We start from the raw sequence: 144,179 nt of genomic DNA, 5'->3' as shown, positions 1-144,179 counted from the left end.
ATTGACATTGCAGCATATAATGCATAAATATTGTTTCGTGAAACTAATGATCAATGGGAAGAATTTAGATGACAACTTTGCATCATAAATATAAAGAAGCGTGCTGAAAATTCGGTTGGCCTATACACAAAGTATATAGATGCTTTATGTATATTTGGTTATAATTTCAATCAAGACCAAGGTGCAGTGAGCAGAGGAACTGTACGCTCAGAGCCACAAAGAAAAGTAACTCGTAATGCAGTGACAAATATTCCAAACAAAGGCGGTTCTTATTTATGCCCAAGAAGTAAGGACCGCAAATACATGAAGACCTGTACTTCATGTAATAAGTACATATGTTCTGCTCATATGACGAAAGAAGAGTCCATTCCTATTAGAACCTGTCCACGCCAGTGGAATAACGGTTAGCACGTCTGGCCGCAAAACCAGGTAGCCCGGGTTCGATTCCCGGTCGGGGCAAGTTACCGAGTTGAGGTTTGTTTGGGGGTTTTCCCTCAACTAAAAATGAGCAAATGCTGGATAACTTTCGGTTATGGACACCGGACAAATTTCACCGGTTTTATCACCTTCATCTCATCCAGATGCTAAATAACCTAACATGTTGATAAAGCGTCGTAAAATAACCCAATAAAATAAAAATTTTTAGAACCTGTTCGCAGTGTGATTCTGAATGATTGTTTTTGTTTGCATAAATCTTGAATACAGCAATTAATATTGTATCCGAATACCTGTTTCTCTCAGAATGTTTATTTTATTTTTTTGTATCTGTTCAAAAAATTTTTTTTTGTAAAGTAAAATACATTCAATAAAGTTGATATAAAGTTCCTTAAGCCATAAAGATTACAAAAATATAGGGATTATATAATTTCATTGCAGAAACAATATAAAATACGTGGGGTCAGTCACTGACCCCACCATTGGTATTAGTTGGTGTAATAATGGGCATTGGTATGCGACTGTTAATAGTACAATTGAGTATTGAATTATTGTATTTATATACTACCTAAGCGACGAAGTAACAATCGTACGTACACTAATTTCATAGGAGTGGCATGATAAATTTTCTGTCTTTATTAAGGAAGGTAGATGTGCTATATTAAATCACAATATAAATTCTTTTTTATTAAACCTCAAAATATCTTCCATTCTAAACTTAAAATGTTGATGCGAAAAGATTATGTTAACATGTAAAATTCTCTTCACATTAAAATAACACAGTTGTGTAATTATTTCTGCAACATAATCTATTATGCAACAAGAAGTAAAGGGAACTTATGGTCACATTACACTAAATAAAACTTAGTTATGGTACGCAATAAAGTTATAATATAATAATTCACTGAGCTCCATACATTGAAATAGAAAACCCGAACATATATTACGGCCTGGTCTAGATCGAAAAGGCATTGACTGTGCCGTATTTCGCATTGTTGTGAAAAATTGTGTAAGCTGTGAAATGTTCGTTATCGGTTGTAATAACTGTAAATGGCTAAAATACAATAATTTGAATAATAATATGGGACAAAGAGACGTTTGTAGCACTATAAATTCTAAGAAAATCAGGTCAGAGTTTTCCTTCTTCCGAAAGATCCAGGAAGGTGAGTTTATAAAATATAATATATACTTTATGAAAATAATATATAAACCTTATGTATTTCGTATTTCAATAGTGGAAGGAAGGTGTTAATTTTTCAAAAGAACACGATATTAAAAGTACAATACACTTTATCGTCTGCTAGGGAAAGAGTCTGTGATGAGGCGATAGTAGCGATCCTGGTGGTGAGCAACTATCTATGGATGCATATTTCAACTGTCTATGTTTGCATATTTAGTAAATATTGAGCTTCGCAACTGTATATACTAAACTGTGGTACTACACTGACAAATGATTCAACATTACTCTTTGTTCTATTACAGAAGAGTCCGTGGATACCCAGAGTAGCGAAATCGGCCGCCATTGTTATTCCATTTCAACCTCTTGGGTTAGGAACATTTAAAATAAAACTCAATTTAGACCAGTGTCCGTGGCCCTTAAAATTAAAAATATCTTATTGTCATTTACTGTAGGTTAAATAAGCCACATGCATTCCCTTACAACTGGATAAGTTACGTCAAATAGCGCGCGCTGGAGTAACAATGGCTAATTTGCCGGCATTTCCAGCGCAAAGGTTGCGGTACTCTGGATATCCAAGGCTCTGTATTACAGACAAGCACAGAGCCATCTTGTGTTGTGGACATACACTATGACTGCACGGCTTCCCTGCGACATGTGACATTTTGTGATACCAATCCTTACCTTTGAAAAAAAAATAGTTGCCATGACCTTATCCCCTTATCTCCCGACTTAGTTGTCTCATAAGTGATGCCTTTTTGGTGTCATTTATGAGCTTCAAACCTGTCTTCTGACAATTGACTAAACAACAACGGTAGTGCATTAACTCGTAAGGGATTCGAAATTTAAATTGCGGTCTCCACGTACCGATTAAATAAAGAAGCTATAAATGAAAAAAAAAAAGATTCACTTCACGTCCCTTGTCAAATAGTGAGATTACTGGTATTATCAATGAGATAATGATGGAAAGAATATGGCAGAATAAATCGAACTACTGGGATAAAGAAAGCTGAACATAACACACTACTGCCATCTATCGGAATATTTGTAATGATGAGACGCTACAATCAGTGGCGTAGCATGAAATTTTGAGTAGGGGAAGCTAACTCACGTTGTCTTTCATGTATGAGGAAACGTATTGCAAAAATACAGTCTTAAAATAAATAGTAGTCGATGTCAAGTCAGCAGTCCGAAGATTGGTTGGAACCTCACAAGTAACACCAATAGTGGTGGTAAGATATGATTTCATGATTTACACATATCTCTAAGAAATAGACACATACAGTACGTATAATTTAACATTAGCTCACTCCCTGTCATATTTAGAAAAACCACAATATTAACGGTCAATAGATACAGTGTTAGTAAAATTACATCAATCAACGTTAAAAGCCACCGGCGTAGCTCTGTCGGCTAAGGCGCTTGCATGACGATCCGGAGTTGTGTTCGGGCGCGGGTTCCATTCCCGGTTGGGCTGATTACCTGGTTGGGTTTCTTCCGAGGTTTTCCCCAAACGTAAGGCAAATGTCAGGTAATCTATGGCGAATCTTCGGCCTTATCTCGCCAAATACCATCTTGCTATCACCAATCTCATCGATGATAAATAACCTCGTAGTTGATACAGCGTCGTTAAATAACCAAGTAAAAAAATCAACGTTAAAATCTTTATCAGAAGATTATTTTTTACTACATAAATTAGTGTCAGGAACTGTTATTTCACTTATTACTTATTATATCAGCTACAGTGCACACTAACACTTCAACTGAACACAACTGACGAAAGGGATAACTCGGGAGATAATTCTTTCCAATGCTAAAGCGAGCCTTGCGACCAGGGTAGTTTTGAAAATCTGCGGGGTGCGTTACACAGAAGAATGTGTGAAAGAAACGAGTCTGTGGAGGGGATTGGAAGCTATTGTGTGCAGGCCTCATGTTTACTGCTGCATCACAAATCATCTTGAGCTGCCGCATCACAGCATTTAAGGCATATATATAAATTGTATTAAAATTAATAAATAATTTTGTTCATAAACTGCAGTTTATTATGGAGTTATTAACTGGGGAAGCTGAGCTTTTTAGCTTACATTGACGTTACGCCACTGACAATAATACATTTTCAAGACAGTTTAGTGTTCAAGTAAGTCAATAAATATTTTATTGCATTAAAGTACTTTATTTTTTCTAATCTTTCTATACCTACTTTTTTCTAATCGTGTAATAGTCAATTGAATCCCACTCGAGTTTTGTTTTTCTCTAGCCTAAATCAAAACCTCTAGTGAGATGACTGTAGATAAAGAAAGTGACTTTTTTTCCGCTTTTTTGATCACGAGTCTCAAAGAATTAGTCTTTGTCCACTTTATAAGGTACCAATCATTATTCCGTCGAAACATGTAAGAAGAATTCTCAGACAATATGGCTTTTATTAACGAGTAACCGACGAACAACGTCATCAACGAGATACAGGTACAACTGAATTATTATACTGAGAAATCCTTACTAATGAGATTGGAGTGCAATCCCTGATATGTCCTGAGCGATTTATGTTCGACAAAGCGACTGATAGACGGGCTTTCCTCCAATCCAGTTGTCTCCTCTTTCACTGTAGTGAACGGTTGCTTCAGAACACACATCGCTCAATGTAAGAATTAATGCTAAATAATTTTCTCATATAGGGAGGAAAAATAAGTGAAATTTTCCTATTTATCATCGCATTACTGTGGAAAATTATATGTAAATTTGGAAGAGTGACTATAGATTTTTATTGCAACCGAAAGGATGTGTTTTAAAAAATTGCACTCAAATGTTTAAGTCGATGTTATATTCGTTGAATTTTATACACATTAAAAAATTAAATTAATTGAAGGATAGAGCAGAAAGTGTAACCAACATTTTAATGAATCATAAATGGTGCCACATAGTTTTAAACCCTTTAAAAGTGGTACTACGGGTTTTTTTTATTAATCGTTGACAATGTCCTGTTCATAAAATAAACCTTATATTACTTACTTACTTACAAATGGCTTTTAGGGAACCCGCAGGTTCATTGCCGCAATGCATCGGTCCCTATTCTGTGCAAGATTAATCCAGTCTCTATCATCATATCCCACCTCCCTCAAATCCATTTTAATATTATCCTCCCATCTACGTCTCGGCCTCCCCAAAGGTCTTTTTTCCTCTGGTCTCCCAACTAACACTCTATATGCATTTCTGGATTCGCCCATACGTGCTACATGCCCTGTCCATCTCAAAACGTCTGGATTTAATATTCCTAATTAAGTCAGATGCAGTTCTGTGTTGTGTAACTTTCTCCATTCTCCTGTAACTTCATTCCTCTTAGCCCCAAATATTTTCCTAAGCAACTTATTCTCAAACACCCTTAACCTATGTTCCTGTCTCAAAGTGAGAGTCCAAGTTTCATAACCATACAGAGCAACCGGTAATATAACTGTTTTATAAATTCCAACTTTAAAATTTTTTGACAACAGACTAAATGACAAAAGCTTCTCAACCTAATAATAACAGGCATTTCCCATATTTATTCTCCGTTTAATTTCCTCCCGAGTGTCATTTATATTTGTTAATGTTGCACCAAGAACACCTTACATTAGTTTATTTTAATTTGATTTTATCACCTTTATTAAAAACGGCCTCTTCATCTCGGAAACCAAGATGACATTTTCAGAGTTCGAAAGACTATGGAATTATATTATGAAATTTATTAAAATATATATTTTTTAATATTTCTGACTAATCTCTATTGACTGTTTATTCACATATTCTATTTAATTATTTTACAATAAGAGACAATTGACAAGATTTGTGGCCATGCGGTTTTGCATGGATAAATAATGCTGTATACTAACATGGGTTACAATAAACTTATCGAAATAAATAATATAGCATACGGACTCCCCTTCTCTGTAGGAATGGACATTGTTCAGTTTATCGCGTGGGTAACAAAAAATACAGGCTATGGTGCGACGTCACATTCTTAGTCATAATATGGCCAACATTGGAAAAGTTTATATATAAATGCACGTTTAACGTAAGTTTAATATAGCAATTCCTTTGTTTTTTAGAACTTTGAACATGTACTTATATTAGGCGATTCTCAAGGTGGCCGTGACTAGATCAAAATAATCACGTGACTCTGATTCGCGCCTTAGCCTGTCTTTCTCGTTAGCTACGAGTTTATCATGTGTGACGTAGGAATTTCCATGACAACTGAAATCGAATTTCCGTTTCATAAATTCTTTACATTATTTATTTTATTACTAGCCGTAGCCGTGCGCTCCGCTGCACCTGTTAGAAATAAATATAAAGTAATTACATAATTAAAATAGGACGTTTGATCCAGGGAACATTCGTGTTTGATAGAAGGATAAATCGTTTAATATGTTACTTATTTTAAATTGTATTTAAATAATTAAAATGAAAGCACTCATTTGGTGCAATGACAATTCCTTTAACATGTTTCTTAATTGTTGTTACATGCAACCATAGTTTAAAGAACATTGACATCATTTAATTTAATGTGTGCATTTTATTTCACTTGTTATATGTTTCCATTGAATTATGGTAATAACTTAATTTCAACCCTTGTTGTTTTCTACGTATTCAGTAAATGGCGCTTGGCCCACTATGGTTCTGAACACTTCAAATAGCTTAAATTATATTATATTATATTATATTATATTATATTATATTATATTATATTATATTATATTATATTGCATTGCATTACATATATCAGAAGTTACTGTAATAACATTATAGTATTATGTCCATCTAGAGAAACTACACTGTCCAATGGTGAAATAATAATTAATTATACAAATCGGTTAATGTAGCTTCCGATATTACTTCATACAAACACAGAAACATTCTCTGTAGGCTATCTTTCATAGCTTTCGATTGTTGTTGTCCAAGGCCCCTTATAGACCAAGTCATTTGTTTTTTATTTCATTACACGACCTTAGATGGCAGTTATTTCAATTTTAAAACTCATTTATCTCATTAAATATCAGTCCTATCAAAATTTTTCAAAGAATAAAACGTATCGCAAATGATTTTTAAAGAAACTTTTGCTATGTAACATTTTTCACAAAAATCAATAATACGCGAGATATTTCGATTTATTTAATTCAGGTCCCCTTATAACCCCCCTTTTAAATAATGTATTTTGAATGCCATATAGCCTAAAATCTAAGTTACAGCGAACTTAATTTGTATTCCAATTTTCATCGAAATCCGTTGAGCCATTATCGCGTGAAAAGTTAACAAACATACATACAGACAGACAGACATACAAACAAAAATTTCAAAAAAGCGATTTTCGGTTTCAGGGTGGTTAATTATATATGTTAGGACCAATTACTTTTGGAAAATCGAAAATTACCAGAAAAATTTCGGCTACGGAGTTATTATTATTATAGATTATAGCTAATTTATGTCGAATATAGGCTTACATAGATTTTGAGTTCATAGCTATTTTACATTTGAGACAGGGAAATCAAAAACTCCCTAATTGCAATAAACCAAATTTTTCAGGAGAGAGAAAAACTTATCATTTGTCTTACTAACTTTAAATATTACACATTTATCTATTAATATTGTGTAAAACTACATTCTTTATCAATTAAATACTTCAAAACCTAAATTTTTACATTTTCTTACGTTACAATTTGAATTTGGATTTAGTGGTTTTCTGACTTCCACATTGTATGAATTAAGAAAAGTGAATGAATATGAGCCATGTGAAGAAAAAAGATAAGTATCTCATAATTCCCTTATGAAACATTGGAATATACGACGAAATCGAAGTTTATTATTAAGATTAACATTTTTTTTTTAAATTCAAATATATATGAGACAGAAAATCACAATTACCATAAGGCACATCAAAATACACAAATAAAACCACAAACAATATCAAAATGTTAACACAGTCTCATTCATGTTACAGATTGTTTTTTCTCTCACTCTCATGTTCTTCCCGTGCATCTAGATTCTAGATTATTACTGTCCGCAAACAGAGTTTGGTAATTCATCCTACTTTCCTCAGAAATAAATTGCATTAAATTTTGCAAGTCCTTTTGCTTTCTTCTTTCAATGGCAATGCTGAATCGTACTTTAGTTGACTGGGGAATGACGCATCTGTATTGTGTTTCTGGAAGTTAATCGACTCCATATTGTACCTTTCATAGTCTTACATGGATTTCATAGATTTTTGTGACGTTCTGAATACCGTATCGTATCACTTTACTCAGCTGGTTGAGCGATAGTATTGCCACCTACCGGGAAATTAAGCTTGGAATGCAAAAACTCTCTTATTCCCTGGAGTAAGTGAAGTTCTGACTTCCACGAGTTTTAAAACAGCCCCCAGAATGCAGATGAATGTCGATATTAGTGTATTCTTGCCTTCCACGCATGCGGGACAAACTAAAAAGCATCATCCTCCAGACCATAAATCAATTTTGTCAAAAATTGGAGTTAGTGGGTTTTTGATCTCCATGTCTCATTTATGATTTCAAATAGCTAAACAATTTTACTAAATTTATTATACATGTAATTCATATGCATTATTCTGAAATAAATTGCTTTGTTTGTACTGAATACGAATAAAGTCTGTTGAGTCCTTTGGAGAAAATTGCTGTTTCAAGACATATAGACAAAGATCGTTCCCGAAACCACTTTTTGGGTACCAACAGTGTTTGAGGTATTTAGAAATCGGTTTCTTGTAGCTTCAGAATACTTATTATTTTATTTCTTTTATTTTATTTAACGACGCTATGTCAACTGCTAGGTTATTTAGCTTCGATAGGAGTGGCGATAGCGAGATGATATTTGGCTAGATGAGGCTGAGAATTCGCCATAGATTACCTGACATTCAACTTACTGTTGGGGAAAACCTCGGAAAAACCAAACTAGGTAATCATCTCAAGCGTGGATCAAACCAGCGCCCGAGCGCATCTCCGGAACAACAGACCTGTACCTTAGCCGACTGAGCTACGCCGGTGTCTCAGAACACTTTGTTCTACTTCTTTTAATGAGAAAGTAGAAGTTGAACTAGTTACACAACTTTTGAACTGTATGTAAACAACATGGGAGTGGCGATAACGAGATGATATTTGACTAGATGAGGCTGAGAATTCGCCATAGATTACCTGACATTCAACTTACTGTTGGGGAAAAGCTCGGAAAAAACCAAACTAGGTAATCCAATTTTAATCCACTTTATTTATTACAGAAGAAAATAATTCAAATATGTCTTCATAAACCTATTGATTTTCCATATCAAAATTTGTTTTTAGACTTTAATGTACTTAACGTAAGACAAATTTATTATATTGCATTAATAAAATTATACATAAAAATCAAAATAATTTTGAATTGTATTCTCATAGTTATGAAACAAACGGTATGAATTCTTTAATATCGTTACACTGTTATAGTATTTAATCATAGTATAATATAACAAATTTATTTTTAAATATCCTAATCTTGTCAATTCTAATAGTTCTAGTATTAAATTTAAAAAGTTATGTATAGATTTTATAAAAATTGAAAAATTGTAAATTTAAATTATATACTATAATTGCATAGTAGACATAAGACAAATTGTATTGTATAATTATTAATTTCAATTCAGGAATCCGCCCCTGAGCACGAGTTCTACTCTTTCAGGAGCGAGCTAAAGTTTTTCTGTATATATTATGTTTCGTGCTCGACCATGCCGAAATGTAGTAATTATACACCTGGTAGCAGTCCTTTAATTCATGTCATTAAAGTACACCTACTCATTAAAGTACATGTCTTCAGCCAATCACAAGTCAGCTTTGTACCGTTATATCGATTATTCTCGGATATGCTATCGACAGACAATTAGCAAAAAGTCACGGAGGCTGGAAATCCAATATTGTCGCAGAAGGTTATATTCTGTTACTATAATAATTAGCTTTAATTGTAAATAATATTCAAATAAATTCAATTTTTCATCTCGTTTTTCAATTCTAAATCAATTTCCAGGTTTTATCAGACTAATGTTCATTCTTATTCTGTGCCAAAATCAATGACATTCAGCCTCGGAAAAAATCAATACTTTCGCGTCTGCGCACATCTCACAATTCAGGTCAGTTCGCACATAACCATAATTTTGAATACTTTCAAGTTATAAATATGGTCGAGCATAAAAAGTCGTATGAAACTTGCCTATAATGGTAATTAAGACGCTCGTATGAAAATTATCAAATGAGCGCAAGCGTCTTAGTTACTACCATTATAGGCTCGTTGCATAATGTACTATTAATGTACCGAAGTACATATGATATTTCCATGCAGATATTGTGCATCATCATACAATGAAAGAGTAATGGAACGAGTGTACCTCAGCACATGTGTGGACTTCAGTCCTGCATTCATAGACATCTATGACGTAGTGCAGAGGGCGACCACTAGAGGGAACCCAAGAGTTGGAACTTAAACTGAGACGATTCCGTCCGACACCGGGATGGGTATCCGGTGTGGCTTAGTGGATAAAGCATCAGCACGTAGACCTGAAAACCCGGGTTCAAATCCCGGTGCCAGAGAGAATTTTTCTCCGTTCCATTACTCTTTCATCGTATGATGACGCAGACTATCTGCATGGAAATATCATATGTACTTCAGTACACTAAAATAATATATTTGTACTTTCATGTCACAAAATCTGATTTAATTGATTTACAGAGCGTGTCTTCTCCTTATGATCTATGCCGGTGTCTCAGAACGCTTTGTTCCACTTCTTTTAATGAGAAAGTAAAAGTTGAACTAGTTACACAACTTTTGAACTGCATGTAAACAACTTTGGAAACAATGTTAATTAACATATAGCTACTGGGTATAATGGTGATGTAACTTCTCCTGTTTCAGGTGCTAAACTCTCCAGACAACGCGGATGAAACCCCATTATTCCGAGCCTTAATTAGCAGAAACGTGGAATGCGTCAAACTTCTTCTGGACGCAAGCGCTCGTCTGAGACTAACTTTGAAAGACAACACAACTGTCATGCACAAGGCGGCCAAATTGAACTGTCCAGAAGCACTGGAAGAACTCATACGACGCGATCAAAATTCTAAGTTCCCGTTAATGAACCAGCCTGATTTAAAAGGAAACACTCCGCTGCATGTAGCTTCCCTCTCTGGGAACACTCCTTGCGTGAAAATCCTCCTGGACGCTGGATGCAACATCAGCATCGGAACGACTTTCGAGACACACGACGATTGCACAGCTCTACATCTCGCCTCATCAGAAGGACATCCTGAGGTCGTGAGAGCTCTTCTTGACCGTAAAAGTGACAAAGAAGTAATCGAAGCTAGAGACAGTTATGGATGGACTCCGCTTCATTTCGCTTGCAACAACGGCCGAAGAGAATGTATAAGACAATTATTACTATCAGGAGCAGATTTATCAGCCAAAATTAAAAAGAAGAAAACAACTGCAATAAGCTTACTCTTCAGCAAAGTATCTCAACCTATCGTGCTCCTGGAAGAAGTCCTTGATGCACATATTCAAATGAATGATTATCCCGTTAATGATCCGAAATGTGTCATTCTGATTGATTACAAGTTGCTGGTACCTAGAGCCAAGTGCAACAAACAGATGAAAGTATTGGATGCTCTATTCGACACTGGCACCAACTGTAACCAGGAATCACTCGTGCTACATCCTGTTGTTGAGAGTTTCTTGTTCCTCAAATGGCAGAACTGGAAGGCTTGGTTTTATTCTTCTTTTGCAGCATATGCCGCATTCTTGATACTCTTCAGTTTTCACGTCATTTCAGTTTATCATTTGAAAGAAAACAGCCAATATATTCCAGAATGGCTTTCAATATACAGAACCAGACAAATAATTTTTGTTTGTTTGTTCTGGTTAGTAAATCTGGTGAGTACAGATGCTAATGATTAAGTTATTATGAGGCTATCAAGTGCAAAAGTCGCCTTATACAAAATTAAAAAAAAATGAGTTACATATGGGATGTTGTACTACTTGCAGCTCTCTGTCTACTGATACAGTCGGTTTGTACAAATCTTGTCTAATTTCTCTTCCATAGAGCTCAGAAAAGTACTATTAAATGCAAAACTGTCCATATCCATAACGGTTTTTTCTGTTTTCTGACAAGTCCCTTTACCTGGATAAGGCGAGTTTTGCATTTCATAGCCTCAATTGTTATAGCTAACACAATCCTCAATCTAGTGGCTACATGCTGAGTCCTGGACCCAAGACTCGTGAGTTCAAACCCGACCAATGTCGATGGATTTAAAAGACTACAAAATCCTTACTATAGCTTATTAAGAAAGGGATGTAAAGGTATGAGTCTTGTGTCTGGTATGTAAACATCCTTGTCTCCGAAGATAGCACCAGGCAAAATTTGTCGGTAATTTTTCTCCTATTTTGAATTTCAACGCTGAATAATTTCAACAGTTGAAAACAAAAAAAATCGTGCTGCTACCACTACCACTATACTAGACATCTGATATGAGACTCGCTCCTTCAAATCCGGCCGAAAGCAATGAATTTTAAAATACGATAAAAAGCCCTTTTACCTAAGCACCATCGATAAGATGCGAAAACAAAATAACGAGATATATAAACAATTGAATGCTCTTTCATATTTTAGTGTAAAAATACAGGGGCTCCATTTGAAATTTCAAAGTGGGGAGGCTGAGTGGTGGGGGGTGGAATCTAAAATGCAATTAAGCCTGGTTTCAGACTTCCCCCTCAATATTTAAATTGACGTGTTTTTTGTTAAAATTGAATTAGATTTAAATAACTAGTTATTTAGACTGGGAAGTTTTGAAATGATAGACCTGTATAAGGAAAATACAATAATAAATAAATGAATGAATAAATAAACAAATACAGTATATATCTAAATAAATAAACCAATAAGTAAAGAAAGAAAGGATGAAAGGCAGGAAGGAATGCGTGAGTGAAGGAAGGAAAGAAGGAATGAAAGATAGAGTGATGAATAAAGGAGTGAATGAACGAATGAATGAACGAACGAACGAGTTAATGAAAGAAGGAATGAAGTAAGAAATGAATCAATAAATAAAGGATTAAATAAAGAAAATAAATAAATAAACAATAAAAAAATGAATATATCTATACTAGTCTAATAATAAATCTGTAGCCGAAATTTTTCCGGTAATTTTCGATTTTACAAAAATAATTGGTCCTAACATATATAATTAACCACCCTGAAACCGAAAATCGCTTTTTTGAAATTTTTGTTTGTATGTCTGTCTGTCTGTATGTTTGTTAACTTTTCACGCGATAATGGATGAACGGATTTTGATGAAAATTGGAATACAAATTATGTTCGTTGCAACTTACATTTTAGGCTATATGGCATTCAAAATACATTATTTAAAAGGAGGGTTATAAGGGGGCCTGAATTAAATAAATCGAAATATCTCGCGTATTATTGATTTTTGTGAAAAATGTTACATAATAAACGTTCCTTTACAATTAATTTGCGATAAGTTTTATTCCTTGAAAAATTTTGATAGGACTGATATTTAATGAGATAAATGAGTTTTAAAATTAAAATAACTGCCATCTAAGGCCGTAAAATGAAATAAAAAACAAATGACTTCGTCTATAAGAGGCCTTGGACAACAACAATCGAAAGCTATGAAAGATAGCCTACAGAGAATGTTTCTGTGTTTGTATGAAGTAATATCGGAAGCTAAATTAACCGATTTGTATAATTAATTATTATTTCACCATTGGAAAGTGTAGTTTCTCTAGATGGACATAATGCTATAATGTTATTACAGTAACTTCTGATATAATATAATGTAACATAATATAATATAATATAATATAATATAATATAATATAATATAATATAATATAATATAATATAATACAATACATGTAATGTAATATTATATAATATAATTTAAGCTATTTGAATGGTTCAGAACCATAGTGGGCCAAACGCCATTTACTGAATACGTAGAAAACAAGGGTTAAAATTAAGTTATTACCATAATTCAATGGAAACCTATAACAAGTAAAATAAAATATACACAGTAAATCTAAATGATGTCAATCTTCATTAAACTATGGTTGCATGTAATAAAAATTAGAAACATGTTAAAGGAATTGTCATTGCACCAATGAGTGGGCTCTGGACCAAAATGATCGCATTTTAATTATTTGGATGCAATTTAAATTAAGTAACATATTAAACGATTTATCCTTCTATCAAACACGAATGTTCCCTGGATCAAATGTCCTATTTTAATTATGTAATTACTTTATATTTATTTCTAACGGGTGCAGCGGAGCGCAGGGGTACGGCTAGTAAATAAATAAATAAATAAATAAATAAATAAATAAATAAATAAATAAATAAATAAATAAATAAATAAATAAATAATTAATTAAATAAATAAATAAATAAGTAAATAAATAAATAAATGTTACTTTATTTTCCCCACTAATATCCTTAATATTTGGGTGCCATTTTCAAGACGTTGAATAATATTTATTCTGTCAGAAATACTCAGACTTGAAAGTGTTTGTGACACGATACCTTACTGGTATGCGGGGACTTGGATTCTCGTCACAACACACCAAGTTGTACTGTTTTATGCTTCATTTAATACTCAAACCCATTCTACTATATCGACGGAGCAGTGTACTTGAAGTTTATAGGTAGACATTTCTCTCACCCCGTTTAATAATGAGGCAATATTTACAGGGTTATTTCCGATCTCTGGAAACGAATTTGAATGACGTCATGTGCGTCAGGAATCACGCCGACAGCTGAATTGCGGCGAGAGTTGACAGACCAGTAGTGAGTGATTTCATAATCAGAGTGCACGGTGTATCACAGTGGCAATGCCCAAGAAAATCGAGCCTTTTTGGGGGGGACACATAACAACCCATTCCGATGCCAAGTACAGTTACGTGAAAACCATAGGAGCCTGTAAAAAAACGTTGTTTCGTTATTTCCAAGAAAAGCATCTTGTGTGTACCAAATAACACTGGAAAAGCTCGGATGGGATTAATTCCAGAGTGGAAAAGGGAAGCAAATCCACCTCCCGCCACGAGTCGCCGCACCCCACGAGATGATAATTACAAAGTAATTCCATTCGAGCTTTACCAATCTTATTAAGTAGAAAGAAGATGACTTTCTAGGAAATAATGAAACCTCGTTTATTGCAGGCTTTTATTTTCACTTAACTGTACTTGGCATCGGAAAGGGTTGTTATGTACCCCTCCCAAATAAGCTCGATTTTCTTGGGAATTTCTGCTGTGAGTCTCCGTGTACTCTGACTATGAGATCACTCACTACTTGTCTGTCACCTCGCGCCACAGTTCAGCTGTCGTGTGACTCCTGACGCGCATGATGTTATTGAAATTCGTTATCAGAGATCGAAACATCTCTGTAAATAGGAAATCGAAACGATTGCGGCAAATTCTAGCTCAGAGTTGATTCATCAATCACAAATCACCAACAATTCCGTCCGCAATAGAACACAGATTCATTTTGGCTAGAACTCGCCAGCTGGCAGAATAATTTGGAACTGATGCAGTACGTGGCCAAGACGAATTAGGTTAATTTTATTGCTTTTGTTACTATACCCTTTTTCGTTATTATTTTTAATTCTCTTGATGATGTTTTACTCTCCAACATAAAACAAAAATTCGCATTAGTCTGATTTGACGCTGAAACACGAGCTGGAAGTTGCTTTTACACTTATTTTCAATGCCGGGCAATTAATTAAAGTGTGGGAATGTAATTGAAACTACGGCAGTAGAAATTAAATGTGAAAACGCTGTTACACATTCCAGATGAGAGATCGTGTTTCAGCATGACTTAACAGCAAACAAACATTCATCTCCCTTGATACACAATATTAATGTGGAGTTGTTTAAAAACTTCATAAAATTTTAATGGGATTCTATGACTTTCGCAGGAGCTCCAGTCATTGATTCGGCTTCCCAAATACTACTTCCTGGACCTCGACTCGTGGCTGAAATGGAGCAGCTACATACTTGCGTTCATAGTCGTCATATGCAAAGAGACAAATGACTGGAATCGATTCGTTGCGACCCTAGCTATTCTTCTCGTGTGGACTGAACTGATGTTTCAGTTGTCTAGAAATCCAAATTGGGGTTACTATATCAACATGTTCTCCAAAGTGGCAGTTAATGTTATAAAGGTGAGTAAACGTGCTTCACTCACTCACTCACTCACTCACTCACTCACTCACTGTTCTCCCCCAGGGCAGGTCTTTCCCTGCAAGCCCAGCTTTCTCCAGTCTTTCCCATATTCTGCATTCCTCTTTGTCTTAGAGTTGAACAATGATTGTCCTTGTCTTCTCCTGGTTCTCCTTTCATTCCCCTTGTTATTATTGTATTCCCATTCCTTTCCTAGACTTCCCCTTGTTCCATATGCACACCCTTGCTCTCCTTATATTCCCCTTCGCCTTGTATTCCCGTTATTTTCCTAGTCTTCCCCTTTTCTCTTTCCATTCCCCTTGTTCTTGATGCATTCCCCATATTCTCCTTGTCTTCCACTTGTTCTTCTCACATACTTCATCTTCTCTTTGGATTCTCCTTGCTCTCATTCTATTGCTTTTATTTTGGTTTCATATCCTTTATTTACCTTGTATTTTACTTTTTCTTTGTCCTCCCCTGTACTCCTTGTTCCCTTTCTACTAGAGCATTCGATAAGCAATGGCAATAATGCTGTAAATCAGTGCTCCTAGAGGTGACTATTGAAATCTTGTGATAAAGCAGCGATTGTTTCATAAGTTTGTAATATTGAAAGTCTCGAAGCAGCCATACTTTGTAAATACAGTGGTTGTTTCTGGTTTGTAGTAAACAATACAGCCCTAAATGTACGAACAAAGGTGCTTCATAAAATCCAAGTTGCAAGAGAAAAACTTGTAACTCAGTGCTTCAGGGGATTACAAGAAGCCTGTGGAAGTGAAGTCCTACCATACTGAACTATTGCAAGTTGGGTGGAAGCGAAGCATTCGCTTTCAATCAAGAGTTGACATCCGAAGAGCTTTAGATTCATCAGTGAGAGAGATATCCAGAAATGCTGCTCCTTGATGAAATCCATTATCTTTCAAGAATTTGGCAACGTATTGTTGACATGGCTGGAGACTGTATTTAAAGTATGCAATGTCAAAAGTAACCTAAATAAATTTAGTGTGAAACAGTAACTATGTTGCTATTACTTTTAGAATACCCTAGTATCTCTCTTCTATAATGTAAATATATATAACTTGACTCTCAATGCAAGAAAATCACAAGCAATCCTAGTGGGACATCAACGTCTATTATGCAATATTACTCCTGCTCTTTTAGTCAAGTTAAACGACACAATAATCCCTTTTGCTTCCTGTGTTAAAAACCTTGGAGCTTACTTTGATACGCATTTAAACTGGAATAACCAAGTAACCCATATTACCAAAAAAGTGCTTTCCATACTACATTCCTTAAACAGCATTCGAAAATTCCTTCCGTTATCACTCAAGAAAATACTAGTGGAAACACTAGTAATGCCCCACTTCGATTATTGTGATTTTCTACTGACTGACCTCAATGTCAACCAGTCGCAAAAATTACAACGTGTTCATAATTCTTGTGTTCGCTTCGTCTGCGATGTCCGTCGCGCTGACCACATTACCCCATCCTTCCAAACTCTAAACTGGCTACGGCTTAACGAACGTAGAAATTTTCATTCTCTTGTTCTCCTTTTCCAAGTCCTTCACACTTCTACACCTACCTACCTTGCCTCCCGTTTCAGTTACCTGTCATCATATCATAATCTCTTCACACGCACGCAAAATAGCCGCATACTAGCCATACCAACACATAAGACATCATCGTATTCATCATCATACACAATCTCGCTCTCGCGCTTGTGGAATATCCTACCCAGTGACATCAGAGACTGTCGGAATTTAGTAGCGTTCAAAAGCAAGCTTATTAAGAATTTTCTTACTGCGTAGAGTAAGTTTAATTTTTACTTAATAAATAAAAGAAATTATTCTCTCTTAACTTTTACAGTAAACTGTCTAGCTTTTATTAATCAGTTAATCTTTTAGTAGGTACTTTCACTTTTATTGTATTTGTAAATTTAATATTAATTGTAATTATAATTGTAATTGTATTCTTAATATTGTAGTTGTAATCCCTTGGTAGAGGGGAAGGTTAAATAATTAAATAAATAAAAATAATAAGGCTATGCACCTGTCGATCTGTGATTGCACCCACACATAGTGTTACGTAAAGATATGCAGCATAGTAAAGCCATGCACTTGTTAATTTTTCCCAGTAACTGGATTACGCTGTACAATAATATTGAATCAATGCCTTCAAAATATGTAAAACCGCTTTAATAAAGTGTATTCTCGTAGGTTCTTTCCACCTTCATCTTCCTCGTCATCGGTTTTGCCTTGGCATTCATGGTACAGTTCCAATCAGAGGCGCCGTTCGAATCTCCGTGGGAAGCATTCGTCAAGACCACAGTCATGCTGACCAGCGAGTTCGAGTACTCCAGCCTCTTCAGAAACAACGACAGCGTAACGTTCCCCATATTCGGACGCATTCTGTTCCTGGCTTTCCTGCTGTTGGTGGGAATAGTTCTCATGAACCTCTTGGTAGGCTTGGCAGTCAGTGATATCAACACGTTGGAGACGCAGGGCAAGATGAACAGGCTTAGAAAGCAGGCAGACTTCCTCAGGATCATCCAGCCTAGCGATATAAACCTATGGGTGATACCTAAATTTATCGCAAAGAAGGTAAGTGGAATCAGGAAGGTGCAGCAACCTGTCAAGATTTTCCCAGGAAACCCACAACATAGTGAACACCCACGTCTACCGAAACACATCGTAGATGCTGTCATTTCAAGAGCAATGGAGCAGAAGAAAACCGAAATGAAGTGCTCGATGCGTGACGTTTTCAGTCAAATCCGCGACTTGGCCGTTTCTTTGAGAGAACGCAAAAGCGAGTCTAATGATTCGAGTGTGAAAACCCACGAAGAGCTTAAAAAATATGCAAAACCGGCGAATAATATTGACAACGCTTCTAATACTACGCCCAATTGCGTATGTGAATCACCTGCACTGCTAGAAGATACCAACAGGAAACTAAATGACGTACTGGTACAGGTAGCTGAAATCAAGAATGCTGTCAACGAGATAAGTCTCTTGATGTTTCAGGACTTCAATGTGCAAGTTCAATAGCACTTAAGGGAGTACAGAGGTGAAAATAGTGATTTTCCAAACTACACATGATAGAAACCTACTTTTTTCACAGAGTCTATTTGATACTAAAAGTAACGGTGGCATGTTTAAACTGAATATTTCAAATAGTTTTTGAGATATAATTTCTTTCTTCAACTTTTCAAAAAAAAAAAAAAAACAAACAAAACAAACAAATATAACAAAAATGAAATATTCTCACACAAAAATTAATATTATGCTCTAAATTTTTCCTTTTCGATTTTTTAATATATTATGAATAAAATGTTCGACGTAATTGCTAATATCATTTTTAGTATTCGAGAAAAGAAATAAAGAAACAAAATGGAAAACTTACAAAAAATTAGTTAACATTTCATTTTCTATTTTTTTAATGAAGTTCAGCCCTGACAAAAAATTTCACCGGTTATTTTGAGAAATACATTTTAGAGAATATTGTGTAACAATTTTAGAGTCCTAGCTCTCACATTTTGGGAAAAGATACACTTTGGATGACAAAATTATCAAAATATTACAACTGAGAAAAAACATGTTTAAAATTTTGCATGTTATATTTGTAAGAAAAAATACATATTCACTGTATCTGTACTTTTAGAAGTCCCTAATTGTATAGATACTTCATCCCTCTTTTTGGCACCTTTTTCAGTCCTTATCTACGTCACATATGCTACAACTATACTTACGTCCCTATATTTAGGCCTACGTAAAGTACTTAAGGGGTGACCGAGGTGGAAATAGTGATTTTCCAAACTATACATGCTAGAAACCTACTTTTTTGCAGAGACAGTCTATTTGACACTAACAGTTACTGTGGCAAGTTTGAACGCAATATTTCAAACAGTTTTTTAGATATAATATTTTTCTTTAAATTTTCCGAAATAAAATGTAACAAAAATGAAATATTCTCACACAAAAAATAATATTATGCTCTACCTTTTTCATTTTCGATTCTTTGGTATATCATGAATAAACTGTTCGCCAGAATTTTGAATATCTTTTTTAGTACTCGAGAAGAAAATTAAAGAAACAAAATGGAAAACTTAAAAAAAACTAGTCAAAATTTAATTTTATATTTTTTTAATGAAGCTCAGCCGTGACAAAAAATTTCACCGGTCATTTTGAGAAACATATTTTAGAGAATATTGTGTAACAATTTCAGAGTCCTAGCTGTCACATTTTGGGAAAAGATAGGCCTACAGTTTGGATGACAAAATTATCGAAATATTACAACCGAGAAAAAACATGTTTAAAATGTTGCATGTTATTATCTGTAAGAAAATAGTACATTATGCAACGAGCCTATAATGGTAGTAATTAAGACGCGAGTACGTTTATGAAACGAGCGCAAGCGAGTTTCATAATTTTCATACGATCGTCTTAATTACCATTATAGCCAAGTTTCATACGACTTTTTATGCTCGACCATATTTCTAACTTGAAATTATTCATAAGTATTCCTGTTATTCTTATCTGACTGGGGAGCGGAACTGACCTTGTGCAATATCTCGTAAATTGTGAGATGTGCGCAGACGTGAAAGTATTGATTTTTTCCGAGGAACAAATGTCATTGACCTTGATATAATCTAGAGAGTAAAATGAACATTAATCTTGATATAACCTTGAAATTGATTTATACATTGAAAAACGAGATGACAAATTGAATTTATTTGAATATTATTTACAATTAACGCTAATTATTATAGTAACAGAACATAACCTTCTGCGACAGTATTGGATTTCCAGCCACCGTGACGTTTCGCTAGTTGTCTTTCGATTGCATATCCGAGAATAATCGATACTTGCGCTTTCATATTGCTACAATGGTGTTTTCTGATTGGTGGAACACCTGAACGTTAATGAATAGGTGTACTTTAATTAGGTCCATTACAGGGCTGCTACCAGGTGTATAATTACTACATTTCGGCATGGTCGAGCATAAAAATACATATTCACTGAATCTGTACTTTTAGAAGTCCCCAATTTTATAGATACTTCATCCCTGCTTAACTGTTTGTATACTTTGTGACCTGGTAGAGTGTAAGAGAAGGCCCTATGGCCTTAACTCTGCCAGTATAAATAAAGAATTATTATTATCCCTCTTTTTGGCACCTTTTTCAGCTCTTATCTTCGTCACATATGTTACAACTATACTTACTTCACTATATTTAGGCCTACGTAAATGTTTCGGTGTAAATAAAACACTCAGAAAACGATTATAAACACACACCACAAGCCGAATTCAATTTGTGAACAACAACATACCACACCGGTTCTCATGTGTAATGAATGCTTTCAATAACAAGGTGATATCCAATGTGTTTATATAAAAACTCTGGAAACAGCTACAAGCAAAATAAATTTCTAAACACAATCAACTACTGACTATCGAAAATAAATGATATCTATTTGAAAAATATGACGAATTATTACAAGTTGGCTACTGTAATTTGACAGCAGAGGTAACTCCAACATTGTGCATTCCAAACATAGGCGACAGGCAAGTTTCAGAAGTTGATGGCAGATTTAAATGCCTGGGCGTAGATGGTTTGTTATGTTTAAGTGATGCAGGCTTTCAAAAATGACGACGAAAACAATTGTTCCAAGTGTCATAGACAAATGAAATATTGTAAAGGTGTTCTTCAAAGAGTAAAGTATTTTTATGTAAAAATCACAAAATCGGAATTTTTTTTACCAACCAGTGGATACCACCCAAAGTACAATTAAAAACAACAGTTTTCTTTCAGTGTTTTCCGGAAGAAACTCAAAACGACGATGATACTCGCAAATAGGTACCAGATAAGTTTTTAGACAACTGCGTTCGATTGGCTGAAGTTCCAAAAAAAAAAAAAAATAGGAAAAAACTCATTGAAATATGTAGCTACTGATAGACTGTTGAAACTAGACTTTTCTTCGCATAGCATAAACAAGTTTTTTTTATCAAAAGAATACCTCGAGCTTGGAAAAAAAAATAGGCAAATTTATCAACAGTAATCTCACTAGAGGTTTCTGATTTATCTAGAGCAGCCGTAGCGAAAATGTAACCGTGCGCCGAGCCACTGTGTAACCTGCAACGTGCATAGCACCTATGGAGGGAGGCGGATACCCGAAGGGGAAGTGAAGCAACTGTCTGACTTATTAACGGATTTTCATTTTCCTTACGTCAAGCACTTAAATATAATTTTATACAGTACAAGTTTACAAACTAATGTTTAGTACGTGTAGCGACGAAAGAAATGAACAAGAAAACATAGGACACATTATCACAACCTAAAGTTAACTGTCTTCAGAATGTCTCTGCGACAGAGTTTCAAAATCAGGAATTATGTCACTTACTGTCAGTCATAGTTAATCACGAAGGTATTTGTCTGTCAGTCGTAATCTAAATTAGGTTTTTACTATTTTCATTGTTGAAAATAATTTTTCACAAACGTAAGTTGTAGCGAACATGGCTTCAACAGAGCAAGCGAAAGAATGAAGCTTCGGATATTTATTTTTTAGCAAAGATTTTAAAAGTTCAACATTTGTCAAGTCCTTACATCTAGCTTTCATTGTAACATTACATTGTAAATCTGTGAATTTAAATTGAAGACCTAACCGCATTATTCGTACATCTGCTGAAAAACGATCGAAATAATAATAATAATAATAATAATAATAATAATAATAATAATAATAATAATAATAGTAACAATTATTATTATTATTATTATTATTATTATTATTATTATTATTATTATTATTATTATTAACCTTTTAATGTTTTTAACGACGCTCGCAACTGCAGAGGTTATATCAGCGTCGCCGGTGTGCTGGAATTTTGTCCCGCAGGAGTTCTTTTACATGCCAGTAAACCTACTGATATTAGCCTGTCGCAATTAAGCACACTTAAATGCCATCGACCTGACCCAGGATCGAACCCGCAATCTTGGGCATAGAAGGCCAGCGCTATACCAAGTCGCCAACCAGGTCGACCCTTTTAATGTTTCATCAGTAACATGTAGTACAGGGACATCATTTTATTTTTACTCAAACTTTTACTGTACCTGAATTTTTTAATGTACTTCACTCCCACCCCTTCTACTAACGAACTGTTCTCCACACAGAACCAAGGCCGCACTACTGAGTTAGTGATTATAGTACGTTTCAGAAATATGTTCGCGTTTTCCAGTGACGAAAACTTCCAATATTGAATCATATTTTCGCACAGGTACTGTCGTCCGTTTGCCTACGTCGCATCCCGATTTCCCCCACCTGCTTCTGCTGGCTCCACTGTAAAGACTAGTGGCTGGGCTTTCTTAGCTCTTTTCTGAAAACATTAATTTCTGTTAGGAATTAATTGGACGTCTACGTAATATTATGCAACTGTTTAAAATAACTTAAATAAAAGGGCCTCGTTAAGTAATTAACTGTCACGTGATTTCCCCCCTTTCTACGATCTTGCGGCATAAGCACTTGGACGGACAGTAGATAGCATGTCTGAGTAATTTTATCTGTGCGGGTCGGGCAGAAGTGAAGATTGAATTTACAGTACATAAGGTACTCTTTTATAGAGTAGGTACAGAATTATTTCAACATGAGTTACTAAGTATGAAGGACGAAACTGGTAATTGGAATTAGAAGCAATAGTCTATAGCACGATAATAGGCACAAAAGAACTGAAGCCTGTATCGAAATGAACGCCCAACATTTTCAAAAATGTATTTAAATATCTATATTATGATTATTTTTCATTTTAACTTCATTCTTTATATTGTACGCTAATGTGCTGTAGACAGTATAATATACACTGCATAATGAATACGTCCGCATGGATAGCTCAGTTCGTGAGTAAAAACACTTATTGTTAATACTGTACTGTATTTTGATTAAACAAAACCTAATGAAAATTGTCACACTCAAAATCGCGATATTTTCTACTTTACGTAAATGAACTACTTTTTTTCCCTCCTGTACCTAGTAAAGTGATTTGTTTGTATTTTACGCCAGTATCATCGAACTCCAGTCGTGGAAGAAAATAGCAAACGGTGTTTCCGGGTCTCAATCATTAATCCAAAGGTATAGCCAGGTTAATATTAAAAGTGTTAGTAAAAATAAAATGATGTCCCTGTATAATGCCGTTTTATGTTATACAACCGTTTTCCTCGTAATACTTGTGAACAAATCATACATTTAATATTCTCACCATATTGGCAGCAAAAAAATGCGTCGTCCCGTCCTACTTGAAACTTTCGTTGTACTAGAGGTACATGGTTTCGAGAGAAACATTGCGACGATACGCCACTCGCAGGTCAGAGACAAATAGAAATGGAACGGAGTTTGACTCCAGTGAGTGAGAGGGTGGGGGTTGGGGGAGCAAGAGTCATGCACAGCTATCATTGCGAGCCACAATGTGCTCGTGAGTTACATTTTCGCCACGGCTGATCTAGAGAAATTCAAAACTCGAGTGACATTTAATTGACTATTACACGATTGGAAGAAAGCAGAGCTGCGGTCTTAAGGCATGCACATCATTCCTTTCCGAGTAGTACAATAGGCCCATCCAAGCGGCCTAAGTGTGAGGGCAGTTCCCAGCTCGTGCCCCTCCCCTCAAGGGGAGCTGATAAACAGATGGACGGACGGACAGACAGACAGACAGACAGACAGACAGACAGACAGACAGACAGACAGACAGACAGATAGATAGATAGATAGATAGATAGATAGATAGATAGATAGATAGATAGATAGATAGATAGATAGATAGATAGATAGATAGATAGATAGATAGATAGATAGATAGATAGATAGATAGATAGATAGATAGATAGACCCCTTCACTAGTACTCCATAAAATAACTAAGTAACATTATGTTAAACGTAGGACTGACGACGATACTGTACCTGCACGCCTATCAATAATGTAGACAGAGATGCCATTCAGAGAAAAGTCTGGACGTAATCTTGTCAGACTACTTAATTTACAGCTGTTAGAAAGTTAAGAACATTGATTCCACTTGATATTAAAATTGACTGAGCTTAATACCTTCATAATGCTATCTTATCTAAACGCCGCAGCACATATAGATTTTATCATCAGTTTGTAATCTTGCAACTCAATGTGGACCACACAATAACATTACCTGCGTCGTATAGCTGACCAGATCATCAAACAGAACGTCACCACAAGGCGTAAGTACTAATTCATATTAATAATGCTATGTGACGCAGAAATCTTTCAATATATTTTATATTACTTTTAACCAGTCATTTGTAAAGACAGATCCTTAAGTGGAGGAAGTAAGGGGAGGTACACCTTTCGCTAGTATAATTTTACTATATTTCACTTTTTTTTTTTCCTCAGAATCTGTAAGTCCTTTGGAAATAAAATACACTCTCTGTATGCCACTAAGCAATTTTAATGTTTTAAAAATATTTTAATTATGAAAATGTTTGTAGTATTTTATAGAAATGAGCAGCGTTTACAGGATAAATTACTCACATATTTTAATTTTGTTGTAGGCCTAATTCTCGTTTTGACATGTTTTTAACCCTTAAATTGGCAAATCTTGATTCTCACACTAGTTTGTTAAACCGTGTCGGACTGTAAAGAAAACAACTATCGCAATGTCCATATTTTGTATACTGTAAAATATTACAGTATTGTGAAATTTCAATTTTCCTACCTATTTTTTTTCTACTGTTCTATTAAAATTATAGCATAATAGCCTATTAACCTGTTGTATTCTATAGGATACTTTGCGAATTTAAGGGTTAATAAACGTATCTACGACATACAGTAAAACCTCTAACATATAAATTATTTACTTTTTTTTCACTGTTTTCAATTTCATACTATTTTTGTCGTAAGGATTTTGTAATACTATATAAAGTTTATTTATTCAGTTTTATAACTTATGTTTTCGTTTTATTACATTAACACGTAACACATTTTGTGCGAGATCGTGCGTATTTGCTTGCTTTCCGCACAGAACCAATACGCGGTAAGTGTAAAATACCACATTCAGTATTCCCAACGTAACACACATAACAATTTCCCTCTTCTTGCCGCTTAAGCGCCATATTCATTTTACTGCTTTAGGCTTTTAACATATTATTTTTAGAGACGTTTAACATAGTAATAATTATAAATTGGAAACTTACCACTGCAATTTCACCTAAATTGCACTGTTAATTATTGTTTTTAAATATTTGCAAAAATTAAGTAAACTCTACAACACCACTAAAGTCACTGCATTTGTAATGCAAGTAACATTAAGGAAGCCGTGAAAAAATCAACAAGATTCCAGATGCCGATGTTATTACTGCAATATGTTATATAAATAATATTGTTAAAATATTAATATGAAAAATAAATCATTACATAACCTTACCGTTTGTTTTAAGTTCGCATTTATAGACTGGGGGAAAAAAAGACAGACGTATATCACGGCCTGCTGGAATATAGTAAACACAGAAAACATTTTATAGCAACAATGTTGAAGATAGATATATTTGTTTTCCAAAGTTGCCGTCATTGGACAGAAACCAAGATGGAGATTTCATTCCAACTAATTAGAAATTCCTCTTTCAGGTATGTAATAAACGATCTTCTCACAAAATAATGTACGATACACGAGCGGTATGTTTGTTTTCATGTTCTCGGAAATTAAAAAAGCTCAACTACGTTTCGCTTTTTCAATCTTTTCCTCTAACATGAAAACATCAACATACCGCTCTTGTAACGCATATTACTATTACATATCACTTTGATAAACATGTAAGATGTGTTACGTGTTAATGTAATCAAAATAAAAAGATGAGTTATAAGACTGAACAATAAACTTCATATAATATTTTATACTTATCTGAAACAATAAAGATGAATAAGTAAATTAATTGTAGATAATAAATTACATTACTATTACTGCCATTGGGCAGAAGACTATGTATGTATGTATGTATGTATGTATGTATGTATGTATGTATGTATGTATGTATGTATGTATGTATGTATGTATGTATGTATGTATGTATGTATGTATGTATGTATGTATGTATGTATGTATGTATGTATGTATGTATGTATGTATGTATGTATGTATGTATGTATGTATGTATGTATGTATGTATGTATGTATGTATGTGTGTATGTGTGTATGTATGTATGTATGTATGTATGTGTATGTGTGTATGTATGTAAGTGTGTGTATGTATGTATGTATGTACTTGTGTGTATGTATGTATGTGTGTATGTGTGTATGTGTGTATGTATGTATGTATGTGTATGTATATGTATGTATGTGTATGTATGTATGTGTGTATATGTATGTATGTATGTATGTATGTATGTATGTATGTATGTATGTATGTATGTGTGTACGTACGTACGTGAACAATAATTATGAAATATTGCTACTAACGTCTTAAATTTTAATTTTACAAAAAAAAAGTTTTATACAAAAGCTCCTGGAAATAATAATAATAATAATAATAATAATAATAATAATAATTATAATAATAATAATATTTTATTTTCGCTGGCAGAGTTAAGGTCATAAGGCCTTCTCTTCCACTCAACCACCTTTAAACAATACAATACATCAATTTAAATTACAAATATTTACACTACACTTAAAAGGTTCTCCAGCAATATTCTTCACTACATATTTATTTAAATTTAGATAAATCTATAAGGTAAAGTAGTAACTTAATTTATGAGCTAATTTAATTTAATGAATTATAATTAATTTAATATTTGAAATAGCTAGTAAAATGATGATATTAGTGTTCGAAAAGTTAGTTGTTCAGCGTGTGACAGTAAACTTCATAATTTTTAAATAGCATTCTATATTAAAATTTACATATTCCGAATATCCATTAAATTTTATGTACGACTGTATAGAAATTTTACCCATTCACCTGTTTTATATATTTAAATCCTTATTCAATTTGTTTCGTGGAATTCAAACTTGAGATAAATAAGTATGTAAAATCGTGTTGAGTGGGCCATAAAAGTAAACAAAACACTATCACTAGCCAAATTTTACCACAGAACCATTCACAGCCAAACAATGTCCGAGACTATTACGGCTCTCACTTGATGTTAATTATTTTTTTTTCTGCATGGCCTAGTTTTAGTTCATGTCTAAACCTGAATTTGAATTGCTCACTTCATTATTGAAGGTTGCAAACATTGCACACACAAGATAGGCCTACTTACGAAAATACATACACTGTAAAGATTCGTATTTCTGTTTATATATTCCCATCACATAAGTCACTTTTCATCTGGGCTCAGTTCTTTTTTTTACGTGTGAATCGAGAAAGAAGCGGATTTCTCTTCCTTAGATCCTACATCCCATTTCGTCTCAATATCATTTTTCTTCGCCTTTCTAGTTTTCTTCTCCCTCTGGGACGACATCGGAAGGCGATATGGGATCTATCATCTTCTATTCTGTTCGGAAGCTGTCTTCGGTTGTGCTCAATTTTCTCCTTTAATCCATAAATATTTAATTCCTTACTTACATCAGCAATCCTTCATCTAATCCCTGTATCCTTTTGCAGATATGAAAGATATCCCTCATTCAACTTGTAGCAATTCTATCTCTCTTCGCTTCGAACATGTTCTATTCGAACAAAACATGGCTGTCAACTTAGTAGAAGGATTTTTACCAACTAAAAATTTAAAATTATATGATTTTTTAGTAATGTATTATTGGATACCTTCTTTCTTTTCCGTAATCCTCGATATGAAAGAAGAGGCCTTAAATGAACGAATTTTAAGGGTATATAACGACCACAAATATTATCAGAAAATGCAGGCTTTAAATTTCTAAAGTTTTATAAGAAAATGAACTCACAATTGGACAAAAATTACAAAGTAGCACAACAAGACTTATTGAAATATCTGATAGAAGGATAAAAATAGTTACTAATAATATTTTTTATAATTCACTTTTTACTTTAAATGAAATTTTCACACATATTATTTCATAACTCCACAACCATTAGAGGTAGAAATCTAAAATTTTGTATACTGTTTTAACATGCTTTATGCGAAAGGTAAACTGCAATAATGCTCATTCCTTTGAAAATAGAAAAATTAGGTCACAAAACATTATGTAAATTTTAATATATTTTATGTAGGACAAATAAAAAATTAATTGTATTAAAATAAACAACTCTACATGTCTGATAGTAGTCTACTTTTCAGAAATAAGTGTTTATTACATGCAGGAAAAATATTATAGATGTCAATGTTATGGTTACCAAATGATGTAACTCCAGAATATTTTTGTTGTTTTTTTTTCATACTTTGATCAAACTGGTTTGAAAAATATAATTAGTAACCATTTTTATACTTTTATCAGATATTTAAGTTCTAATAAGTCTTGTTGTGGTAACTTGTAATTTTTGTCCAATTGTGAGTTCATTTTCTTATAAAATTTTAGAAATTTAGAGCTTGCATTTTCTGATATGTGGTCGTTCACGTACGTATACCCTTAAGGTCAAATCTATTACTAAACTTTCTCACAAAGCATTGTTAACCTCTGTGAATTTTAAATTTTACTTTGAAATTGATTATTCTTTCGTACAGTAAGTCTTTGTCTGTAGAGGTAGCAGTCCATAAAGGTCATAAATGTATGAACATCCGTGTGTCTGTGGCTTTCTTGTTACAACTCCTACGAAAACAGCTTCAGATCAAAGCTATAACACAAACTATAGGCCTATAATTTTTATATACAGGCGAAAAAGTCCAGGTTCAATTACTAACCTTATAACTGTGTCGCAAACAGTAATAACACATTTATAAAGTCAGGTGGAACTGGACATCGTCGTATTCTTATTTTCATCAATTAAACTTTGTTACCCTACATTTCATTCAAAGTTCATGACAAGATGTAAGTTCAAAGTTAGTTTCGTCGAAACAACGGTCGGAATAAATGAATAGTACATTGTAATTAGCTCATATTTCATCATTATCCATTTTATGGAACAAACATCAAAACCGCTTGATTCACTGGCTAAAGCGTTGGTTTCCACACTGTCAGGTAACCTGGGATAGAATCGTGGAATTATTAGTGCTGGACAAAGACGTTCTTCATCGTAGCAGTCGCGGGATACTCCCATTTCTCCTACCGGCATTGTATCATTCTTCCATTAATTATACGGTGCTACCGCTATATATTACTGTATACAGAATGTTTAAAAAATACGGGGCATAATTTCAGATATGTATTTCCCACATGTAGACAATCAAAATAGTTCATTACAACATGTGTCCGGAAATGCTTTATTTCCGAGTTATGGCCTTCACAACATTGAAATTCACCGGAACGTTTTTCTTTCCGCAGGTCGTTGCCGTCAAAGGAAACATTAAGAGGGCACTCTGACAGTTCATTCCGAGGCGTAGGTTACATTCAGTGTTGTGTAGGCGTTAGACTGTGCGACATGTATTCAAATCAAGAGCTGGCAGGGATACACTTCATGTACGGTAAGGCGGACGGCAATGCTGCGCTGGCTCGTCGTTTGTACCAGGAGAGGTACCCACAGCGACAATGTCCAGATCGGAAGACATTTGTACGTCTCCATTACCGCCTGTGCGAGTATGAAAAATTTAACTCTCCTGGTTTGGGAAGGGGACGACCAAGATCTACAACTCCTGAAGTACAGGAGGAGATTCTGGAGTCTGTGAACATGACTCCTTCTATCAGCACACGAAGGGTAGCGTTGCAAGTCAATGTTCCTCATACGACTGTCTGGAGACTGTTGAAAGAGTATCAATTGTATTCTTATCATTTGCAACGTGTACAGGCCCTGTCACCAGCAGATTACCCTGCACGAGTTAGGTTCTGTCAGTGGTTCTTGCAGCAGTGTGGTGTAAATCCGAACTTTCCTGCCTTAGTATTATTTACAGATGAAGCACAGTTCACACGAGATGGCATAACAAATTTCCACAATCAGCATGTATGGGCGTATGAAAACCCACGTGAAACTGTTCCATCTCATCACCAGGTTCGGTTCTCCCTCAACATGTGGGCCGGTATCATTGGTGATCGATTAGTTGGACCCCATGTACTTGTAAACAGAATTACGGGGCAGGCGTACACAAACTTCCTGGAAAACACCATACCTCATGTTTTAGAAGACACTCCACTGATCAATCGCCAACATATTCATTTCTTGCATGATGGTGCTGCTGCACACTTCAGTCGTACGGCTCGCCGGTACTTGGATCGAAGGTTTCCTGATCAATGGATAGGTAGAGGTGGCCCAATTGCTTGGCCTCCACGCTCACCTGATCTGAACCCTCTCGATTTATACTTGTGGGGCCATTTAAAATCATTGGTTTATTCGTCTCCGGTGCCTGATTTGGAATCCCTTCGGAATCGAATTGTGGTATGTTCTGAGGACATACGCAATACTCCTGGAGTTTGGGATCGTGTTCGCAGGTCAATGGGACATCGATGTGAGGTCTGTATTCAAGCAGGAGGTGGACATTTTGAACATCTTCTGTAATGACAACGACCTGCGGAAAGAAAAACGTTCCGGTGAATTTCAATGTTGTGAAGGCCATAACTCGGAAATGAAGCATTTCCGGAAAAATGTTGTAATGAACTATTTTGATTGTCTACATGTGGGAAATACATACCTAAAATTATGCCCCGTATTTTTAAACACCCTGTATATTATTTATATACAGATATCCAATGTTCACTCTTCTTTCTGTGCCTAATGTTTTAAAGTCTTTTTCTTGTTCTCCACTCTTCTCTGTCCATCCAATCCATGTCGTTCAGTCTGCACTCTCTCATCCCTGGTTTGATCTCTTGTAACCATGAATTTCAAAGTATCCCTTTCCTTCTTTTCCCAGGTGGACACCATTCCAGCACCATTTTACGTAACCGTTTTTCTGGGATTCTTCTCACATGCCCATACCAGGTCGATTGCTTATATCTCACACAATTCAAAACAGAATTTTGAATGTTCATTTCATTTCGTATAACTGTATTTCTAATTTCTTCTAATTTCGAATGTTTCGCTGATTTTAAAAAATCCATTACCATTGTCATGAGTTTTGATGCTAGCTATTTACTACATTTGAATGTTTCAGCACCATAGAATACCATTCAACATTGCTATATATATATATATATATATATATATATATATACAGGGACATCATTTTATTTTTACTAACATTTTTAATATTAACCTGGCTATACCTTTCTATTAACGATTGAAACAGGAAACACCGTTTGCTCCCCCTTCCACGACGGAGTTCGATGATACTGGCGTAAAATACAAATCACTTTATTAGGTATAGGAGGGAAGAAAAGTGGTTCATCCATTTATGTAAACTAGGAAACATCGCAAGTTTGAGTTTGATAATTTTCATTAGGTTTTTGTTTAATCAAAATACAGTACTGTATTAACACTTAGTGTTTTACACACGAATTGAGCTATCCATTCGGAAGTATTAATTATGCAGTGTATATTGTACTGTTACAGCACATTAGCGTACTATATAGAGAATGAAGTTAAATTGAAAAATAATTATAATATGGATATTTAAACACATTTTAGAAAATGGTGGCCGTTCATTTCGATACAGGCTTCAGTTCTTTTGTGCATATTATCGCACTATAGACTATTGTACCTAATTCCAATTACCAGTTTCGTCCTTCGTACGAGTAACTCATGTTGAAATAATTCTGTACCTACTCTATAAAAGAGTACCTTACGTACTGTAAATTCAATCTTCACTTCTGCCAGATCGGAAAAGATAAAATTACTGAGAAATGCTATCTACTGTCCGTTCAAGTGGTTTTGTCGCAGGGTTGTAGAAAAGGGGGGGATCACGTGACAGTTAATTACTTAAGGAGGCCCTTTTATTTAAGTTATTTTAAACACTTGAATAATATTACGCAGACGTCCAATTCCTAACAGAAATTAATGTTTTCAGAAAGGAGCTAAGACAGCCCAGCTACTAGACTTTACAAAGGGGTGAACAGAAGCAGATGGGGGAAACCGGGATGCGACATAGGGAAACGGACGACAGTACCCGTACGAAAATATGATTCAATATTGAAAGCTCTTTCGTGACTGGAAAACGCGAACATATTTCTGAAATGTACTATACTCAGTAACTCAGTACTGCTTACGCGCCCTCGGCTCTGTGTCGTGAACGGTTGGAAGTTTACTAGTAGAAGGGGTGGGAGTGAAGTACATTCAAAAACTCAGGTACAATAAAAATTGAAGTGAAAATAAAATGATGTCCCTGTATACATATATATATATATATGTGTGTGTGTGTGTGTGTTATACTTTTTATGACATATAGGCGAAAGATCAAGAGAGTATAATGTCTGTACTATGTCCTACTCTCCGTTACTCAGGAGAAGACGAGCGGAAAGAATGTGACCTTCTTGACTATCGCTGCTGATTATTATAAACATCGCTCAGATAAGCATCCCAGTAGCCAGATTATTAATCGTACAGGAAACATGTGTAACAATGCATATGGAAGATAAAGCTAAGTTGAACAGAAGGAGACCTAATGTTTCCGCTTACTGCAGTACAAATATTGCACGTGTTGTCTTACGTTATCTGTTCACATCCCTTCCTCCTCAGTCCGCTCTCGTCTTCTCCTGAGTCACCGACAGTACAATGAATAGAAAAAGAAAGAAAAGAAGAAAGATAAGGGCCCTGCTATTACACATAAAAATATCAGATACACAGTATGGGCACAGTCTACTATATACAGTCGCGAAGCTTGGGGTATTTTTTTTGCAAATCTCGTGATAAAGCGCTCCAAGTGGTTAGCAACTAGAAACAATAGACTGTCCATGGTCGACTTTGGACTCTGTCGTATTTCTATCGAGTGCTAGCTCGTTGCGTATTTCACATTGATGCTTGTGAAATGTTCGTTATTGGTTGTAATGAAAATGTTAATGGCTAAACTATAATAATTATTGGAATAATAATATGGGACAAGGAGGAGACGTTTGTAGTGCTATAAATTGTAGCAACAGTGAGAGAAAGAGGCCAGAGTTATTCTTTTTCCGATTTCCGAAAGATTCAGAAAGATTCCTGGGTTTCCACAAGAATGCTGTGCAGAACAAAACTCTTAATTTTGAAGTTCTTTCTGACTGTTAGAATACATTATATCCTTAAATTTCACAATGAAATGTTTCAGTCCAACCGAAAGGACATTAGATACCGGTTAAAGTACTGTCACTTAGGCTGCTAAATTTCCAGAGAAATAAATGTTAGGTCTACTTTTTTTTCAGAGGATATATTTTTAATTGTAGCTATTAATTTTGTTATTATTTTTATGTGTTATTTTACTAAACACGTAGAAAAATTAAGTTTGCTTTAATGAAATTTATTGATCACGCTTTATTTTCAATTCTGGTGGGATTATTACTGCTTAGGCCTACTTTTTTTTTCAAAGAACATGTTTTTAATTATAGCTGTTAATTTTGTTGTTATTTTTATTTGTTGCTTTACTAGAGACGTAGAAAAAGTCCGTTACAATAAAATTCATTGATCACATTTTATTTCCAATTCTGGTGTGATTATTACTGCTTAACCTCATCCCACTTTGTTAACTACGTAAGCTTACAGTACAAGTACCGGTACACGTAAGTTACTCCATTAATTCATATTTCCATTATTTTTGTTGTAAAGGGAAATGCAAATTAATATTCATTGGTTTCATAGTTAATTATCGCTATAATCTTGAATGAGTGAAGCTATTATAGTAAATTTCAGTTCGTTTTGCACAAACAAAAATTATATTAACTTATTTCTTGCAGGTATCTTCGAGTTTATGGTGGAATTTAATATACTTCATTAAAATAATAAATTAACTTTATGCATTTAATATTTCAATAATGGAAGGAAGGTGTTAATTTTTCCAAAAGAACACGACAACGAAAGTGTTTGTCATTTGCTAGGCGAGAGATCAGCGATGATGAGGCGATAGTAGCGATCCTAGTGGTGGGCAACTACCCATGTTTGCATTTTTACTACATATTGAGCTTCGCGACTGTATATAGTAGACTGTGGTATGGGTTCATTATAAAAACAAGATCACATCTCCCTAAATCTTTCACATGTTCTTTACATGAACAACAAATACATAATTTCTTTCTTTTTAATCGAACAGAAAATTCTCTGGTCAATGGAGTCTTAGAGACTTCAATACCCGTTCGATGCTGAACTTTATAAGTAGGCCTACCGGTAATGTGCAAAGAAGAATAGTAATAATTCTGTATGCCGTAATTAATATCTTTGAAAAACAATGATAGGTGACATGCAGGATAGATCATTTAGTTTCTTTATTTTATGAAAAAAAAAAAATCGTTGGGAAAGAATTCGTTTTCACCTCCATTTTATCTGTTTCATTTCAAATAAAAACATGTTGAATTTTAAAATATTATTTTTAGCGTTTATAATTTCCAGACAGCTGAATTCGTAGATCCTCAATGCAAACATCCTTTAGGATAAATTTCTATAGACAAACAGATAGACAGACGGTGTTTCTCAAAACTACTTTTCCGATATCAGGTTTGCTGCAATCAGGTTTTTATGCGAAAATTTGTAAGTACAGACCTTGAAACAAAATTCAGATGGCTCAAATTTTGTTTCTGGATCTGTACATTTTTACATTATTAGACCTACAATACTTTTTCATAATGGAAAAGTAAAAACTGACGTATCGCGCATTTTTGTGTATGCATTTTGCGGAGGCACTAATATGTAAGCATGACTTATTTAGGGAAAAACTCCATGTAGGTATGTAGGTAAGTAGGCGAATGTAAAATTGTTTTTCCCTCGAAACTCATGATTTCTTAAAAAATTCCAAATAAATTTTGTCATAATTTAACATTTTCTCTATACTTCAGACAGTCATGAACAGACTTCGTTGAATTGCCACACTCAGCATGCAATCAGGTTGCCGATGTACGATAGTATAGAGGAGGTGAGCGACCGCACGGTCGCGTAGTATAAGCAGTTCATGTTAAGAGATATGACCGGTCCAAATAGATAGAGCAGCTACAGCTAATGTATACCTATGTAAGCACTTGTTTCTGCATTACTGTGGTTGGAATAGTCAAAGCTTAACATTTGTTCAGTGCAGACAAGAATTCAGTCAAACATACTACACTGAGAGTGTTGCTGTTCCAAATAATTGCCTCTGAAATACCCTTACCCCCGCAGCCAGTCTTGACCCGTTGTGGAACGTGGTTGGATGCTGTTAATTATTATGCAGAACATTACGGAAAAATAATGGAGGTAATTGATGCATTGGTAGCGCAGACAGTTCCGCTGTTGCAGCTGTAAAATCATTGCCTTCCGAACAACTATTGGAAGATATTCTGTTTATTGATTCTAATTTTAAAATCGTGTCCAAAAGCATCATACTGTTAGAATCGTCTAAACTAAAACTCTCAGAAGCCATTAATATAGTGGATAAAGTATCAGAAACCGTTATCAAAAATAACAATTCACTAATTTCAGAAAAAGTGAAATGTAAGTTGAGAAACATTATTGCTAAAAATCCTGCCTATTCACAACTACATATTATAAATGATGTACCATCAGATCACGACAAGACATCTGAAGTTGGTGTACTAAAAAGTAGTGACTTTCTGTTCTTCAAATATAGACGAATTATATCGTGTGATGTTGAACGTACATTTTCCCAAAATAAAAACTGTTTAAGTGACCATCGGAGGAGGTTCACTTTGCAGTCGCTCAAAATGTACGTAACTCTTCACTGCAATGCACATATTCAAGGATGATGTATCTTACATTAAATTTTAAGATTTAATATATCTCACTGTAAAATAATTGTGTATTTACATGTTTAGACATTTCCTACTTCAATGATCATTCATTATATTTCTTGAATGCAGAATACAGGTTTTATTCTAACCGCAGTATAGTAGTAGTAGTAGTAGTAGTAGTAGTAGTAGTAGTAGTAGTAGTAGTAGTAGTAGTAGTAGTAGTAGCTTTATTCTGCCTGGCAGAGTTAAGGCTATGAGGCCTTCTCTTCCACTCAACTAAGTTTCAATAATATACATGAGATACAAAATTTGATTACAAAACAACACAAAAGAAAATACCTTATAAATTACATAAAATATAGTAGGAAATTACAATAGACAAGATCAGTTACATAATATAAAATTACAAATTTTCAAGATCAGTTACATAATATATAAAATAAAGTAGAAAATTACACATAATCAAAATCAGTTACATAACATAAGGGGAATACACACACACACACACACACACACACACACACACACAAACACACAATTTATAAGATCTAAAATGCCCGAGACAAATTGGACGATTAATTTACTTGAGATATATTATTCAGTTAATATACTAATTGGAGAATACATATGGGTGACAAGACATAAAATGTTGATTAGCAAAGTCCTACTAAATAGCATACAAACACAAATGATTAAGTAATATATGAAGATAATAAAAAAAAATAAAAGAGAAAAAAAAAAGAAGAGAGAGGAGAGAAAAAAAATAACAACTTGGTCATTTAAGACTATTTCTAGTATACTACTCAGTGTTTACATTAGAGGCATACTCCATCCTTTGCACGCCCCCTTCTCATACAGTCTATACCGCGTACGCAGTAAACCTTGCGATTCTCGTGGCAATTCCACGAAGTCTAGTCATGAAGCAGAACATGTTACTCTCCCAAATGTGGAAGTACGTTTTATTCAATTGAGATCTTCCGTCGTTAAATTAATTTTTTTTTAACATTTACAATTTGTTGCAGGCAAACATTTCTTGAATGTTAATTTCCTTCTTATTAATTAAAGTAGGTATATAATTTCGTTACGTTATGCGGTTAGATATATCGTTGCCCTCATCATCCAGCGCAGGGAGAATTAAATGCACTAAGGCATGGGGGATGAAACATGAGTCTTGATTACATGCGTAACCGCAGACTCGAGTGGCATTTCTGAGCCCAAACTTAGCCGCACTCGCTAAAGAGAACGTTAATTAACACGGCGAACATTAATTTTATGGCCAGTCCGTTGCTTGACCTAGGTACAGCACAATGTGCACTCCACAATCGCATAGAAGAAACATATTTAGTCCAATTGTTTTGTAACTACTGTCTAAGATACAAGCACAGTCTACTATATACAGTCATGAAGCTTGAGTTTTGAGGGTGCTAGAAACAATAGACTGTGACGGTACTATTTTGCATTGCCTGTAATGAGGCGATATTAGCGATCCTAGTGGTGAGTAACTACCTAATGTTTGCATATTTACTACGTATTGAGCTTCGCGACTGTATGTACTAGACTGTGATACAAATGCAGGATAAGGTTCCATTTCAGCCCTTCTACCGTGTGGTTATGCCTAGGGACCGTATTCTGTCCCAGGGAGTACGGAGATAATGTTAGTTGTTCATTGATTATATTGACGTGTCGTCATATTTGACGAGTGGTACAGGTAGTCTACTATCCGGGAACATTTGCATCTTTTGTGTTTGATGCAGTTGACGATGTAATTATGATTCAAAACTAGACGTCAAAGACTGTTAGAAATGCATTATAGTGATAAAGACTGATACTACGATGACCTTTCCTACAATTTAAATTATTTGTTTATTTATGCTCGACCATTCCGAAATGTAGTAATTATACACCTGGTAGCAGTCCTTTAATGCATGTCATTAAAATGCACCTACTTATTAAAGTACAGGTCTTCAGCCAATCACAAGTCAGCATTGTACCGTTATATCGATTATTCTCGGATATGCAATCTACAGACAATTAGCGAAAAGTCACGGAGGCTGGAAATCCAATACTGTCGCAGAAGGTTATGTTCTGTTACTATAATAATTAGCGTTAATTGTAAATAATATTCAAATAAATTCAATTTGTCATCTCGTTTTTCAATTCTAAATCAATTTCCAGGTTATATCAGACTAATGTTCATTCTTATTCTGTGCAAAGTTCAATGACATTCTGCCTCGGAAAAAATCAATACTTTCGCGTCTACGCACATTTCACAATTCAGGTCAGTTCGCACATAACCATAAAAAGACGTAATTTTCAATACTTTCAAGTTAGAAATATGGTCGAGCATAAAAAGTCGTATGAAACTTGCCTATAATGGTAATTAAGACGCTCGTATGAAAATTATGAAACTCGCTTGCGCTCGTTTCATAAACAATCATACTTGCATCTTCATTACTACCATTATAGCCTCGTTGCATAATGTACTATTATTTATTTGATTTATTTTTCTGGTACTGGCAGAGTTAAGATCATAACGCCTTCTCTTCCACTCAGCCAGTATGAAATGCATAGAAAATCTAAATAACATCAATACAAATAATAATAATAATAATAATAATAATAATAATAATAATAATAATAATAAATTTCACGTTTCTTTTATCTGTGATATTTTATTGCTGTAGTTTATTGTAATTTTATTGCTGTAATTATTATTTATTGTTGTAGTATTGTAATGTTATTGTACGAGTATATTATATGTCACTGACACCGAGTTTGTACTGAATTGCAGTGCTACTAATAAATAAATACATATGATAATAATAATAATAATAATAATAATAATAATAATAATAATAATAATAATAATAATAATAATAATAATAATAATAATAATGAATTTCATGTTTCTTTTATCTATGACATTTTATTGCTGTAGTTTATTGTAATTTTATTGCTGTAGTTATTATTTATTGTTGTATTATTGTGATGATATTGTACAAGTATATTATATATATAACTGCCACCGGGTTTATACTCAATTGCAGTGTTAATAATTAAATACATGCAATAATAATAATAATAATAATAATAATAATAATAATAATAATAATAATAGAAGCAAAATATACGCGTTTAGTTACATGTGAGTCTAGGAATTATACAATCACAATTTAGTGTTAAATAAAACATTCGGGGTCGAAGGAATGATTAATATAATGCAAGCAAATTGATGATATTAAAAATATAAACGCAATACTACAAACGCAATACTTGAACAAATATCATGTTCTAGAGACGAAAAGCAATCTTTCTGACATTCGACTTTTGAAAGTAGCCGATGTATGATAGCTCCTTACACTATGTACACTAAAATACGCTATTTTTATTATCATGAAGAATGAAGGCTGACGTTAATCGACCATTATTTATTTTTGTGTACATAATTTACAAAATAATTAGGCTATAGTATTATGCAGTAAAATACCTTGCGTTACAATAGAGAACTCTGTGCATAAGCTTAATTGTGTAAATAATAATGGTTCATCAATATAGATCTACAGGCTTTATTATAGGTAAATAATAAAAATAGTATATTCTAGTGAACATAGTGTAAATAATCTAAATAAATATCAGTGTAGGCTAATTGTTAAAGTGCTCCACGTTATGTTCCGCTCTACTTTACGAAACAACAGTCGCATGGGTCGTCAGCAGGGGCGGCTTTCGAAGGGGGGCTGCGGAACTGCAGCACCCCCAGACATTTAAGGCTCTTATCTCCTTTTTTGTTGTGAAACACATTTATTATACGGTCTCTATTTAGCGGCTCGAATTTTTTAAAACATTTCGCTCTCAATGACATGCAAGCAATCTTTAGTGAAGTCACTTCCTCCCCTGGTGCTGCCAGAGCGAAACAAGAGACAAGGAGGGATTGGTGAAGCCACTTCCTCCCCTGGAGCTGCCAGTCTCGCCTCGGATGCTTTGCGCGTTAGTTTTACCCCTCTTCCTGCTGTTCCTGGCCGTGAATCCAGAGTTTCCTCCTCTGCAAAATTTGCAGCAGTTTGTCAGTAGCGCGCAGTTTTAAATACATTTTCTTTAATGTTGTGAGTATAACAAGTGCAACAATGTTTAATTCTGTACAATATTCAGTTCAGTACCTTAACAATTCAGGAGAAATGTGAAATTAAGTGCCCATCAGTTGAATCTCATAATGGAAAGAGCGCTAAACAAAATAGCCTACAAAGCTCGCATATTTTTTGCTAATTTATCCAGTATCCCTGCTTTCTTCTCTCGATCTCAACACAGTCTGTATTAGATTAATGTGTTTCAAAGATAATTCCATCAGCTGGGGCAAGAAGATGGATTTTTAAAACAAGAACAGTAAATGTTGTTCATAAGAAGAAGGAGCCATTGCTAGAATGTTTTCAAACCATGATGGAATCTGAAACATCTAACATCACAATAAATGAGGAAAACGCCCTGGTGCGTACTCTTGAAGATCCTGAATTCAATTTCTGGCTCAGTGTTTTTCATTTATTGATGTATCATGTAGATATATTACACAGCCAACTACAACATCGCCAGTTAGATATTTCTAAGGTTCAAATCTGCATATAAAAAATTAAATTATGGTTTATTTCACGACACTCGCAACTGCAAGGGTTATATCAGCGTCGCCGGTGTGCTGGAATTTTGTCCCACAGGATTCTTTTAAATGCCAGTAAATCTATTGACATGAGCCTGTCTCATTTAAACACATTCAAATGCAATCGAACTGGGCCGGGATCGAACCCGCAACCGACTATGCTACCGAGGCCGACTCTGCATATCAAGCTTTGTTAATGCCATACAGACAATACGGAACAGCGCACAGGTGGGTAGTGAGATCTGTGAAAATGAAAACCCTAAAAAGCGTCGTAAGGTCGAAGGGATTCAGACAAGGGTTGCGGCAGCCAAGGAAGTGTGTGACCTCATTATCACACAAGCTAACACCCGATTCCAGTTCATAGATCCTCTGATATCTTCTCTTCTGTGTCAAGAAAAATTTGAATGCTACAAACGCTCATTTTCTGAAAATGACCTAAATGTATGTGTGAAGTTTTTTCCAATGTTCGATAAAGACAAACTAAAAACGGGACTCACTGTGTTGTATCAGAGACAAGAAATCAGAAATATCAGTGACGCAGTCAAACTCTTGCAGTTTCTTCTATCTGAGAACTTGCAGGCCTCATTTTCAGAAGTTGTGGAACTACTACGCATAGCTATCACCATACCAATGACAACTTCCGAACCAGAAAGTTGCCTTTCGTGTTTGAAGAGAGTAAAATCCTATCTCAGAAACACGATGAGAGAAGAGAGACTGACCGCATTAGCTATGTTTTCCATTGTAAAGACTATGTTAAACGACATATCGGAGTTTAATGAGAATATGATTCAAAAGTTTGCAACCTACAAGACGAGGCGCATGGAACTAATCTTTAAATAAGGTTACATGGTTTATTTTTGTATGCAGCCCCCCTGAATTCAATACCCACGAGCCGCCACTGGTCGTCAGTCAAGTATTTCGCTCGCTAGATGCGCGTGCATCGTCCGCTTAAAAATTCAAGTAGCATTTAATGTTATAGGCTCCTGGGACGAACTAGGGTCCTTCATTATGCCTCATTTTTATTATCATTTGATATATCTCTGCCGACGACAGTTTCTGACACTCTGAATGGCAAAATCATCTAATCATCATCATTATTATCATTGCCCGGGCCAGGCCTGGGAAAGTCAGCTTCAGTAGGGGGCAAGGTCAAGCCTTTGACACTGCTTTGTCATGCCGCCACATCCACCCTCAGCCCACAATAGCGATCGTGCCTATAGGGCAGCGGTGACCAAAGCAGGTATCGTGACTGTATCGTGTAATCACAGACATTGAAACGGGTAAGAAAAGTTTCCTGTACACTGATGTCTGTCTCCTTCACGTACTGAAGGCAACAGTGCCGGTATCATGTCACTCTGTAAACCCTCTGCCTATACAAGCAGGAAGAATAGCTTTCTTACAGAATGGACAGTCGAATTTGTTTGCTTTTTCCATACATTCACAGTTCTTTGCCCAATTGAAAGTCTTACACTGCACACCCACAATAAAATTCTCCAATCTTTCCTATTTTCTGCCTTCCTCTTTTTATTTTTTTTTATTTTATTAGGTTGTTTTACGACGCTGTATCAACAGCTAGGATATTTAGCGTCTGAATGAAATGAAGGTGTTAATGCCGGTGAAATGAGTCCGGGGTCCAGCACCGAAAGTTACCCAGCATTTGCTCGTATTGGGTTGAGGGAAAACCCCGGAAAAAACCTCAACCAGGTAACTTGCCCCGACCGGGATTCGAACCCGGGCCACCTGGTTTCGCTGCCAGACGCGCTCACCGTTACTCCACAGGTGTGGACTCTTCCTCTTAGTCTCTATATATGCTCGACGTAACTTAATGCTATCATCTGATATCTTCTTCTGCCCGAACTCTTCTCCCGTTCACTATTCCTTCCAGTGCATCCTTTCGCAGGCAGTTTCTTCTCAGCCAGTAATCCAACCAATTCCTTTTCCTCTTCCTGATCAGTTTCATCATCATTCTTTCTTCACCCACTCTTCTTAGCACAACTTCATTTCTTATTCTGTCTATCCATTTCACACGCTCTATTCTTCTCCAGTCGACCTGGTTGGCGAGTTGGTATAGCGCTGGCCTTCAATGCCCAGGGTTGCGGGTTCGATCCCGGGCCAGGTCGGTGGCATTTAAGTGTGCTTAAATGCGATAGGCTCATGTCAGTAGATTTACTGGCATGTAAAAGAACTCCTGCGGGACAAAATTCCGGCACATCCGGCGACGCTGATATAACCTCTGCAGTTGCGAGCGTCGTTAAATAAAACATAACATGTAACAACATTCTTCTCCATATCCATATTATAAATGCTTCTACTGGGTGTTCATTTCAAAGTGTGTCATGACGTCACTGTTTTGAGTCAGCCATTTGAAGCGAGTTTCTGCTTTTATGTCAGAGAAGTTGCCTATTAATCAAGGCGTTCAATCTGAACTTGAGAACATGTACGGTATAACTTGAACGTCGTAGCAACAGATGGCAGTCTGTAAAGTCTGTGTGCTACCATAACCTCTTTCGAACTGTGTTTTGCATGGACAAGTCGTACGCAGGGTATTTGTTATCATCGGTTGTGTACGGCAACATTCCACAATACAAATCAAATACTCCATGTCCATGTTGACCGTCGTGTCAACAAATATGTAAGTAATCGTCTTAACCCTCTCCCCATATCCCGACAGTAAGAAAAAACTCACCTCAGTACGTGTTTCCAAACAGTTCACATTCCTGCCACTACCGGCGTTACCGTACGTATCGGTAAATTATCTTCAGAATGAACGCCGTACTTGCTAGGCAACTTCTCTGGCACAAAGGTAATACGCCTCTGCGGAAGTGTAGGAAAATTGAATTTTCTAGGCTCATCGGCTAGCCACATGACGGCATACAGCGAGCCATGACACATTTTGAACTGAACACCAAATAGTCGCTTGTCTTCACTTCGTCGTAATGTCCATGTTTCTGCTCCATATAATGCCACACAAAGCACTTCACTAGTATCTTCCTTAGTTATTTTTCCAGAGGTTTGCAGAAGATGCTCCTTTTTCTATTAAAAACTTCCTTTGCCACTGCTATCCTCCTTTGTATTTCCTGGCAGCAGCTCATGTTACTGCTTATAGTATACCCAAAGTATATGGAGCTCTTAAATAATTCTACTGCCTCATTTACTATTCCTAAGTTTACCTTTTTTATTTTTCTTTCTATAATCATGGTCTTCGTCTTGTTTGCATTTATCTTCATTCCATACTGCTCACAGCTGTCATTTAGCTTCAGTAGCATGTCCCTTAGAATCGTTTCCTCTTTTGCTAAAATGTCATATCATCAGCAAATCTTAGGCGCTCTGTTCTTTTTTCTACTATCACACCTCCCATGTACCTACGTGCATATTGATATTTTTTTTTAAGATCTCTTCCTTTGAAAGATAAAATTACTAGACTGTATCTCTTTCCATGTGGGTAACTATTATTAATTATCTACTAGTTATTCATTAATAATAAGTAAATAATAAAAATAATAATATTACAGGTTTGACAATTTTAATTAATTAAATGTACAGCGCTTTTCTCTTGTTATTTTAACAGAAATACGTTTTCATTATCTGCTGAAATCATAATTTAATGTAATTTAAACATCTATATATAATTTGAACTGGAAATGGAAATTACGGGAAAACGGCTGAAAGGACTTCAATAAATGAACCTCATTTTGAAGCTTGGAACACAAAATTTTTCAGAAAAGTAGTAGTTTTCAGTGAAATGTCAATTTTCCTACATCGTTTTCCTATTTTCCGAAATCCATCTTTCGTCAGTTTTGAGAACTAATTAATTGCATTTCAGAATAAAACAAAACACACACTACAATAAACAATAGACTATTACACGAAGGCCATGACCTACAGGATTGCTGACAGAGAGTTCAGATGGCTCAGATTTTTCACATCACAATGCCAATATGTCGATCTTCATTTGTGTAATTTTTTGATAACTTATAAAAAATAATTTACAGGTGTGATTCTGCGGTGTGTAATTTTCTGAGTACAGCTGTGTATTGGATATTAAAATATACAAACTTGAGGTGGTTTGATGACATTACTATTAGAAATTATTATAGTTAATGCCATGATGATTATTTTTCATTAATTATACTTATTAATGCTATATTGATGTTATGAAAGTGAAATGTTTTGGAGAGAAATATCTTAAATTAGATGTTCATTTCTATAATTTACTAAGTGGCGGGTATATACTTAATGGCGGTGTAGTGTAGACATTTATATGCGTCATTCTCTTCAGTATCGAGAGAGCGCAAAAATTTCAGTTCCTAAGGAAAGACCACAAGATATTATTTACTGATGAAATAAGAGGCCTAGAAAATTTTGTAGTCTCCTGATCATTTCAGCAAGATCGCTTAGCAGGATAGGATAAAATTATTTCACCCTCTACATTTCAAGCTCTCCATGCAGCAGCTTTACTAAGAAAGCATAGGAAACCTGGTATTTTTTTTAACTTTCGCCTACAATCCACAATGACCTGAAATAACTATTTCTTTACTCCCATATGAAAAACCCACTGGTCGTGATGCCATTGTTACTTGCATTTTCGCGTTGAAATTGAAAAATTGAAGGTGGATAGGTTCAAGAAAAAGTATTTGGCATAAAAATACCATTCAGAGGGAGTATGTTTCATTATTATAGAAGCAAATAACTTTCAAAATGTCTGCTATTCTTCATTGAAAATGAATCTGAAAAATGTTTATTTGAACGTCTAATGAACTTAGTTTGTAGCATTTGCTGCACAAGCCACTAGTTTATACAGGGACATCATTTTATTTTTACTTCAATTTTTATTGTACCTGAGTTTTTAAATGTACTTCACTCCCACCCCTTCTCTTAATGAAGTTCCAACTATCCTCCACACATATCCAAGTCCCCATATAGTAAACAGCACTGAGTTAGTGAGTATAGTACGTTCCAGAAATATGTTCGCGTTTTCCAGTGACGAAAGAGCTTTCAATATTGAATTATATTTTCGCACAGGTACTGTCCGTTTGCCTATGTCGCATCCCGATTTCCCCCACCTGCTTCTGCTCGCCCCTCTGTAAAAGCTGGGCTGTCTTACCTCTTTTCTGAAAACATTAATTTCTGTTAGGAATTGGACGTTTACGTAATATTATACAACTGTATAAAATAATTTAAATGAAAGGGCCTCGTTAAGTAATTAACTGTCACTTGATCCCCCCCTTTCTACGATCGTGAGGCATAACCATTTGGACGGACAGTAGATAGCATGTCTGAGTAATTTTATCTGTGCGGGTCAGGCAGAAGTGAAGATTGAATTTACAGTACGTAAGGTACTCTTTTATAGAGTAGGTACAGAATTATTTCAACATGAGTTACTAGTACTAAGGACGAAACTGGCAATTAGAATTAGATGCAATAGTCTATATGCGATAATATGCACAAAAGAATTGAAGTCTGTAAAGAAATGAACGGCCACCATTTTCAAAAATGTGTTTAAGTATATCCATATTATGATTATTTTTCAATTTAACTTCATTCTCTATATTGTACGCTAATGTGCTGTAGACAGTATAATATACACTGCATAATGAATGCGTCCGATTCGATAGCTCAATTCGTGAATAAAAACACTTATATTGTTAATACAGTACCGTCGACCGGGAACTGATTCTATGTGACAACAGCATATATGTGTAATAGACTGAAGTGTGTGCCATTATTAAAGCTGTTATACACCATTTCATTCTCTATATTGTACGCTAATGTGCTGTAGACGGTATAATATACACTGCATAATGAATACGTCCGAATGAATAGCTCAGTTCGTGAGTAAAAACACTCATTGTTAATACAGTACTGTATTTTATTAAACAAAAACCTATAATGAAAATTATTAAATTGAAAATCGCGATATTTCCTATTTTATGTAAATGGATGAACTACTTTTCTTCCCTCCTATACTTAGTAAAGTGATTTGTTTGTGTTTTACGGCAGTATCATCGAACTCCAGTCGTGGAAGGGGGTAGCAAACGGTGTTTCCGGTTCTCTGAAGGTATAGCCAGGTTAATATTAAAAATGTTAGTAAAAATAAAATTATGTCCCTGTATTATAATTACAAATAACCTGATTAAGACAATAATTAAATAAACAATTGTTATGAAGGATTGTCATTTTCTTTAGATACAATGGACATGGAATTAGAAGATGAACATGTAGATGTGGAAGTAAGATCCTATGAATCTCCTGTGGTTAGAACATATTGAAAAGTAGGATATACTACAAATAGAATAAAAGCAGTGGGACATGTTTCTTCCATCCGGCAGATAGTGGGTGAGTCACAACAATTTCCATTTTCCATTAGACGCGTTGTAATACACAGAGGCATTTTGATTTGCATGCTATTCGGAGCTCCTCAGTTCCGACTCCCACCACTTCCTGCATTCGTTCGATGCTCTCCGAGATTTTAAGGAAGATTTAGGGTCACCCCTAACTACCCTCACGGAACCGTCTGAGAGTATTTTTAGAACACGTGGAAATGAAATATCAATGCTTCGGCGGGGCACGCCACTCTTCATATCGTTAAAGTACTTCAGAGACTGAATACATTCTATTTTGGTGGATTTATTTCCGTTTCCTCTTTCCAAATTTCCGGAACTACAACCATGTCGATAACAGGGGCAGAGCCCTCTTTGTGCAGAGATGATTGCGACCACCATTAAAATAGAAATACTAGACAAAATAGAGAGCTGTTCGTGGAAATTCAAGTGTCCATTAAATTTGCGTTGATGTTAAAGACATTCTAGTAAAAAGCTAGTACTTGCAATCTTCTGTTTCATTTTCAGTAATCAAACAAAAACGTCTTTATTGAGAAGCTTTAAAGTCTTTACCTTGCCAGTGCTAGAGAGGGTCATAATGAAAGTCATGAGCAACCATTTGTTACAATTCCAACAATGTAACAAAAACGACTGCATGACCACAGTATAGAGAACATACAGTAAAGACACCTAAGCCATTTCGTGGGAACAAATTCTGAGTGCGCATGTCACGAAACCAGGTGTATTATCTGGAACCTCCACCAGATGGATCTCCATCTACGACAGGGCTGGCATAATTTACTATTAACTGAAAACATTCATTACTCATCTTTTAACAATTTTAAAGACATGAGGCAAAGGAATGGCAATATAACCATAATAATAATTACTTCCGTATGCAATCATCATGAAAATATTCACTAATTGACGTTCAAGTCACTGTTCGAGGCTTATGTTGGTAAAATTGATCCAAGTACAACATAATACCACAGTCTACTATATACAGTCGCGAAGCTTGAGGTGATTTTTTGCAAATCTCGCGATAAAGCGCTCCAAGCTGTTAGCAACTAGAAACAATAGACTGTGCACGGTCTACTTTGGATTTAGAGTGGACTGAGTCGTATTTCCATCGAGTGCTAGCTAGGTCGTTGCATTGATGCTCATGAAGAAAAATCCTAACGTCTATTTCTTATTTTACTTCTAGATGCAAAAAGTGGTTAATAAACAGCAGGAGGGAAGATCTAATGACAAAGAATGAAGCATATCTTTATAATAATATAAAGTTTTGCTCTCTTCATTTCGAAAACACACAATTTATGAATGAAAACAAAAATTAATTAATCTGGAATGCAGTTCCAACTTTATTTGATGTTTCAAATAAACATGTTCTGTTATTACCTGCAGCTGAGAAACAAAAGTTTTGCACTAACTCTACGTCTGTATCAGCTGATTCCTTGAATAATTGTACATTTTCAGACAACTTAGGCCTACTTTTTTTTCAAAGGATATGTTTTTAATTATACCTGTTAATTTTGTTGTTATTTTTATTTGTTACTTTACTAGAGACGTAGAAAAAGTAAGTCTGTTACAATAAAATTTATTGATGACGTTTTATTTCCAATTCTGGTGTGATTATTATTGCTTAACCTCATTCCACTTTGTTAACTACGTAAGCCTACACTACAAGTACCGGTACACGTAAGTTACTCCCATTAATTCCTATTTCCATTATTATTGTTATTATATTATTGTTGTAAAGGGAAATGCAAATTAATATTTATTGGTTTCATAATTCATTATCGCTATAATCTTGAATGAATGAAGCGATTATAGTAAATTTCCGTTCGTTTTGCACAAACAAAAATAATATTAACCTATTTCTTGCAGGTATCGAGTTTATGGTGCAATTTAATATAATTCATTAAAATAATAAATTAACTTTATCCATTTAATATTTCAATAATGGAAGGAGACCTTACTGAGCTTGAATTTAGTACCAACAACATCAAAGGTGCCGACAAGAGTTGTCCCTACTGATTCTTCTTATACTGTGGCATGACCGTAATCTACAGACTTTACATTGTGTGTTGACATATTGTAACGTCATTAGCTAGTAACACGTGATCACAGGCAATGTTTGCAAAATGGTCGACAACGATGATTCGTTTCGACAGCGTGCTGTCATTGAATTCTTTATTAAAGAGAAAAAATATTCTGCTGAAATTCACCTCAGACTTCAGCGTTCATACGGAGATGTGTGCATGGGCGCCAGCAGTGTTAGGAGATGGGTGAAACATTTCGAAGATGGGAACACGAGCATCCAAGATGAGCCTCGTAGCTGTCGCTCTCGAACTGCTTCCACGGAACGCAACAAGGAAAAAGTTGACGAGTTCTGGGATGCATTTGGTTGAATTTTTAAACCTGGACAGACCATAAATGCTATCCGCTATATTCAGACAGTTCTGAAACTCCATCATGCATTGCGCGAGAAGCGCCCTGGAAAAAGAAAGCCATCCTGCAACACGATAACGCGTGGCCTCACACTGATCGTGTCACCGTAGAGAAAATCAGAACATTTTGGTGGGAAACTCTTCCGCAATCTCCCTACAGTCCCGACTTGGCACCCTCCGACTACCGTTTTTTCGGTCCTGTAAATGTGCAGCTACGAGGCCAACGCTGGAGGACATCAGGAAAGCAGTGCGTCAGTATCTTCGGGAAGATGAAACGGATTTCTACAGCAAGGGAAATTTCAAACTTACAGAACGGCCAGAAAAATGTGCGCAAAGAAACGGAGACTATGACAGAAAAGTCTGTAGATTAAGATGTAGTACCTGGTTTGTCTAAAAAATAAAAATTAAGATTTATAAGAATAGGTTACTCATGACTTTCAGTATGACCCTCGTATTTCTGGAATAAGTGCATAAGAAAATGTGGAAAGAATCTGACAGTCCTGTGTTCAAAGCCCTAAAAATTCGTTGAATGCAGCAGTCAAACAATTTTATCGAGTCTTCCTAAACTGACTGTTTACGACGTCATGCAGAAGAGATTGAAATTCGTGCCTAATAAAATTCGACTGTTGCATGCAATCAAGCCTACACTACAAGGATTAAATTTGCTGTTAACATGCTACAAGGAATTGACGATGAACCAGGATTTCTAGACAAGGTCCTCTTCTCGGCTACATCCATATCAGCGATTATAGTACAGGGACATCATTTTATTTTTACTTCAATTTTTATTGTACCTGAGTTTTTGAATGTACTTCAATCCCACCCCTTCTACTAAGGAAGTTTCAACTCCACACAGAACCAAGACCGCAGATAGTAAGCAGTACTGAGTTAGGAATTGGAAGTTTACGTAATATTATACAGCTGTTTAATTTAACTTAAATAAAAGGGCCTCGTTAAGTAATTAACTGTCACGTGATTTTCTCCCTTTCTACAATCCTGCGGCATAACCACTTGGACGGACAGTAGATAGCATGTCTGAGTAATTTTATATTTTCGGGTCGGGCAGAAGTGAAGATTGAATTTACAGTACGTAGAGTAGGTACAGAATTATTTCAACATGAGTTACTAGTACGAAGGACGAAACTGGCAATTGGAATTAGATGCAATAGTCTATAGTGCGATAATATGCACAAAAGAACTGAAGCCTGTATCGAAATGAACGGCCACCATTTTCAAAATTGTGTTAAATATTCATATTATGATTATTTTTCAATTTAACTTCTTTCTCTATATTGTACGCTAATGTGCTGTAGACAGTATAATATACACTGCATAATGAATACGTTCGCATGGATAACTCACTTCGTGAGTAAAAACACTTATTCTTAATACAGTACTGCACTTTGATTAAAGAAAAACCTAATGAAAATTATCACACTCAAAATCGCGATATTTCCTAGTTTACGTAAATGGATGAACTACTTTTCTTCCTTCCTATATCTAGTAGAGTGATTTGTGTTTTACGCCAGTATCATCGAACTCCAATCTTGGAGGGGGGAGCAAGCGGTGTTTTCGGTTCTCTAAAGGTATAGACAGGTTAATATTAAAAATGTTAGTAAAAATAAAATGATGTCCCTGTATAAATCGGCGCAGTTACAGCATTTGGAGCTCTAAAAATCCACACGTCACACACTCTAAATTATAAAATTTGTATTTTCTTCAATACTTCGATATCATTTCCACGTTACGCTATATTTTCGACGTAGTTGACATAGTAAATACACAAACATGCGTGTATGCTATAAATACATGAGTAATATCCAATATTAAATTGAATATGCAAATCAATGGGGACGATGTCACAGATCCGTGTACACTGTAGTTCGAGTAATGTATGGATGTTAGGAATTAGTACGCGAATTATTGTATCATGTCAGTTATAGAGAGCTTGTTAGAGTGATGATAGGTATGGGAGATGGCGGAAAACTTAATCCAATATATTATTTGCCCGCGAACAGAATTTCCATCACTGAGTCATCGATTCAGCGTCGGGATATTCGATTCGTTCAGAAATAATAGTGTTCCGTACGACAAGATATTACATTTCCACATGATGTAGTAAATGTGAGGTGTGGTCGCATGTAATCCACTTGCCTTGTGTCAGCTGTAACTAGTATCACCTGGCTCAAACTCATCTGCGACAGATTAACCCCGTTTCCATGAGAACAAACCCGACCGAGTTATATGAATTTTGCTTTTTATGTCACACAGATTGGAAATGTTGTCGCGAGAATATGCTGTATGCGGAAGTTTCAAGAAGGTCTTTAAAGAACTTAAACCCCATTACACACGAGAATTTAATATCCTTAAGCAATTCTGTAAACGATCAAAGAAAAACTGTTAATATATCATCTGAAAATAGATTAATGCCCGGCTTCTCGAACGAGGTCTAGTCCACGACCATGGCTTTAAACCGCGTTTGGATTTATAAAACGAGATCTTTTTCATTTTTCTGAGCCATGGCTCAAAACCATGGTCTGAAGCGGAGACCACGGCTGGGGTAGGTTTAAAACCTCGGCTTCACGTGTACAAGATGGAGGTAGATGATCAGCTGGGTGATTATAGAAGGAAAATTTGTGTCCACGGGTATTAAATCCCCGGACTAGAGTGTTGAGAGATAGGAATAATCCTTTGTAACTATGTAACGACGATAATTTGAGGCAAATATTTAGATTTTTGAAGGAATCAACGCAAAATTTAGCAAGAATGCTAAATAACAATCTGCAACGAAATGCAAGAGGCGGCAGGTTGACCATTTTTTACACTTTCTTGTCGCTTTGAGGGAAGTAAGATATAATGTTTTATATTAATTATACCTTTATGCCTATAAGACGATATAACTTAATTTTTATTCTTTATAATAGTTTTGGACATTATATTTAATACTCGAAAATGACGTAAGCGTACAGGAATATGAAGCAAACGTGATTTTCTTTTCTTATTTTAAGTTTTATGCTACTAGGGCTTTCAACGTAGTAGGCCTATTATATATGAAAAAAGAACCATACTACATTTTAGTTTCAATTCAAATTTTAATTCAGTTAATATTTAGGTTATTAATTCCTTAGAACCGGGTTTTCAGGTAGTTAATGTTGGTAGTAGTTATGAACAAATGATAAAAACAACATAAATGCTCGATTTGTGCTAATTATTTGGATAATTTCATTCTTGTACCTAAAAATCCGATCCCTATTAAATACTAAGTAATGCTAGTATTTTAACGTACTTATATTCTGTAAATTAGTAGACATAACAGTACCTTAGCTGAGAACAAAAGAATGTGACTTACTACAATTCAATAAAAAAATATTAATCCCGATGTTCATTTATTTCTAATATCTACTGTTTACAGGAATAAAAATCGATTCTAATCTGCGTTGCCATATATAAAACCCACGCACCTCGGTTTCTTCTCAAGTCGCGTCTCGACTTCGTTTTAGAAATCGCATAAGGATTCAGACCTCGATCGGGGTTTAAAAGCCGGGGTTTGGAACTACGATTTCGTCCGTGTTTCTAAAACGTCGTCTAGACCACGACCATGGCTTTAAACCGCGTTTGGATTTATAAAACGGGGTCTTTTTCATTTTTCTGAGCCATGGCTCGAAACCATGGTTTGAAGCACGGCTGGGGTAGGTTAAAAACCATGGCTTCATGTATACAAGATGTAGGTAGTAGATCAGCTGGATGATTATCAAAGAAAAATTTGTGTCTACGAGTATTAAATCCCTGGATTAGAGTAGTGAGAGAGAGGAATAATCCTTTGTAACTATATAACGACGATAATTTCAGGGGAATATTTCGATTTTCGAAGGAGTCAACGCAAAATTTAGCAAGAATGCTAAACAGCAATCTGAAACAAAATGCAAGAGGCGGAGGGTTGACACCTTCTTGTTGCTTTAAGGGAAGTAAGATATAATATTTTATATTAATTATACCTTTATGTCTATAAGACGAAAGCTTAATTCTTAATCTTTACAGTAGTTTTGAACATTTTATTTAATACTCGAAAATGATGTGAGCCTACAAGAATAAGTTATGAAGCAAACGTGATTTTGTTATGCTCGATTTGTGCTAATTATTTGGGCAAAATCATTCGGGTACCTAAAAATCCATTCCCTATTAAATACTAAGTAATGCTAATATTTTAAACGCACATATATTATTTAAATGAGTAAATATAACAATACCTTAGCTGAGAAGAATAGAATGTGACTTACTGCAATTCAATAAAAATATTAATCCCGATGTTATTTATTTCTATTATCGACTATTTACAAGAATAAAAATCGATTCTAATCTGCGTTGTCATATATAAAACCCACGAACCTTGGTTTCTTCTCAAGCCGCGTCTCGACTTCGTTTTAGAAATCGCATAAAGATTCAGACCTCGATCGAGGTTTAGAAGCCGAGGTTTGGAACCACGATTTCGTCCGTGTTTTAGAAATCGACCCTAAGATATCTATTCGTTTATTATTGATTTGTTAAAGTTGTCGATTTGGTAAATCTTTGTCGTGTTTCTTGAACATTACAGCTTCTAACCTATCGATCTGTCAACTATAGATTGGTTGACCAAGTTTCATAAATATCCGCTAGATGCCACGACAGTCTAATTTACATTTTATGTATTTATCATTGATTAGTATAGTGTATAATGATAACAAAAATCTAAAAAAGCAGATAGGTTTATATCTCTTTTTGGTTAAAAAAAAAGAGAATTGAAAGAATTAATGAAATAACTGGAAACGAATGAGTAAAGATTAGATAAGAAAAATGCTGTGGTAGTATTTAGAAATATATTCAAATGCAAATAGTCACAAGATTTAATAAGAAATAATTATACAAATTTGTTTTATACTCTTATTTTGTGTTATAGATTTAGAATTGTGCAATGAAGAAAGAAAGGTGGTCGAGTCTTGCACTAAAACTTGCAAGACAAGTTCGGTATCAATTCACTCACTGCACTGGAACTATGAAACATTTCACTGACACTATCCTGATTTCATTGACAGTGATAAATGCGTAAGAAAATGTAATTTTTAGTTAAAAAAACTAAAAAAAAATTCTGTACGAAGCAACAATACATGGAATTCACAATACATTTTTAGCTTCAGAATATTATAATACAAAATGTTTATTGTCAGCCAATGGCTTAACTTTCTGTAGGCCTATATGTGAGGTGCGAGTCCTCACATTACATAATTTTAATATTGTATAAACGTTTTCGTCGGTTCCATACCAACATCATCAGATACAACATTTTATTACAGCAACATAATCTCTAATAAGTTCATGTCTCTACAACCAAAATACAATATATATTAATGAGCATACAACATGATAAAAACAACATAATTTAAGACATCAATATATCTCTTTTCTTGTGTGACTACACCCTACTGTCAATTGATTAAAAAGCACATTATATATCATAGACTTTTCTGAAATTTAATCAAAATGAATTGTAAAATATTCAGAATGTTAGCTAATTAAAGAAATGACACTCCTGAAGAGTTCATTCCTTATCTATAATATTCCTTTACTCTTAAAACTCAATAATAATGTTATTTTACAAACAATTTCAAATTAGTGTAACTCTGAAAATATTGAGATTAGGAGAAATGTTTATATGACATTTTTTGCTCAGAATGTCTTCGGAAATAAGCTTCATATGGGACGGTAAATCCTCGTGAATCACCCTGTATGTATAAGGAAAAAGGCAATGCGTTAATGTTTGAACTTCAGTTGTACAGTATCTCTCTTGGTTAAAATACAAATTTCCCAGCTGCTGTGTGAAGAACCGTCTCGTATGATGACGGCGTTAAACGCAAGCGACAAACCCGTGGCAGATGCCTATCAACGCGTCACTCACGACAGTATCACACCTATAACTTGTCACACAGATTGATGTGACAAGATTTGCATCCCAAGTGTTGTGATAAACTCTCGCCGTGCTCTTCAAAAGACAATTTTATCTGAATTATGCGTTCGCTTGAATAGTCACCCAACAGATAGAGCGACTTCAACAGCTCGCGTGGGAATCTCCAGCTGCATTTGTACATACGCCCACAAAGATAACGGGATTCAGTAATACAAAGAAACCTTATTTGTACAAATGATCCCCAGGGCTAAATTATGAGTAGGCCTAAATAAATGTGTATTCAGTCACAGGTCATAACTCCCACAGAGGAAAACATTGTTTATAAATTGAATTTTTGTTATCAGACAAATATTAAACTTTAAAATTATAAATGTAAAGGTTGTTTCAGATTATTATAGCGGTGACTAGAGGACAATGAAACAAGGCAAAAAATCCTATTAAACATATGTCCGGGAACCAACCGTTTCCGAAATATGTCATCACTAGGCACCGTATCTGAGCTACCTATAAACTGGAATGAAGTTGTCCGATTCGAAATATATGTGACGTCACAGCGCTGGTACAGGTACGTTCGTATACAAAATAGTTATGCATCCTCTGCCCTTTTCCTCTAGAAAGTCAAAATCGGGACGCAGTCACAGTGAGTAATCTTATAGATCACTGCTCTTACTAGTCGTATTATTCAAATAACTACATCTTTGTGGCTGACTGAAGGTTTATTGCAGAGTTAAAATGCCTTAGTTAAGACGCTCAAAGCGTTTAATATTGCAGGACATAGTTGAGGATATTTGAAGTAATATTTTCACTATCACTATAGACTACATTACATATAAAATGTGTAAATTGACGTAAAAGTCATAAAAACAGTGCACTGAAAGACACTGCAATACCAAAAGTCACAGAAAATGTGTTGAACGTAATCTATAAAACCAGTACCATTAAAATCTGAAAATTATGAAATATATTAACTCGACGTTTAACATGGATTTATGTAGCCTACAAAGATATTCAGTGTTAACATCTCAATTAATAAATTGAGTCCACACCTGTGGAGTAACGGTCAGCGCTTCTGGCCGCGAAACCAGGTGCCCCGGGTTCGAATCCCGGTCGGGGCAAGTTACCTGGTTGAGGTTTTTTCCGGGGTTTTCCCTCAGCCCAATACGAGCAAATGCTGGGTAACTTTCGGTGCTGGACCCCGAATTCATTTCACCGGCATTATCACCTTCATTTCATTCAGACGCTAAATAACCTAGATGTTGATACAGTGTCGTAAAATAACCCAATAAAATAAATAAAAAATAAATTGAATATTCTACATTTTAGGGAATTTCTAGAGAAGTAGCTACATAGAAAATTAGTGGCTTTTCAGTGATGAGAGCGACATGCAATATCCTAATGAAACACGAAAAAATATCAGACATGAACATCTTGTACTGCATCATGCGCCAATAACGGCATGTGTTATTGAAAGAATTTCTTGCAATATAAAAACATTTCAAGTGGCATCCGCATGTGTTCAAGTTCCGTAACTTACGAATGCACATTATTATTCATTGCAAAGATCACAACGAAAATGAACATCACGGCTCAAGCATGTGTTTACTAGTATAGCTTCAGAATGTCGGGAGTTGACTGTACTCCACGAACACGCAGCGATGACGCGTTTGTTTATAGCTTTATCCGTTGCATTACCTGTGTTCTGCGTACTACATACCCAATGTGTCTTTAACTTCAGTTTCAGATAGCTGGAATACGAAGCCTAATCATCACTGTGGCCAACAACCGAATACACCTGGTTAATTAGCAATCTCATTTATTACCTGACAGATTCAATGGTTACGCGTATCTCTATTTTTACAAAATGAGCTAGGCCTACGCGATCTTTTGGATGATGTGCCACTTTGGGAAAGACAACTGCTATGTTACAGGCATGATGGATTGTCGTTTCACTTTCATTTGAACGTTCGAGATTCTTACACACAAGCTGCCACGACAGTTGTATCTGCTATGACTTACCAACACCATTGCCTTCCAGGTCCCCCGACTTCATTTCTCTGGATATTTTGTTTGGGGACATTCGAAATGTTTTTGTATTTCAACCCTGTTGATAATAATAACAAAAATTCGCGAATGCATTGTTAATGGTTGCCAATGCATTAGAGACATGTCATAGATATTGGGGCGTGTACCATGTGCTTAAGGCTGCTTTATCATGAACGGTGGCCATATTGAGAACATGTGCGTATCAGATGTTATGTTACCCCAAACCACTTGAACTGACAAGATATAACTTTCGGGAACGACTGTTTTCCGGAAGAATATTCATTAGGTTTTTTTTGCCTTGTTTCATTGTAGTCTATTCACTCCTGCAGTTTGTAGCTATAACACTGAACAACAAATGTTTTACTTTTTGTCTTGCTCCGAAATAAAAATAGGTGAATATTACTAATATGTATGCCCTAAATCTGAATTTAAATTCAAATTGCGCCATCACATACCATTTTCCGGGGAAAGTGAATTGATTTTCTTTATGAAGAACCCTTTTTTTATTTTTCGCTGATACTAATAAAATTACAACAGACTAGGGATTCAAAATGCTTCATAATACTTGAAAAATGTGTACTGATTATAAAAATGATGTTACACAGTTTAAAACACAACTACAGTAAAAATATTTCATGCGTATAATGAGAAAAATCTCGGAATTTGAACTTACCATTTAAAATGATTTTCAGGATGACTTCTGTTTATAACTAGACCCGGGACTGTCTTTTACAAGGAACCAATTATAGTCTGCAAGCAAGTTGGATGATGATATTCCTTTATATCGCTTTTTCATTTCAGATAATTATTTCTTGATGAAATCTTTCCCCATGCTCGTCGCTTACCGCTCCAAAGTTAGGAGGAAAGAAATCCAAATGAGAATGTAAAAAGTGTTTTTGAGAGACATATTACATCTCATTTTCTCATATGCACTTAACATGGTTTCCACAAGTTCGATGTATTTGTCTACCCTAGAATTTCCAAGAAAATTTGAGCAAACATCTTTGAAAGCGCGTCATACCATTTTTTCTGTAATGGAAAGTTTTTCCTCAAACAAAGAGTCGGCCATAACTTTGCGAATTTGTGGACCAATGAAAATGCCCTCTTTTAATTTGCCTCTACTCAAACTGGTAAACTTTTCTTTTAAATACTGAAAACCATATCCTTGTTTCTTCATTGCGTAGACCTCACTTTGAACTGTTACGAAATTTCCTGAATAGAAGGGGTCAATATTTGTTTATTTATTAGAAGTACAAAAGAACATGCCAACAAGTATAAGAAGCCGGAAATAGGTCATAAAGTCATAAAATGCATTAGGTTTTGTTTTGGGTTACAACCCCTAACTAGCGCCAGAGCGCTTATCGAAAAGTGAAATCATAGTGTATTTTTAAAACCTTAGGTGATACGAAGAAAAGAGCTGCATTTTCGGATTCAGCGCACGCCAGACCATATGGGACACATTGTTTTAAGTCGGAGCAAAATTCTTATTGTTCAGTGTAATTTTATTATGAAACATTCTTTGTATGATATTCCACTCTCTTTTTATAACTCAATTTTAATCATCTATAACTCGGATTAACTTTATAAAAGGGATCATCAGCTTGGAGCATTCAGGACTGGGAAGTGTTCTCTGAGCAGTTTGGAGGGGTGGAGAAGCGTTAAGAGCAGTGAAAGGAAAAGTGGTGACGTCATACACGAACTTGAGTGGGGGGAAACGTTTCATATGCATTCTACTTGGTAAATTGCTAACAATGGAGGACAACACAAATGAGAATAGACGTCAACGCTAATAAGCTTAAACCATTCGTTGGAAGAAGACTATTTAGTTATTGAATATAATAATATCACAGTCTACTATATACAGTCACGAAGCTTGAGTTTTGAGGGTGCTAGAAACAATAGACTGTGACGGTACTATTTTGCATTGCCTGTAATGAGGCGATATTAGCGATCCTAGTGGTGAGCAACTATCTAATGTTTGCATATTTACTACGTATTGAGCTTCGCGACTGTATATACTAGACTGTGCTAATATGGTAAAATATTGAATCTTGTGAAAAAATTTAATTAATCTACTGCGATATTAATCGATTTTTTTATGCTAACTATTACGCAAAATATTTAGTCAGGAAAGAATGGTGATACTTGAAGAACTATAATACGTTTAAAAATGTACTCTAGGTACAAATTACGTTAATGCAGATTGGTCCGAAAGTTTCACAATATACTATTACTAGTGGCTTGTGAAGTAAATGCTGCAAACTAAGTTCATTAGACGTTCAAATAAACATTTTTCAGATTTATTTTCGATGAAGAATACACAGACATTTTGAAAGTTATTTGCTTCCATAATAATGAAACATACTTCCTCTTAATGGTTTTTTTTATGCCAGATACTTTTCTTGAACCTATAAATCTTCAGTTTTTGAGTTTGAATGCGAAAACGCAAGTAACAATGTCAGGACGATCAGTGGGTTTTTTATGTGGGAATAAAGCAATAGCTAGACGGACCGCTTGGAAAACCAATTACACTTGTGACATCATCATATTACAACAAAATGGGACAATTTTATTTGTATAGGGTTGCGCTTAAATGTTTCACGTTAAAAGATGTATGACTACGATGCATTACTGCAATTCAAAGGGCATTCAAGTAAACGGATATTAGGAAGTGATAGTGTGTTCTGATCAAGATATGAGTACTGATAAAATGAGGTTTAGTCAAGAATTTATGTTGTGATAGCAACTGAGTGGAGAGCTCAGGAAGGTGATAGAATTGTTCTGCAGTTTATGAAATCGATTTCCCACCCTATTTTGTTATGCAGTCGTGATTGTTCAGAAACTCCAATCTCGCAATGTACTGATTTACTATTGAGTTTTCGAGAGTGTTTATCATATCTCGAGTTTTCTTGAGTCTACTTCAAGAATTGTGTTTTTGCCTTATCCCATCTCACCTTCACTCTTATGACTCGAAACCAAAGCCGTATGATCTTAAGTACCTTAGTACAACAATGTTCTAGTCACGTGATCACCAAGGCGCAAAGCCAGCATTTAAGAAAGTTTGGGAAGTGAAATGCACACAGTTCCTATGCAAGAGAGATAGGCTATCCCAATTTTTCTTCCGGAAATAGAGCCAAGTCCTTTGGATATATTATTTTAATGTACCGAAGTACATATGATATTTCCATGCAGATATTCTGCGTCATCATACGATGAAAGAGTAATGGAACGGAGAAAAATTCTCTCCGACACCGGGATTTGAACCCGGGTTTTCAGCTCTACGTGCTGATGCTTTATCCACTAAGCCACACCGGATTTGGGTTTACAATTCAGTCAGATGATCAGAACGTTAGCTTTAGTAATTTTACAATATACAGTAGTAATGTCAAAACAAGCGCATTTTTCTGACCTTGAAGTCGTGCGCGGGCATCAAGCGCTAAATATGGAATGAGGAAGGATTATGTATATGAATAAGCAGACAGTTGGATTTAAAAAACAGTCGTGAACAAACTTCAAACGGAACGTGAAATTTTATGTCGTTACTTTTATATGGCTTCTTTCTGCTTGATATTACGTATATTATCTGAAGAAAGTACTCAATTTCTTAATATTGCAGTTGTGTTTTAAATGTTAATAACATAATAAAAAGTTAAGAAGGAATATTCACATACATTCCACAGTAGTACAACTATACTGTACTAAGTGAATAAAACACATCATTCAAAAAGAAAGTGATATCCCAAGAAAAGAGATTGAGTATGACATGATAAGCTGGAATTTATATTGATGATATCTTTAGCCTTATAAAAATAATCAATAAACTAATCAAAGCAATGCTATAGTACAAAGAAAAGTTACCTAGGTATATGTTTTAACTGTAACTAATATTCCATAACAAAATTCTTATCGCAGTATGCTTTTAAGGTGATACTGGTGTGCAACGTCCAATCATCAGAATGTTAAATTATTTTCTCGAAATCTTCTGAAGCTATAGAACTGACGTTTTTACAACACATGGGCAATATTTTCAAGAGACTATCTTCAGTAATACGTATTTACGATGCTTATATTAAATATGTGTTTTTGTGTGTCTGTGTCAAACACATCCAAATGAAATTCTTAACACACAACTCAATTTCAGAACACACACACTCTTTGACTCCACATTACACTACACAAACACACCCCCACAGGAAACAAAACAAAAGGCGCCAAGACCAGCAACAACCAGTTCTGAAGAAAGCCAATAGCAGGCCGAAACATGTTAACCAGGTACGGTAAAATTTAACACGAGAAAGATATATGAGTAGCTTAATATCAAAGACGGACATCTGACTTCAATCGAAATTTAGATAGCTGTGGTTTTTTGTACAATTTTTCATGCTCTTTTCAGTTATAGTGAAACCATATGCAAACTCTAACACTACATTTATAAAATAAATTGTGTTAAATATTACAAAGAACACTATGAATTAAAAAATTGCCTCTAGATCAAAACTATGGAGAAGACAGATGTCCGTCTTTGATATTAAGCTACTCATATAATACATATTCCGAAGTGAATTTTGAAGATTGAAATCCATCTGCAGTGAATTTTATTGACTGATACAAACATCCATTTGACAGTAGAAGTTGCGACTTACTGTATGTACTACACACAGACATCATCAATGATAGCTACAATGGAGCGTGTGAAATAACAAAATAAGAAGTGAAGCCATGCTAGAAAGAGTGGGTGAAGAAAGAATAATGCTGAAATTTATCAGGAAGAAAAAAAGAATTGGGCTGTGTCATTGGCAAGAAAAACTGTCTACTCAAGGATGCACTGGAAGAAATGGTGAACATGAGAAAAGTTTGGAGCAGAAGAAGATATCAGATATAGACAACTTTAAGATAAATGAATCGTATGCGTAGACTAAGAATAAGGCGGAAAAGAGGGAAGATTGGAGAATGCTGGGTTTGCAGTGAAACGCCTGTCCTTGGGCAGAAAAGTATGAGTGAATGTCTGTACGTAAATCTCATACTGTTAATATGTTCTGAAACAGATATGAAGGGTACACGGGAATAATGATCAAGGTCCATTTTAGAAAGTTTCGAGAAAAACGAATTTTAAAGTTTAAGCACTTAATACTTTGTTATGTGTGTATTTAATAGAAATTGACATATTGGAATGTCAAGAGCGATGATTTTTTATTACTAGCTGGACCACATGATAGCACTTCCTTTCCACTATAAGATATCATTATTAACTCAATTTCGATTTTTGATGGACCTTGATCGTTTTTCCCGTGTACCCTTCATATGTAATTAACGAGAAACTCAGAAAGAATATTCCAATCTCTGATGCTGTACAGGAGTGGCAAAAAAAAACCGGACCGACCCTTGTAGCTGATTTCAGAGCCTTGTTCACTCCAGAGCACGATAGACTGGTAACTAAGACTTTCGTGGTTCCAATCCAGCCTGGGAAGGAAACTTTTTTTTGTTCCTTATTCAAATTTATTCCCAATACTTTTAGAGTGCAGCGATATTTTACTATTTAATTAACTTATTATTCCCAGAACATGAATTTTACCAGCAATCGAGAAGTATTGGGAATAAATTTGAATAAGGAACAAAAAAAAAGTTTCCTTCCCAGGCAGGATTCGAACCACGAAAGTCTTATTTACCAGTCTATCGTGCTCTGGAGTGAACAAGGCTCTGAAATCAGCTACAAGGTCCGGTTTTTTTGCCACTACTGTACGTACTACACACAGACAACATCAAGGATAGCTACAATGGAGCGTGTGAAATAACAAAATAAGAAGTGAAGCTGTGCTAGAAAGAGTGGGTGAAGAAAGAATAATGTTGAAACTTATCAGGAAGAAAGAAGAATTTTTCTGTGTCACTGGCAAAAAAGACTGTCTACTCAAGGATGCACTGGAAGGAATGGTGAACATGAGCAGAAGAAGTTATCAGATGATAGACAACTTTAAGATAAATGAATCGTATGCATATACTAAGAAACGTATACGTCTACTCTTCATCTTTCACGGTCTCTGCAGCTCATCTCTGGAACTCTCTACCACAACATGTCAGAGACTGTCGAACATTGTCTAGTTTCAAAAATAAATCAAAATTGCACTTTTCCAATCCAGATTCGTTTCAGTTATAAGCTCTTTTCTCTGCGATAGTTTTGTAAAAATATAGGCTATATACTTATTTTCTTCCTTTCCCCTTTTTGTTCTCTTTATCAGCCGATGAATTTATTATCATAGCCTTTTTATTGTGAATTTTATTCAATATTCGTATTTCTTTTCCTTTTTATTATTATTTTATTACATTCCATTTTGTTATATTCTACCTTACTTTTTCCATATTAACCATTTGTACTAAATGAGTTGCTTTTACTATATTCCAATGTATTTTACTTACTTTTTTCTATTATTGCATTATTTTTATGTTGTTTAGTGTCGATTTTATTATTATTATTATTATTATTATTATTATTATTATTATTATTATTATTATTATTATTATTATATTATTAAGAATAAGGCGAAAAAGAGGGAAGATTGGAGAATGCTGGGTTTGCAGTGAAAGACCTGTCCTTGGGGGAAAAGTATGAATTAATGTCTGTCCGTAAATCTCATACTGTTAATATGTTCCGAAACAAATATGTAAATAACAAGAAACGCAGGGAGAATATTTCACTCTCTGATGCTGTACAATGTTTCATAATCTGTAAGTTTCCCACCACGCGTGATGGCCGCTACATTACTACGACTATACATAATTAATGAACTACAAAATATGGAAGTGAGTAGAAAGGCTTTAATGCACCGCTGTTAATGCCTTTCTTTATAAAGACTGAATGTACAGCCTCCGAGTTAAATTTTTATGAATGTGTGTAACACAAAAATATGATGAAATTGTTGTAGTTATATTTCAGTAATATTATCTGTGCTGTGCAGTTAACAAACGCATATTTCAGAATTATCTTCATTATGCTGTACCATAGCTTTACGTATAGACGAGACGAAGATAGTCACTTTATAACATTAAATTAGACGTAATGTTAAGTGTTACTTCAATGGTTAATATTTCATCTTCAGTTTTAGTGCTTACTGATAGATACCAAAACGTCTTGTAAGTTCGTGGGTTATGTTAAGCTACTGAATGAAAAGGTCTGATATATTTCATAGCAGATTATAAACGACAAAGATTTTGTGTGCTATATTAAAAGTAAATTTTAATTATACAGATTGTATCACGAGGTTTTCCCCCGGTTTATGGAGGTGATTCCTGGTGTTATTTGGAACAAAAAATGTAAATACAATAATGTGGTGACATTTATAATTAAGGAGTTACAACAGATTTTCGAAACAAGCTATGGTGTAGGCCAGGCATGTCAAAACCCTGCACATTGTGCAGTCGCGCACATTGTGCACTGGTCTCTGTGCAACGTGCAGTTCCTATTCCCCTACCTGGAGGGAGTGAATTGCGTTGGAGGGGAACGCGACAGGGCTGTACATTACCTGCAGTAGCAGAACAGCTTCGGTTTCAGTTACACAGATCAGTACGGGTGTGCTCATTGAGCTGTGATTGTGAATGCGTTATGAAAAATAAAGTGAGGAGTCCACAGATATAACGAAGAAGAGAAATCACGAATCATATAACATAACTGTTATGTTTTCCTCAGCCAACAGTAATTATTTTAAAATGAAAGGCTTTCATCATATCATGTGGACCTAATAGTGATGTGAGAATTTAAATCAGATTAGTAAAGTTCTCAAAATATGATATTCGCCAGCTCTTATTTCTTAATTAGTACTCTCACGGCAAGACAAACATGACAATGATCTTGTTTTGGTGTCTTTACTAACACAGCCATCAATGGTTAGACGACTTACAACTTTTATTTCATAAGCTGATAAGTGATGAGAATATTGAGTGAAGAATACATATGAGGGTCTTGAGGTTGTAAGGAAAGGAAGAAAGCAACTATTTGTAAAGCGAAAAAAAATTCTCGAAAAATAATATATAATGGCGAATTTTCGATCTCACGTTACTATATTATCTTAATATACTTACGTTAATAAATCTTTAAACCTGACATAAAGAAAATGTCCTCGCTTCACAGCTTGTGAAGCACTCTTTTAACTCAATTCAGTAACACTCCCAAGTTGCTGATACTTGCTCAACGTTTTCCAAATAAACTATATATAAATTTAAATTCAAGCTTAATTTATCCAATTTATTAATAATAATTTGAATTTATATTAATATACAGCAATGAAGTGATTCCAGTGTAAAAGCCTCACAATGTCCTAATGCATGTAATTGGGAGTAAAATATTTTCTTTAACATTTGTGCACCAATGGTCCCAATAATGCTTGAAGAACAATGAAAGAATATTACTTTTAAATAATCAGTACCTACTATGTAAAATGAAATACTGTGTTCGTTTTTTGTTATTTCGAAATTACTGCAATATTTATATTTTCTTCAAATACTGTATAAAAATCGTGTAAATAAATGATTCTTTACCAACGACTGCTTTGTGAATTGTAACTGAGTAAGTCTATTGTTTCTTGTGTTACAATTATTGTCAAATATAGACACTGACAATAATTGTGTTTTTTCCTTCTGTTAAGTATGTTTATAATGTCCAAAGGTCAATTTAATTGAATACTAGAAGCGCAGAATAGATTCTTGTACATCCCTCCCGCTAATAACTGGGAAGAGCAACACGTGAATGACGCAATCTGCACAGACCGGCGTTCCGCGCACATACACTGCACTTTCAGTGTCTGATTTCTGACATGCCTGGTGTAGGCCTATGTAGCGCTAGAAATGTTTGCGCGGAACTAACGATGCATGGGGGGAGGCTTTAACGTTTCACATTCCAAGGTATGGAGAATTCTTCATGAGAACGGACTGTATCCTTTTCATGTGCAAAAAGTGCACCATTTAGAACCACATGATCATGCCAACAGTTTGCCTGCCAGATCCCCAGATTTAACACCCTAGATTACTGCATGTGGGGGTGGATGAAAGATACCGTGTACCAGATTAGGGTGCAAACACGAGAAGAGTTGATTCAACACATTCTCGATGTCACACAATAAGGAACAAACATGTGAAGTTACGAAATACTACACGCGCGGTTCACACCCGTGCGAATCTTTGCCTTCAGATGCAGGAAGGAACTTTTGAATATTTTCTTTAAATCTACTCTACATGCAAGAGACTGGTACAAAACGAAGCACTTGTTTGTATTCTATCTATGATTTCCATTTTTGTCAGTGATATCTTTAAATAAAAAAGTTTTTTCTGCTTCTTTTCAAATTTCCGTAACTCCTTAATTATGAAAGTCACCCAATTACTGTATTTACATTTTTTATTCCAAATAACATCCGGAATCGCCTCCATAAACCGGGGGAAAACCTCGTGATACAACCTGTATAAAATATTAGAGAAAATACTGGAATTTCACTTGAAGCAAGTAATGAGATAACTTTGGGAGTAAATCCCGAAAAAAAGAACAAAGTATGTGATTATGTCTCCTGATCAGAATACACGAAACTCAAATATAAAAAATTGGAAATTTATCCTTTGAAAAAGTGGAAAAATTCAAATATCTTGGAGCAACAGTAACAAATACGAGTAAAATTCATACTAGAGAGGGAAGTTAAATGCAGAATAAATATATGGAAAATTCCTGCTATTATTCGGTTGAGAAATTTTCTCAACTAGTCTCCTTTCAAAAAAATCTGAAAGCTATAATTTATAAAACCTTTATGTCACCGGTTGTTCTGTATGCTTATGAAAATTGAACTCTCACTTTGAGAGAGGATCACAGATTAAGAATGTTGGAGAATAAGAAACTTGGTAAAATATTTCTGGCTAAGAGCGATGTAGTTGCAGGAGAATGCAGTAAGTTGTATAACACAGAACTGTAGGCATATTATTCTTCACCTGACATAATTAGCAACATTAAATCCAAAGCATGTAGCATGTATGGGCGAATCCAGAAATGCGTATAGAGTGTTAGTTGGGAGGCCGGAGGGAAAAATACCTATGGAGAAGCCGAGACCTAGATGGGAGGATGATATTAAAAGGGATTTGAGGGAGGTAGGATATGATGATAGAGACTGAATTAATCTTAGGTGCCGATGACAGCTTATGTGAGGGCGGAAATGAACCTCCGGGTTTTCTAAGAGCGATTTGCAAGCAAGTAAGTAATGAGTTTATATAGATAATAAGAGATATAAAGATGTAAGTAATAAATTGCAAATATACAAATATATATGTGGTACATTGGGTAAGAAAATAAGAAAGGAAACGCTCTTGAATGTCTTTAAAGTGCTAGTGGCACCTCCATTTGTGTACAATACTGTAATAATTTTTTACTTGAATTATTTTGAATATTTTGCTATTTTTATATCTATATTAAAAATGAATTGATTATGATGCCATATTCATTTGTTTCTCTTATGATTTATCACGTCTGGCTAGATTCGAAACAACGTTGTTTTAAACAAAACATAATATGAGTCATCCAAGGCCTACTGCAATTAGTGACATCACTATATTAACAGAAAATGTGACCAGCTTTCTCTAATGTCAAGTTCATAAAATTTTCACTTAAGAAATATCTGAAATTAAAATTAAATTACAGGAGCAAATCAGTTAAGTTTCTCGGAATAATAACCGACCAACACTTACGTTGGGTCAAACACCTTCTTTTTCTTTGGAATATATTAAGAAAAATTATTCACTATTTTGTTGTCCTACGAAATTATTTCACTATCCATACTTTACGAATGATTTACTTCGCATTAGTGCAAGGTATATTACAGTATGGCATTATAGGATGGGTTGTGATTTTAGTACCACCAAAGTCTAGTATGTACAGTCACGAAGTTCAATACGTAGGGAATATGCATCCATAGCTAGTTGCTAACCACTAGGATCGCTACTATCGCCTCATCACATACAAAGTGAAACAGTACCGGCACAGTCTATTGTTCCTAGTACCATCATCAACTCAAGCTTCGTGACTGTATATACTAGACTGTGGAACCACTCTCATGCCAATAACACTGCTCAGAGACGAATAACAAAAATGTGTATTAATAAGCCTCTTGATTATCTCTCAGATCAGAACTGTTATATTCTGAATATGAAGTACAGTAAAAGCCCGAAATAGCGCTGTTGTTGAGGAGAATGTCAAGTCACATGGTAATTTAATGCACTCAGGGGCGGCTTTCGAAGAGGGGCTGCGGAGCTGCAGCACCTCCAGAGATTTGTGGCTCTTGTCTTGTTTTATGTTGTGAAAAACATTTATTATACAGTCTCTATTTAGCGGCTCGAATTTTTTAAAACATTTCGCTCTCAATGACATGCACGCAATCGTTAGTGAAGTCACTTCCTCCCCTGGTGCTGCCAGAGCGAAACAAGAGACAAGGAGGGATTGGTGAAGCCACTTCCTCCCCTGGAGCTGCCAGTCTCGCCTCGGATGCTTTGCGCGTTAGTTTTACCCCTCCTCCCTGCTGCCCCTTGCCATGAATCCAGAGTTTCCAGGCGCTGCAAAATTTGCAGCAGTTTGTCAGTAGCGCGCAGTTTTAAATATATTTTCTTTAATGTTGTGAGTATAATAAGTGCAGCAATGTTTAATTCTGTACAATATTTACAGTCTATTCAGTTCAGTACCTTAACAATTCAGGAGAAATGTGAAATTAAGTGCCCATCAGTTGAATCTCATAATGGAAAGAGCCGCTAAACGAAATACAAAGGCTCACATATTTTTTGATAATTTATCCAGTATCCCTGCGTTTTTCTCTCGTTCTCCATACAGTCTGTATTAGATTAATTTGTTTCAAAGACAATTCCATCAGCTGGGGCAACAAGATGGATTTAAAATAAGAACAGTAAATGTTGTTCATGAGAAGAAGGAGCCATTGCTAGAATGTTTTCAAACCATAACGGAATCTAAAACATCTAACATCACAATAAATGAGGCAAGCGCTCTGGTACGTACTCTTGAAGATCCTGAATTCAATTTCTGGCTCAGTTACTTTTTTTCATTTATTGATGTATCATGTATATATATATATTATACAACCAACTACAACATCGCCAGTTAGATATTTCTAAGGTTCAAATCTGCATACAAAAAATTAAATTATGGTTTATTTAACGACACTCGCAACAGCAGGGGTTATATCAGCGTCGCCCGGAATTTTGTCCGCAGGATTCTTTTAAATGCCAGTAAATCTACTAACATGAGCCTGTCTCATTTAAACACAACTTACAAGATAAGGCGCATGGAATTAATCTTTAAATAACGTAAGTTGCTTGGTTTATTTTTGTATACAGCCCCCCCTTAATTCAATACCCACGAGCCGCCACTGAATGCACTGTAACTCTATACATGAATTTAAATAATGTAATACGTACTATAATATAAACTAAACAGTCACCAGTTATGTACTTTATTCAAACTATGCTTTTCGTTTTTGCGACATTACTGCACTTTACGTTTAATTAAATTAACACTCAGAACATGTGACACATACTAAAACATGGTACAGTATAAATTTCACTTTAAAAATTTGAGAAAACTGAAATAAAAATGCATTCCTGACTTGTTAAGGCACAAATTGTTTCCCGCTACGCTTTCAAGTCCCTTGGAATCCAGTTTGACAACCTCGGGGACGAGGTCATTGTCCACTAAGGGATGTGCATATACCTGCGGTGTATGCGGTATTATCTTTCACACTGATTTTTTTTAAGATTGATTTCCAGTAAATGTATCGTGTTTTATATGTTTTACTAGGAGATATACTTGCCCCGCGGTAAATCGGACCTTGCTATATCGGGTTTTTACTGTATTTAATATCCACCAAATTTATAACTATATCTTATTGAATTTCCTACATAAAAACTGTAATATATTTGTGTTCACATAAATGTAAAACTAAAAGACCAGACAATATAAGCTTGACAAAACCTAAATGTACCACAACTGAAGCTTATAATCACAGGTTTCATCCAGGATTTATAATAATATAACAGCTAAATTACCACATAATTAATTCGCTAATGCTCATTATACAAAAAAATAAATTAAAAATTATTGTTTGGGTAGGTAACATAAATTTAAATTCCTGTAATATCTGTGTTTTTCGTTTTCTCTTTTTACTTTTATTTTTTGTTAATTAATTAAATGCAGTCATGTTTTAAAATGTACGAGTATGTACTGTACTATTTCTGGGAGTGCTAGAGTGATTTTTATACATAGAAACAAAATGTATCTCTATTCTAGCAATAAAAAGATTATTATTAATATTATTATGAAATAACAGAAACGGTACGAGAGATGTAGTTGGACTGCGAAAGATACCTAGACAAGAATAAAGAAGTGTATGTGGTATTTGTGGGCATAGAAAAGACGTTTGACAGAGTGGATTGGAATAAACTGATGGGAATCCTGAAGAAAATTGGCGAGAAGAGTATGACAAGGATGCCCTTTATCATCTACCCTGTTCAACATCTGCTAGTAGGATTTAGTAAAGAACTGTTTTCAGAACACGGGAGGAGTGATAGTAGGAGGAAGAAGAATAAAGTGTATAAATTTGCTGACAATATGGCGTTATTAGCAGAAGAGGAGATGATACTAGGGGATATGCTACTAGAGCTACATGACAGCTGTGACCAGTATGGGATGAAGATAAATGCCAACAAGACGAAGAGTATGGTCATAGGAAGAAAAGAAGGTAAATTTGCGAATTCTAAATGAGGCAGTAAAGCAAGTGGACAGCTTCAAATACTTGGGATGTACTATAAGCAGTAACATGAACTGCTGCTAAGAAGTCAAAAGAAGAATAGCAATGGCAAAGGAAGTTTTTAACAGAAAAAGGAGCATCTTCTGCGAACCTGTGGAGAAAGAACTGAGGAAGAGATTAGTGAAATGCTGTGTGTGGAGTGTAGCATTGTATGGAGTAAAAACATGGACATTATGACGAAGTGAAGAGATGCGACTGGAAGCATTTGAAATGTGGATATGGAGAAGGATGGAGCTTGTGAAATGGACAGACAGAATAAGAAACGAAGCTGTGTTGGAAAGAGTGGGTGAAAAAAGAATGATACGGAAACTGATCAGAAAGAGGAAAAGGAATTGGCTGGGTCACTGGTTGAGAAGAAACTGCCTACTGAAGGAAGGAAATGGTGAACGGGAGTGAGTTCGGATCAGAAGAAGATATCAGATGATAGACATTAAGATAATATATGGAACATATTAGGAGACAAAGAGGAAGGCAGAAAATAGCAAAGACTGGAGAATGTTGGATATGCAGGTGAAGGACCTGCCCTGGACAGAACATTATGAATAAATAAAAGAAAAAAGATATTCAAGAGCAGTAAAGGAAGGAGAACATATAGCTGAAAGAAAGGTGAAAAGGGTAAAGAAACAAAAAAAGAAAAAAAATTGCAGTAGGTGATATTTTCAGTATCAGTTTTATGACAAGTCGTTGGTAACTTGTCCGACAGTAAGCATTTCAGCCAGGAATCCTCTGTTAACTTATACAATAAAATGTCCTGCAATTTATTATAATAAACGTTACTCATTGACAGTAATTATTTAAAGCACACAAATTCCCAGAGATAATGATAATGCTCTATTGAGTAAGATAATTTGACTTCAAGATTAATTCCAGATAGTAAAATATAAAACACTCTGTCAAATGAATTAATAATCCAGTTTTGCTCTCTGACAAATTTATCGAATCATCTGTTATGCACCCAGCGTGAGATGTGATAGGCTAATTATTTCAATTGTCAGATACGGACTTGTTTGATTTAATACATGCAGCACTCTGAGTGATTGAAGAGTAATTTCACATACAATTAAAATATTTTGTTTTGTACACAAATAAACTAGTGTGAGTACCAAAGCAGTTATTTATTGTATTAAGGTCATACTCATCATACAATCACTAATGCAATTAGAATGGTTTTAGATACAATCCGTTTATTTTATACATCAGTTCGCCTTATCTAGCAGCCCTGGTTATAGAAGAAGTGTAGCTTTAATTTTGCGGTAGTATGATTCTAATTAAGAAATAAATGTTTACTTTCGATGTCTTGGATTTTACTGTGTCAGTTATATAGGCCTAGTCAGGGACAGAAGTATAAGCACAGTCTAGTATACACAGTCACGAAACTCAATACGTAGGGAACATGCATCCATAGATAGTTGCTGACCACTAGGAGCGCTACTATCGTCTCATCACAGACAATACGAAATAGTACCGGCACCAGAGTGCTGCATTGGAGTTAAATCGCTCGCTTGAACTCGGTCGAATGTCGCACGCTCGAGTGAGATAAGATCGGTCGTGATACGCTCGTAATAAATAGAAGCACAGTACAAGGTCATCTTACCGACATGTCTTATCTTGTATGGAAGGCGACAGATAAGATACACCTATGTTTTGCTCACACGGTAAAAATAAGGCTTTATTTTCTGCGTTTATGGCAAACGTCTAATGGAACATACCAAAAGAGGAACATGAAGTTATAAGCAAAATGGTATGAAAAACTTCGATATACAGTTATTATTTCTATTAATCATTATTCAATATTTGATTTACCACATATATAATATAATAGGTCCATACATAGTGTTCCGCCTATATCCTGCGACAATAAAGAAATGTTTTACAAAATGTTATTATATAGCAGTAAATTAATAACAATATGAGTAAAACAGAGATAACGTCACAGAAAATATAATAAAACGAATAATCATGCTGCACAACTGTTACAGACGCAAAGACTGATACACTAATTATTAGAAATTATTATTATTATTATTATTATTATTATTATTATTACTACTACTAGAAAACTTGATACATTTCTTGCATTATCGTGATTGTGTTCTCCGTTTATAATGATTACATTTACATCCAATAACATCTATCAGATATGGCAAAAACAAAATCACTTCTGTGTGGGGGGGGGGGATATTTACCTACAACATTTATATTACATTTTAAAGCAAGTTTTGTAGTTGTACTATGGAGAGGTTAGTTAAACACTGCAAAGTTTTGAAATGATAAACATCTATGATGTTACTACACAGTTCATCACTGTAACAAGAACGAATATCTAACGGTCGGCTTATACCGTTCGAGGATTTATCGCTCACGACAATTTTACCCATCATGCATGTGCGCTACCTATCGGATTATGCTATGAACTACTTGGCGCTCGAGCGAAAACATCCGATGCAGATTTCTGACCGGCACAGTCTATTGTTCCTAGTACTCTCAACAACTCAAGCTTCGTGACTGTATATATAGACTGTGGTATAAGCACAGAGGAACTCCAAACATTAACTTCATGGTAACGTTTATGTACACAGTGGGTAAAAAAAACGGCACAACATTTAAATGGTTACACTCCAGTAGCTAATGATTTCACTTAAAAGTTTATTTCACAGACATATTTCACAGTCTTTGTAGAACGGAAAAGTACTGTAATATTTAACTTCTTACTATTTATTAAACAATATTTTTTTATTTTTTGTAAGGCTGTGTAAAATCGATCGTATAAACCGAAATAAGCATTATGGTCTTACGAGTTCAGCAGGCCAAGACGTTTGTTGTGCTATCATCATTTGTTTTCTTCGGTTCTGAGTTCTCATTTTGGGAATGGCTTGGCCTGCTGAACTCGTAAGATCATAATGCTTAATTCGATTTATACATTGTACGTATTTCATAACTTTATTTTTAAATACCTATATGAAAATTATCAAATTTTACATGGAAAAAAAAATGTTCGTGCAGTACAATGTTTTTACATAACTTATAATAGTAATATACGTTACAAGAGCGGTATGTTGACGTTTTCATGGTCGAGGAAAAAATTGAAAAAGCGAAACGTAGTTGAGTTTTTTAATTTCCGAGAACATGAAAACAAACATACCGCTCGTATATCGTACATTATTTTGTGCGAAGATCGTTTATTACATACCTGAAAGACGAATTTTTAATTAGTTGCAATGAAATCTCCATGTTGGTTTCTGTTTAATGACGGCAACTTCGGAAAACCAAAATATCTTTCTTCAACATTGTTGCTATAAAATGTTTTCTGTGTTTACTATACTACAGCAGGCCGTGATATACGTCTGTCTTCCCCCCCCCCAGTCTATAAATGCGAAATTAAAACAAACGGTAAGGTTATGTAATGATTTATTTTTCATTTTAATATTTTAACAATATTATTTATATAACATATTGCAGTAATGACATCGGCATCTGGAATCTTGTCGATTTTTTCACGACTTCCTTAATGTTACTTGTATCAGGAATGCAATAAGTTTCGTGGAGTAGTAGACTTTACTTAATTTTTGCAAATATTTAAAAACAATAATTAACATTGCAATTTAGGTGGAATTGCAGTGGTAAGTTTCCAATTTATAATTATTACTATGTTAAACGTCTCTAAAAATAATATGTTAAAAGCCTAAAGCAGTAAAATGAATGTCGCGCTTAAGCGGTAAGAAGAGGGAAATTGTTGTGTGTGTTACGTTGGGAATACTGAATGTGGTATTTCACACTTACCGCGTATTGGTTCTGTGCGGAAAACAAGCAAATACGCACGATCTCGCACAAACGTATTTTTCCATACAATCGATTTTACACTGCGATCTTTCACGCAATAATCTCTCAGAAGGGATATCATGTCCGTATCTTGCTAATCAATCGTTGTGCACTTGAAGCAGACCATTCTCGCTGAGCGTAGGTCCTTAGAATTTGATGGGCAGATAAATTAATGTTTAATGAAAATCTTGTCGTCGTTAGTTAAGCGACCCATCCAATTATCCGGCACTAGCTTTGCCTCACAGTTGCCAGATGCGATCGTACAATGTTTATTTTAGTAGTGAATACGGTAATGTACATTCATCAGTTCATAATTATTATAATATATAATAGCGAAAAATACTACAAGTTTTCGTAACCTTATGATAATTTATTTTTTAAATGATGGTCATGTGAGTCATGTGACGTGAACAGCAGTGTAATCAACGTAGCAACTATGAAGACGATGAAGTAGCACTCAATGATTTGACCGTAGGAACATTTCGCTTGCGTTTCGTGGAATCCATTGTGTAACAGCAGCTATTAGTGGTAATAGCCATGATACTATCTATCACTCGAATGAAACTTTTACGCGCTGCAAGAATACAGAATTTCACACTTTTCTGTTTAGACTCATCCAACACCCCTTCGAAACGGGCGAGTTCAAGTGGTAAATTTAAAGATATCGTCTCGCGAATTGTTTGGAAGGTTCAAGCGGCAGCTTACTGATGCTACTCGATCTACTCCAGGGACATAACGGGGTTTTCTGTCTATGTTTTCACGGGTGAACAATGTAAAGAGTAAACACAATATGCGGCATGTGCGATCCACGAAAACCACTCACATCTTCGTCCGACTCTTCTCTTTCGCATACATGACTTTTTTTTCCTTAGCCAAAAGTGCCGTTGTTTTGGTATTGCCGGTTATTTGAGTGCCGGATACGAGGGATTTTACTATATTAACAAAGTTTTGATATAGAATTATATCTATCCGGTTATTTCTCAGCTGTGACCTTTCGGATTTGGATGTAACGAAAATGTGTAATACAGAACGAGTCGGACGAATTGGAAACTGTGAACGTCGTATGCATAAATTAACTCCAGACTCCAAACAGTTAGCCTATTGTAAATTTTTGAAAACAAATTATTTAGTAACGAAGAAGAGAGAACTGCATTTCGCTACAACTTCTGTATTGTATTTGTCTTTTTCAGAGATACATGAGTGAATATAGCGGTGCCCTTCTCTAAGACCTTTAAAATTTAATGTTCATAAACCAACAGCAGACTTAAAGCTGAATCCTACGATGGCAGAGGACACAAAAGGAAGGAGAAGATACGGTCGACGGAACCGTCGTCTGAACACAGAACTGCTGGAGGCGGTCGAGGAAGGCGACGTGTGGAAAGTTGACAGGTAAGATAAATGAAAGGAATATCTCTCTCATCAGCAGAGGCAACATTTTGTTCTATATTTTAATGAAAATTTTCTTATGATCTTGGTAAAGAGCAGCGTATATATCCCTTACATATATTTTACATTAATTCATCTCTAAATTTTATTGAATGTGCATAATAGCAAAGTTATATCTATATCGGTACGACGTCTGTTCCGTCCAGTCAGTATAATTATATATAACATATTTTGTGTGATATATGCCCTTGAGTAATCGATAGAAATAGCACTCCACATTTTAATTAATTTCTTTCGTGTTTAGACTTTTCTCAACAGTAATCTCACTAGAGGTTTTGATTTATCTAGAGAAAATCAAAACTCGAGTGAGATTTAATTGACTATTACACGATTAGAAGAAAGTATAGTATAAAGATTAGACGTAACGAAGTACTCCAATACAATAAAATATTAATTGACTTACGAAAATACAAAAGCGTCTTCAAATTTGTACCATCTCAACACTATAAATATTACGCTAGTAGATTGCAGTAGTGTGTTATTATTAGCTCTTTTCTTGATATCAGTTGTGCAAACTTTGGAATCTTCATTGAACTCTGTGGAAGGTTACTGGTCAAGAAGGCTTTGTTGATTCAGTTTCATTTTTATTAAAACAGTTGCATTCCACTTCAATTATCCCGATCCCAGTAATCAATGTCACTTTACAGATTATTTTCAATAAATCTTAGTATTAAACAATCTCTGATACGTGACTATCCATAATATCATTTACAGCAGAAGCTATAACAAACATAACCTAAATAATATAAACAAGTGTTAGAAAAGTTTTAATTAGGGATGATGAAATAAACAAGAAACGTTTTAATTAATGATGATGAAATAAAAAATAAACATGAATAATTTTAAAAGAAACAATTATTGAAAGTACAATTTTCAAATTTGAATGTTTTAGTGGTTGGTGGTTCAGTTGATGTTATATTGGACGTGTGCGTAAAAGAAGTGAACTTGTTGATATACATGGTGTATCCCTCGACTTATTCAGGATTTCCGAATGGTGCTCTTCATATATGACCAGTGATCTTTATTAATTCTTGTTCTTGAATGCCAATGCGAGTCATATTTGAAAGTGCTGTGCATCGACTGGAGTGGTTTGTAATTTTCTGTTTTTTGACTTCCAGACCAGCGCAGTTTGAAATGTTGGCAAACAAAGAAACAAATGCTAGAGTAGTGATAAAAATAAACAAATGCTAGGGACGCGATAAAATTAAACAAATGCTAGGGACGCGATAAAATTGTGCGATAAGCAGCCATGATTGGTTGAAAGACGTCCTTTCGTACCGCTTTATTGGTCGAAAGTAGTGTGACGTAGTAAAAGTGTAATAGTCGTAATATTAGAGTAAATATTCTAAAGTATACATTTCAAAGTGGCATTCGTTTTCAGAATTCACACTAATCATTTCACGTGATCAAACAAAACACATTTTTAGGTTAGGTCTCGTGATTCGTAAACTGTTTAATCAAAGCAATGAATTTCATGTTGTCAGACGAAATACATTTTAATATTAGATCATACACTAATCTACTAACTACTAACATAATGTGCGAGAGGTCCAGAAAAAAAATATACTCTTACACAAATTATTGAACCTTTTAGAAAACACCTCCCCAACATAAAGATCAGATGTGGTAAATAAGCAAGACATCATTATTGTTAATACTATATTCTTATTATTATTATTATTATTATTATTATTATTATTATTATTATTATTCAAAAAGGCATACGACTCGGTTAAGAGAGAAGTTTTATATAATATTCTTATTGGATTTGGTATTCCCAAGAAACTAGTTCGATTAATTAAAATGTTTCTTAGTGAAACTTACAGCAGAGTCCGTATAGGCCAGTTTCTATCTCATGCTTTTCCAAGTCACTGCGGGCTAAGGCAAGGAGATGCATTGTCACCTCTACTTTTTAACTTCGCTCTAGAATATGCCATTAGGAAAGTTCGGGATAACAGAGAGGGTTTGGAATTGAACGACTTACATCAACTTCTTGTCTATGCGGATGACGTGAATATGTTAGCAGAAAATCCACAAACGATTAGGGAAAACACGAAAATTCTACTTGAAGGAAGTAAAGCGTTAGGGTTGAAAGTAAATCCCGAAAAGACAAAATATATGATTATGTCTCGTGACCAGAATATTGTACGAAATGGAACTATAAGTATTGCAGATTTATCCTTCGAAGAGGTGAAAAAATTCAAATATCTTGGAGCAACAGTAACAAATATAAATGACACTCGGGAGGAAATTAAATGCAGAATAAATATGGGAAATGCCTGTTATTATTCGGTTCAGAAGCTTTTGTCATCTAATCTGCTGTCAAAAAATCTGAAAGTTAGAATTTATAAAACAGTTATATTAGCGGTTGTTCTGTATGGTTGTGAAACTTGGACTCTCACTTTAGGAGAGGAACATAGGTTAAGGGCGTTTGAGAATAAGGTGCTTAGGAAAATATTTGGGGCTAAGCGGGATGAAGTTACAGGAGAATGGAGAAAGTTACACAACACAGAACTGCACGCATTGTATCCTTCACCTGACATAATTAGGAACATTAAATCCAGACGTTTGAGATGGGCAGGGCATGTAGCACGTATGGGCGAATCCAGAAATGCATATAGAGTGTTAGTTGGGAGGCCAGAGGGGAAAATACCTTTAGGGAGGCCGAGACGTAGATGGGAAGATAATATTAAAATGGATTTGAGGGAGGTGGGATATGATGGTAGAGACTGGATTAATCTTGCTCAGGACAGGGATCAATGGCGGGCTTATGTGAGGGCGGCAATGAACCTCCGGGTTCCTTAAAAGCCAGTAAGTAAGTAAGTAAGTAAGTAAGTATAGTACATGGCATTGTGTGATTTTATCCTGTTTTGGCGATATCTAGTTGGCAACACTGAAGAGACGGCCAAATTGGTCTTTTAGAAATTACTCTTACGTGATCCTCAGTGTAGTACGAGTACACTGCCCGTAACAATGTACTAAGTCCCACTGTCCAACTGGGTGCATCCCATAGAGTGTATTACGCCTCTAACATCCACTATATTATTTCCATCGCCCTCATAGAGCTGGATCTCGCTCGACTCTTCCCACCAATCTCATTTTGTATAATCAACCTGGGTCGCTATTCTTCATGCTCTGCATGATACTGTTGCATCCTGTCTTCCTCGATACCTGCGTTCCCGGAGAAGTAATGGCCTACATTTTCCTAAGTCATTTTTCTTCATTCCTTCGTAGGTTATGCCGGAGTCACTCCAAATCCTTTCTCTTTCATTGTGCAGTGTCAAATCATTTTCACGTTCATGCGAAGGCTTGTAATCCGTCATTTTTGGGAACATTTATATTGCTTTACAAGAACATAGTCTACTATTTATTGGTTCTCAGTTTATTATTATTATTATTATTATTATTATTATTATTACTAGCCGTACCCGTGCGCTCCGCTGCACCTGATAGAAATAAATATAAAGTAATTACATAATCAAAATAGCACGTTTGATCCAGGGACCATTCGTGTTATAGAGAAGGATAAATCGTTTAATATGTCACTTAATTTAAATTGTATTTAAATAATTAAAATGCGATCATTTTGGTCCATAGAGCACCCATTTGGTGCAGTGACAATTCCTTTAACATGTTTCTTATTTGTTATTACATACAACCATAGTTTAATGAATGTACAAAATAGCCTATTAAGTTTTCTGTGCATAAGAAGCTATTTTAATTTTACCTGTCCTCGATTCACTCAGAAGTTACTGTAATAACATTATAGCATTATGTCCATCTAAAGAAACTACACTTTCCAATAGTGAAATAATAATTAATTATACAAATCGGTTAATTTAGCTTTCGGTATTACTTCATACAAACACAGAAACATTCTCTGTAGGCTGTGTTTCATAGCTTTTGATTGTTCTTGTCCAAGGCCTCTTATAGACGTAGTCATTTATTTTCATTTCATTACACCGCCTTAGATGGCATTGTATTTTAATTTTAAAACTCATTTAACTCATTAGATATAATAATAATAATAATAATAATAATAATAATAATAATAATAATAATAATAATGATTTATTTTAGCTGGCAGAGTTAAGGCCGTAAGGCCTTCTCTTCCACACAACCAGCAAAAAGTGTATATACATATGCATGAACTTACAAAGAATTCAACAATTTGATTTAGATGAGAGTTACATATATACAAGAGTTATTTACGAATTAAACAACAAAATACTGTGAACTATTAATTAAACACTGAAATAAACTGTGTAGCAGAATTAAACTAAAATACATAGAATGTTAATATATTTCAAATTATATTAGATAATAGAAAGAGATTATTATGAGACAATTTTGAAAATGCAGCACAATCAGGATGATGTCTGAAGAAAAAAAGCAACAGTGTAGTCTGTAATATTTTAAATCAGTATGATTGGAGTGAAATGCTAATAAGGTTATCTTTTAAGCTGTTCTTAAAGGTGTTTGTTGTCTTGCAGCCCCTAATACTTTGTGACAAGGAATTCCATTGACGCGAGGTGGATATTGTAAAAGATGAGGAATAACAAGATGTTCTATGAAGAGGTATATTTAGCGTGCCACAGATAAGTGATCTGGTATTTACGTCGTGGTTAGAGTATAGATAAGAGAAACGAGACGAAAGGTAATTTGGTGTTGAGGTGTGCAGAATTCGAAAGAGTAAAGACAAAGAGTGTAAAGTTCTGCGTTCTTTAAGTCGGAGCCACGAGAGACTTGCGAAGGACGGTGATATGTGATCATATCGTCGGATGTTGCACACGTATCTGATGCACATATTCTGAGCTCGCTGTAACTTGACTGACAGTTTAGAACTTAGATCACTTAACAAAACGTCACAATAATCGAAGTGCGGCATTACTAGGGTTAGTGCGGCATTACTAGGGTTGCGGCATTACTAGTTTCAGTCCTATCAAAATTTTTCAAGGAATAAAATTTATCAAAAACCATTTTTAAAGACACTTTGGTATGTAACATATTTCATAAAAATCAATAATAAGAGAGATATTTCGATTTATTTAATTCAGGCCTCCTTATAACCCCCCTTTTAAATAACGTATTTTGAATGTCATATAGCCTAAAATCTAAGTTACAGTGAACTTAATTTATATTCCAATTTTAATATAAATCGGTTCAGCCATTATCGCGTAAAAGGTAACAAACATCCAGACAGACAGACAGACAGACAGACATACAAACAAAAATTTCAAAAATGCGATTTTCGGTTTCAGGGTGATTAAGTATATATATTTGGACCAATTATTTTCGGAAAATCAAATATTACCAGAAAAATTTCGGCTACAGATTTATTATTATTATAACTTATTATTATTATTATTATTCTTATTATTATTATTATTATTATTATTGTGTACGCAGGATACTTATTGGTTCAATATGTATTATTTCTTGTAATGTTTGTCCATAAACCGCAGACTCAGACTAGTGGCTCTTAACTCCTGTGTATTCCCGGTGCTAACATACGGCTGCCAAACCTGGGCCCTCACAGAGAGGCAAAATTCAATCCAATTCAATTTATTTGGCCATTAGACATACAGTTTTAGGATTCGTCAGAATACATTGAAAAAAACATTTAAATACATTTTAAAAAACACTAATAACAGAAACAGTAAAATTTAAGTAATACAATGAAAACATGAAATAATTTGAAACTTTTAAATTGAAGAAAACTAACTGAATTGCAATTAAACTTATTTATTAAAATACAATTTCATACAAATTTGTGTTGAAAAACTCAGCAACAGAATAAAAAGGATTATTTGATAACCAATTGTAAAATCTACTTTTGAAACTATTGATTGGTAATTTATAATATTGACTTGGGAGCTTATTATATAATTCCATCCCCATAATTAAAAAGTTTATATTGCTCTTGTGTAATCTACAACATGGAATATTAATTTGTTCACTATTTCTAATTTCATGATCATGTATATTGGCCACTAATGAGTAACTGTCGATATTTTGTCGAGTGTAAAGTACTAAATCATTATATATACAAATTTATGATTGTTAAAATCCGTGATTGTCTGAAAAGTGGCCGACAATGTTCCAGATAGTTTGATTTACATAAAATTCTAATGACCTTCTTTTATAAAATCAAGACGCTTCCAATTTTGGTTCCGTTTCCCCAGAAAATTAGGGCATATCGAATTATCGACTGAAAGAAAGAAAAGTAGGCACATCTTAAATAATTTTGAGAAACGCAAGTAGTTACTTTCTTTAGCAAATATAAAACTCTTGATAGCTTTGTGCATATGTATTCGATGTGCTTATCCCATGTTAGACTGGATGTACATCGAAATATGCCAAAGGAAAATGGAGAGGAAGATAGTTGGCGTTTCACTGAAAGACTAGGTCTCCAACACGGCGCTGCAGAAAATTACAGCTTCTGAGAACATCACACAAAAAGCCCTCATAACGAAGTGGAAGTGGGGTGGTCATGTAGCAAGGCAGCAACAAGGCAGATGGGCGCGAGAAACCACCATGTGGGACCCGCACATAGGAAGGAGAACACAAGGCAGGCCAAGAAGAAGATGGGCAGATACATTCAAGCAGCAGCTGGGAGGAAACTGGTCAACTATCGCCCGCAACAGGAACGAGTGGAGACAGATAGTGAACAAACTCATATAGAACTAAAATTCGACAAACTTAAGTGTATCTCACGTAGTGAATGTGAATGTAAATATTGTTCACGTGAAATAGCTCATCATGTGAACCACACCAACCGAGCTTCCCCTCCTGTAGGAGGCCCTAGCCCTTCATGGGACACAGTGGCTTCATTCATTCATTCATTCATTCATTCATTCATTCATTCATTCATTCATTCATTCATTCATTCATTTAATGTTTGTATAGAGAGTGATGGCGGATTAAGAACTGGAATACATCTAATCCGCCATGACGTGAACAAAGATTGATGAAATAAATAAATGAATAAATATTGGTTCTCAAACCTTTTACATGTACTAATGAAAATTCACAATTCGAAATGGTGCAGTGGAACAAGTGGACAACTTCAAATATTTTGGGTGTATTATAAGTAGTAACATGAGCTGCTGCCAGGAAGTCAAAAGGACGATAGCAAATGGCAAAGGAAGCTTTTAATAGAAAATCAGCATGTTCTGCGGACCTCCGGAATAAGAAGTAAGGAAGAGACTAGTGAAGTGCTTTATGTGTAGTGTGGCATAGTATGTGTAGAAACATGGACATCACGACGAAGTGAAGAGAAGCTACTAGAAGCATTTCAAATGTGGATAATATGAAGAAGAATGGAGCGTGTGAAATGAACAGACAGAATAAAGAATGAAGCTGTCATAGAGAGAGTGATTGAAGAATGTATAATGCTGAAACTGATGATCAGTAAGAGGAAAAGGAATTGGCTGGGCTTCTGGCTAACCTGACTACCGAAGGATGCACTGGAAGTAATGGTGAACGGGAGAATAGTTCAGGGCAGAAGAAGATATCGGATAAAAGACCTATAAGTGAAACTTGATTAATATATTTCAGTATTATTATTGTATTTATCCTGGTAATAATGAATAGTTTGACCAGTAGACACTTTATTTTTCAGCATTAACTTCCTATGAATGTATGATAGAAGATTCGAAGAGAACGTTAGGATGTAGACCTTCGGCTCCCCCCTCCTAACAAAAATGAACAATACGGCGTTTGCTGTCGTCTGCGATACAACGAACTTTTTGTCGATTTCGAGTTTGTTATTTTTTTCTGGTTATTATACGCTTGTATAAGTTGTGTTAACTCTCGCGAAGTGCTTTAGGCCTATATTTTATTTTATCAATCTTAGTTATTATTTTTATTGTTAATATTTTGATTTTATTATTATTATTATTATTATTATTATTATTATTGTTGTTACTGTTATTTCTATCATCAACATTATTATTGTCTGTAAAATTTATGTAGACTCTACTGGACTGTACCCGACCACGAACATATGCTCATTTCGGGTATCTATTCAAATGTAAATTATGAATAAATCTGAATTTGATTCAAGATACATGAATAACGTGTAGAGAATAAGAGGAAGGCGAAAATCGGAAAGATTGGAGAATACTGGGTTTGCAGTGAAAGACCTGCCCTTGGGCAGAACACTGGGAATGAATAATGATCGTTTGCAGAAAATTAAAAATAAATTTGTTATTCCATTGTTAGGTAACGCATTTAAAGTTAGTGGGTTATTAAATTATAAAATTTTGCTTTAGTGACATTTAACGGACTGTTAGTTACCCTTCCAGTAGTGCTTGAACTCTGTGTATCCCGAGCGAGCCTTTTCTTTTGCAGTAGGTATATCTTAATAATCTTGCAGTTTTTTCCATATAGTACTGGAAAATGGCCAACTGTCTTTGGGGTTATCAGTAGGGCTAGGATTTTGATGAAATTGCATCTTTTTTCTAGTAAGCCAGAAACATAGCTGCTTTAGTATTTATATGTTATGTGATAAACTGAGTGTTTTAAAACATATTTGTTAGTACATTTTTTTTTGCATTTTTTTGCCTGTTTCAACTCATAAGACTGTCTTTTGTTTTATCCGGTCTTTTTTAGGCATTTTCATTTAATTTTGGCCATAAATCCCCATTATTAATGTAAAATAATGTTTATTTCCTTTGATATTTTCTTTACATATTTTGTCCATTAATACCCATTATTTTGTATAATATTTTAATCGGGTTTCTTCACAAATATTGCCATTTTTAACGTAGTACACTCCATGTAATGGATCAGTCCAACCATCCCTTCAATATAGACTCCTCTATACCTGCTAATTCCGGATTAGAGTGGCCTTGTGGTACACTACATGGAAACTAAAAGTAAAGTAAATCCATGGCGCTACAGCACATGAAGGGCCAAGACCGACCAGCTGACTGCTGACCTCACGTCCACATGCCGAAGCAGAGGTGAACGATCATACATAAAAACTACATCAGGTAAAATAATTAATTAAAGTGTACTACTTAGAAAAAAATATGTAAAATTTAATTTAATTACTAGTCTAAATATTAAGTAGTACAAAACCTCTTTTCCTACTAAGCCAATTATGTAAGATCAATTTTTAAGGCATTTTTAAGGGCATTTTTGAAAGATTTTTAGGTCATAAATGCATTGTTTTTAGGACTTTTTTTTATTATTTATAGGTCATCAAAATCCTAGCCCTAGTTATCAGATCATTCAGTAGGCTATAATATATTTGTATTGTATACCCATAGTCGATTTTATTGTATATGCTTATAAGCGAATAAGTAACCTCAAATGATTTATGTAAATATACAATTTCTGTGTAAATATATGCCTGACATTTTCACCACAAATTACTCCACATAGGTCACCGACATATTACTATAATTACTGGGGGTCTCTAGTTTTGTTCCTGAGAAATTTATTCTTTTTTATTTTACTTGGTTATTTAAAGACGCTGTATCAACTACGAGGTTATTTAGCGTCGATGGGATTGGTAATAGCGAGATGATATTTGGCGAGATGAGCCAAGGATTCGCCATAGATTACCTGAAATTTGCCTTATGATTGGGGAAAACCTCGGAAAAAACCCAACCAGTTAATCAGCCCAAGCGGGAATCTAACCCGCGCCCGAACGCAACTCCGGATCGGCAGGCAAGCGCCTTAGCCGTTCCTGAAAAATAAGGGATCCAGAGCCTTACCTAATTGGGAACCAGTGGCTTATAATATCTTCTTTAAACCACGTCTTATCATACTTCTAGTGATTTGCTACTGTGTGCTACGTCTCAAGTTTTCTACAAACCTGTCTGTCAGTGAAAATCCATTCCATTCTTCCTAAGAGAAAGACGTGGGAAATGTTTTCTTTCACTTGTCTGACGTGACCACATCAGATGAAATGTTTTGTTTCATTTGTACCAACGATGGCTGTCATTTTACTTTTTATTTTTTATTACTTTCTCCATGCAAGGTTTTCTGCACGAACGTTTAAAGGCTGGTTCACAATAAACCGGGAACGAGAACCACAATGAAAACGAGAAGCAGAGGACGTGAATATGAAAATTTTTTATTCACAATAAACCGAGAACGTAGACGACTATACATATCGATATGCACGTCAATAACGATATGTAAAGTCGATATTACGCATTCTCATGTTATTTGTGTATAATTGACCAATGGCGTTCTTTCATGAGTACAAGGCAGCCAAAATAAACACAGGTTAACCAACTTCGAAATTCCAACTGAAACATTTCATTAGGTACGGTACTATAAATATGCCCATGCATCTTTATTATCACAACCTATTTTAAGTCTACAATAACGTAAAATAATTACAGAAGAAACATTTGTAATAGAACAAAAATGAACACAACAGTAGTTATTGAATTGAAGCATGAATATGTAGTGTGTAATACAACCAATACAGTAATAAAATATGATTCGCTTCCGATCGGTGTTCAAAGATGCAGCTATTGAAAGCCACGTATTCTCCTTCATTTTCTCATCTTTACACGAGGCGCGCCGCTTATCGTAAACGTGAGGATTTTCCTCAACACTCAATATTAGAATCTCATCAAATAAAACTTGCTCCATGATGCATAGCACAGAACAAAACAATGCATAGGTTATGTCACAGTCTTCTTGCTACAAAATATACGACGACAAAATAGCTTTTAGATGGCAATAGAATGAAACTAGTGGGCTGTGATCGGAAACGTCAACGCCAAAGTTGAAACTTGGCCAACTCTCCGTTCCCGATCCCGGGCTCCGGCAAGCTTTTCGTTAATTGTGAATGCTCACGTTTAAGTGTACACATTTTAACAATTTTACCGTTTTCGTTCCGATTTTCGTTTCCGGTTTATTGTGAACCAGCCTTAAGAAAGTCCATTTCACAAGAAAGGAATAGTATCTTCTCCGAGTTATCGAAGCGTAATATTTTTTTCAGATGTTTGCAACACGGAGCTAGTGCGAACGCCACATGTGGTGGAGTGAACACTTCCGTCTGCCACCTGGCGGCACTGAAGGGCAGTTCTGAGGTCCTTGGCATATTACTTAACTACGGTGCGTCTCCACGAGTTTTTGATACTGAGGGTCGGAGTCCACTTCACCTCGCAGCGTGGACAGGTGACGCAGCGACTATGAGGGTGTTGTTGGACAAAGTGGGCGACATGATTAACACGAGGACCACGGTTCGCACCTCGCAGGAACCAGTACAAGAAGATTCACTCGACTCGAGAGGTCATAACCACGAAACACTGAAGAAACAAGTGAGTATCTTGTTATCTATGTTATATGTAGCAAATCAAGCTACAAAATACACGGTTAAATATTGTCACATTTAGGCCTATTTGTAGTATAATTGTGAACTTTCTTTCCAAAACTCTTTTTCTCCAAAATCGCAATATTTCCATTAAATCCAGAGCAAAAATGAGCTACTCTCTTTCCATGAAACGCCATATCCACAGGACCGCAACAGAAATTCTCCAAAAGGAGCAAAATTACATGAAAAATAATGTAAGTATAAATTCCTATTTGATATTTGCTTGTAGCGATGGCAGAAGAAATTCTGTTTCCTTTAAAAACAGGTTTTTAGAAGTAGTGAGTTTTGAAAAATATGGCTATTATTCGCTTGAGAAGCTTTTGTCATCTAGTCTGCTGTCAAAAAATTTGAAAGTTAGAATTTATAAAATACATTATATATATGGCTCTGAAACTTGGACTCTCAATTTGAGAGAGGAACAGATATTAAGTGTGTTTGAGAATAAGGTTCTTAGGAAAATATTTGGGGTAAGAAGGATGAAGTTACAGGAGAATGGAGAAAGTTACACAACGCAGAAATGCACGCATTGTATTCTTCACCTGACATAATTACTTACTTACTTACTTACAAATGGCTTTTAAGGAACCCGAAGGTTCATTGCCGCCCTCACATAAGCCCGCCATCGGTCCCTATCCTATGCAATATTAATCCAGTCTCCATCATCATATCCCACCTCCCTCAAATCCATTTTAATATTATCCTCCCATCTACGTCTCGGCCTCCCTAAAGGTCTTTTTCCCTCCGGTCTCCCAACTAACACTCTATATGCATTTCTGGATTCGCCCATACGTGGTACATGCCCTGCCCATCTCAAACGTCTGGATTTAATGTTCCTAATTTTGTCAGGTGAAGAATACAATGCGTGCAGTTCTGCGTTGTGTAACTTTCTCCAATCTCCTGTAACTTCATCCCACTTAGCCCCAAATATTTTCCTAAGTACCTTATTCTCAAACACCCTTAACCTATGTTCCTCTCTCAGAGTGAGAGTCCAAGTTTCACAACCATACAGAACAACCGGTAATATAAGTGTTTTATAAATTCTAACTTCCAGATTTTTGGACAGCAGACTGGATGATAAGAGCTTCTCAACCGAATAATAACAGGCATTTCCCATATTTATTCTGCGTTTAATTTCCTCCCGAGTGTCAATAATAATAATAATAATAATAATAATAATAATAATAATAATAATAGTAATAACAATAATGATTCACAACTAATAAGAAGTATAGCTCTTGTATTTAAAACTCGTACCTTAGCTTTTTCATTTTATGCTCAATCACTTAAGAATTATTCTGTTAATTTCATTGACTACTCTTCGTAGTTTCTTATCGTGTGACTACTCAACATTTATAATTCCATCTCCGTTAGAGTTTTGACTTTCTCTTCCCGTCTAATATATCTTGTTATCTATGTTATATGTAGCAAATCAAAGTATAAAATACCCCGTTAACTATTGCAACATTTAGGCCTATTTGTAGTATAATTGTGAACTATCTTTCCAAAACTCACTATCTCCAAAATCGCAATTCTTTCCATTAAATCCAGAGCAAAAATGAGCTACTCTCTTTCCATGAAACACCATATCCATAGGACCGCGACAGAAATTCTCCAAGAGGAGCAAAATTACATGAAAAACAATGTAAGTATAAATTCCTATTTGATTTTTGCTTGTAGCGATGGCAGCAGAAATTCCGTTTCCTCTAAAAACAGGTTTTTAGAAGTAGTGAGTTTTGAAAAAAATGGGAAATGCGTGTTATTATTCGGTTGAGAAGCTTTTGTCATCCAGTCTGCTGTCAAAAAATCTGAAAGTTAGAACATGGATAAATATATAATAGGATGCGAAACTTACTGAGTTTCCCGTAACACATACTAGAGACGCTGTTGTAGAAATTGATCTTTCTGCCATCTGTTTGTGGGAGGGGCGTTATTACATCTAGTAGCGCACCAAGTAGCGAAAAGAGTAATTACTCCATGCATTTAGCAGCGCACCTGGTGACGAAAATGTTAAACTGTGCAGAAAGTATTCCCCTCCCACCTTCATCGATATTCAAAACGAACCCAATTTAAAATAAAACATTTACAGTTTTATTCCTCACACCATATTCTACTGAAAATTCTTACCGGAGCCAACAGGAAGATAAAAGAGACGATGTGTTTTACACTACCCGATTAAAGTATAACCAGACAGAGACAAAAAATAAAGCAAAAGGTTAGATAATTGGGATTGTTTTCTTTGGGTATTTATTGTACAGCACAATGGAAAAGTCTGCAAGAACTACTTAGATAGTTCAATTTATTATATTACTATTACTTTACAATACATTCAACAATACTATTTTTACAACGTCCATACACATCACTATTTAACATACACTGCTTATACATACACGTATCACTTTATGTTCACTTATTAGCAAGTTTCTATCTGCCATCTCGTCTCCTCGACTCTCGAGCAATATCTCGAACGGATAAATAGATAATTCTGGGTAATGTACCCAACACGTAGTTCTAACGTTTACCACCTACGACGTTGGGCGCTGATCATCTTATTTCAGCCCCCCACGGCCAGATGGTGCTGACTGCAGTTTCGTATCCTATTATATATTCATCCATGGTTAGAATTTATAAAACAGTTATATTACCTGTTGTTCTGTATGGCTGTGAAACTTGGACTCTCACTTTGAGAGAGGAAAAGAGATTAAGTGTGCTTGAGAATAAGGTTCTTAGGAAAATATTTGGGGCTAAGAGGGATGAAATTACAGGAGAATGGAGAAAGTTGCACAACGCAGAACTACACGCATTGTATTTTTCACAGGACATAATTAGGAACATTAAATCGAGACGTTTGAGATGGCAAGGCATGTAGCATGTATGGGCGAATCCAGAAATGCATATAGAGTGTTAGTTGGGAGACCGGGGGGAAAAAGACCTTTGGAGAGGGCGAGGCGTAGATGGGAAGATAATATTAAATGGATTTTAGGGAGGTGAGGTATGATGGTAGAGACTCTGAGATTTTTCAGCTATACAGTGATACGTAATTCGTTTAAATTTTATTTTTTCTTCTGCCTTTTTTGAAGGACCAAAAGGGCAGACCTCTGGGACCACAAGTGGTCCGTGGACCATAGTTTGAGAAACGCTGCCTTAAAGCAGACTTTTTTAAAATTTACTTTTCTACCATATTAAAAACCATTCTGTTCTCTGAGCTACCGTTTGTAGAAAAATAAGTTACTGTATTTCTGTCTTCACTGTGTAAGTTACAGAACTTTAGTATTACTGTCCAGAAATGTTATGAATAACACGAATACCGAATTGAATTCGTGAAAGCGCAATTTTGAGCGATCACACAAGCGAGCATATTTGATAATTGTGTACTCCTGTTCAATTAAAACAACAGTTGTGGCATCCAGTTAAACCCACTTCCTCTCGAGGAATGCGTGCAAACAAGTATGTACTGTATATAATGCATTCACAGACGTCGACATCGGGGGTAAGCAGTTAATTCCACCCTCCAGTTACTTTCATCCCCAGGGAGAGCGCCCTCAGAGCTGTTTATATAGAAGGGGGAAGTACTCAGAATTGTTGCCGACTCTATGACAGAGCCGCGCTTGTGACCGAGACGGCAGTATTTCTTGGAAGCTGCTGCCACGCCTCATAGAAGATGCAATTTAGACGGCTTTTTGTTTTTGTTGGTTGCTACGGGCGTGATAACAATACAACGCCTTTCATACCTAATGGTCCAAGAAATAAGGTTCAGTTTTCTTCACGAGCTTCTGTGAAAATGTAAAAGGTCTTGAAATACGAATATTAAACATCCATACTTATCACGAGGGTAATACATTTCATACTGTATGTATGTAGGTATGTATTACGTGTTTCTCAATAATTCAACTGTTTTATTAAGAGGAGGTTCAGGAAACAAATTTCTATGACTTTTAGGGCCGATTGTATAAACCATTTAATCTTAGATCAGAGGTTAAATTGATCCTCGTTTCTAGCTGAACTTGGAATTTTGTGTTGTATAAAGTCTAATCTGAGATTAATTTGTCTTAAACTAAAGTCAACTTTGACTGAAGAAATTTCTCCGATTAAGTTAGATGATCCAAGTTCAGGTATTTCTTTTCTGTTTGAAATATATGAGTGGCAGATTGTGCAAAAAGAATAATAAGCATTATTATTAATATATATGGTAAATACATTTATATATATATATTTTTTTTAATTTCTTGCCTTAATATACAAAAATTCCGATATTTTATAAGGCTCTATCGTGTTCAGCAGTATCAAATAACATAACCTATAATTATATTATATTTATAACAACCGTTAATTACTCATGGATATGATAGGTACATTAATAAATTTTCAATTAACTGTATTACTAAACGAAAATGGTCGTTTTATAAAGCTATATTATGTTTAGCAGTATCAAACACCATAACATGATAACAATTTGGAGAACAGTCAATCTTCTTCTTCTTTTTATTGTCCGCCATTATTTACAACGCACAAAACAAACCAGTGTCTCCAACACAGTGTACGGAAAGTCGCCAAAATGTAGTTGGAAAGTCGCTAGATTTCTTATTATCAACAAAGAAGGATTAAATTTTGTCACTATGGGGTGCTAAAAAGGTCGCTAAATCCCTATTTAGGCAATATAAAAGTTAAAAGAAATTATCGTCGAAAAAGAGTTAAATTCGCTAAATTGGCAACATTGAAGAAACCTGTACAATATGGCCCGCGCATCACATACTTCACCTGTTTATGCGATGTTGCCAAGTCCTTTTCACGTGAACTTAGATTGCATTTGAACCTAGGTAATTTCATCGCAGAAAAGTTTTATACAATAGAAGAAGTGTCTGAACTCGGTTCACTTTCCGATCTTCGATCAAAATTGATCTTTAGTCAGGGAGTTTTATACAATTGGGACTTACAGACTCCAGTTTAACAGGGAAAAACATATCGAATATATATGCACAAAATTATCAAGAGTTATATATTTATTAATGAAATTAGTGACTTGCGTTTCTCAAAATTATTTAAGATGTGCCTACTTTTCGTTCTTTCAGTCGATAATTAGGTATACCTTAATTTTCTGGGGAAATGGTAGCAAAATTGGGAGTGTCTTGATTTTGCAAAAGAAAGCCATTAGAATTCTATGTCAATCAAACTATCTTGAACATTGTCGATCTCTTTTCAAACAATCACAGATTTTAACTGTCATGAATTTATATATATATGACCTAGTCCTTTACACTCGACAAAATATAGACAATTACTCATATACATCATCATGAAATTAGAAATAGAGAACAAATTAATATTCCATACTGTAGATTACATAAAACTAGTACAAATTTTTCCGTCACGGAAATGAAATCATGTAATAAGTTTCCCAGTCAATATTATAAGTTACCAACCAATAGTTTCAAAAGTAGATTTTATAATAGGCTTTTAATTAATCCTTTCTACTCTGTAGATGAGTTTCTTAACATAAATTCATACGAAATTGTTTTTTAATAAATACAGTTATTTACATTAGCAACAATTATTACATTAAGAGTGAAGTGTTTTCATTAAATTTTAGAGTTTCAAAATGTTTTGTGTTTTCATTCTAATTAAACTTTACTGTTTTCAATTATATGTGTATTTTCAAGTGTATGTTTTTTTTCCTCCCTTCTGTATTGTGACGAAGCCTATCACTGTATGTTTAATGGCTTAATAAATTGAATTGAATTGAATGAAATGTCAAGAACTGAGAGGTTACTACTTGTTTTTCTTTAACTTGTAAACTACTAAACCAATTAATTAATTAATTCATTCATTCATTCATTCGTGTTCTGCCCAAAGACAGGTCTTTCACTGCAAACCCAAATTTCTCCAATTTTTCCTATTTTCTGCCTTCCTCTTTTTTTCTTCATATGATCCACATATCTTAATATCGTCCTTCATCTGAAATCTTCTCCTACCCCGAACTCTTCTCCCGTTGATCATTCCTTCCAGTGCATCCTTCAGTAGGCAGTTTCTTCTCAGCCAGTGACCCAACCAATTCGTTTTTATCTTCCTGATCAGTTTCAGCATCAGTCTTTCTTCACCCACTCTTTCCAACACAGCTTCATTTGTTATTCTGTTTGTCCACTTCAAACGTTCCATTCTTCTCCATATCCACATTTCAAATGTTTCTATTCGCTTCTCTTCACTTCGTCGTAATATCCATGTTTCTGCCACTAAACCAATAATGACAAAATTTTCAAAAAAAAAAAAAAAATTGACATGTTTCTTGCAAATTCCACATGAATTTCATTCCGATTGGATGAATTGTTTAGTTATATTGATGAGTTATTTTAAAGTATGTACATATATGTATATTTTTTTCTTTGGTAACTCAAAACATTGGTTCTTAATGTGCCATTTCCCAGAAACTATCATAGGCAGAAGTGTGAATATTTTTCACACATATTGTTAATCCAACATATTCTAATTCTAAAATGCATAACAGTGGTATTAATTTGTAAATTAATCCAATTTTCTGTAATGACGTAGGCCTATTATACATTAAAATTTCAAGTCCATCGCTGTGGAATAACGATTAGTATGCCTGACCGTGAAACGAGAGGATTCGGGTTGAAATCCTGGTTGGGACAAGTTACCTGATTGAGGTTTTTTCGGGGTTTTCCTTCAACCCATTAAAAGCAAATGCTAGGTAATTTACGGCGCTGGATCCTGGTCTAATTTCTCTGACATTATCACCGCTACTACGATCACATTTCGCATGTTCACTACTACTATCACATTTCTCCTTCTTTCGATACATTATTGTGGCTCAGGTTAAATGAGAGCAGAAAGTTACATTCCCTTTCTCTCTTATACCGAATTTTGCAAATCTTTGCTCCCTCTTACTTATCTGTCCCATTCCACAATCTTTCTCGCTATCATAACTTAAACACTTGGTCACAATACGATAACACGCTAGAAATAGCACTCCACACATCATCTTTTTATTCTTCATCTTTCATTGTTACTACTTCTCGTCACTGGAATTCTCTGCCTCCTGAAGTCAAGGGCTGCCGAACTGTAACTTCTTTTAAATGTAAATTTGAAAAATATCTTATGATAAGGTGCCAGACCTAATGCGTTGCAAATGTTTAATGCACTGTTTTCCACTGTATTTACTTTTACTATTTGTTTCTTATTTTTATTGTGTAATCATGTAAACCGTGTTTAGTTATTACTTAATACCAATATGTATCCCACTCTGTTTTTTTTATTAATAGTAAATTTTTTATTGTCTACATTTTATTCAATTATCGCTTTCTGGTTTAATTATGTGAATCCTACTTACTTGTAATCTAATACTAGTATGTATTCCAAAGTGTTTATTTTTATTTTTACTGTGTACATTTTTTTTTTTAATTATCGGCTTCTGTTTCTGTGTGATTCGTATTTGATTCTAACAACATTAATATGTATTCCACTATGTTTATTTTTATTTTATGAGGTACATTTTTATGTAACTACCTCTTTTGATCTCATTATGTACCTAAATCGTATCAGTATGTAATTACTTAATTCCGATCCAGTTGTATGTTTAACTATGTAAGCAAGTTTTAGTCCTGGTTGAATGTAAGAGAATGCCTTACGGCCTTAACTCTGCCAGATTAAATGAAGCCATTATTATTATTATTACTATTATTATTATTCATTTAATTAACCTTAACAGTTGATAAAGCGTAGTAAAATAAACCACTAAAAATTAGACTTTCAAACACTTCATATGCGTGATAATAATGTGTGAATAGTTTGGTTACAAATAATTACTGTATTGCACTGTTGTCTCGAAACTAGGTCTCATGGAATGAGGAAGAGATTATGCAGTAGTTAACGAGAAGGCTCCGTCTTGTTAAATCTAAATGGGGGGAGTATGAAGACAGAATTGAAAAGAAGTATCAAAATTATATTTAAAATTCCAACTAACTTTTGAATGACTTACATTTAAGCTAATTGCAATAAATTTACAAGTACGAAACTACATAATTCTATTTTTTTCTAGCTGCCGCATACAGAGCCTGGAAGTACGCCGTTGCACGTGGCATGCCAGAGAGTCCACTTAGAATGCATTCAGATGCTACTGGCAGCTGGTGCAAATAAGGACGCACTTGATGACTGTGGGATGTCCTGCTTTGATGTAATTGGAGAGAAGCTTGTTGGAGACGAAAATCATCTGCCAGCATCTAAAAGGTTTGTAGGCATGATGAATTCATGGGGTGGCACAGATGGGAATCTCTCTCCGGATTCCAGGAGTTCCTACTGGAGATTTCAGGCCCTTTAAGCTAAAATTGTAATTTTGACAATGCATTTCAAGTTCCTACAAATTTTCAGGAACTAAAATAAATTCTGTTTAGTAAAACTTCAGGTATAAATTCATTTAAAGTTTCTGAATCATATGAAATATCATTTGTTGCAAATTAATATTTCCTAATACATATTACTAAAGAAAATATACGAACGTTTTCGCCTATACGGCATCATCAGATATTCAAATTCCAATTGGACTTACGTTTTAGATATCGTTATAACATTTGAATATCTGATGATGCCGTATAGGTGAGAACGTTCATATATTTTCTTTAGTAATATGTATTAGCAAATATTAATTTGCAACAAATGATAAATCATGTGATTGAGAAACTTTAAAGAAATGTATATCTTGAACTGATTTATTTGAAAATCAAAATGAATTGCAAGTAGAATTTCAGATATTTGTTTTCTTCAAGGTTGATGTGATTTTGTGTGTGTAAAAGTATGAGATTTTAGGAAAGACTACTGGGTGTTCATTTCAAAGTGTGTCATGACGTCACTTGTTGGGTCACCGATTTGAAGCGAGTTTCAGCTTATATGTTAGAGAAGTTGCCTATTATTTAAGGCGTTCTTCAATCTGAACTTGAGAACGTGTACGATATAACTTGAACGTCGTAGCAACAGATGGCGGTCTGTACGGTCTGTGTGCTACCATAACCTCTTTCGAACTGTGTTTTGCGCCGGCAAGTCGTACGCAGGGTATTTGTTAACATCGGTTGCGTACGGTAACATTCCACAACACAAATCAAATGCTCCGTGTCCATGTTGACCGTCGAAGTTAATGTCAACAAAAGTGTAAGTAATCGTCTTAACCCTCTCCCCCTTTTCTCGACAGTACGTATTTCCAAACAGTTCACATTCCTGCCACTACCGGCGTTACCGTACGTATCGGTACGTACTCTTCAGAATGAACGCCGTACTTGCTAGGCAACTTTTCTGCCTCTTAGGTTATACAACTCTGCGGAAGTGTAGGAAGATTGAATTCTCTAGGCTCATCGGCTAGCCACATGACGGCATACAGCGAGCCATGACACATTTTGAACTGAACACCCAGTAGTTGGCGACACAATTTGCACAGTTGAGTTCGCCGGTCGATCTTGATTTGTTGAAATTTAAATCATCAGAATTTTCAATCTTGATTTTAACAGTTAAGTTAGATATATTCTGTTTTTATTGATTTAGTTTTCAGTGTTAGTTTTGTTTAGCAAATATAATAATATTCTATACTAAAACAGAGCATACAGACTATTGAGAAAACGGGTCTAATATTTTATGTGTGATAGTACGCACCAAAACAAGAAAAAAAGTCCAATAAACATTAGTCGTAAAATGAACAGTTTTAAAGGAAAACATAGTTTCAAATTTATGTGTTGGTGACAGGTTAACATTTTCCCCCGTAGATTAACTGGTCCTCAATATCGAAATCTTTCATTGGAGAGACATAGAGATTAATGTAGAATAAAGGAAGAAAAAGGAAAATATGAGAAGAACAATAGAAATACAAGGAGAGCAAGGGGAAGACAAAGAGAACACGGGATATAAAAAAACAAGGAAAATACAAGAAGAATAAGGGGAAAACAAAATTAATAAAGGGGATACTAGGAGTACAAAGGGAAAGCAAGGAGAATAAGGGTAATACAATTATAACAATGGGAATACACAGAGTTCTAGGGGACTACATTTTCATGTGATAGTCAATTCCCAAATTACTTCTCATAACTAGCGAGAAGAAAGACATACTTTTACTCCAAAAACCTACCGACTTCCGGAGCTGAACCCAGGACCTGTCCAACTGAGCTACACGGCCGTCTCATGTATTCATACATTGATAAATTTAGTCGACCTGGTTGGCGAGTTGGTATAGCCCTGGCCTTCTATGCCCAAGGTTGTGGGTTCAATCCCGGGCCAGGTCGATGGCATTTAAGTGTGCTTAAATGCGACAGGCTTATGTCAGTAGATTTACTGGCATGTAAAAGAACTCCTGCGGGACAAAATTCCGGCACATCCGGCGACGCTGATATAACCTTTGCAGTTGCGAGCGTCGTTAAATAAAACATAATTTAATTTAATTTGATAAATCTTGAATTGCTTTAATCCTAGATCATATATGTAACAGATAACTCATCGCTATGTTAAAATCGGCAGCACTTTGAAGAGAACAACCGCCATGATCGTCACCCGTCCGCCGTAAAAGAACACGAGATGGCAGTACAGTCGCTAATGCAATTCAAATGGGAATTATGACGTGACTCCTTATGTAACAACTAGATGGCAGCGTAGTAAACCTGAGAAACGTTGTTAACGTCAAAGCCTATAAGGCCGACCTATCTGGGTATATATGATCTAGGCTTTAATTAACTCTTTTTTTCGCAGACTACCAGAAGTTATCAGGGTATTACTGGAAGCAGGTGCAAAGCCGTCATCGACTGTAACAACACCGCGCACTACATGCATGCACACAGCGGTGGCCCTGGAGTGTCCCGAGGCTGTCAAGGAGCTGGAAGCTTTATCTCGGCACGGACAGTACGTGGACAGGAGTGGCTGCACACCGATGCACCTCGCCGTCTCGCTCAGACTTCAAGAGCCGCTGAAGGCTCTCCTTCACTGTTACATCGACAGAGACTCTGAGGCGGATTCTTCGGCCAGCAGGAGCTACAGTGCAGAAGCAAATCCTGTGGACGAAAGAGATTCCAGCGGCAACACTTCTCTGCACTACGCAATCTCCACTCAGTGGTTTGCAGGAGTGGAGATATTCTTAGAGGCGGGTGCTGACGTGTGTGAGAAAAATTCTGACGGCGCAACATCGCTGCATCTTGCGGCACAAAGTGGCAACCTAGATATTTTAGAAGAAATTCTCAACATCTCTGATTGCAGAAGAGTAAGTAACACAGTGTTGCAAAACGGTTTTTTATTTTATTTCTGCTAAATAGAGTTTGAAATTCTGCCTTATTATCCTTGTATTCTCATTGTTATCCTTGTCTTCCCCTTTTGTGTTTGCATTTCCATTGTTTCCCTGGTATCCCTCTGGTTTGCCTTATATTCTCATAATTTTCCTTCTATTCCTCTTCTTCTCAATGTCTTTCTCTTGTTCTTATTATATTCCTCTTCTTCTCATCTCCTGGTTATCCTTGTCTTTCCCTTATTCTTATTCTCGTCCCTTTGTTCTCCTTGTCTTCCCCTTGTTCTCCTTGTCGTCCACTTATTACCCTGGAATTCTCTTGTTCTCTTTGTAATAATAATAATAATAATAATAATATTTATTAATACTATACACTTGAGCTACATTAGGCATTGCAGCCCGAAAGAGCAGAAGCTCGTGCTCGGGCGCAGTTCAGATCAGTTATACAAAATATATCAAAAAATTACGAGAGTTCATTGAGCACAATCACATTAATAAATACATACAGCATGTAATAACAGGGTCTATATACAAATAGAAAATACAGAAGTACATGAATATTAGAGTAACAATTTTTAACTCAATTAGCTTAAACAATTAAATAATTAATCTGATTTGTTTCTTAAATCTATGTGTGTTAAGTGTACTTAGCTCAGGGTAAGCTCTAATTAATGTATTATATATTTTGGGTCCAAAATTTCTGCTGTGTTTTAATCCAGCAGTTGTGTGGCATTTGGGAGTATTTAGAAAGAAACTGTAGTTTTGTCTCGTCTGGTATTCATGAGGATCAAATTTAAATTTATTGTGGTTTTTATGGAAGTAAATCAGCAATTTTTGTTTATAAATTTGTTCTAGATTTGATACGCCAAATTCCTGAAAAATTAATTTTGTTGGGTAATCAAAAGGTTTATATAGACAAATTTTGATAATTCTTTTTTGGAGCAGATTTAAAGGACGGAGAGTCGATTTTGCCATTCCTCCCCAACCTAAAATATCATACTGAATTATTGATTGAAACAGAGCTAAGTACACAGTACGCAGAACATAAACAGGTAAATAAGAGCGTAGAATGGAAAATTTGTGGATTGTTTTACGCAATCTGTTACACAGAAAGGAGATATGCTTGTCCCATTTTAAATGTTGGTCAATAATAATGCCTAAATATTTAACTTGTGAGGATATACTCAAAGCGTTACATGAGCAAGTAGGTAGGTTACAATCATGTATAGTTATACTTATATTATTATTTATTTCTAATTGCTCAAGGCCATGTGATGTTAATGAAAATGGTATTAATTTTGTTTTAGAAACGTTCAAAGAAAGTAAGTGAGCATCCAGCCATTCTTTAATAATATTAATACCACTGTTAGAATTTTGATAAGTTTCATTCCAACTCGAACCGCTAAATATAACCACAGTATCATCAGCATAAGAATACAGAGTACCAGAATATTTCTCAATGTCAATTTTAAGTAAATCGTTGATATATATTAAAAACAAAACAGGACCTAAAATCGTCCCCTGAGGTACACCTATGTCAATGTTACGTGATTTACTAAGGTGATCATTTATTTTAGTTGCTTGAGTTCTGTTACTTAAGTAAGATTTAAATAATTTTAAAGCAATTCCATTAATTCCTAATCTATCCATTTTATTCAAAAGTATACTGTGATTGACCGTATCGAAAGCTTTTTGTAAGTCTAGAAAAATTCCTAGACATTTATTTCCTACATCTAATTCTTGAATTATTTTTGAGGTAACTGCCATAATAGCATCATCAGTGCACAAATTTTTTCTGAAACCAAATTGATTATCATTTAGTAGTTTATTTTTTTCTAAAAATGTTATTAACCGTGTTTTTATACATTTTTCAAATACCTTAGAGAGACTAGGTAATAGTGAAATGGGTCTGTAATTATTAAGATTATTTTTGTCACCAGACTTGTGAATTGGTATCACCACAGCATGTTTTAGGGCTGAGGGAAATACACCTTGAGATATGCACAAATTAAATATAAAGGCTAGTGGTTTAGAAATAGCTTCGATAATAAGTTTCAGGGTATTTGTTGTAATACCATCAATACCAGGAGACACATTATTTTTTTAAACTGTTTACAATATTAATGATTTCACATTCGTTTACAGGAAACATAAACATAGATGATATACTTTTATTATAAAGCTTATAGTGATGAGTACCAAATACTTTCTTTTTTATATTAGATACGATGTCATGACTTACATTAGTAAAATAATCGTTAAATTCATTTGCGATAGTTTCCTTGTTTTCAATTGTTATTCCATTTCGACTTATAATTGTCTTTAATATACTATTTTTATTACATTGGGTGTCAGTAGCTTCGTTTATGGTCTTCCAAAATTGCTTTGGATTATTTTTATTTTTGTTAAATTTTTCAGAATAATATTTGATTCTCTGATTTCTTATTACATTAGTGAGAATATTTCTATATTTTTTGTAGTAATTTAATAAAACATTGTTTTGTGGGTCTCGTTTAACTTGCTTAGCTAACTTATCCCTAGATCGTATTGATTTAACAATACCTGTGGTAATCCAAGGTTTAATTTTTTTGTACTTACTTGAGAATTTGAGAGGGACATGATTAGAAAATTTACAAATTAGGTTACAGAGTATTTTATAAAAATTATCGAAACATGTATCTGCGTCTTCATTGTAGAATATAGATTCCCAATTAATATTATTAATATTTGATATTAGGCTTTTATGGTTTATAATTAGCTTATAATTGTCCGAAGGTTCAGTGGCTTCTCTGCTAATACTTTTATTACTGATTGACAACAATGCAAAAGTCATATAATGATCTGTTATTGCGCTTGCATATACTCCAGGTATAAAATGTAAGTTATTTCCCGTTTTTAGGAAAATATGGTCAAGACATGAATTGGATGATGGACGAGTAATGGAATTTAAGTATTTCACGTATCCATATTCATGCATGATATTTAAATACGTGTTGCCAAAATTATCTAATCTATTTTCTAAAATTTGAATGTTTATGTCACCCAGAATAACATGGTTGTTTAAATCTTTGTATATTGACAAGAAGCTTTCAAAATTTTTCAGAAATTCATTTTTGCATAGTTTTGGAGATCTGTAAATTGCAGTTAGGTTAACAAGAGTATCATTAATAAGTGTTAATTGAAAATGTATAGCGTTGCAATGGGAAATGTCAATATCACTTAAAGACACTACGATGTTTTCCTTAAAATATACAACTATACCATCACATTTATTATACTTATTACTTTTAACAAATTTTTTATAACCATTAATATCATAGCCAGAGTCATGATCAAGCCAGGTTTCAGTTAGAACTATAATATCAAAGTAAAAGGAAAAATTATTAAGTAAAACACAGAGTTCGGAAAAATTTTTGTTGATGCTACGAATGTTTAAGTGAAATATTTTAAGATCTGATAGAATATTGGTAATATACTCATTGCAGTGAAGTAAATCGTTAAAAACCATTGTGTTATTATTGTTATTAAATTTGCACTGATGGATTTCATTTAATATAGTATTACTAGCCATTTTTAAGTCAATTATATTGTATAATTAAACGTGGTTACCGACACAATAGTATTTACAAATTATTTACATCGTCAACATTAGTGATTTTACTCACGGGGCTGGCTTCATCTTTTCTTGCAAATATCTTACCGTCTCTTGTCCATACAAATTTATAATTCTTCAGTCGTGCTGCATCCCTTGTCTTATTCAAAAGGTCTCTGGTCACTGCTGTCAGTTGGTCACCTGCTGTGATTCTTCCTTCCGGAAGTTCCCTGTTGACTTTCTTTGTCGCAATCCCAGGGCCGCTGTCGTCTTTCTTGGCCTCGTTCCTGAACAGCTGGAGCCATTCATCACGACTTCTCCTCTTTGTGAAGCGGATGACAATAGGACGCGTCTTTCCTGGCCTGGATGGTATACGATGTGCTATGCTTACATCATGTTGCACCAATTCACTACCGCCTATGACTTCCGATATTTGGTCAATAACTTCATAAGTTGATTGTTCATCGACCTCCGGAACTCCAAATAGCATTATATTGTCTCTGCGTGTGTACTGCTGCAGATCACTCACTTCCTGCTTAAGATGGTCATTTTCTTTCACTAGCCTCTTCATCTCCTCCTGCGTGGAGTTGAGTTCATGTCTTGTGTGCGCCAGTTCCTCTCTAAGACTATCGAACTTGGACGACATGAATTCAACTGATTTTCTTAGTTCATTCACCTCCATCTGCACTGAAGATTTAAGATCCTCAAACATAAGTTTGAGGGTGGAAATAATCTGACTGTCCTGATCCTTCCCACTCCCTCCTTCACAGTTTGTACCCTTGTTTCTACCCATTGTTCTTATCTTCCTCATGTTCTCTTTGTCTTCCTTTTCTTCTCTCTGTGTTCCGTTTGTTCCTCTTATATTCCTTTTGTTGATTTTATATTCCTTCTGTTCTCCTTTTATTCTTCTTGTACATTTTGTCTTCCCCTTGTTCTCCTTTTATTCTTCTTGTACATTTCGTCTTCCCCTTGATCTCCTTTCAGTCCTCTTTTCTCCTTACATTCCCATTAATCTCCTAGTCTTCCCCTTGTTCTTCATGCCTACCACTTAGTCCTCTTTTAGTCCCCTTCTTTCCCTTGTATTCTTCTTAAACTTCTTGTCTTCCATTTGTTCTTCTTGTATTCCTCTTGTTGACCTTACATTCCTTTTATTCTCCTTGTACATTTTGTCTTCCCCTTGTTCTCCTCTCAGCACTCCTTTCTCCTTATATTCCCCTTAATCTCCTAGTCTTCCCCTTGTTCTTCATGTCTATCCCTTAGTCCTCCTTTTAGTCCCCTTCTTTCCCTTATATTCTTCTTAAACTCCTTGTCTTCCATTTGTTCTCTTTATCTTCCATATATTCTTCTTGTATTCCTCTTGTTGACCTTACATTCCTTTTATTCTCCTTGTACGCTTTATCTTCCTCTTCTTCTCCATTTAGTCTCCTTTTTCTCTTATATTCCCACTAGCCGTACCCGTGCGCTCCGCTGCACCCGTTAGAAATAAATATAAAGTAATTACATAATTAAAATAGGACATTTGATCCAGGGAACATTCGTGTTTGATATAAGGATAAATCGTTTATTATGTTATTTAATTTAAATTGTGTTTGCATAATTAAATTGCGATCATTTTGATCCAGAGACCACTCATTTGGTCATAAAAATTATTTTAGGAAATACAGGAAACGAATGTACAGAATAGCCTATCAAGTTTTCTGTGCATAAGAAGCTATTTTAATCTTACCTGTCCTCGATTCACTCAGAAGTTACTGTAATAACATTATAGCATTATGTCCACCTAGAGAAACTACACTTTCCAATGGTGAATTAATAATTAATTATACAAATCGGTTAATTTAGCTTCCGAAATTACTTCATACAAATACAGAAACTTTATCTGTAGGCTATCTTTCATAGCTTTCGATTGTTGCTGTCCAAGGCCCCTTATAGACGAAGTCATTTGTTTTTTAATTCATTACACGGCCTTAGATGGCAGTTATTTTAATTTTAAAACTCATTTAAGTCATTAAATATCAGTCCTGTCAAAATTTCTCAAAGAATAAAACTTATCGGAAATGATTTTTAAAGAAACTTTTGTTATGTAACATTTTTCAGAAAAATCAATAATAAGCGAGATATTTCGATTTATTTAATTCAGGCCCCCTTATAACCCCCCTTTTAAATAAAGTATTTTGAATGCCGTGTAGCCTAAAATCTAAGTTACAACGAACTTAATTTATATACCAATTTTCATATAAATCGGTTCAGCCATTATCGCGTGAAAAGGTAACAAACATACAGACAGACATACAAACAAAAATTTCAAAAATGCCATTTTCGGTTTCAGGGTGGTTAATTATATATGTTAGGACCAATTATTTTTGGAAAATCGAAAATTACCAGAAAAATTTCGGCTACAGATTTATTATTAGTATAGATTATTCTCCTAGTTTTCCCCTTGTTCTTCTTGTATTACCTTGTTCTTCTTCTATTCCCCATTTTCTCCATGCTAAATCCTTGTTATCCTTTTAGTCTCCTTCTTTCTCTTATATTCCCCATAATCTCCTTATCTTTCTCTTCTTCTCCTGCTTATCTCTTGTTTTCACTTTAATCGTCTTCTCCTTATACCCCCTTAATCTGCTTGTTTTCCCGTTGTTCTCATTGTATTGGCTAGAATGAATTGCACTTTTATGTGATGGTGAATTATCCCATACGTAACGAAAATAAGGAACTAGTTCTACATCACGATAAGCGTCAACATGTTTAGTCACTCAGACTTGAAAATTACAATTCTAAAATTTAAAACCTTAGGTAACAAATGAAGAGTCCACTGCAAGAATGATGGATGTCATTTGGAATACATTTTGCAGGAGAAGCAATTGAAAGTTTGAAATGCTTAGCGCTCAAAGCTTAACTGTGATTTTCCGATCATTACTGGACAATGACTATCAGTGTTAATGCCATATAACTCTCTATGTACATTCTATATGTCTTAAGCTATGCATTGACAGTCTTGGTCCATTTTCGACAAGTAAGTGACATCCAACATTCTTGCAGTGGACTCTTCAAATATATCAATAATAATTAATAATATACTTCTTTGCTGAATTACTTCTGAAGGCATCATACTATACTATAAGTCGAGGAAAACACTGGATGGTCTTTCTGCGTCTTAAAATCAATTTTCAAAACAAATTGTTTCACTAGTAAACTTGAGAATGGAAATTTAGATGTCCAAATGAGACTAGTAAAGAATATTCGTTTTTAATCTTTAAATTCGCAAAGTATCCTATAGGATACAGCAGGTTAATAATGCTATAATTTTAATAGGCCTATAAAATAGAAAAAAAATTGGTAGGAAAATTTAAATTTCACAATAATATAATATTGTACAACATATAAAATATGAACATTGCGATAGTTGTTTTCTTTACAGTCCGACACGGTTTAATAAACTAGAGTGCGAGATGAAGTTTTGCCAATTTAAGGGTTAAGTACCTATGTACAAAAAATTTTTAGTGACAATATTGCAAGTTGAATGAAACTTGATGAAACTTAAAATTTCGATTCATTTCCATATTTTTATTATCATAGTTTAAAAGCTTTGTTAGGTGCCTCAAAATGAATTTAATGTCTTTGTAAACATTCGATGTTAAAATCCATTTCAGATAGCGAACTCTCGAGACAATCGAGGGGAGACTGCGATATTTCAAGCTGTATCCAGTGGCAACGTTCCGTGTGTTAAGAGATTGCTAGAAGCTGGAGCTGATTTCACGTGCACGCTAGACGGCAACATGACTGTCCTGCACAGAGCAGCCGAGGGAAACCACCCAGAAGTGTTAGAGGAACTTCTAAGACATAATCTTTCCAATAAAGACTCATTTATTAACACCAAAACAGATCCAGGAGGGTTGACTCCTCTTCATATCGCATCTATATTTGGATATTTGGCGTGTGTGAAGATATTACTTTCCTTCGGATGCGATATCACTGTGAAAACGTCCGTTTTGTCACAAAACGAGAGTACAGCCCTGCATCTCGCATCTTCGCATGGTCATTCAGGTGTTGTGGAATCTCTTTTAGACCACAATAGTGATAGAAAAATTGTTGAGGCAAGAGATATTCACGGATGTACTCCATTGCATTTGGCCTGTCAGCAAGGTCGGCGTGACTGTGCACGTCTTCTGCTGAAGAAAGGAGCTGATATGTCAGCTAGAATGACCGATACAAACGGAAGAAAGTTCACAGCAGTGGATTTTCTTATTAGTGCCACTACTCAACCTGTAGAACTTCTTGAAGAGGTGCTGGATTCATCGATATCCGTGAACGAATTTTCTATCAATGATCCAAAGTGTGTAGTGTCTGTTGACTACAGAGTTCTATTACCCCGCGATGGGTACACCAGAGAGATGCAAGTGCTTAATGCTCTCTTTGATACGGGAACAAAGTCCGGACAAGAGAGACTTTTGATGCATCCGCTGGTTGAAAGTTTCCTAACCCTCAAGTGGAAGAAGTTGAAATCCTGGTTCTACATAATTATCGCCATCTACACAGTGTTCTTGATATCTTTCACCACGTTGATAATGATTCTCTATTACTACAACCAGAGTCAAATACAACTACCAGCAAGGCTTGACTTCAAAGTTTGGAGAATAGTAACTTTGGCTTCTATGGGACTCTTCTTCTTTCAGGTAATTTAACATTAACGATACTTCTACCGTTGTTATACCACAAAAATATTCAATACCTACATTTATGGATTAGCTGTATTCTGATCAAAATAACACTTATACCTTAAAATGTATGAAGATTTCTTTAGAGTAAGATTTGGGCTTTATGGTCCGTTCTCAGACTCAAAAATTATCATAGATCGAAGTAAATATCACCATCTTTGCTTAGGTTCTCATTTACTTTATTGTCCGTTGGTCTTATAATAGACCTAATAGACTTCCTTTGGTAATCTTCTTCTTCTTCTTTACGGTAGGATGCTTATCCTGTTCCGGATCAACAGTTCATCGTCGTGTAGGACTTCCGGGATCTCGTCTTCCTACTGGTTTGAACTCGTGGAGAACTTTTGGTCTTCGTTTGTTCTCCATGCGTTGAACATGGTCACCCCATTTTTTCTTTTATTTCCTGCCTTATTGCTTCATTCCTAATTTTGTTCATCCTTCAGTAGCTATGAGGAACTTCATTTCAGCAACATGTATGCTGCTTTCCTCTTTCTGACTTAGTACTCAACTTTCGCTACCATATAATATTGTGGGTACCGCCATTGTTTTATATAATTTAATTTTTATTTCTATCCTTATTTTTTTCTCAAAATTCTATGTATTGTGCGACATCTAAACTGGAACTTCGACCATTTAATCTGTAATTCTTTGTCGTATTCGTAAGATATCATATTTTCTTAATAGTTAAAATAAACACAGCTGTTCTAAAATTGTATCATTTATTATTATTTTTAATCGTTTTATATTTATACCTTTCAAAAGCCATCACTTTCGTTTTTGTTGTTGATATCTTAATTATACGTGTGTGCTTTTTTATTCAGTAGATATATATTATATTGTATTTCGTCCTTACTTTCATTTATTAATACCTGATCGTCAGCAAAGCAGATGCATTCAGAAATTCTCCAATAGCAAACTTCTATTCCTCTCTTAGTACCATTTTCCCACTCTATTAGCATCTCGTCTAAATATAAGTTAAAAAGCAATGGTGAAAAACTACATCCTTGCTTAACTCTATGATTAGTTGTCACAAATTTCTTACAAATTTTATTTCCTGTATCTATGCGTACTCGAGTGTTAATGTACAATCTTTTGTAATCTTACAACATGAATTATTTGGTTTAATTGAATCCAGATAACCTAATTTATAATTTAATTTTTTAGTATGGAACCTGCTCATGACTTAAGAAATTTCATATTTGACGTTCCTAGTCTTTATTTTCATTTTAAATATATCAATAATTATCATCATATTTTGATTACATGCCTTCATCATACGTTCTTTTAATAATGTTACGTATGTCATTTGATATTCCATTTTTTTTTTTTTCATTTTGTTAGGCCTACACGAAATTGTATACATTACCGTTGTTTGGAGTACCGGTAGCCAGTCGTAGCGAACCCAGGAGTAGGCTAACCTACTACCACAGTTTGGTACATACAGTTGCGAAGCTCAATACTTACTAAATATGCAAACATAGACAGTTGAAATATGCATCCATAAATAGTTGCTAGCGACCAGGATCGCTACTATCGCCTCATCACAGACTCTTTCCCTAGCAGACGATAAAATGTATTCTACTTTTGATATCGTGTTCTTTTGAAAATTTAACACCTTCCTTCCACTATTGAAATACGAAATACATAAGGTTTATATATTATTTTCATAAAGTATACAGGGTTTTTCAAAAATACGGGGCATAATTTCAGGTATGTATTTCCCACATGTAGACAATCAAAATAGTTCATTACAACATGTGTCCGGAAATGCTTTATTTCCGAGTTATGGCCTTCACATTGAAATTCACCAGAACCATACCTCATGTTTTAGAAGACACTCCACTGATCAATCGTCAACGCATTCACTTCTTGCATGATGGCGCTCCTGCACACTTCAGTCGTACGGCTCGCCGGTACTTGGATGGAAGTTTTCGTGATCGATGGATAGGTAGAGGTGGCCCAATTGCTTGGCCTCCACGCTCACCTGATCTGAACCCTCTCGATTTCTACTTGTGGGACCATTTAAAATCATTGGTTTATTCGTCTCCGGTGCCTGATTTGGAATCCCTTCGGAATCGAATTGTGGCATGTTCTGAGGACATATGCAATACTCCTGGAGTTTGGGATCGTGTTCGCAGGTCAATGAGACATCGATGTGAGGTCTGGACATTTTGAATGTCTTCTGTAATGAAAACGACCTGCGGAAAGAAAAACGTTCCGGTGAATTTCAATATTGTGAAGGCCATAACTCGGAAATGAAGCATTTCCGGACACATGTTGTAATGAACTATTTTGATTGTCTACATGTGGGAAATACATACCTGAAATTATGCCCCGTATTTTTTAAACACCCTGTATATTATATTTTGGATCTTTCGGAAGAAGGATAACTCTGACTTCTTTTTGTTAGAATTTATAGAGCTACAAACGTCTCCTTGTCCCAAATTATTATTCAAATTATTGTATTTTAGCCATTTACAGTTATTACAACTGATAACGAACATTTCACAGGTTACAAAACTTTTCACAACAGTGCGAAATACGGCACAGTCAATGACTTTTCGATCTAGACCAGGCCGTAATATATGTTCGGTTTTTCGGTGTAAATTTACATCCTTGCTTAACTCTATGGTTAGTTGTCACAAATTTCTTACAAACTTTATTTCCTGTATCTATGTATGTATACTCGAGTTTTAATGTACAAACTTTTGTAATCTTACAACATGAATTATTTGATTTAATTGAATCCAGATAACATAATTTATAATTTAATTTTTTGTCGTATGAAACCTGCTGATGACTTAAGAAATTTCATATTTGACGTTACTAGTATTTATTTTCATTTTAAATATATCAATAATTATCATCATAATATTTTGATTACATGCCTTCATCATACTTTCTTTTAATAATGTTACTTATGTCACTTCATATTCCATTTTTTTTTTTTTTTGATTTTGTTACGCCTGCACGAAATTATATATAATACAATCATATTTTAATGTACTAATTTATCTACTGTTTTACCATTTATATACAAAGTCAATAAAAATATGCATGTGGAATATAAAGTATATATATTCCTCTGTGATATAGTGTTAAAAGTTGTGTAATCAAAATGTATAAAATATTCAAATTTATAATTTTAAACATTAATCCTTTACGATAAAAATGTTATACGTAGGCCTATAGGTTATTGTAATTGGTAAATTTATATTTTTTAAATTCAGAGGATAAAATTCTTACTTTTAAACGCATGATAGCTTATAAATATTTAATTAGGATCATTAACTAATAAAAGGTTACAAGACAACGTCTAATAATTATTATAAAGGAAAGAAGAGAAGAGATTGGTTTTGGAATAGTTTTCGAGGTCAAAATATTGAATATATAGATAATGGTTATGATAATGAAATAAATCAATTATTCCAGTATATTATGCATATATTTTTAACTGACTATACTACCCTTAATGGACATATAAGCATAGTCTACTATATACAGTCGCGAAGCTCAATATGTAGTAAAAATGCAAACATGGGTAGTTGCCCACCACTAGGATCGCTACTATCGCCTCATCATCACAGATCTCTCCTAGCAGATGACAAAATATGTTACACTTTCGTTGTCGTGTTCTTTTGGAAAAATTAACACCTTCCTTCCATTATTGAAATATTAAAAGGATAAAGTTAATTTATTATTTTAATGAAGTATATTAAATTCCACCATAAACTCGAAGGTACCTGCAAGAAATAGGTTAATATTATTTTTGTTTGTGCAAAACGAACGGAAATTTACTATAATCGCTTCACTCATTCAAGATTATAGCGATAATGAACTATGAAACCAATAAATATTAATTTGCATTTCCCTTTACAACGATAATATAATAACAATAATAATGGAAATATGAATTAATGGGAGTAACTTCCGTGTACCGGTACTTGTAGTGTAGGCTTACGTAGTTAACAAAGTGGGATGAGGTTAAGCAATAATAATCACACCAGAATTGGAAAAAAACGTGATCAATAAATTTTATTGTAACAGACTTACTTTTTCTACATCTCTAGTAAAGTAACTAATAAAAATAACAACAAAATTAACAGCTATAATTAAAAATATATCATTTGAAAAAAAAGTAGGCCTAAGTTGTCTGAAAATGTACAATTATTCAAGGACTCAGCTGATACAGACGTAGAATTAGTGCAAAGCTTTTGTTTCTCAGCTGCAGATAATAAGAGAACAGGTTTATTTGAAACATCAAATAAAGTTGGAACTGCATTCCAGATTAATTTATTTTTGTTTTCATTCATAAATTGTGTGTTTTCGAAATGAAGAGAGCAAAACTTTATATTATTATAAAGATATGCTTCATTCTTTATCATTAGATCTTCCCTCCAGCTGTTTATTAACCACTTTTTGCATCTAGAAGTAAAATAAGAAATAGATGTTAGGATTTTTCTTCACGAGCATCAATGCGAAATACGCAACGACCTAGCACTCGATGGAAATACGACTCAGTCCACTCTAAATCTAAAGTCGACCGTGGACAGTCTATTGTTTCTAGTTGCTGACCGCTTGGAGCGCTTTATGGCGAGATTTGCAAAAAATCACCTCAAGCTTCGCGACTGTATATAGTAGACTGTGATATAAGTCTCTGCGATATCAAATTCAGATTTGCTTTGTTTAAACAAAAAGTAAATCAAGCCATAGATAGAGGAAAAATAATAGTTTCTTGCCAAAATGTGAATGTACAGATAAATGTAAACTTATTGGGCAATCTACGAGTAACGTTAGAGTAGAATTCATCAAAGTATTAAGTTTAACATTTTGTTTGATGTCAGGAAGTGGTGCACGCTATCCAGTCACCCAAACTGTATTTGGCGGACTGGGAGTCATGGTTGAAATGGATCTGCTTCGCTCTGTCAGCTATAGTCGCTACTGTGGATCACGATGTAAACGGTATCACGTGGCCTCGTCACGTGACGACAGCTGCTATTCTACTTGTATGGACGGAATATATGTTCCTGTTGTGCAGAGATCCTGATTGGGGGTACTGCGTCCTCATGTTCACTAAAGTGGCCATCAATGTTTTCAAGGTGAGTTTACAATTATATAGCTGACATTGTTACACAATGTATAACTATCATACTACTAAAATATTAAAATTCCAACAAGTGAACATATTTAGATAGGTCACGTTTATATTAAAGCAGATGAAATAAGAAATCCAGAGATTTATTTATTATTTTATTAGGTTATTTTACGACGCTTTATCAACATCGTAGGTTATTTAGCGTCCGGAAAATCCAGAGAAAATAAATACATACCGTAAGGAACTCCCTCATAGTCACTGTCTCAAGTTCCAAATTGATCATAGGACAAAAAAGTAGATAAGCAATTGAGATTAATACATATATACAAGATGGCCCAAATACAGTGTGAGTAAAAAATATGGTTACACGCTGATCACAATTTTATGGCTACAGAAAATGAGACTTTAAAAATAAAGAAAAATACATAATACCAACCAGAGTGACTTTATTGTCTCATACTGCTCGCCGTTCACATTGAAGCAAAATCGGCAACACTTTTGAAAGTCACTCATTGCTTCATGATACATGCCCACTTCAATTGCTGTTTTCAGAATGTCAATGTCTCGCGGGTTTCGAGATTAAACCTTCTCCTTCAAATAACCTCACAATCAATAGTGATAGACTCTGAGATCGGGGCAGCGGACTGGCCATTCTGTCGATTCTTTTTCCCAACCACCTGTTTGGAATTCGCGTTTCAATTCAGAATTCCTTAACAAAGGGACTTATATTTGATTTTCTTTCTAAAGTGAAGTCATAAAAAGTTACAGCGAGTTTGAAAATAATGTTTGGTGTGACATTCTTACTTTTCTGAAGGCACAGTTACCTACAATCTTGGAGAATATACCCCCCAGTGTAAGAGCAGAAATGTGATGCAAGGAGGTTGGTGCGTTGCCACATTTCGCAAGACTTACAGGAACGTGAGTCATTAAATAAGTCCGGGGATAGATTGGACGTACTGGACATGGCACTGGTCTCCCCTCTTATCTGCCATTAACTCTTTGAAATACCTTTAAGGGGATACGTAAAAAAAGTCACACTTACAACTATCAAAAAAGAAAATTTGAAGGAACGAATAAAGCAATATTTGAAATGTGACAGTACTACTCCCGCATTAGGCAAATGTTAGAAGAAACCTTCGCAAAAGAATTAGTAAGTCCTTATATGTTAAGTGAGGTTACGCTGAGCAATTAAATAATTAGTTCAAAGTAATAGCTTAGCAGTTCTTTATTATTATTATTATTATTATTATTATTATTATTATTATTATTATTATTATTATTATTATTAGTATTATTATTAGCTTTCCCTACTATACCTCATTTGAAACATGCAGTAACGTCTTAAGACCTCACTTTAGAAAAAAATATTCACAACAAAAATTGCCCGATCTGTTAAATAAAACCAAAATATTAAAAAATCAATCATTCCATTAAAAATATAAATCAATAAGGTCCTCCACTTCTAATGAGATTTGTAAAATTCATCATCTAATCTGATTTATGCTCGACCATGCCGAAATGTAGTAATCATACACCTAGTAGCAGACCTTTAATGCATGTCATTAAAGTACACCTACTCATAAAAGGTCAGGTCTTTCAGCCAATGACGACTCAGGTTACAACTGTTCAGCCAATGACAGGTCAGCTTTCTACCGTTATAAAACCGCAAGTATCGATTATTCTCGGATATGCAATCGAAAGAGAATTAGCGAAAAGTCACGGAGACTGGAAATCCAATACTGTCGCAGAAGGTTATGTTCTGTTACTATAATAATTAGCGTTAATTGTAAATAATATTCAAATAAATTCAATTTGTCATCTCGTTTTTCAATGTCTAATTTTATTTCAATGTTATCTCTGTAGGTTCTTATGGCCTAGCAAGGTCAATGTGAACATCTGTTCCTCGGAAAAAATCAATACTTTCGCGTCTGCGCACATCTCACAACATACGGGACATTGGTCCAGGTCAGATACAATAAAATTAATAATATCAAGTTAGAAATATGGTCGAGCATAAAAAGTCGTATGAAACTCGCCTATAATAGTAATTATGAAGTGAGTATGAAAATTATGAAACTCGCTTGCGCTCGTTTCATAAATATCCATACTCACTTCTTAATTACCTTCATTATAGGCTCGTTGCATAATGTAGTATTATACATTTAAGAGAAATTAACTTGTATCCATATGTCGATTAGTAGGGTCAGGTATCTTTGAACACTAGTGTATCACTACGATATCATTATAACTACTTGTCTTCTTTTAGGTTTAACGATTGAATTATTCTTCTTTGTGGTAATAGAATTATTAACTAGTTTCATTAATCGAAAATAAATTATAGTTTTCTTTTACATAGTCGTGTATTATAATATATAGGTTTATTCATGTTATTCGGGTGTCTCAATTAACTTAAATAATTAGTTGTTTTACTATTAACAATACAGGGTGATTCAGACCACCAGTAACAGTAATTTATTTCGGAAACTAGTGCATTAAAATTTTCGAGACAAAAATATTTATCACTAAAGCACATGTGAACTTTCACTTGAGCTTGATTTCATCCATTAATCTTAACAGGAAGTAGGGTCAGTGGCGTATCACTTTAAAATTTCAAATGGGAGTAGTAGTCAAATATGGTACCATTTGATAGAGCTCTTCAAAACAAACAACTTTCAGAGAAAACGTTTTTATTAATTCCTACTCTTTCAATGAGAAAACGTAAAAAAGCAATGGGTGATTCGGACCACCGTTGTCATTTATTTCGGAAACTAGTGCATTAAAATTTTCGAGACAAAAATATTTTTAACTAAAGCAAATGTGAACTTTCACTTGAGCTTGATTTCATCAATGAATCTTAACAGGAAGTAGGGTCAGTGGCGTATCACTTTAAAATTTCAAATGGGAGTAGTAGTCAAATATGGTACCATTTGATAGAGCTCTTCAAAACAAACAACTTTCAGAGAAAACGTTTTTATTAATTCCTACTCTTTCAATGAGAAAACGTAAAAAAGCAATGGGTGATTCGGACCACCGTTGTCATTTATTTCGGAAACTAGTGCATTAAAATTTTCGAGACAAAAATATTTTTAACTAAAGCAAATGTGAACTTTCACTTGAGCTTGATTTCATCCATTAATCTTAACAGGAAGTAGGGTCAGTGGCGTATCACTTTAAAATTTCAAATGGGAGTAGTAGTCAAATATGGTACCATTTGATAGAGCTCTTCAAAACAAACAACTTTCAGAGAAAACGTTTTTATTAATTCCTACTCTTTCAATGAGAAAACGTAAAAAAGCAATGGGTGATTCGGACCACCGTTGTCATTTATTTCGGAAACTAGTGCATTAAAATTTTCGAGACAAAAATATTTTTAACTAAAGCAAATGTGAACTTTCACTTGAGCTTGATTTCATCCATTAATCTTAACAGGAAGTAGGGTCAGTGGCGTATCACTTTAAAATTTCAAATGGGAGTAGTAGTCAAATATGGTACCATTTGATAGAGCTCTTCAAAACAAACAACTTTCAGAGAAAACGTTTTTATTAATTCCTACTCTTTCAATGAGAAAACGTAAAAAAGCAATGGGTGATTCGGACCACCGTTGTCATTTATTTCGGAAACTAGTGCATTAAAATTTTCGAGACAAAAATATTTTTAACTAAAGCAAATGTGAACTTTCACTTGAGCTTGATTTCATCAATGAATCTTAACAGGAAGTAGGGTCAGTGGCGTATCACTTTAAAATTTCAAATGGAAGTCCGGTCAAATTTGGTACTATTTGATAGAGCTCTTCAAAAGGAACAACTTTCATAGGAAACGTTTTTATTAATTCCTACTCTTTCAATGAGAAAACGTACGAGAGACCTGCCAGTCACTTGACCACGCCGAAGTATTAGGAGTCACTGACAGTGTTATAACAAGAGTATGAGTATGTGCTGGTCAGAACGGCAGACAGTTTGAACATTTGTAAAAATTAATGACATTGTCCAGTTTTCAGTAACATTGTCTTGTTTACATTTTCGTATTGTAACATTTCTCAATATTGATGGCATTGTTTTTCGTATGTTTTCTCATTGAAAGAGTGTTAATTAATAAAAACGTTTCCAATGAAAGTTGTTTGTTTTGAAGATCTCTATCAAATAGTACCAAATTTGACCGGACTCCCATTTGAAATTTTAAAGTGACACGCCACCGACCCTACATCCTGTTAAGATTAATGGATGAAATCAAGCTCAAGTGAAAATTCACATGTGCTTTAGTTAAAAATATTTTTGTCTCGAAAATTTTAATGCACTAGTTTCCGAAATAAATGACAACGGTGGTCCGATTCACCCATTGCTTTTTCGTACGTTTTCTCATTGAAAGAGTAGGAATTAGTAAAAACGTTTCCTCTGAAAGTTGTTTATTTTGAAGAGCTCTATCAAATGGTACCATATTTGATCACTACTCCCATTTGAAATTTTAAAGTGATACGCCACTGATCCTACTTCCTGTTAAGATTCATTGATGAAATCAAGCTCAAGTGAAAGTTCACATGTGCTTTAGTATAAATATTTTTGTCTCGAAAATTTTAATGCACTAGTTTCCGAAATAAATTACTGTTACTGGTGGTCTGAATCACCCTGTATAGAAGAATATTATTCTTCCGTTGTTTGTAGTACCGGTAGCCAGTTGTAGCGAACCCAGGAGTAGGCTAACCTACTACCTAGTCTGATGCTGAAATCTGTACGTAGTTCCAAAGCGTTGGAAATGTTAGGTTCCACAACACCATAGAATAACAAAAAAATATATCTGAAAGTTAAAATTGATTACTTGTGAAATATTTATAGAATAATTGCTAAATTAATTAATGAATGTAAAGCCATTTTACAAATTAATGTAAATGTAAAACTCCTTAGATACTGCAACAAAATGGATGCACAGTTTAATATTTAAACAGTCAGGTGTAAATATTGAAGTACGACTTGCAATATAACATCCAAAAATAATTATAAGTGGGAGTAATTTGACGAGTAATAATGGTGAAAGGGGTATTTATATATTAACGGTGGATGAAGTCTAGAAATTAATTAAACGAAGACCAGTATCAAATTCCTCTCTCTACAAAAGACATTACCACCTGCTTATAATAATACACCAGTCATATAGTATTAACACAGTAGAGTATATACAGTCATGAAGCTTGAGTTGTTGAGGGTACTAGGAACAATAGACTGAGCCGGTACTATTTCGCATTGACTGTGATAAGGCGATAGTAGCGATCCTAGTGGTTAGCAACTATGTATGGATGCATATTTCCTACGTATTGAGCTTCGTGGCTATATACTAGACCGTGGTATTAGTTTCTCTTACACAAACGCAACCAGAGTTTCTACACAAAAATATATGCTACCTGTAATTCCTATACATAGTTTCTTAAAAATCTGTTAGAATGGAGAAAAATTATTAAACCACATCCTGTGAATGGGTAGCTTCCTTTACACAAACGTAATTAGAATTTGTACACAAAATATATGTGTTACATACTACAGTCCGGGCCAGCTTACTTAATATCGTAAGGGTGAAACATAACCATTTCCCCCTATTACTACATATGCTAGTGGATTATAGTGATTTTCTAGCTCTCAGGTTAAATTTTCTTTTACCAACTGCGTTTCGAATTTCGGGTACTGACAAATACTACAATTGAATAATTTGAAGGAAAAATTGTTCCGAGGCCGGGTATCGATCTCGGAACAATTTTTCCTTCAAATTATTCAAACCTGCTTTACAGGGAGCTACTACCTGAAAGCCAGATTTGTAAAATACTACAATTGTCAATTATTTTGCAACTGTTATGTTGGCAGCAATAACTTCGGTTTGCAGTAAAGTAAACTGATGAAAATGCAAGTACCTAGCCTTGTGAATTAATAATTAATTATTAATATCGGTATTAATATTAATATCAATACATAATGCAGTCCTGTTGCGTTGTGATTCCAATTCAACTCTATATTCAGGTAAGTGTAATTAAATAAGAAATAGCTTATAGACCTACTTCGTATGAAACATGAACGTAAATATATTGACATTGTAATGAAATTCTTTCGTGTTTAGATTTTTATTAAAATATCCAAGAGAGGAAATAGCATGGTAGCGACTTCTCCAAGAAAGAAAGTGCTTGAAAGTATTTTAAGTAAGCTATACTACATTTTTAAATTGGTGTTCTGTTTTCGGAATTCGTACTTACTAATCATTTCACGTGATCAAACTACATTTTTAGGTTAGGTCTCGTGAATCGTTAACTGTTTAATTAAAGTAATGAATTTCATGTTGCCAGACAAAATAAATGTTAATATTAAAGTCCCGTCGCTCTTATTTCCGGCAGCCAATCACGTTGCAGGTCAGCGACATTTAAACGTGAGCGTCTTGTGATTCGCTGATGAAGATAAAGAAGGCTCGATAAATACTTAATATAATCGCCCGCCATTTTGGCTCTTTCTTGGCGTTCGCAGAAAGCACACGAGGACGTTATTTGCTGCTCAATTATTTGCTGAATTACAGTGCGTTTGATTTATTATCATAGGAGCTACGACATGATAATGTTTAACGGTGTGGCAAATAGATCCCTCGGCAACGAAAGAACAAAAATGGCGAACGATACTACCTACCTAGAGTTTATAGAGCCTTCAATTTCTAAGACGTAAGCAAAGAGGAGGAGTCACGCCGGGAATAACAGCGTCGCGACTATAGCTCATACTAATCCTAATTACCAACATAATATGAGCGAATTCCGGAAGAAAATACTCTATTTCATAAATTACTGAATCATGTAGAAAACACCTCGCAACATGAAGATGAGATATGGTAAATAAGTAAGACATGTAGTTATTGTTAATTATTGTATTATTATTATTGTTATTACTACGTGTATTATTTCAGTGCGTAGCATTGTGATTTTTCCCTCTTTGGTGATAACTGGTATTAGTTGGTAACACTGAAGAGACGGCCAAATTAGTCTTTTTAGGGACTACACTTACGTGATCCTCACTATACCTATAAAGTCTGACCAATGTTTCATAACAATCCGTTAAAAAGCAAGGAAGTTATTAATTTTGTCCAGCTAGATTTGTGTTTTTGCTCACTGTGCGCCGGTGGCTTTATTATTATTATTATTATTATTATTATTATTATTATTATTATTATTATTATTATTATTATTACTAGAGGATTGACTTTTAATGATAGCTCATTTAATTCCGTTCATTAGACACACTCAAACCTTACAGCAAATTCTATAAATACAATAAATTTATTTAACCTACTTCCATTGCTCTTTTATTCTTGTATAGACTTTATACCTAATCATGAGGAATTCTCAAATCCTCTGTTAGATTTTGTTTCTTCTTTCAAAGACATTAATACAATTTTAATGTATTTCTTTTAAGGTGATCTCCATCTTCGCCTTCCTCATCATCGGATTCGCCTTTGCCTTCATGGTGGAATTCCAGACAGTGTCTCCCTTCTCTTCGCCATTTGACTCATTCGTGAAGACCGTAGTCATGATGACTAACGAGCTGGACTACTCTGGGATATTCGACAACGGGAAACTCTCGTCACCAGTGTACGCACGCATAATATTCCTATGTTTTGTGTTCCTGGTGAGTATTGTTCTCATGAACCTGCTGGTAGGAATAGCAGTGGCCGACATAACTAATTTGGAAGCACAGGGAAAAACGAATCGCCTCAGAAAACAAGTCGATTTCGCTAGCACAATGGAAAGAATTTTATACTACGGTGGATTACTGAGATGTTTACACAGCTCTTTGAAGAACAAGAAGGGACCGCTGTTGGAAATATACCCTGGACGACCGAGAAGAAAGAAATACAAAGGTCTGCCTCGGGCTCTTACGGATACCTTAATAAAACACGCTTTCGAACACAAGAAGTCTGAAATTCAGTACACAATGCAAGACCTATTCAACAAGATGGATGCAATCTCCAAGGCGCCTGTGTTTTCTTCCCCTTCTAGCAACACTATAGATGTCGATGATATAGTGAAGAAGCTCAACGAATTAATACTGGAAATAAGTCAACAATTGAAGGATAAAAAAATTGATGATGCAACTGCGTTTTTGGATTTAAAATCTGGGACATCGCTGTTCCGTGAGGATGTATCCGGTAGAATCGATCGTCTTCAGCTAGATATGCGTGGTATGTTGACCGTTATGAAGAAGGTTCTTAACTACGTTTCACCGCAAGGACATGTTGTGGACATTGGTCAACATAGCCTCCTACGTAACACACCCAAACTCTCGTCATGCTGATGGGACATTACTTCTTTCGCAAACTTGATTTCATATTAATGGACAAATGTACAGTTTAGCCATCCATTTACTGTATGAGATGTAAAGAATAATAAACAACTATTCTTAACTTTGAATGGTATTGTATCAATCTGTGCAGAGGTGAGACATAAACACTTTAAAGGTTATAAATCATATTTCTTCACTCAACAACATGTTGTGCTAAAAACGAACAAAATTGGAAGTGTTATAAATTGCTTATTCTTTCTTTATGTGGCTCTAAACGAGAAAGTTTCTAGCCTCACATAAAATAAGCTTCTATCCAAACACAAAAGTATCCGTTGAGCTTCCAGTAGTAATTAAATCTTAATAATCTTCATTTTCCAAAAGTCGTCTTCTAATGCAACAGTGGCCAAAACTCGAGCTGCAGTGATTACATACGACAGACAGCCTATGAAGTAAGGAGACGGAGGAAAGGTACTTGACATGAATATTACAACCAGTGGTGGTTCCTATACTAACATCTTGATCAATCCGGCGGATAAAAATCTCAAGCTTCGCTGTATCAGTAATGTCACTGCTGTCATCAAGAGCCAGTGAATAATATACGATTTTTTTGCTTCTTTTTTTGAACTTCCTCTTGAATATAATCAGAAATTTTCTAAATTCTTCTCTCGGTACTTGGTCGAGAAATTCGTAGTTTTTCAAAATTAAAAACTTCATATGGACAAGTTATTTAAACTATTTTAATCATTACTCTTTTGAGAAATTCTGTTCTATTAAAAGGTTTTAGAGCACGAGATATTTCAAACCCCTATTAGGTAGCTGACTTCCTTATATTTATCTCATCTTTCTCTTCCTGGCTGTGATTTAAGACATGTCAATTCCTGGCGTTTAACAGTTCGTTGACACATAATATTGAATGAGTATTTCTACAATATTATTATTAAATGAATAACTAATAAATAGTACCCTCATCTAAAGTTTAAGAAGATTAGAATTGAGATAAAACCTAATAATTTTATCCTTCTAAGGAGAATATCTAAAAATATCTATATTCCTGCACGTACAGAAGAATTATGGAATCACATACAATACATAATAATAATAATAATAATAATAATAATAATAATAGTAATAATAGTAATAATAATAATAATAATGACATTATTCAGCGTGGGAATTAATGTTTCTATATACTCCTAATTGAACCGTTGAGCAACGTAAACATATTACATTTTGTCCGGCAGAACAACAAAAAGTTCTCCTTCTCATTCTTTACGAAACCACCTCTTACTGCTTGTAGAGACGGGATTTGTAGAATGACATGTTACCGGCACTGCTTGCCTTCAGTACGTGAATGAAACACACAGCAATGTACAGGAAACTCCTCGTACCTCTTTGAATGTCTGTGAATAAACGATTTAATCACGACACCCGCTTTGGTCACCGCTGTTCTACTGAGAGGCCATTTGCCATTCGGTTCCAAATGAAAGTAAATTCTTAAAACTGAAATTTCTTCTGAACGCCAAACGTAGCCTAGCCAACTCTGGGTTCTACTTTTGAATATAGCTGTGACACCAGGCTCATTGAAATACTTTTAATTCCCTGTTTTCTCGAAATTTCTATTGTCCATTTTCTACTGTATGTCCAAAGATTCTTTCAAGTATTTTATTTTCAAATCGTACTGTATATTGAGCATATTATAATGATCGTTTTGAGAGTGTTCGGGTTGGCACTTGCTCAAATATAAAATTACCCATTCTAAATGGAATCATAATATGGTGACTACGTACAGGGCCGCCGACAGAATTTATGGGCCCCTATGCAATACTGTACTCGGATCCCCGTTGAAAAAAGTAACAATTACAAGTTACCAGTTATTCTAATAATTATTATTATTTGCAAAATTAATAAGAGATAACCCCACACACAGATACGAAATAAAAAAATATACACTTTTACATTGAAAACTTTTAGCAAAACTTCACATTAGCACAATACATTATATTCACAAAACATTATTCTTAAACACCTGTATTTTCTAACTTGCAGTCCAACATCAACAAACAACTCTCCTTGACTTCATTGATGCAAAATCATCAATTAAATCATCAAAATTTAAGGACCTAGCAAGATCACTCTCCAGACTAAGGAGGCCAAGGTTACTTAGTCGTTCTTGACACATTGTTTATCTGAATACATTTTTTTATTTCCTTCATTTTGCTGAAGAATCTTTCAGCATCAGCAACTGTCACAGGAATTGTATAGAATATTCTAAGGGTTATACCAATATTTGGAAATAAACTGTCCAGTTTTAATTCCCTCAGACTATTTACAGATTCATGGGCTTCAGTGGGCTTGGCCCTAAATTAGAGACATGAATTGATTTTAAATATATCGGCTCATCACTGATCTCTTTGTTAATATCTTCATAATATTTTTCACGTAGTCTAGCACCCATATTAATATCTTCTAATTTTTTCTGTCTTTTCTTGTGCTTCTCAGCTCCCGACTTATACCTGTACTTGTCCATTGTGCAGTTAAACTATAACCGGTAACACTAATGAACAGAATTTACTAGACAAATGACAACGAAAAGACGAAAGTTTCGACACGAAACATACAGTGTACTGAAAAAGAAACATATCCTGCGACTTCAGTTTGAGAGAGTCCACTAGCATATTGTTGTGGGCAAGCCAATAAATAAGTTTGTGCGAGATCGTGCGTATTTGCTTGTTTTCCGCACAGAACCAATACGCGGCAAGTGTGAAATACCACATTCAGTATTCCCAACGTAACACGCATAACAATTTCCCTCTTCTTACCGCTTAAGCGCCACATTCATTTTACTGCTTTAGGCTTTTAACATATTATTTTTAGACACGTTTAACATAGTAATAATTATAAATTGGAAACTTACCACTGCAATTTCACCTAAATTGTAATGTTAATTATTGTTTTTAAATATTTGCAAAAATTAAGTAAAGTCTACTACTCCACGAAACTTATTGCATTCCTGATACAAGTAACATTAAGGAAGCCGTGAAAAAATCAACAAGATTCCAGATGCGGATGTTATTACTGCAATATGTTATATAAATAATATTGTTAAAATATTAAAATGAAAAATAAATCATTACATAACCTTACCGTTTGTTTTAAGTTCGCATTTATAGACTGGGGGGGGGGGGAAGACAGACGTATATCACGGCCTGCTGGAGTATAAGTAAACACAGAAAACATTTTATAGCAACAATGTTGAAGAAAGATATTTTGGTGTTCTGAAGTTGCCGTCATTAAACAGAAGCCAAGATGGAGATTTCATTGCAACTAATTAGAAATTCGTCTTTCAGGTATGTAATAAACGATCTTCGCACAAAATAATGTACGATACACGAGCGGTATGTTTGTTTTCATGTTCTCGGAAATTAAAACAGCTCAACTACGTTTCGCTTTTTCAATATTTTCCTCGACCATGAAAACGTCAACATACCGCTCTTGTAACGTATATTACTATAACGTGTTCAGTACAAGCGACGGGAACATAGTTCAGGGAAATGCCGGGGCCTTCAATTGTCGTGTCGGTGAACGTTAATGCGGGAAACCGATAGTCTATTATATAAAAGTAAAATATTTACATATGAAGTGGTAATTTGTATTAATTCTACTATTGTTGAGTTAATATGTGAAATTTATGTAACAAATATTCTTACAAAATTTTATAGTACCCCTATGTATCTACGAATAATTATTCGTGATAATAAAAAGTAATCAGACTCACTTAATCTGACGGGCCCTTATTGCTCACGGGCCCATGTGCACTCGCCCACTTTGCCCCCCCCCCCACTTCTCGGCGGCCCTGACTACGTGTAACCCTAACAAATTTGTTTTCCTTTACTTAGAATTGAATTTCAAGCGAGTTGGATCAATTTCATTTTTCAGGAGTCATCTTCTTTAGTGTCTATGAAGACTACGACATCAACATATGTCAAAACAATGAATTAATTGTAACCAAGGTTGTTTGTGAGTATAAAGTTCAACACAAAATTGAACAGAAGTGGAGACAGGCCATCTCCTTGTCTTAGTCCAAACAAAGAACACTTTAACTAAAAGATACTTAGGTACAAAAATAAGTGGCTGTTTCACGAGCAGACCAATACTTCAAAAAGAATTCCAGAGAGATTCCTAACCTTTAGACCATGGATGTCAAAGCGCCTGTATTACGTACTCATACTACAAGCAATAAAAATCTAACAAGGTTCACTTTCCAGCAAGATAAAGTACAAACATCGCTTTTAAGTAAATATGTGAATTCTTGAGTGCACGCTTTGACATCGCTGCTATAGACCTACAAGAAACGGATACTGATTGTGAGTGGTATAAAATTTGGCACTGCATTGTTCGTTTTGAATGTAATTCTTATGGGAGGAGACATGAGTCTATCCAAGGTTTATGTGTATGTTACTTGTAGTTTATCCATCACAAAACACCAATGCATTATGGAAATTTATTAAAATATACTTACATGTAATAGACGTAATATTTATAAGCATGTACTGATTCATAAACGATAAAATAAAAATTTACATGAAAATACTACAGTGTCTCTTTGTGAATATTCTCTTCCGTAACGGATAATAGAAACTCACTATATAATGTTCTATTTCAGCTATTTGGGCTACAATAAATGAAGCAATTGTGAGGCAGGGACAGCAGAGGTAACTGACGAGACTCTGGAGAAAATCTTCCCAACACAAACCTCATATGGTGCAGACTTGGTAACGTGAAGATTTTTTTTCGCCCAACAGTGCATATTACTGTGGAATCCCGGCCACCAAGTCACTCAATTGAGTGCTCTCCTTGTATAATGGCAGTTGACTTAATATATATATATATATATATATATATATATATATATATATATATATATATATAATTTGAACTGGTAATGGAAATTACGGGAAAACGGCTGAACGGATTTCAATTAATGACCCATAATTTTGAAGCTTGGCATCCAAGGATTTTCAGAAAAATAGTAACTTTCAGTGAAGCGTTAGTTTTCCTACATAATTTTCCTATTTTCCAAAAACCATCTCTCATCAGTTTTGAGAACTAATTGCATTTCAACACGGCCGACTTGATACTCGCTTCGGCTGTAATTTCAGAATGCAGTAAAACAAAACACACACTACAATAAATAATAGGCTATTACACGAAGGCCATGACCTGAAGGATTGCTGACATATTATTTAGAGTTCAAATTCAATTGGTTATTAAAAACTTCAAGACTTACTAAAATTAATTTACAGGTCTGATTCTGTGGTGTGTAATTTTCTGAGTACAGCTGTGTATTGGATATTAAAATCTACAAAAATTGAGGTGGTTTGATGACATTATTACAATTAGAAATGAAATATTATAGTTAATGCCATGATGTTAATATACGCTTCTATATAAAACTACAAAACTTGCTTAAGATAATAATATTGTTATTAAAATCAAATATTTTATACGGTAGTTAGTAATCAAGTGGGGTTGGGTCTTTTTCATAAACTAAATGGCGGTGTGGTGTAGATACTTATATGCGTCATTCTCTTCAGTATTGGCTCGAGAGAGCGCAAAAATTATAGTTCCTAAGGAAAGACGGTATTACTTACTGATTAAATAAGAACCCTACAAAATTTTGTAGTCTCCCGATCATTTCAGCAAGATCTCTTAGCAGGATAAAATGATTTTACCCTCTACATTTCAAGCTCTACATGTAGCAGCTATACAACTATATCTATTTTTCGAAGGCACAATCCACAATGACCTGAAATAGCTATTGCTTTACTCCCACATGAAAAACCCACTGATAGTCCTGACATTGTTACTTACGTTTTCGCGTTGAAACTCAAAAACTGAAAGTGAATAGGTTCAAGAAAAAGTTTTTAGCATAAAAAGAAACATTCAGAGGAAGTATGTTTCATTATTACGGAAGCAAATAACTTTTAAAATGTCTGGTATTTTTCATTGAAAATAAATGTGAAAAATTTTTATTTGAACGTCTAATGAACTTAGTTTGCAGCATTTGCTGCACAAGCCACTAGTCAACATATATGTCGAACTTGGAGTCATGCCACAAAGGGAAAAACACTAGAGGAGAGGGATTCGATCCGGTGCTGTGGATTGAACTTCGGCGTAGCTCAGTGGTTAGAGCACTTGATACATAGAATCAAGGACCCTGCTTCGATCTAAGGCGCCAATTTTTCTCCTCTAATAACAACAAATCAGAGGTTTATTTTCGCATTTCCCCTACGACATTTTAGTCCTGTTACGCGTAATTTCGCCTCGTTTTACTTAATATGTTCTTTGTTTCCTGCAACTTGTTACCGAAGCGTGTTGTGTTTTTTCGTTCTACACAGGTTTTCAGCCGTTTTGGGATGCAAGTGACTTACTGATTCTACTAACACAACCAGATCACGCGTCTCTTATTTGCAAGGCCCGACTTCTGCTCCTAAGAGGCAACGCGTCCCAAGGAATCTTCCCCCTCTCACAACAAGCTATATTCGATTTACGCTTTTTTTTTTTTGGTACTGATGACGCCAACAAAAAATGAGACAGTAGCACTAAGCAATATTTTCCGCGCAGTAAATGCCCACTGACATGCAAGCTAATCCTTTTCTCTCTGGCAATGGACTTTCCACTTTCTTTCGCTTTATCTTTCCTTATTCTACGTGTCTGGGGAGCATAGATTGGAGTTGCACCTCCGCTGCTATTACGTGGGAGCAGGTCTGAACTGTGTCGTGTCGTTAATCGTCCTCCTACTCCTAACGCCTTACACTCTCTACAATACAACGTAACAACCCCTGTACAATACGTTTTTTTTTTAATTTTCTCTTAAATTTATAGCTATATTTTTTAAAGTTTCCGTTAATTATTTCACAAGTAATTACCAAGAATAATTTTTATATGCAGGGCTAGGTGTTTTTGTGAAAATGTTTCAAATTTTTTTCTCGAAAATGGTTCAAATATCATACTCATGGTGAAACAGTAATATGCGTTACAAGAGCGGTATTTTGAAGTTTTCATGTTCGAGGAGAAGTTTGAAAAAGCGAAACGTAGTTGAGCTTTTTTAATTTCCGAGAATTGAAAGAAAACATACCGCTCGTTTATCGTACATTATTTTATGCGAAGATCGTTTATTACATACCTGAAAGAGGAATTTCTAATTATTTGCAATGAAATCTCCATCTTGGTTTCTGTTCAATGACGGCAAATTTGCAGAACAAAAATATCTATCTTCAACATTGTTGCTTTAAAATGTTTTCTGTGTTTACTATACTCCAGCAGGTCGTGATATACGTCTGTCATTTTTCCCGCAGTCTATGATGAGTCTGGAATCTTGTTGACTTTTTCACGGCTTCCTTAATGTTATTTGCATCACGAATGCAGAAACTTTAGTGGAGTTGTAGAGTTTACTTAATTTTTGCAAATATTTAAAAACAATAATTAACAGTGCAATTTAGATGAAATTGCAGTGGTAAGTTTCCAATTTATAATTATTATGTTAAAAGCCTAAAACAGTAAAATCAATATGTCACTTAAGCGGTAAGAAGAGGGAAACTGTTATGTGTGTTAGGTTGGGAATACTGAATGTGGAATTTTAGACTTTCCGCGGATTGGTTTTGTGCGGAAACCAAGCAAATACGCACGAAATTTAATATGACTATTACACTTTTACTACGTCACACTACTTTTGACCAATAAAACGGTACGAAAGGACGTCTTTCAACCATTCATGGCTGCTTAATGCACAATTTTATCGCGTACCTAGCATTTGTTTAATTTTATTGCGTCCCTAGCATTTGTTTATTTTTATCACTACCCTAGCATTTGTTTCTTTGCCAACATTTCAAACTGCACTGGTCTGGACGTCAAACAAGAAAATTACAAACCACTCCAGTCGATACATAGCACTTTCAGATATGACTTGCATTGGCATTCAAGAATAAGAATTAATAAAGATTAATGGTCATAGCTATGCATCTTCCCTGAAACCCTATTTACAAATAAATGAAGAGCACCATTTGGAAATCCTGACTAAGTTGAGGGATACACCATGTACATCAACGACTTCACTTCTTTTACGCACACGTCCAATATAACAACAACTGAACCACCAACTACTAAAACATTTAAATTTGAAAATTGTACTTTGAATAATTGTTCCTTTTAAAATTATTCAGGTTTATTTTTTATTTCATTATCCTTAATTAAAACGTTCTTGTTTATTTCATCCCTAATTAAGACTTTTCTGACACGTGTTTATATTATTTAGGTTATGTTTGTTATAGCTTCTGCTATATGATATTATGGGTAGTCACGTATCAGAGATTGTTTAATACTAAGATTTGTTGAAAATCTTCTGTCAAATGACGTTGATAACTGGGATCCGGATGATTGAAGTGGAATGCAAATGTTTTAATAAAAATTAAAGTGAATCAACAAAGCCTTCTTGACTAGTAACCGTCCACAGAGTTCAATGAAGATTCCATAGTTGGCACAACTGATAACAAGAAAACATAATCATAAAACACTACTGCCATCTAGCGTAATGTTGAGATGGTACAATAATACATTTGAAGACAGTTGTATTTTCGTAAGTCAATTAATATTTTATTGTATTGGAGTACTTTGTTACTTCCAATTTTTATATACTTTCTTCTAATCGTGTAATAGTCAATTAAATCCCAGTCGAGTTTTGATTTTCTCTAGATAAATCATACACAATCTTCATTATAGACATCATTATATTTGCAACATTCATGGCGAAATAAAGCTGTTAATAATAATAATAATAATAATAATAATAATAATAACAATAATAATAATAATAATAATAATAATAATAATAATAATAATAATAATATTCATTTAACAATGTTCAGAAACATCGTCAGGCATAAGCACAAAAAATTAGCCTAGTTGTATTTCCGTCGGGTTGTTAAAAGCCATTCTGCGTGATCTGGTAAATGTATTCCGCCATTGCTTCTCACCATATTACTACTGGTTCGTTCTCTTTCATTTTTCGTGGTCGTACCCATTTAAATGCAATTTTGGGCAGTTTCTCCTGATCGATTCTCATAAATTTTCCATATCGTAATGACTTTTTAAAATATTCTTCGGAACAATATTATTTTTAACCTTCATTTTCTATCTTATATGGTAATTTCATTTTTAACATATGTATTAAATTTATGTTTCTTTGCCTATACTGATTCATTATTTTCTCATTTTATTTCATTTCTAATGTTAATGATTTGTGTATTCTTACTTTATAATTACCGCTCATGTATATAATTATTAATAATTTATAATAAGTTCAAGTATTCTTAAACTTATTTACATTTATGTGAAGAAGATGCTTCATTGGAAATCTAGCATGGATACTTCAGAATATGTTTAAATAAGTAAGTAAATAAGTTAAGTAATCAAATAAGTAAGGTATAAGTAAGTAAATAAGTTACGTAAGCAAGTAAAAAAGCAAATAAGCAAGGAAGAAAGTAGGTAAATAAGTAAGCAAATAAGTAAGAAAAGGCAAATAAGCAAGAAAAGAAACAAGTACGTAAGCAAATAAGTAAGGAATAAGTAAGTAAACAAGTTAAGTAAGCAAATAAGTAAGAAAACAAACAAGTACGTAAGGAAATAAGTAAGGAATAAGTAAGTAAACAAGTTAAGTAAGCAAGTAAGTAAGAAAACAAACAAGTACGTAAGCAAATAAGTAAGGAATAAGTAAGTAAAAAAGTTACCTAAGCAAGTAAGTAAGCAAAAGGAAGTAAGTAAGAAAACAAACAAGTACGTAAGCAAATAAGTAAGGAATAATTAAGTAAACAAGTTAAGTAAGCAAGTAAGTAAGAAAACAAACAGGTAAGTAAGCAAATAAGTAAGTAAAAAGTAAGTAAATAAGTTAAGTAAGGGAAAGTATGTAAATAAGTTAAGCAAACGGAAATAAGTAAGAAAATAAACAAGTAAGCCAATAAGTAAGGAATAAGGAAGTAAATAAGTTACCTAAGCAAGTAAGTAAGCAAAAGGAAGTAAGTAAGAAAACAAACAAGTACGTAAGCAAATAAGTAAGGAATAAGTAAGTAAACAAGTTAAGTAAGTAAGTAAGTAAGAAAACAAACAAGTACGTAAGCAAATAAGTAAGGAATAAGTAAGTAAAAAAGTTAAGTAAGCAAGTAAGTAAGAAAACAAACAAGTACGTAAGCAAATAAGTAAGGAATAAGTAAGTAAAAAAGTTACCTAAGCAAGTAAGTAAGCAAAAGGAAGTAAGAAAACAAACAAGTACGTAAGCAAATAAGTAAGGAATAATTAAGTAAGCAAGTAAGTAAGCAAAAGCAAATAAGTAAGAAAACAAACAAGTAAGGAAGCAAATAAGTGAGGAAAATGGTAAGTATGTAAACAAGTAAATAAATAAATAGCTAAATAATAAACATGCACCCTGAATAAATGAATAAAGAAATAATTAAATTACTAATAAATACATAAATATTGAATAAATAAAAGTAATAAATAAATAATAAACATAAGTTGTAATATCTGCGAAGTGTAAGTAGAAATAAAATTACAGCGATAATTATTAAAAGAGTTACATTTTAAGAATTGCATGTAAATACGCGTTTCCATCACTCCTGACGTCGGTAAAGTGTTTTGGGGATGCCATTTATCTGTGTACAATTATTTTTCTTAAATTATTGAATGATTTCTGTTCGTATTCAGTATTTACGAGTAATTTATTCTTTTCAGTCAAATGAGAGAGACTTTTGTTTCCCAGGCCTGCAGATTTTACTTAGACGTATTTTCCATCTCGAATATCCCTCCGTAATTATAATGTATGACGTATACAGTTCTCTCAAGCCTGGGGCTGTTAGTTGGACAAAGAGGCAAAGATACTGCCTGATCGATATGCGCGAACAGACAAAGGTTATATAAGACTGTTCCTGTCCCCATGTTAATTACAGCCATGGTGTCCAGCTGGAGTAATCCCTGTGTCACTTTTGTTGCTGGGGCTTACGCACCACATCCAATATCGGAATGTATTATTGTTATTGTTCAGCGGATATTGTGTTGCATCACGGAGACAGTGGGGAACACAATTTAATTTGTGACGGCTCCAGGAATAGACGCTTTATGACACAAGATTGTTCCCGCAACTTAGTTCGTAGCCGTTCACCAGGCGGCGTGCTCTTACGTCAAATCACAAATCCAACAAAAGCTAACGATTGATCTTGTGTATTTTTCCAGTATTAAACCATACAGACAGTTGATATTGAAAGTTAATAATAATAATAATAATAATAATAATAATAATAATAATAATAATAATAATAATAATAATAATGCGTAATAGATCAACTATTGACCAGATATTTTGTATTTGACAGATAATGGAGGAAAAAATGGGAGTATAAGGGTACAGTTCATCAATTATTCATAGATTTCAAAAACGGTATATGACTCGGTTAAGAGAGAAGTTTTATATGATATTCTTATTTAATTTGGTATACCCAAGAAACTAGTTCGATTAATTAAAATGTGCCTCAGTGAAACGTACAGCAGAGTTCGTATAGGTCAGTTTCTGTCAGATGCGTTTCCAATTCACTGTGGGCTAAAGCAAGGAGATGCACTATCACCTTTACTTTTTAACTTCGCTCTAGAGTATGCCATTAGGAAAGTCCATGATAACAGAAAGGGTTTGGAATTGAACGGGTTACATCAGCTGCTTGTCTATGCGGAGGACGTGAATATGTTAGGAGAAAATCCACAAACGATTAGGGAAAACACGGGAATTTTACTGGAAGCAAGTAAAGAGATAGGTTTGGAAGTAAATCCCGAAAAGACAAAGTATATGATTATGTCTCGTGACGGGAATATTGTACGAAATGGAAATATAAAAATTGGAAATTTATCCTTTGAAGAGGTGGAGGAGTTCAAATATCTTGGAGCAACAGTAACAACTATAAATGATACTCTGGTGGAAATTAAACACAGAATAAATATGGGAAATGCGTGTTATTATTCGGTTGAGAAGCTTTTATCATCCAGTCTGCTGTCAAAAAATCTGAAAGTTATAATTTATAAAACAGTTATATTACCGGTTGTTCTTTATGGTTGTGAAACTTGGACTCTCACTTTGAGAGAGAACATAGGTTAAGGGTGTTTGAGAATAAGGTTCTTAGGAAAATATTTGGGGTTAAGAGGGATGAAGTTACAGGAGAATGGAGAAAGTTACATAACACAGAACTGCACGCATTGTATTCTTCACCTGACATAATTAGGAACATTAAATCCAGACGTTTGAGATGGGCAGGGCATGTAGCACGTATGGTCGAATTCAGAAATGCATATAAAGTGTTAGTTGGGAGGCTGGAGGGAAAAAGACCTTTAGGGACGCCGAGACGTAGGTGGGAAGATAATATTAAAATGAATTTGAGGGAGGTGGGATATGATGATAGAGACTGGATTAATCTTGCTCAGGATAGGGACCAATGGCGGGCTTATATGAGGGCGGCAATGAACCTCCGGGTTCCTTAAAAGCCAGTAAATATGTAAGTATAATATTACCACCCGGCTGCTGGCTTCACGTCCAGATGCCGAAGCAGAGGTAGACGATCATCCAACCAGAACGAAGGTATCGTGTGGTTAGCACGATGATCCCCCACCCGTTATAGCTGATTTTCGTAACCGGATTTCCCTTACCTATGGTAGCTCCCCATGGACATCCTAAAGAAAATAGATGTGGATTGGAAAGACAGGAGGTTGTTCAGTAACCTTTACATGAAACGAGTCAGTCAGGATAGGAGAAAAAAATGATTGAAGGAAGTGAAATAGGGAGAGGAGTACGACTAGGATGCCCTTTATCACCTACTCTGTTGAACATCTACTTGGAGGATTTGGTGAAGAACTGTTTTCAGAACATGAGAGGAGTGATAGTAGGAGGAAGAAGAATAAAGTGCAGAAGATTTTCTGATAATATGGCATTGTTAGCAGAAGATACCAAGGGATATGATACTGGAGCTAAATGTCAGCTGTGGGCAGCATGGGATGAAAATAAATGTTAACAAGACCAAGACTATGGTCATTAACTTACATTTACCTTACAAATGGCTTTTAAGGAAGCCGGAGTTTCATTGCCGTCCTCACATAATCCTGCCATTGGTCCCTATCCTGTGCAAGATTAATTAAATCTCTATAGTCATATCCCACCTTCCTCAAGTCCATTTTAATATTATCCTCCCATCTACATATCGGCCTCTCCAAAGATCTTTTTTCCCCTTCGGCCTTCCAACTAGGCCCTAACTCACTATAAGCATTTCTGCAGTTCTATTATTTGTAAAATTTTCTCTTCTCCTGTAACTTCATCCTTCCTAGACCAAATATTTTCCTAAGAACCTTATTCTAAATTATTATTAATCTCTGTTCCTCTGTCAAAGTTAGAGTACATACAGAACAACCGGTAATATAACTGTTTTATAAATTCTAACTTTCAGATTTTTTGACAGCAGACTCGATGACAAAAGATTCTCAACCGAATAATAATAGGCATTTGCTCATAGGAAGAAAAATAAAGAAGGTAAACCATATATAAATATACAGACACACTAAAACACACCCCAATCAAATTCTCAACACAAAGATCAATTTCAGAACACACACACTATTTGACACAACTCTTCATCACATGAACGCACCCACACAACAGGCAGCGAAGTTGAGATAGCGCCGAGATCTAGTAGGCTCTGAGGATGGTGTCGAATAGCACCGAAACGGCTGTAAGCCGCACATGCTTACATAATTAACACGAGTAAGATCGCCATTTAATCAATTATTTAAAGAAGGTAAACTTGAGAATTCTAAATGGGACAGTAAACCAAGTGGACAGTTTCAAATATTTCGAATGTACTGTAAGCAGTAACATGAGCTGCAGCCAGGAAGTCAAATGGAGTACAGCAATGGTAGGGAAGCTTTTAATAGAAAAAGGAGCATCTTCTGAGGAGTTCTGGAAAAAGAACTAAGGAAGAGACTAGTGAAGTACTTTGTGTGGAGTGTGACATTGTATGCAGCAGAAACTTGCACATTACTACGAAGTGAAGAGAAGTGAATAGAAGCGTTTGAAATGCGGATATGGAGAAGAATGGAGCTTGTGAAATGGACGGACAGAATAAGAAATGAAGCTGTGTTGGAAAGAGTGAGTGAAGAAAGAATGATGCTGAAACTGATCAGAAAGAGAAAAAGGAATTGGTTGGGTCCTGGCTGAGAAGAAACTGCCTACTGAAGGATGCACTGAAAGGAATGGTAAACGGAAGAAGAGTTCGGGACAGAAGAGGATAGACGACATTAAGGTATATGGATCATATACAGAGACTAAGAGGAAGACAGAAAATAGGATAGTTTGCAGTGAAAGACCTGCCCTTGGGCAGAACATTTGTGTATTTACGTAGCTCTCGGAGTGCATCACGATGCTCGGTGGGCACTGGTCCCATACACTGGTCGAAATTTCATGAGAAAATTTCTTCCCCCATGATGACTCCAACCGTAACGCGAATCCTAGGCCTTAGACCTCGACGCCACGGCGCGGAACTTAAATGTTTATGAGTCTGGATATTCTCTTCTGCATGCAGTTTCTTTTATACTTGTAATTTTCTTAACGGTGCACCTGGGACATACATTTCGTGGGTGTGTATGAGAAGGTATGATGCTGCTCGGGTGATCGTATAAATCCTTTATTATATGCTCCGTATTGTTACAACTTTTTATGACACATGATGTTCGCGCTACTGTAAACAGTCTGGTTCTACCGCAGATGGCGTTACACTTCTAACAGCCTCTTAGCGTGTGCAAATGTTCCGTAATGCTGTATATCATTTTAGTGAAGACTACGTAGGCCTGAAACCTTCACTCAAATGCGGAAAAGATCTAGACTATTACTAACAAACTATTATTACAATAATATTAATGGACACAGCGTCCCATTTTCAAGGTCTGAACCTAGAGTTAATATTCTGGCGTATCCAAGTGTAATTTAGCGACGAATACTGCGTTTTTCTTTTCCCCTTTTTAGTGCACGTAAGGGTATATGTACGTGAACGACCACAAATATTATCATAAAATGCAGGTTCTAAATTTCTATATTTTTTATGAAATGAACTCAGAATTGGACAAAAATTACAAGGTACCACAACAAGACTTATTAGAACTTAAATACCTGACAAAAGTATAAAAAAGGTTTAATAATATTTTTTAGAATTCACTTTTTACTTAAAATTAAATTTTCCAAAATTTGCAAATGTTCATATATATTATTTCATAACTCCACACGATTAGAGATAGAATTCTGAAATTTTGTACACTGATTTAACATGCACTTATGCTAAAGGTAGACTAAAATAATGCCCATTGCTTTGAAAATAGAGAAAAATTAGGTCACAAAATATTATGTAAATTTTAGTATATTTTATATAGGACAAATAATAATTAATTGTATTAAAGTAAACAACTCTACATGTCTGAGAGTAGCCTACTTTACAGAAATAAGTGTTTATTACATGCAGGTAAAATATTAAAGATGTCAGAGAGACCATAACAATGTTATGGTTACCAAATCATGTAACTGCAGAATTGTTTTTTTTTTCATACTTTGATAAAACTGGTTTGAAAAATATTATTAGTAATCTTTTATATACTTTTATCAGATATTAAGTTCTAATAAGTCTTGTTATTGCACATTGTAATTTTTGTCCAATTGTGAGTTCCTTTTCTCATAAAATTTTAGAAATTTAGAGCCTGCATTTTCTGATAATATTAGTGGTCGTTCACGTACATATAGAACTACCCTTAATATTTCTTCTGACATACTTTTTAACTTACTTACAAATGGCTTTTAAGGAACCCGAAGATTCATAACCGCCCTCACATAAGCCCGCCATCGGTCCCTATCCTGTGCAAAATTAATCCAGTCTCTATTATCATATCCCACCTCCCTCAAATCCACTTTAATATTATCATCCCATCTACGACTCGGCCTCCCCAAAGGTCTTTTTCCCTCCGGTCTCCCAACTAATACTCTATATGCATTTCTGGATTCGCCCATACGTGCTACATGCCCTGCCCATCTCAAACGTCTGGATTTAATGTTCCTAATTATGTCAGGTGAAGAATACAATGCGTGCAGTTCTGCGTTATGTAACTTTTTCCATTCTTCTGTAACTTCATCCCTCTTAGCCCCAAATATTTTCCTAAGCACCTTATTCTCAAACACCCTTAACCTATGTTCCTCTCTCAGAGTGAGAGTCCAAGTTTCACAACCATACAGAACAACCGGTAATATAACTGTTTTATAAATTATAACTTTCAGATTTTTTGACAGCAGACTAGATGATAAAAGCTTCTCAACAGAATAATAACACGCATTTCCCATATTTATTCTGCCTTTAATTTCCTCCCGAGTGTCATTTATATTTGTTACTGTTGCTCCAAGATATTTGAACTTCTCCACCTCTTCATTAGATAAATTTCCAATTTTTATATTTCCATTTCGTACAATATTCTGGTCACGAGACATAATCATATACTTTGTCTTTTCGGGATTTACTTCCAAACCGATCGCTTTGCTTGCTTCAAGTAAAATTTCCGTGTTTTTCCTAATCGTTTGTGGATTTTCTCCTAACATATTCACGTCATCCGCATAGACAAGAAGCTGATGTAACCCGTTCAATTCCAAACCCTGCCTGTTATCCTGAACTTTCCTAATGGCATATTCTAAAGCGAAGTTAAAAAGTAAAGGTGATAGTGCATCTCCCTGCTTTAGCTCGCAGTGAATTGGAAAAGCATCAGATAGAAACTGACCTATACGGACTCTGCTGTGTGTTTCACTGAGACATATTTTAATTAATCGAATAGTTTTTAACTTACTATAATTAATTAATTCATAGTTTTCTACCAAAGAGCACGTATTTCACTGTAAACCCAACATTCTCCAATCTACCCTCTCTTCTACCTTTCTCTTAGCCTCCGTATACAATACATAGCCTATATCTTGATGTTTTCTATCATCTGATATCTTCGTCTGTCACGAACTTTTATCCCGTTCACCATTCCTTTCAGTGCATCATTCAATAGGCAATTTGTTCTTAGCAGTGATCTTCCTGATCGATTTTAGCATCACTCTTTCTTCACCCACTCTTACTAAAAGATCTCCCTTTCTTATTCTGTCTGTCAATTTTACCCGCTCCATTCCATTGGTTGGATGTGTATTATTTCCATGTCTGTGTTGATGTGTCTGTGGGCATGGTTAGCATTTGTGATGTGTTCTGCATATGTGGAGGTGTTTTATAATTTTGTTATGGCTGTGATGTGTTCTTTGTAACGTGTTTGAAGTGATCTGCCTGTCTGTCCTAAACTAAACTGCAAGAAACTAAACACACTAGAACAATATGAAATATACAGACACACGAAAACACACCCCAACGAAATTCTCAACACACAACTCAATTTCAGAACACACACACACTCTTTGACTCTACACTATACTACACGAACACACCCTCACAGGAAACAAAACAAGAGGCGCCAAGACCAACAACGACTAGTTCTGAGGATGACCCATAAATATGTCGAAACATGTAAACAAGGTACGTTAGAGTTTAACACAAGAAAGTCTTATCATACATATTCCGAAGTGATACAGCGTTAAAAGTTGTGTAATGAAGATGTACAATAATAATACCTAAATATTTAACTTGTGAGGATATACTCAAGGCGTTACATGAGCAAGTAGGTAGGTTACAATAATGTACTATTATACAGAGACATAATTTTATTTTTACTTCAATTTGTATTGTACTGGAGTTTTTGAATATATTTCACTCCCACCCCTTCTACTAGTAAACTTCCAATCGTCCTCCACATAGAACCAAGGCCGCGTTACTGAGTTAATGAGTATAGTACGTTCCAGAAATATGTTCGCGTTTTCCAGTCACGAAAGAGCTTTCAATATTGAATCATATTTTTGCACAGGTACTATCGTCCGCTTGCCTACGTCGCATCCCGGTCCCCCCCCCGCTTCTTCTCCCCCCTCTGTAAAGTGTAGTGACTGGGGTGTCTTAGCTCTTTTCTGACAACATAAATTTATGTTAGGAATAATTGGATGTCTATGTAATATTATACAACTGTTTAAAATAACTTACATAAAAGGGTCTCTTTAAGTAATTAATTGTCACGTGATTTCTCCCCTTTCTACGACCCTGCGACATAACCACTTGGACGGACAGTAGATAGCATGTCTGAGTAATTTTATATTTTCGGGTCGGGCAGAAGTGAAGATTGAATTTACAGTAGGTAAGGTACTCTTTTATAGAGTAGGTACAGAATTATTTCAACATGACTTACTAGAACGAAGGTCGAAACTTCTAATTTGAATTAGGTAAAATAGTCTATAGTGCGATAATATGCACAAAATAACTGAAGCCTGTATCGAAATAAACGGCCACCATTTTAAAAAATGTGTTTAAATATCCATATTATGATTATTTTCCAATTGAACTTCATTCTCTATATTGTACGCTAAAGTGCTGTGGACAGTATAATATACACTGCATAATGAATACTTCGGAATGGATAGCTCAGTTTGTGAGTAAAAACAGTTACTGTTAATACAGTCTATAATTTGATTAAACAAAAACTAATGAAAATTATCAAACTCAAAATCGCGATATTTCCTAGTTTACATAAATGGATGAACTACGTTTCTTCCCTCGTATGACTAGTAAAGTGATTTGTTTGTATTTGACGCCAGTATCATCGAACTCCAGTCGTGGAAGGGAAGTAGCAAACGGTGTTTTCGGTTCTCAAAAGTTAATCCAAAGGTATAGCCAGGTTAATATTAGAAATGTTAGTAAAATAAAATGATGTCCCTGTATTTCTATTATTAATTATGAGTAGGATATTAATTTAACACAATAATTGGTACAAAATTAACAAGCAAAATTTTCCCAATCCCGACACCTTTTTCTTCCTTCTTTAAGTTCAGGATTTGCTGCAGTTCCAGGAAATACAAAGATAATGCGATCATACAGTTCGCGTGAGTGATAGCAATTGTGTGGAATCAATCCCATCACCACGTTATGGCATCGGCTACGTATAATTCACACCCGGGGGACAGTAATGAAAGCGTGGAGTGGTGACGTAAATATTGACGAATTGTTCGTCATGTGATAGAAAGGATCAGTCGCTGTTTGGATGCCTCAATTTGCGTCAACTTGTAAACTTTAAAATAACATCAGCTCACATTCCAGCCAGGGTTGATTTGTGACGAGGATTGGAGCCCTATTTCACAGTGCACGTCGGTGGGCGAGACACTGATTGATTGTTGAGTTTATTTCAACCTTGATGGATGCAGCGATCCTCTGACCGCACATATCTGGATAGATTACGTCGCGTCACAAAACCCACGCGGATCATCGATTTGTCCTTACCACAGGCTTCTAGTAGATGACCGTAGAATTGACTGGCATAGCCGTCATGGTTCTCTATACCTCTCAACGGGAAGATGTTTAGAAATTTGGAACAAAAAATGTTTACTGCATATCCGTTTTGAAATATAAATGTTATTCCTTAATATCCAGATTGAACAGTAAGTTATACCATTCATTTCAGGAGGTTAATCTTTAAAATATACTACTTACTTACTTACTTACTTACTTACTGGCTTTTAAGGAACCCGGAGGTTCATTGCCGCCCTCACATAAGCCCGCCATCGGTCCCTATCCTGAGCAAGATTAATCCAGTCACTATCATCATATCCCACCTCCCTCAAATCCATTTTAATATTATCTTCCCATCTACGTCTCGGCCTCCCTAAAAGTCTTTTTCCCTCCGGCCTCCCAACTAACATTCTATATGCATTTCTGAATTCGCCCATACGTGCTACATGCCCTGCCCATCGCAAACGTCTGGATTTAATGTTCCTAAATATGTCAAGTGAAGAATACAATGCGTGCAGTTCTGTGTTGTGTAACTTTCTCCATTATCCTGTAACTTCATCCCTCTTAGCCCCAAATATTTTCCTAAGCACCTTTTTCTCAAACACCCTTAACCTATGTTCCTCTCTCAAAGTGAGAGTCCAAGTTTCACAACCATAAAGAACAACCGATAATACAACTGTTTTATAAATTCGAACTTTCAGATTTTTTACAGCAGATTGGATGATAAAAGCTTTTCAACCGAATAATAACAGGCATTTCCCATATTTATTCTGTGTTTAATTTCCTCCCGAGTATCATTTATATTTGTTACTCTTGCTCCAAGATATTTGAACTTCTACACCTCTTCAAAAGATAAATTTCCAATGTTTATATTTTTATATTTCCAATTCGTACAATATTCCCGTCACGAGACATAATCATATACTTTGTCTTTTCGGGATTTACTTCCAAACCTATCTCTTTACTTGCTTCAAGTAAAATTCCCGTGTTCTCCCTAATCGTTTGTGAATTTTCTCCTAACATATACACGTCATCCGCATAGACAAGCAGCTGATGTAACCCGTTCAATTCCAAACCCTCTCTGTTATCCTGGACTTTCCTAATGGCATACTCTAGAGCAAAGTTAAAAAGTAAAGGTGATAGTGCATCTCCTTGCCTTAGTCCACAGTGAATCGGAAAAGCATCTGACAGAAACTGGCCTATACGAACTCTGCTGTACGTTTCACTGAGACACATTTTAATTAATCGAACTAGTTTCTTGGGAATACCAAATTCAATAAGAATATCATATAAAACTTCTCTCTTAACTGAGTCATATGCCTTTTTGAAATCTATGAATAACTGATGCACTGTACCCCTATACTCCCATTTTTCTCCATTATCTGTCGAATACAAAATATCTGGTCAATAGTTAATCTATTACGCCTAAAACCACACTGATGGATCCCCAACAATTTCATCTACATATGGAGTTAATCTTCTCAAAAGAATATTGAACAAAATTTTGTACGACGTCAACGAAAGCGATATTCCTCGAAAGTTACTACAGTTAGTCTTGTCAGCCTTGTTAAGAATATTTACGAATATGGACTCCTTCCATTGTTCTAGTACATTTTCCTTTTAAAATATGAAAGTTTAATACAGTTTTACTCGTTTTTGCTTCCTTTTCTAGATAAAAAATGTTTTATATAAAACATTCCATAGTGTGTTTTGGGAAATCAAAGTGTAACAAATTTTTGTGTGGCTGATGTTCTGAAAGAATCAAGTATGTATGTGTGTGGGAGATGTGATGATGATGATGATGATTATGATGATAATAATAAGTAATAGATAATAGATACATTCAGAAAAAACAAAATATATATTTCCAAAATATTTAATATAGCATTGAGCGAGCAAGAATAATTCATTGCAGATTTATTTATTTATTCATTTATTTATTTTGCTAATAATTGTAACATAAACTATAATATATACAGACAAACTTTAGCTCTCCTCCGAAAGAGTAGAACTCGTGCTCAGGGGCGGATTCCTGAATTGAAATTAAGAAGTATAGGGGGAGACTGTTGTACCTTCAGCATAGTGTACCTTTGAACATTTTTTGTTTTTTATTTTTTTGCTACTACCTAGAGGACTCAAACTGAAGTAGATTGTAGGGAAAGCCACTAAGTAGCTCTGGTCGTAGTTTCGGTTTGATTTATTGCAAAGTGCGAATTCCGTGAACGAAAGAATATTTTTTAGTACCAAAAGTAAACATTTCGTTCATTGATATATGTTATCTAACATAAAACCAGATTGTATTTGTTACCATCCATTAAGTACAATGTGTTCCGTATCATCTGGTGAGTAATAACACATTTTAATTTCCATGATTTATTCGAATCTCTAGTTTTGAGAGCCACATTTATTTAAACGTGCACCTTCTTGGAACATGTTCCAAGGTACATAATACTATTGGTTTTTGTCTTTCTTTTATTTTAAGATCATGCCACGAAGTAAGTCTGGAATTAAGAGGTCCCCCAACTGATCCGGATGCCTTGAAGAAAGCTGTTGAAGCAATTCTTGTTCTTCCAGGAAATAAAATCTAGATCAGAGCAGCCTGCTATGGTTTATGATTGCAAATACATTTTAAATATGATTGTCAGTTCTTACAACTATATTCCCACCTATATTACATGTGTTCCAACTTAATAAGAGGGTATGTTCTAAGGTACATGAACCTGTTGTACCTTTGAACATATTAAATTTTATTTTTTCCATCCTTAATAGATGTGTAGAACAGGAAAATATATACACGAAGTTGTAAAGGAATCTTCAATAATTAATTAAAGTATTTTTTAATTTAAAAAAATATCATTTCCCAAAATTAAAAAAATAATAATAAAATGTGAAAGTGTTTAACGGTACAACAGTCTCCCCTACAATACAATTTGTCTTATGTCTACTATGCAATTATAATATATAAATTTAAATTTACAGTTTTTCAATTTTTATAAAATCCATACATAACTTTTTAAATTGAATACTAAAACTATTAGAGTTGAAAAGATTAGGATATTTAAATATAAATTTGTTATATATTCTTGGGCCTAAATTAATACTATGATTAAATACTGTAACAGTGTTGCATTTTGGTTCACACAGTCTTAAAGAATTCATACCTTTTGTTTCATAACTATGATAATACAATTCAAAATTATTTCGATTTTTATGTAT

The 144,179-nt window shown here is 34.8% G+C and overlaps 2 protein-coding genes across 3 annotated transcripts in view; both read left to right on the top strand.

The window, feature by feature from the left end:
• Nucleotides 1–19,041, top strand: part of LOC138702278 (transient receptor potential channel pyrexia-like) — a 48,957-nt gene extending 29,916 nt beyond the window's left edge. Inside the window, exons 5-7 of the mRNA XM_069829859.1 lie at nt 10,523–11,533; nt 15,586–15,831; nt 18,043–19,041. Coding sequence (XP_069685960.1) covers nt 10,523–11,533; nt 15,586–15,831; nt 18,043–18,870 — 2,085 coding nt within the window. The 3' untranslated portion in view covers nt 18,871–19,041. The remainder of the gene's footprint in view (nt 1–10,522; nt 11,534–15,585; nt 15,832–18,042) is intronic.
• Nucleotides 19,042–24,942: 5,901 nt separating this feature from the next.
• LOC138701934 (transient receptor potential channel pyrexia-like) lies at nt 24,943–126,020 on the top strand. Of its 2 annotated transcripts, XM_069829305.1 has the most exons (8): nt 24,943–25,056; nt 76,894–77,092; nt 88,122–88,443; nt 96,547–96,734; nt 99,228–99,732; nt 106,996–108,018; nt 112,902–113,156; nt 120,580–126,019. In XM_069829305.1, the coding sequence occupies exons 2-8, from the start codon at nt 76,986–76,988 to the stop codon at nt 121,456–121,458; spliced, it is 3,279 nt and encodes a 1,092-aa protein (XP_069685406.1). In that variant the 5' UTR covers nt 24,943–25,056; nt 76,894–76,985; the 3' UTR covers nt 121,459–126,019. The 2 variants fall into 2 exon arrangements, with proteins under 2 accessions (XP_069685406.1, XP_069685407.1); XM_069829306.1 differs by lacking the exon at nt 106,996–108,018 and having other exon boundaries at nt 120,580–126,020.
• The last annotated feature ends 18,159 nt before the right edge of the window (nt 126,021–144,179 follow it).

Source organism: Periplaneta americana, chromosome 6 (genome assembly GCF_040183065.1).
Source record: "Periplaneta americana isolate PAMFEO1 chromosome 6, P.americana_PAMFEO1_priV1, whole genome shotgun sequence".
NCBI classification, from domain to species: domain Eukaryota; kingdom Metazoa; phylum Arthropoda; class Insecta; order Blattodea; family Blattidae; genus Periplaneta; species Periplaneta americana.
Note: the sequence above shows the minus strand (reverse complement) of the source record. Positions and strands in the feature narration are given on the sequence as shown.

What these genes read in the sequence shown, in the direction of transcription:
- LOC138701934 (XM_069829305.1), top strand. Translation starts at nt 76,986, where the DNA reads ATGGCAGAGGACACAAAAGGAAGGAGAAGATACGGTCGACGGAACCGT. An exon ending in TGGGACTCTTCTTCTTTCAG is followed by an intron (nt 108,019 to 112,901) that starts GTAATTTAACAT and finishes GTTTGATGTCAG; the next exon opens with GAAGTGGTGCACGCTATCCA. An exon ending in TGGCCATCAATGTTTTCAAG is followed by an intron (nt 113,157 to 120,579) that starts GTGAGTTTACAA and finishes ATTTCTTTTAAG; the next exon opens with GTGATCTCCATCTTCGCCTT.